General features: G+C 38.2%; 5 protein-coding genes across 9 annotated transcripts; 2 read left to right on the top strand and 3 right to left on the bottom strand.

Moving 5' to 3' along the window:
* Positions 1–58413: 58413 nt before the first annotated feature.
* On the bottom strand, positions 58414–88984 carry LOC121559872 (cardiolipin synthase (CMP-forming)). Of its 4 annotated transcripts, none has more exons than XM_041872939.2 (7): positions 88061–88981; positions 87667–87804; positions 81885–82014; positions 81656–81741; positions 81358–81426; positions 58815–58906; positions 58414–58696 (listed from the first exon to the last, which is right to left on the bottom strand). In XM_041872939.2, the coding sequence occupies exons 1-7, from the start codon at positions 88628–88630 to the stop codon at positions 58606–58608; spliced, it is 1176 nt and encodes a 391-aa protein (XP_041728873.1). In that variant the 5' UTR covers positions 88631–88981; the 3' UTR covers positions 58414–58605. The 4 variants fall into 4 exon arrangements, with proteins under 4 accessions (XP_041728873.1, XP_041728874.1, XP_041728875.1 ...); XM_041872940.2 differs by having other exon boundaries at positions 88076–88979; XM_045216772.1 differs by lacking the exon at positions 58414–58696 and adding an exon at positions 76625–76692 and having other exon boundaries at positions 58821–58906; positions 88061–88984.
* Positions 88985–89559: 575 nt separating this feature from the next.
* Positions 89560–95127, bottom strand: LOC121559876 (DNA helicase MCM8-like; the record flags this gene model as incomplete). Its single annotated transcript, XM_045216773.1, is given in 22 exon segments — positions 89560–89776; positions 89880–90069; positions 91004–91080; positions 91200–91250; positions 91253–91411; positions 91503–91716; positions 91794–91989; positions 92102–92243; positions 92326–92466; positions 92571–92601; positions 92708–92801; positions 92951–93025; positions 93128–93276; positions 93525–93589; positions 93591–93611; positions 93728–93926; positions 94004–94046; positions 94049–94103; positions 94181–94330; positions 94427–94509; positions 94753–94833; positions 95022–95127. Coding segments are annotated over 22 exon segments (2415 nt in total), but the record flags the coding sequence as incomplete, so codon positions are not given.
* Positions 95128–98202: 3075 nt separating this feature from the next.
* LOC121559875 (DNA helicase MCM8-like) lies at positions 98203–107055 on the bottom strand. The gene is made up of 21 exons (XM_041872943.2): positions 106820–107055; positions 106392–106476; positions 103658–103821; positions 103389–103469; positions 103062–103144; positions 102816–102965; positions 102638–102738; positions 102362–102560; positions 102163–102248; positions 101766–101914; positions 101595–101669; positions 101352–101487; positions 101215–101245; positions 100971–101111; positions 100743–100884; positions 100435–100630; positions 100144–100357; positions 99843–100052; positions 99647–99723; positions 98523–98712; positions 98203–98419 (listed from the first exon to the last, which is right to left on the bottom strand). The coding sequence occupies exons 3-21, from the start codon at positions 103812–103814 to the stop codon at positions 98327–98329; spliced, it is 2511 nt and encodes an 836-aa protein (XP_041728877.2). The 5' UTR covers positions 103815–103821; positions 106392–106476; positions 106820–107055; the 3' UTR covers positions 98203–98326.
* Positions 107056–107291: 236 nt separating this feature from the next.
* Positions 107292–113313, top strand: LOC121559878 (beta-soluble NSF attachment protein). 2 transcript variants are annotated; one of them, XM_041872947.2, is made up of 10 exons: positions 107292–107505; positions 111140–111222; positions 111316–111432; positions 111687–111733; positions 112009–112086; positions 112192–112247; positions 112476–112560; positions 112661–112765; positions 112935–113003; positions 113124–113312. In XM_041872947.2, exons 1-10 carry the CDS (start codon positions 107408–107410, stop codon positions 113274–113276), a joined length of 891 nt encoding a protein of 296 aa, XP_041728881.2. In that variant the 5' UTR covers positions 107292–107407; the 3' UTR covers positions 113277–113312. The 2 variants fall into 2 exon arrangements, with proteins under 2 accessions (XP_041728881.2, XP_041728883.1); XM_041872949.2 differs by lacking the exons at positions 107292–107505; positions 111140–111222; positions 111687–111733 and having other exon boundaries at positions 111325–111432; positions 113124–113313.
* Positions 113314–115243: 1930 nt separating this feature from the next.
* Positions 115244–118401, top strand: LOC121559877 (tribbles homolog 2). Its single transcript, XM_041872946.1, has 3 exons — positions 115244–115584; positions 116126–116421; positions 117773–118401. Exons 1-3 carry the CDS (start codon positions 115348–115350, stop codon positions 118137–118139), a joined length of 900 nt encoding a protein of 299 aa, XP_041728880.1. The 5' UTR covers positions 115244–115347; the 3' UTR covers positions 118140–118401.
* The last annotated feature ends 23068 nt before the right edge of the window (positions 118402–141469 follow it).

The following is a 141469-nucleotide window of genomic DNA, read 5'->3' as shown; positions in this document are numbered from 1 at the left end:
CTTTGTATCCCTTCACATGCCGAACTAGTTGCATTGTGGATTTTGCCTAAAACATGATTTTAGAAAATATTCATTGAAAAAAGCTTTTAAAAAACCACATTTGAAAACTTTGTATGTTGAATTCTACATATGTCCTTCTACTGCTGAACGTAAAAAAATATTTTAGACCCTTTTCATGCAAAATGTATAACATATATTTTTCTTGTTTGTTATAAAGAACTTTGTATCCCTTCACATGCCGAACTAGTTGCATTGTGGATTTTGCCTAAAACATGATTTTAGAAAATATTCATTGAAAAAAGCTTTTTAAAAAACCACATTTGAAAACCTTTGTATGTTGAATTCTACATATGTCCTTCTACTGCTGAACGTAAAAAAAATATTTTAGACCCTTTTCATGCAAAATGTATAACAAATATTTTTATCGTTTGTTATAAAGAACTTTGTATCCCTTCACATGCCGAAGTAGTTGCATTGTGGATTTAGCCTAAAACATGATTTTAGAAAATATTCATTGAAAAAAGCTTTTTAAAAACCACATTTGAAAACCTTTGTATGTTGAATTCTACATATGTCCTTCTAGTGCTGAACGTTAAAAAAATATTTTAGACCCTTTTCATGCAAAATGTATAACATATATTTTTCTTGTTTGTTATAAAGAACTTTGTATCCCTTCACATGCCGAACTAGTTTGCATTGTGGATTTTGCCTAAAACATGATTTTAGAAAATATTCATTGAAAAAAGCTTTTTAAAAAACCACATTTGAAAATCTTTGTATGTTGAATTCTACATATGTCCTTCTACTGCTGAACGTAAAAAAATATTTTAGACCCTTTTCATGCAAAATGTATAACAAATATTTTTCTCGTTTGTTATAAAGAACTTTGTATCCCTTCACATGCCGAACTAGTTGCATTGTGGATTTTGCCTAAAACATGATTTTAGAAAATATTCATTGAAAAAAGCTTTTTAAAAAACCACATTTGAAAACCTTTGTATGTTGAATTCTACATATGTCCTTCTACTGCTGAACGTAAAAAAATATTTTAGACCCTTTTCATGCAAAATGTATAACAAATATTTTTCTTGTTTGTTATAAAGAACTTTGTATCCCTTCACATGCCGAACTAGTTGCATTGTGGATTTTGCCTAAAACATGATTTTAGAAAATATTCATTGAAAAAAGCTTTTAAAAAACCACATTTGAAAACCTTTGTATGTTGAATTCTACATATGTCCTTCTACTGCTGAACGTAAAAAAAATATTTTAGACCCTTTTCATGCAAAATGTATAACATATATTTTTCTTGTTTGTTATAAAGAACTTTGTATCCCTTCATATGCCGAACTAGTTGCATTGTGGATTTTGCCTAAAACATGATTTTAGAAAATATTCATTGAAAAAAGCTTTTAAAAAACCACATTTGAAAACCTTTGTATGTTGAATTCTACATATGTCCTTCTACTGCTGAACGTAAAAAAATATTTTAGACCCTTTTCATGCAAAATGTATAACAAATATTTTTCTCGTTTGTTATAAAGAACTTTGTATCCCTTCACATGCCGAACTAGTTCCATTGTGGATTTTGCCTAAAACATGATTTTAGAAAATATTCATTGAAAAAGCTTTTTAAAAAACCACATTTGAAAACCTTTGTATGTTGAATTCTACATATGTCCTTCTACTGCTGAACGTAAAAAAATATTTTAGACCCTTTTCATGCAAAATGTATAACAAATATTTTTCTTGTTTGTTATAAAGAACTTTGTATCCCTTCACATGCCGAACTAGTTGCATTGTGGATTTTGCCTAAAACATGATTTTAGAAAATATTCATTGAAAAAAGCTTTTTAAAAAACCACATTTGAAAACCTTTGTATGTTGAATTCTACATATGTCCTTCTAGTGCTGAACGTTAAAAAAATATTTTAGACCCTTTTCATGCAAAATGTATAACAAATATTTTTCTTGTTTGTTATAAAGAACTTTGTATCCCTTCATATGCCGAACTAGTTCCATTGTGGATTTTGCCTAAAACATGATTTTAGAAAATATTCATTGAAAAAGGCTTTTTAAAAAACACATTTGAAAAACTTTGTATGTTGAATTCTACATATGTCCTTCTAGTGCTGAACGTAAAAAAATATTTTTGACCCTTTTCATGCAAAATGTATAACATATATTTTTCTTGTTTGTTATAAAGAACTTTGTATCCCTTCACATGCCGAACTAGTTGCATTGTGGATTTTGCCTAAAACATGATTTTAGAAAATATTCATTGAAAAAAGCTTTTTAAAAAACCACATTTGAAAATCTTTGTATGTTGAATTCTACATATGTCCTTCTACTGCTGAACGTTAAAAAAATATTTTAGACCCTTTTCATGCAAAATGTATAACATATATTTTTCTTGTTTGTTATAAAGAACTTTGTATCCCTTCACATGCCGAACTAGTTGCATTGTGGATTTTGCCTAAAACATGATTTTAGAAAATATTCATTGAAAAAAGCTTTTAAAAAAACCACATTTGAAAACCTTTGTATGTTGAATTCTACATATGTCCTTCTACTGCTGAACGTAAACAAAATATTTTAGACCCTTTTCATGCAAAATGTATAACAAATATTTTTCTCGTTTGTTATAAAGAACTTTGTATCCCTTCACATGCCGAACTAGTTGCATTGTGGATTTTGCCTAAAACATGATTTTAGAAAATATTCATTGAAAAAAGCTTTTTAAAAAAACACATTTGAAAACCTTTGTATGTTGAATTCTACATATGTCCTTCTACTGCTGAACGTAAAAAAATATTTTAGACCCTTTTCATGCAAAATGTATAACAAATATTTTTATCGTTTGTTATAAAGAACTTTGTATCCCTTCACATGCCGAACTAGTTCCATTGTGGATTTTGCCTAAAACATGATTTTAGAAAATATTCATTGAAAAAAGCTTTTTAAAAAACACATTTGAAAACCTTTGTATGTTGAATTCTACATATGTCCTTCTAGTGCTGAACGTTAAAAAAATATTTTAGACCCTTTTCATGCAAAATGTATAACAAATATTTTTCTTGTTTGTTATAAAGAACTTTGTATCCCTTCACATGACGAACTAGTTGCATTGTGGATTTTGCCTAAAACATGATTTTAGAAAATATTCATTGAAAAAAGCTTTTTAAAAAACCACATTTGAAAACCTTTGTATGTTGAATTCTACACATGTCCTTCTAGTGCTGAACGTAAAAAAATATTTTAGACCCTTTTCATGCAAAATGTATAACAAATATTTTTTCGTTTGTTATAAAGAACTTTGTATCCCTTCACATGCCGAACAAGTTGCATTGTGGATTTTGCCTAAAACATGATTTTAGAAAATATTCATTTAAAAAGCTTTTTAAAAAAACACATTTGAAAACCTTTGTATGTTGAATTCTACATATGTCCTTCTAGTGCTGAACGTTAAAAAAATATTTTAGACCCTTTTCATGCAAAATGTATAACATATATTTTTCTTGTTTGTTATAAAGAACTTTGTATCCCTTCACATGCCGAACTAGTTGCATTGTGGATTTTGCCTAAAACATGATTTTAGAAAATATTCATTGAAAAAAGCTTTTAAAAAACCACATTTGAAAATCTTTGTATGTTGAATTCTACATATGTCCTTCTACTGCTGAACGTAAACAAAATATTTTAGACCCTTTTCATGCAAAACGTATAACAAATATTTTTCTCGTTTGTTATAAAGAACTTTGTATCCCTTCATATGCCGAACAAGTTGCATTGTGGATTTTGCCTAAAACATGATTTTAGAAAATATTCATTGAAAAAAGCTTTTTAAAAAACACATTTGAAAACCTTTGTATGTTGAATTCTACATATGTCCTTCTACTGCTGAACGTAAACAAAATATTTTAGACCCTTTTCATGCAAAATGTATAACAAATATTTTTCTCGTTTGTTATAAAGAACTTTGTATCCCTTCACATGCCGAACTAGTTGCATTGTGGATTTTGCCTAAAACATGATTTTAGAAAATATTCATTGAAAAAAGCTTTTTAAAAACCACATTTGAAAATCTTTGTATGTTGAATTCTACATATGTCCTTCTACTGCTGAACGTAAAAAAAATATTTTAGACCCTTTTCATGCAAAATGTATAACATATATTTTTCTTGTTTGTTATAAAGAACTTTGTATCCCTTCACATGCCGAACTAGTTGCATTGTGGATTTTGCCTAAAACATGATTTTAGAAAATATTCATTGAAAAAGCTTTTAAAAAACCACATTTGAAAACCTTTGTATGTTGAATTCTACATATGTCCTTCTAGTGCTGAACGTTAAAAAAATATTTTAGACCCTTTTCATGCAAAATGTATAACATATATTTTTCTTGTTTGTTATAAAGAACTTTGTATCCCTTCACATGCCGAACTAGTTGCATTGTGGATTTTGCCTAAAACATGATTTTAGAAAATATTCATTGAAAAAAGCTTTTTAAAAAACCACATTTGAAAATCTTTGTATGTTGAATTCTACATATGTCCTTCTACTGCTGAACGTAAACAAAATATTTTAGACCCTTTTCATGCAAAATGTATAACAAATATTTTTCTCGTTTGTTATAAAGAACTTTGTATCCCTTCACATGCCGAACAAGTTGCATTGTGGATTTTGCCTAAAACATGATTTTAGAAAATATTCATTGAAAAAAGCTTTTTAAAAAACCACATTTGAAAACCTTTGTATGTTGAATTCTACATATGTCCTTCTACTGCTGAACGTAAAAAAATATTTTAGACCCTTTTCATGCAAAATGTATAACAAATATTTTTTCGTTTGTTATAAAGAACTTTGTATCCCTTCACATGCCGAACTAGTTGCATTGTGGATTTTGCCTAAAACATGATTTTAGAAAATATTCATTGAAAAAAGCTTTTTAAAAAACCACATTTGAAAATCTTTGTATGTTGAATTCTACATATGTCCTTCTACTGCTGAACGTAAAAAAATATTTTAGACCCTTTTCATGCAAAATGTATAACATATATTTTTCTCGTTTGTTATAAAGAACTTTGTATCCCTTCACATGCCGAACTAGTTGCATTGTGGATTTTGCCTAAAACATGATTTTAGAAAATATTCATTGAAAAAAGCTTTTTAAAAAACCACATTTGAAAACCTTTGTATGTTGAATTCTACATATGTCCTTCTACTGCTGAACGTTAAAAAAATATTTTAGACCCTTTTCATGCAAAATGTATAACATATATTTTTCTCGTTTGTTATAAAGAACTTTGTATCCCTTCACATGCCGAACTAGTTGCATTGTGGATTTTGCCTAAAACATGATTTTAGAAAATATTCATTGAAAAAAAGCTTTTAAAAAACCACATTTGAAAACCTTTGTATGTTGAATTCTACATATGTCCTTCTACTGCTGAACGTAAAAAAATATTTTAGACCCTTTTCATGCAAAATGTATAACAAATATTTTTCTCGTTTGTTATAAAGAACTTTGTATCCCTTCACATGCCGAACTAGTTGCATTGTGGATTTTGCCTAAAACATGATTTTAGAAAATATTCATTGAAAAAAGCTTTTTAAAAAACCACATTTGAAAACCTTTGTATGTTGAATTCTACATATGTCCTTCTACTGCTGAACGTTAAAAAATATTTTAGACCCTTTTCATGCAAAATGTATAACAAATATTTTTCTCGTTTGTTATAAAGAACTTTGTATCCCTTCACATGCCGAACTAGTTGCATTGTGGATTTTGCCTAAAACATGATTTTAGAAAATATTCATTGAAAAAGCTTTTAAAAAACACATTTGAAAAACTTTGTATGTTGAATTCTACATATGTCCTTCTACTGCTGAACGTAAAAAAATATTTTAGACCCTTTTCATGCAAAATGTATAACATATATTTTTTCTTGTTTGTTATAAAGAACTTTGTATCCCTTCACATGCCGAACTAGTTGCATTGTGGATTTTGCCTAAAACATGATTTTAGAAAATATTCATTGAAAAAAGCTTTTAAAAAACCACATTTGAAAACCTTTGTATGTTGAATTCTACATATGTCCTTCTACTGCTGAACGTAAAAAAATATTTTAGACCCTTTTCATGCAAAATGTATAACAAATATTTTTCTCGTTTGTTATAAAGAACTTTGTATCCCTTCACATGCCGAACTAGTTGCATTGTGGATTTTGCCTAAAACATGATTTTAGAAAATATTCATTGAAAAAAGCTTTTTAAAAAACCACATTTGAAAACCTTTGTATGTTGAATTCTACATATGTCCTTCTACTGCTGAACGTAAAAAAAATATTTTAGACCCTTTTCATGCAAAATGTATAACATATATTTTTTCTTGTTTGTTATAAAGAACTTTGTATCCCTTCACATGCCGAACTAGTTGCATTGTGGATTTTGCCTAAAACATGATTTTAGAAAATATTCATTGAAAAAAGCTTTTTAAAAAACCACATTTGAAAACCTTTGTATGTTGAATTCTACATATGTCCTTCTAGTGCTGAACGTTAAAAAAAATATTTTAGACCCTTTTCATGCAAAATGTATAACATATATTTTTCTCGTTTGTTATAAAGAACTTTGTATCCCTTCACATGCCGAACTAGTTGCATTGTGGATTTTGCCTAAAACATGATTTTAGAAAATATTCATTGAAAAAAGCTTTTTAAAAAACCACATTTGAAAATCTTTGTATGTTGAATTCTACATATGTCCTTCTACTGCTGAACGTAAACAAAATATTTTAGACCCTTTTCATGCAAAATGTATAACAAATATTTTTCTCGTTTGTTATAAAGAACTTTGTATCCCTTCACATGCCGAACTAGTTGCATTGTGGATTTTGCCTAAAACATGATTTTAGAAAATATTCATTGAAAAAAGCTTTTTAAAAAACCACATTTGAAAACCTTTGTATGTTGAATTCTACATATGTCCTTCTACTGCTGAACGTAAAAAAATATTTTAGACCCTTTTCATGCAAAATGTATAACATATATTTTTTTCGTTTGTTATAAAGAACTTTGTATCCCTTCACATGCCGAACTAGTTGCATTGTGGATTTTGCCTAAAACATGATTTTAGAAAATATTCATTGAAAAAAGCTTTTTAAAAACCACATTTGAAAATCTTTGTATGTTGAATTCTACATATGTCCTTCTACTGCTGAACGTAAAAAAATATTTTAGACCCTTTTCATGCAAAATGTATAACATATATTTTTCTCGTTTGTTATAAAGAACTTTGTATCCCTTCACATGCCGAACTAGTTGCATTGTGGATTTTGCCTAAAACATGATTTTAGAAAATATTCATTGAAAAAAGCTTTTTAAAAAACCACATTTGAAAACCTTTGTATGTTGACTTCTACATATGTCCTTCTACTGCTGAACGTTAAAAAAATATTTTAGACCCTTTTCATGCAAAATGTATAACATATATTTTTCTCGTTTGTTATAAAGAACTTTGTATCCCTTCACATGCCGAACTAGTTGCATTGTGGATTTTGCCTAAAACATGATTTTAGAAAATATTCATTGAAAAAAGCTTTTAAAAAACCACATTTGAAAACCTTTGTATGTTGAATTCTACATATGTCCTTCTACTGCTGAACGTAAAAAAATATTTTAGACCCTTTTCATGCAAAATGTATAACATATATTTTTCTCGTTGTTATAAAGAACTTTGTATCCCTTCACATGCCGAACTAGTTGCATTGTGGATTTTGCCTAAAACATGATTTTAGAAAATATTCATTGAAAAAAGCTTTTTAAAAAACACATTTGAAAACCTTTGTATGTTGAATTCTACATATGTCCTTCTAGTGCTGAACGTTAAAAAAATATTTTAGACCCTTTTCATGCAAAATGTATAACAAATATTTTTTATCGTTTGTTATAAAGAACTTTGTATCCCTTCACATGCCGAACTAGTTGCATTGTGGATTTTGCCTAAAACATGATTTTAGAAAATATTCATTGAAAAAGGCTTTTTAAAAAACACATTTGAAAAACTTTGTATGTTGAATTCTACATATGTCCTTCTAGTGCTGAACGTTAAAAAAATATTTTTGACCCTTTTCATGCAAAATGTATAACATATATTTTTCTTGTTTGTTATAAAGAACTTTGTATCCCTTCACATGCCGAACTAGTTGCATTGTGGATTTTGCCTAAAACATGATTTTAGAAAATATTCATTGAAAAAAGCTTTTAAAAAAACCACATTTGAAAACCTTTGTATGTTGAATTCTACATATGTCCTTCTACTGCTGAACGTAAACAAAATATTTTAGACCCTTTTCATGCAAAATGTATAACAAATATTTTTCTCGTTTGTTATAAAGAACTTTGTATCCCTTCACATGCCGAACTAGTTGCATTGTGGATTTAGCCTAAAACATGATTTTAGAAAATATTCATTGAAAAAAGCTTTTTAAAAAACCACATTTGAAAACCTTTGTATGTTGAATTCTACATATGTCCTTCTACTGCTGAACGTAAAAAAAATATTTTAGACCCTTTTCATGCAAAATGTATAACATATATTTTTCTCGTTTGTTATAAAGAACTTTGTATCCCTTCACATGCCGAACTAGTTGCATTGTGGATTTTGCCTAAAACATGATTTTAGAAAATATTCATTGAAAAAAGCTTTTTAAAAAACCACATTTGAAAATCTTTGTATGTTGAATTCTACATATGTCCTTCTACTGCTGAACGTAAAAAAATATTTTAGACCCTTTTCATGCAAAATGTATAACAAATATTTTTTCTCGTTTGTTATAAAGAACTTTGTATCCCTTCACATGCCGAACTAGTTGCATTGTGGATTTTGCCTAAAACATGATTTTAGAAAATATTCATTGAAAAAAGCTTTTTAAAAAACCACATTTGAAAACCTTTGTATGTTGAATTCTACATATGTCCTTCTACTGCTGAACGTTAAAAAAATATTTTAGACCCTTTTCATGCAAAATGTTTAACATATATTTTTCTTGTTTGTTATAAAGAACTTTGTATCCCTTCATATGCCGAACTAGTTCCATTGTGGATTTTGCCTAAAACATGATTTTAGAAAATATTCATTGAAAAAAGCTTTTTAAAAAACCACATTTGAAAATCTTTGTATGTTGAATTCTACATATGTCCTTCTACTGCTGAACGTAAAAAAATATTTTAGACCCTTTTCATGCAAAATGTATAAAAAATATTTTTCTCGTTTTTTATAAAGAACTTTGTATCCCTTCACATGCCGAACTAGTTGCATTGTGGATTTTGCCTAAAACATGATTTTAGAAAATATTCATTGAAAAAAGCTTTTTAAAAAACACATTTGAAAAACTTTGTATGTTGAATTCTACATATGTCCTTCTAGTGCTGAACGTTAAAAAAATATTTTAGACCCTTTTCATGCAAAATGTATAACATATATTTTTCTTGTTTGTTATAAAGAACTTTGTATCCCTTCACATGCCGAACTAGTTCCATTGTGGATTTTGCCTAAAACATGATTTTAGAAAATATTCATTGAAAAAAGCTTTTTAAAAAACCACATTTGAAAACCTTTGTATGTTGAATTCTACATATGTCCTTCTACTGCTGAACGTAAAAAAATATTTTAGACCCTTTTCATGCAAAATGTATAACAAATATTTTTATCGTTTGTTATAAAGAACTTTGTATCCCTTCACATGCCGAACTAGTTGCATTGTGGATTTTGCCTAAAACATGATTTTAGAAAATATTCATTGAAAAAAGCTTTTTAAAAAACCACATTTGAAAACCTTTGTATGTTGAATTCTACATATGTCCTTCTAGTGCTGAACGTTAAAAAAATATTTTAGACCCTTTTCATGCAAAATGTATAACATATATTTTTCTCGTTTGTTATAAAGAACTTTGTATCCCTTCACATGCCGAACTAGTTGCATTGTGGATTTTGCCTAAAACATGATTTTAGAAAATATTCATTGAAAAAAGCTTTTTAAAAACCACATTTGAAAATCTTTGTATGTTGAATTCTACATATGTCCTTCTACTGCTGAACGTAAAAAAATATTTTAGACCCTTTTCATGCAAAATGTATAACAAATATTTTTATCGTTTGTTATAAAGAACTTTGTATCCCTTCACATGCCGAACTAGTTGCATTGTGGATTTTGCCTAAAACATGATTTTAGAAAATATTCATTGAAAAAAGCTTTTAAAAAAACACATTTGAAAAACTTTGTATGTTGAATTCTACATATGTCCTTCTAGTGCTGAACGTTAAAAAAATATTTTAGACCCTTTTCATGCAAAATGTATAACATATATTTTTCTTGTTTGTTATAAAGAACTTTGTATCCCTTCATATGCCGAACTAGTTCCATTGTGGATTTTGCCTAAAACATGATTTTAGAAAATATTCATTGAAAAAAGCTTTTTAAAAACCACATTTGAAAATCTTTGTATGTTGAATTCTACATATGTCCTTCTACTGCTGAACGTAAACAAAATATTTTAGACCCTTTTCATGCAAAATGTATAACAAATATTTTTCTCGTTTGTTATAAAGAACTTTGTATCCCTTCACATGCCCAACAAGTTGCATTGTGGATTTAGCCTAAAACATGATTTTAGAAAATATTCATTGAAAAAAGCTTTTAAAAAACCACATTTGAAAACCTTTGTATGTTGAATTCTACATATGTCCTTCTAGTGCTGAACGTAAAAAAAATATTTTAGACCCTTTTCATGCAAAATGTATAACATATATTTTTTTCGTTTGTTATAAAGAACTTTGTATCCCTTCACATGCCGAACTAGTTGCATTGTGGATTTTGCCTAAAACATGATTTTAGAAAATATTCATTGAAAAAAGCTTTTTAAAAACCACATTTGAAAACCTTTGTATGTTGAATTCTACATATGTCCTTCTACTGCTGAACGTAAAAAAATATTTTAGACCCTTTTCATGCAAAATGTATAACATATATTTTTCTTGTTTGTTATAAAGAACTTTGTATCCCTTCACATGCCGAACTAGTTGCATTGTGGATTTTGCCTAAAACATGATTTTAGAAAATATTCATTGAAAAAAGCTTTTAAAAAAACACATTTGAAAACCTTTGTATGTTGAATTCTACATATGTCCTTCTAGTGCTGAACGTTAAAAAAATATTTTAGACCCTTTTCATGCAAAATGTATAACATATATTTTTATCGTTTGTTATAAAGAACTTTGTATCCCTTCACATGCCGAACTAGTTGCATTGTGGATTTTGCCTAAAACATGATTTTAGAAAATATTCATTGAAAAAAGCTTTTTAAAAACCACATTTGAAAATCTTTGTATGTTGAATTCTACATATGTCCTTCTACTGCTGAACGTAAAAAAAATATTTTAGACCCTTTTCATGCAAAATGTATAACAAATATTTTTCTCGGTTTGTTATAAAGAACTTTGTATCCCTTCACATGCCGAACTAGTTGCATTGTGGATTTTGCCTAAAACATGATTTTAGAAAATATTCATTGAAAAAAGCTTTTTAAAAAACCACATTTGAAAACCTTTGTATGTTGAATTCTACATATGTCCTTCTACTGCTGAACGTTAAAAAAATATTTTAGACCCTTTTCATGCAAAATGTATAACAAATATTTTTATCGTTTGTTATAAAGAACTTTGTATCCCTTCACATGCCGAACTAGTTGCATTGTGGATTTTGCCTAAAACATGATTTTAGAAAATATTCATTGAAAAAAGCTTTTTAAAAACACATTTGAAAAACTTTGTATGTTGAATTCTACATATGTCCTTCTACTGCTGAACGTTAAAAAAATATTTTAGACCCTTTTCATGCAAAATGTATAACATATATTTTTCTTGTTTGTTATAAAGAACTTTGTATCCCTTCACATGCCGAACTAGTTGCATTGTGGATTTTGCCTAAAACATGATTTTAGAAAATATTCATTGAAAAAAGCTTTTAAAAAACCACATTTGAAAATCTTTGTATGTTGAATTCTACATATGTCCTTCTACTGCTGAACGTAAACAAAATATTTTAGACCCTTTTCATGCAAAATGTATAACAAATATTTTTCTCGTTTGTTATAAAGAACTTTGTATCCCTTCACATGCCGAACTAGTTGCATTGTGGATTTAGCCTAAAACATGATTTTAGAAAATATTCATTGAAAAAAGCTTTTTAAAAAAAACACATTTGAAAACCTTTGTATGTTGAATTCTACATATGTCCTTCTACTGCTGAACGTAAAAAAAATATTTTAGACCCTTTTCATGCAAAATGTATAACAAATATTTTTATCGTTTGTTATAAAGAACTTTGTATCCCTTCACATGCCGAACTAGTTGCATTGTGGATTTTGCCTAAAACATGATTTTAGAAAATATTCATTGAAAAAAGCTTTTTAAAAACCCACATTTGAAAATCTTTGTATGTTGAATTCTACATATGTCCTTCTACTGCTGAACGTAAAAAAATATTTTAGACCCTTTTCATGCAAAATGTATAACAAATATTTTTCTCGTTTGTTATAAAGAACTTTGTATCCCTTCACATGCCGAACTAGTTGCATTGTGGATTTTGCCTAAAACATGATTTTAGAAAATATTCATTGAAAAAAGCTTTTTAAAAAACCACATTCGAAAACCTTTGTATGTTGACTTCTACATATGTCCTTCTAGTGCTGAACGTTAAAAAAATATTTTAGACCCTTTTCATGCAAAATGTTTAACATATATTTTTCTTGTTTGTTATAAAGAACTTTGTATCCCTTCATATGCCGAACTAGTTCCATTGTGGATTTTGCCTAAAACATGATTTTAGAAAATATTCATTGAAAAAAGCTTTTAAAAAAACCACATTTGAAAATCTTTGTATGTTGAATTCTACATATGTCCTTCTACTGCTGAACGTAAAAAAATATTTTAGACCCTTTTCATGCAAAATGTATAACAAATATTTTTCTCGTTTGTTATAAAGAACTTTGTATCCCTTCACATGCCGAACTAGTTGCATTGTGGATTTTGCCTAAAACATGATTTTAGAAAATATTCATTGAAAAAGGCTTTTTAAAAAACACATTTGAAAAACTTTGTATGTTGAATTCTACATATGTCCTTCTAGTGCTGAACGTTAAAAAATATTTTAGACCCTTTTCATGCAAAATGTATAACATATATTTTTCTTGTTTGTTATAAAGAACTTTGTATCCCTTCATATGCCGAACTAGTTCCATTGTGGATTTTGCCTAAAACATGATTTTAGAAAATATTCATTGAAAAAAGCTTTTTAAAAAACCACATTTGAAAATCTTTGTATGTTGAATTCTACATATGTCCTTCTACTGCTGAACGTAAACAAAATATTTTAGACCCTTTTCATGCAAAATGTATAACAAATATTTTTCTCGTTTGTTATAAAGAACTTTGTATCCCTTCATATGCCGAACTAGTTGCATTGTGGATTTAGCCTAAAACATGATTTTAGAAAATATTCATTGAAAAAAGCTTTTTAAAAAACCACATTTGAAAACCTTTGTATGTTGAATTCTACATATGTCCTTCTACTGCTGAACGTAAAAAAATATTTTAGACCCTTTTCATGCAAAATGTATAACAAATATTTTTATCGTTTGTTATAAAGAACTTTGTATCCCTTCACATGCCGAACTAGTTGCATTGTGGATTTTGCCTAAAACATGATTTTAGAAAATATTCATTGAAAAAAGCTTTTAAAAAAACCACATTTGAAAATCTTTGTATGTTGAATTCTACATATGTCCTTCTACTGCTGAACGTAAAAAAAATATTTTAGACCCTTTTCATGCAAAATGTATAACATATATTTTTCTTGTTTGTTATAAAGAACTTTGTATCCCTTCACATGCCGAACTAGTTGCATTGTGGATTTTGCCTAAAACATGATTTTAGAAAATATTCATTGAAAAAAGCTTTTTAAAAAACCACATTTGAAAACCTTTGTATGTTGAATTCTACATATGTCCTTCTACTGCTGAACGTTAAAAAAATATTTTAGACCCTTTTCATGCAAAATGTATAACATATATTTTTCTCGTTTGTTATAAAGAACTTTGTATCCCTTCACATGCCGAACTAGTTGCATTGTGGATTTTGCCTAAAACATGATTTTAGAAAATATTCATTGAAAAAAGCTTTTTAAAAAACCACATTTGAAAATCTTTGTATGTTGAATTCTACATATGTCCTTCTACTGCTGAACGTAAAAAAATATTTTAGACCCTTTTCATGCAAAATGTATAACAAATATTTTTCTCGTTTGTTATAAAGAACTTTGTATCCCTTCACATGCCGAACTAGTTGCATTGTGGATTTTGCCTAAAACATGATTTTAGAAAATATTCATTGAAAAAAGCTTTTTAAAAAACACATTTGAAAAACCTTTGTATGTTGAATTCTACATATGTCCTTCTACTGCTGAACGTTAAAAAAATATTTTAGACCCTTTTCATGCAAAATGTATAACAAATATTTTTCTCGTTTGTTATAAAGAACTTTGTATCCCTTCACATGCCGAACTAGTTGCATTGTGGATTTTGCCTAAAACATGATTTTAGAAAATATTCATTGAAAAAAGCTTTTTAAAAACCACATTTGAAAACCTTTGTATGTTGAATTCTACATATGTCCTTCTACTGCTGAACGTTAAAAAAATATTTTAGACCCTTTTCATGCAAAATGTATAACATATATTTTTCTTGTTTGTTATAAAGAACTTTGTATCCCTTCACATGCCGAACTAGTTGCATTGTGGATTTTGCCTAAAACATGATTTTAGAAAATATTCATTGAAAAAAGCTTTTTAAAAAACCACATTTGAAAATCTTTGTATGTTGAATTCTACATATGTCCTTCTACTGCTGAACGTAAAAAAATATTTTAGACCCTTTTCATGCAAAATGTATAACAAATATTTTTTCTTGTTTGTTATAAAGAACTTTGTATCCCTTCACATGCCGAAGTAGTTGCATTGTGGATTTAGCCTAAAACATGATTTTAGAAAATATTCATTGAAAAAGCTTTTTAAAAAACACATTTGAAAACCTTTGTATGTTGAATTCTACATATGTCCTTCTAGTGCTGAACGTTAAAAAAATATTTTAGACCCTTTTCATGCAAAATGTATAACATATATTTTTCTTGTTTGTTATAAAGAACTTTGTATCCCTTCACATGCCGAACTAGTTGCATTGTGGATTTTGCCTAAAACATGATTTTAGAAAATATTCATTGAAAAAAGCTTTTAAAAAACCACATTTGAAAATCTTTGTATGTTGAATTCTACATATGTCCTTCTACTGCTGAACGTAAAAAAATATTTTAGACCCTTTTCATGCAAAATGTATAACAAATATTTTTCTCGTTTGTTATAAAGAACTTTGTATCCCTTCACATGCCGAACAAGTTGCATTGTGGATTTAGCCTAAAACATGATTTTAGAAAATATTCATTGAAAAAAGCTTTTTAAAAAACCACATTTGAAAACCTTTGTATGTTGAATTCTACATATGTCCTTCTACTGCTGAACGTAAAAAAAATATTTTAGACCCTTTTCATGCAAAATGTATAACATATATTTTTCTCGTTTGTTATAAAGAACTTTGTATCCCTTCACATGCCGAACTAGTTGCATTGTGGATTTTGCCTAAAACATGATTTTAGAAAATATTCATTGAAAAAAGCTTTTAAAAAACCACATTTGAAAATCTTTGTATGTTGAATTCTACATATGTCCTTCTACTGCTGAACGTAAAAAAAATATTTTAGACCCTTTTCATGCAAAATGTATAACAAATATTTTTCTCGTTTGTTATAAAGAACTTTGTATCCCTTCACATGCCGAACTAGTTGCATTGTGGATTTTGCCTAAAACATGATTTTAGAAAATATTCATTGAAAAAAGCTTTTTAAAAAACCACATTTGAAAACCTTTGTATGTTGAATTCTACATATGTCCTTCTACTGCTGAACGTTAAAAAAATATTTTAGACCCTTTTCATGCAAAATGTATAACATATATTTTTCTTGTTTGTTATAAAGAACTTTGTATCCCTTCATATGCCGAACTAGTTCCATTGTGGATTTTGCCTAAAACATGATTTTAGAAAATATTCATTGAAAAAAGCTTTTTAAAAAACCACATTTGAAAATCTTTGTATGTTGAATTCTACATATGTCCTTCTACTGCTGAACGTAAAAAAAATATTTTAGACCCTTTTCATGCAAAATGTATAACATATATTTTTCTCGTTTGTTATAAAGAACTTTGTATCCCTTCACATGCCGAACTAGTTGCATTGTGGATTTTGCCTAAAACATGATTTTAGAAAATATTCATTGAAAAAAGCTTTTTAAAAAACCACATTTGAAAATCTTTGTATGTTGAATTCTACATATGTCCTTCTACTGCTGAACGTAAAAAAAATATTTTAGACCCTTTTCATGCAAAATGTATAACAAATATTTTTCTTGTTTGTTATAAAGAACTTTGTATCCCTTCACATGCCGAACTAGTTGCATTGTGGATTTTGCCTAAAACATGATTTTAGAAAATATTCATTGAAAAAAGCTTTTTAAAAAACCACATTTGAAAACCTTTGTATGTTGAATTCTACATATGTCCTTCTACTGCTGAACGTTAAAAAAATATTTTAGACCCTTTTCATGCAAAATGTATAACAAATATTTTTCTCGTTTGTTATAAAGAACTTTGTATCCCTTCACATGCCGAACTAGTTGCATTGTGGATTTTGCCTAAAACATGATTTTAGAAAATATTCATTGAAAAAAGCTTTTTAAAAAACCACATTTGAAAATCTTTGTATGTTGAATTCTACATATGTCCTTCTACTGCTGAACGTAAAAAAATATTTTAGACCCTTTTCATGCAAAATGTATAACAAATATTTTTCTCGTTTGTTATAAAGAACTTTGTATCCCTTCACATGCCGAACTAGTTGCATTGTGGATTTTGCCTAAAACATGATTTTAGAAAATATTCATTGAAAAAAGCTTTTTAAAAAACACATTTGAAAAACTTTGTATGTTGAATTCTACATATGTCCTTCTACTGCTGAACGTTAAAAAAATATTTTAGACCCTTTTTCATGCAAAATGTATAACATATATTTTTCTTGTTTGTTATAAAGAACTTTGTGTCCCTTCACATGCCGAACTAGTTGCATTGTGGATTTTGCCTAAAACATGATTTTAGAAAATATTCATTGAAAAAAGCTTTTTAAAAAACCACATTTGAAAATCTTTGTATGTTGAATTCTACATATGTCCTTCTACTGCTGAACGTAAAAAAATATTTTAGACCCTTTTCATGCAAAATGTATAACAAATATTTTTTCTCGTTTGTTATAAAGAACTTTGTATCCCTTCACATGCCGAACTAGTTGCATTGTGGATTTTAGCCTAAAACATGATTTTAGAAAATATTCATTGTAAAAAAGCTTTTTAAAAAACCACATTTGAAAACCTTTGTATGTTGAATTCTACATATGTCCTTCTACTGCTGAACGTTAAAAAAATATTTTAGACCCTTTTCATGCAAAATGTATAACATATATTTTTCTCGTTTGTTATAAAGAACTTTGTATCCCTTCACATGCCGAACTAGTTGCATTGTGGATTTTGCCTAAAACATGATTTTAGAAAATATTCATTGAAAAAAGCTTTTTAAAAAACCACATTTGAAAACCTTTGTATGTTGAATTCTACATATGTCCTTCTACTGCTGAACGTAAAAAAATATTTTAGACCCTTTTCATGCAAAATGTATAACAAATATTTTTCTTGTTTGTTATAAAGAACTTTGTATCCCTTCACATGCCGAACTAGTTGCATTGTGGATTTTGCCTAAAACATGATTTTAGAAAATATTCATTGAAAAAAGCTTTTAAAAAACCACATTTGAAAACCTTTGTATGTTGAATTCTACATATGTCCTTCTACTGCTGAACGTAAAAAAATATTTTAGACCCTTTTCATGCAAAATGTATAACAAATATTTTTCTCGTTTGTTATAAAGAACTTTGTATCCCTTCACATGCCGAACTAGTTGCATTGTGGATTTTGCCTAAAACATGATTTTAGAAAATATTCATTGAAAAAAGCTTTTTAAAAACCACATTTGAAAATCTTTGTATGTTGAATTCTACATATGTCCTTCTACTGCTGAACGTAAAAAAAATATTTTAGACCCTTTTCATGCAAAATGTATAACAAATATTTTTCTCGTTTGTTATAAAGAACTTTGTATCCCTTCACATGCCGAACTAGTTGCATTGTGGATTTTGCCTAAAACATGATTTTAGAAAATATTCATTGAAAAAAGCTTTTAAAAAAACCACATTCGAAAACCTTTGTATGTTGACTTCTACATATGTCCTTCTAGTGCTGAACGTTAAAAAAATATTTTAGACCCTTTTCATGCAAAATGTATAACATATATTTTTCTTGTTTGTTATAAAGAACTTTGTATCCCTTCATATGCCGAACTAGTTCCATTGTGGATTTTGCCTAAAACATGATTTTAGAAAATATTCATTGAAAAAAGCTTTTTAAAAAAACACATTTGAAAACCTTTGTATGTTGAATTCTACATATGTCCTTCTACTGCTGAACGTAAAAAAAATATTTTAGACCCTTTTCATGCAAAATGTATAACAAATATTTTTATCGTTTGTTATAAAGAACTTTGTATCCCTTCACATGCCGAACTAGTTGCATTGTGGATTTTGCCTAAAACATGATTTTAGAAAATATTCATTGAAAAAGGCTTTTTAAAAAACACATTTGAAAAACTTTGTATGTTGAATTCTACATATGTCCTTCTAGTGCTGAACGTAAAAAAATATTTTAGACCCTTTTCATGCAAAATGTATAACATATATTTTTCTTGTTTGTTATAAAGAACTTTGTATCCCTTCACATGCCGAACTAGTTGCATTGTGGATTTTGCCTAAAACATGATTTTAGAAAATATTCATTGAAAAAAGCTTTTTAAAAAACCACATTTGAAAATCTTTGTATGTTGAATTCTACATATGTCCTTCTACTGCTGAACGTAAAAAAATATTTTAGACCCTTTTCATGCAAAATGTATAACAAATATTTTTCTTGTTTGTTATAAAGAACTTTGTATCCCTTCACATGCCGAACTAGTTGCATTGTGGATTTTGCCTAAAACATGATTTTAGAAAATATTCATTGAAAAAAGCTTTTAAAAAAACCACATTTGAAAACCTTTGTATGTTGAATTCTACATATGTCCTTCTACTGCTGAACGTAAAAAAATATTTTAGACCCTTTTCATGCAAAATGTATAACAAATATTTTTCTCGTTTGTTATAAAGAACTTTGTATCCCTTCACATGCCGAACTAGTTGCATTGTGGATTTAGCCTAAAACATGATTTTAGAAAATATTCATTGAAAAAAGCTTTTAAAAAAACACATTTGAAAACCTTTGTATGTTGAATTCTACATATGTCCTTCTACTGCTGAACGTAAAAAAAATATTTTAGACCCTTTTCATGCAAAATGTATAACATATATTTTTTCTCGTTTGTTATAAAGAACTTTGTATCCCTTCACATGCCGAACTAGTTGCATTGTGGATTTTGCCTAAAACATGATTTTAGAAAATATTCATTGAAAAAAGCTTTTTAAAAAACCACATTTGAAAATCTTTGTATGTTGAATTCTACATATGTCCTTCTACTGCTGAACGTAAAAAAAATATTTTAGACCCTTTTCATGCAAAATGTATAACAAATATTTTTCTCGTTTGTTATAAAGAACTTTGTATCCCTTCACATGCCGAACTAGTTGCATTGTGGATTTTGCCTAAAACATGATTTTAGAAAATATTCATTGAAAAAAGCTTTTTAAAAAACCACATTTGAAAATCTTTGTATGTTGAATTCTACATATGTCCTTCTACTGCTGAACGTTAAAAAAATATTTTAGACCCTTTTCATGCAAAATGTTTAACATATATTTTTCTTGTTTGTTATAAAGAACTTTGTATCCCTTCACATGCCGAACTAGTTGCATTGTGGATTTTGCCTAAAACATGATTTTAGAAAATATTCATTGAAAAAAGCTTTTTAAAAAAACCACATTTGAAAATCTTTGTATGTTGAATTCTACATATGTCCTTCTACTGCTGAACGTAAAAAAATATTTTAGACCCTTTTCATGCAAAATGTATAACAAATATTTTTCTCGTTTGTTATAAAGAACTTTGTATCCCTTCACATGCCGAACTAGTTGCATTGTGGATTTAGCCTAAAACATGATTTTAGAAAATATTCATTGAAAAAAGCTTTTTAAAAAACCACATTTGAAAACCTTTGTATGTTGAATTCTACATATGTCCTTCTACTGCTGAACGTAAAAAAAATATTTTAGACCCTTTTCATGCAAAATGTATAACATATATTTTTCTTGTTTGTTATAAAGAACTTTGTATCCCTTCACATGCCGAACTAGTTGCATTGTGGATTTTGCCTAAAACATGATTTTAGAAAATATTCATTGAAAAAAGCTTTTTAAAAAACCACATTTGAAAACCTTTGTATGTTGAATTCTACATATGTCCTTCTAGTGCTGAACGTTAAAAAAATATTTTAGACCCTTTTCATGCAAAATGTATAACATATATTTTTCTTGTTTGTTATAAAGAACTTTGTATCCCTTCACATGCCGAACTAGTTGCATTGTGGATTTTGCCTAAAACATGATTTTAGAAAATATTCATTGAAAAAAGCTTTTTAAAAAACCACATTTGAAAATCTTTGTATGTTGAATTCTACATATGTCCTTCTACTGCTGAACGTAAAAAAATATTTTAGACCCTTTTCATGCAAAATGTATAACAAATATTTTTCTCGTTTGTTATAAAGAACTTTGTATCCCTTCACATGCCGAACTAGTTGCATTGTGGATTTAGCCTAAAACATGATTTTAGAAAATATTCATTGAAAAAAGCTTTTTAAAAAACCACATTTGAAAACCTTTGTATGTTGAATTCTACATATGTCCTTCTAGTGCTGAACGTTAAAAAAATATTTTAGACCCTTTTCATGCAAAATGTATAACATATATTTTTCTTGTTTGTTATAAACTCGCTGTTGGCTGGCCTCCCTGCCTGCCTGCAACTCGCTGTTGGCTGGCCTCCCTGCCTGTGCCATTAAACCCCTACAACTCATCCAGAATGCCGCAGCCCGTCTGGTGTTCAACCTTCCCAAGTTCTCTCACGTCACCCCCCTCCTCCGCACACTCCACTGGCTTCCAGTTGAAGCTCGCATCCGCTACAAGACCATGGTGCTTGCCTATGGAGCAGTGAGGGGAACGGCACCTCTGTACCTTCAGGCTCTGATCAGTCCCTACACCCAAACGAGGGCATTGCGTTCATCCACCTCTGGCCTGCTGGCTCCCCTTCCTCTGCGGAAGCATAGTTCCCGCTCAGCCCAGGCAAAACTGTTCGCTGCTCTGGCACCCCAATGGTGGAACAAGCTCCCTCACGACGCCAGGACAGCGGAGTCACTCACCACCTTCCGGAGACATTTGAAACCCCACCTCTTTAAGGAATACCTGGGATAGGATAAAGCAATCCTTCTACCCCCCCCCCCCCCCCACACACACAGCGGAGTCGCTCACCACCTTCCGGAGACATTTGAAACCCCACCTCTTTAAGGAATACCTGGGATAGGATAAAGTAATCCTTCTACCCCCCCCACCCCCACACACACACAGCGGAGTCGCTCACCACCTTCCGGAGACATCTGAAACCCCACCTCTTTAAGGAATACCTGGGATAGGATAAAGTAATCCTTCTACCCCCCCCACCCCACAACGGAGTCACTCACCACCTTCCGGAGACATTTGAAACCCCACCTCTTTAAGGAATACCTGGGATAGGATAAAGTAATCCTTCTACCCCCTCCCCACCCCCCCCACACACAGCGGAGTCGCTCACCACCTTCCGGAGACATTTGAAACCCCACCTCTTTAAGGAATACCTGGGATAGGATAAAGTAATCCTTCTACCCCCCCACCCCACAGCGAGTCACTCACCACCTTCCGGAGACATTTGAAACCCCCACCTCTTTAAGGGAATACCTGGGATAGGATAAAGTAATCCTCCTACCCCCCCAAATTGTAAAGTGGTTATCCCACTGGCTATAGGGTAAACGCACCAATTTGTGAGTCGCTCTGGCTAAGAGCGTCTGCTAAATGACGTTAATGTGCCCTTGAGCAAGGCACTTAACCCCAATTGCTCCTGTAAGTCGCTCTGGATAAGAGCGTCTGCAAAATGACTAAAATGTATAATGTATATTGGTATAAAGAACTTTGTATCCCTTCACATGCCGAACTAGTTGCATTGTGGATTTTGCCTAAAACATGATTTTAGAAAATATTCATTGAAAAAAGCTTTTTAAAAAACCACATTTGAAAATCTTTGTATGTTGAATTCTACATATGTCCTTCTACTGCTGAACGTAAACAAAATATTTTAGACCCTTTTCATGCAAAATGTATAACAAATATTTTTTATCGTTTGTTATAAAGAACTTTGTATCCCTTCACATGCCGAACTAGTTGCATTGTGGATTTTGCCTAAAACATGATTTTAGAAAATATTCATTGAAAAAAGCTTTTTAAAAAACCACATTTGAAAATCTTTGTATGTTGAATTCTACATATGTCCTTCTACTGCTGAACGTAAAAAAAATATTTTAGACCCTTTTCATGCAAAATGTATAACATATATTTTTCTCGTTTGTTATAAAGAACTTTGTATCCCTTCACATGCCGAACTAGTTGCATTGTGGATTTTGCCTAAAACATGATTTTAGAAAATATTCATTGAAAAAAGCTTTTTAAAAAACCACATTTGAAAACCTTTGTATGTTGAATTCTACATATGTCCTTCTACTGCTGAACGTAAAAAAAATATTTTAGACCCTTTTCATGCAAAATGTATAACATATATTTTTCTCGTTTGTTATAAAGAACTTTGTATCCCTTCACATGCCGAACTAGTTGCATTGTGGATTTTGCCTAAAACATGATTTTAGAAAATATTCATTGAAAAAGGCTTTTTAAAAACCACATTTGAAAAACTTTGTATGTTGAATTCTACATATGTCCTTCTAGTGCTGAACGTTAAAAAAATATTTTAGACCCTTTTCATGCAAAATGTATAACATATATTTTTCTTGTTTGTTATAAAGAACTTTGTATCCCTTCACATGCCGAACTAGTTGCATTGTGGATTTTGCCTAAAACATGATTTTAGAAAATATTCATTGAAAAAAGCTTTTTAAAAAACCACATTTGAAAACCTTTGTATGTTGAATTCTACATATGTCCTTCTACTGCTGAACGTAAACAAAATATTTTAGACCCTTTTCATGCAAAATGTATAACAAATATTTTTCTCGTTTGTTATAAAGAACTTTGTATCCCTTCACATGCCGAACTAGTTGCATTGTGGATTTTGCCTAAAACATGATTTTAGAAAATATTCATTGAAAAAAGCTTTTTAAAAAACCACATTTGAAAACCTTTGTATGTTGAATTCTACATATGTCCTTCTACTGCTGAACGTAAACAAAATATTTTAGACCCTTTTCATGCAAAATGTATAACAAATATTTTTTATCGTTTGTTATAAAGAACTTTGTATCCCTTCACATGCCGAACTAGTTGCATTGTGGATTTTGCCTAAAACATGATTTTAGAAAATATTCATTGAAAAAAGCTTTTTAAAAAACACATTTGAAAAACTTTGTATGTTGAATTCTACATATGTCCTTCTAGTGCTGAACGTTAAAAAAATATTTTAGACCCTTTTCATGCAAAATGTATAACATATATTTTTCTTGTTTGTTATAAAGAACTTTGTATCCCTTCACATGCCGAACTAGTTGCATTGTGGATTTTGCCTAAAACATGATTTTAGAAAATATTCATTGAAAAAAGCTTTTAAAAAACCACATTTGAAAATCTTTGTATGTTGAATTCTACATATGTCCTTCTACTGCTGAACGTAAACAAAATATTTTAGACCCTTTTCATGCAAAATGTATAACAAATATTTTTATCGTTTGTTATAAAGAACTTTGTATCCCTTCACATGCCGAACTAGTTGCATTGTGGATTTTGCCTAAAACATGATTTTAGAAAATATTCATTTTAAAAAGCTTTTTAAAAAAACACATTTGAAAACCTTTGTATGTTGAATTCTACATATGTCCTTCTACTGCTGAACGTTAAAAAAATATTTTAGACCCTTTTCATGCAAAATGTATAACATATATTTTTCTTGTTTGTTATAAAGAACTTTGTATCCCTTCACATGCCGAACTAGTTGCATTGTGGATTTTGCCTAAAACATGATTTTAGAAAATATTCATTGAAAAAAGCTTTTAAAAAAACCACATTTGAAAATCTTTGTATGTTGAATTCTACATATGTCCTTCTACTGCTGAACGTAAACAAAATATTTTAGACCCTTTTCATGCAAAATGTATAACAAATATTTTTCTCGTTTGTTATAAAGAACTTTGTATCCCTTCACATGCCGAACTAGTTGCATTGTGGATTTTGCCTAAAACATGATTTTAGAAAATATTCATTGAAAAAAGCTTTTTAAAAAACCACATTTGAAAACCTTTGTATGTTGAATTCTACATATGTCCTTCTACTGCTGAACGTAAAAAAAATATTTTAGACCCTTTTCATGCAAAATGTATAACAAATATTTTTCTCGTTTGTTATAAAGAACTTTGTATCCCTTCACATGCCGAACTAGTTGCATTGTGGATTTTGCCTAAAACATGATTTTAGAAAATATTCATTGAAAAAAGCTTTTTAAAAAACCACATTCGAAAACCTTTGTATGTTGACTTCTACATATGTCCTTCTAGTGCTGAACGTTAAAAAAATATTTTAGACCCTTTTCATGCAAAATGTATAACATATATTTTTCTTGTTTGTTATAAAGAACTTTGTATCCCTTCATATGCCGAACTAGTTCCATTGTGGATTTTGCCTAAAACATGATTTTAGAAAATATTCATTGAAAAAAGCTTTTTAAAAAACCACATTTGAAAATCTTTGTATGTTGAATTCTACATATGTCCTTCTACTGCTGAACGTAAAAAAAATATTTTAGACCCTTTTCATGCAAAATGTATAACAAATATTTTTATCGTTTGTTATAAAGAACTTTGTATCCCTTCACATGCCGAACTAGTTGCATTGTGGATTTTGCCTAAAACATGATTTTAGAAAATATTCATTGAAAAAGGCTTTTTAAAAAACACATTTGAAAAACTTTGTATGTTGAATTCTACATATGTCCTTCTAGTGCTGAACGTTAAAAAAATATTTTTGACCCTTTTCATGCAAAATGTATAACATATATTTTTCTTGTTTGTTATAAAGAACTTTGTATCCCTTCACATGCCGAACTAGTTGCATTGTGGATTTTGCCTAAAACATGATTTTAGAAAATATTCATTGAAAAAAGCTTTTAAAAAAACCACATTTGAAAATCTTTGTATGTTGAATTCTACATATGTCCTTCTACTGCTGAACGTAAAAAAATATTTTAGACCCTTTTCATGCAAAATGTATAACAAATATTTTTCTCGTTTGTTATAAAGAACTTTGTATCCCTTCACATGCCGAACTAGTTGCATTGTGGATTTTGCCTAAAACATGATTTTAGAAAATATTCATTGAAAAAAGCTTTTTAAAAAACCACATTTGAAAAACTTTGTATGTTGAATTCTACATATGTCCTTCTACTGCTGAACGTAAAAAAAATATTTTAGACCCTTTTCATGCAAAATGTATAACAAATATTTTTCTCGTTTGTTATAAAGAACTTTGTATCCCTTCACATGCCGAACTAGTTGCATTGTGGATTTTGCCTAAAACATGATTTTAGAAAATATTCATTGAAAAAAGCTTTTTAAAAAACCACATTCGAAAACCTTTGTATGTTGACTTCTACATATGTCCTTCTACTGCTGAACGTAAAAAAAATATTTTAGACCCTTTTCATGCAAAATGTATAACAAATATTTTTCTTGTTTGTTATAAAGAACTTTGTATCCCTTCATATGCCGAACTAGTTCCATTGTGGATTTTGCCTAAAACATGATTTTAGTAAATATTCATTGAAAAAAGCTTTTTAAAAAACCACATTTGAAAATCTTTGTATGTTGAATTCTACATATGTCCTTCTACTGCTGAACGTAAAAAAAATATTTTAGACCCTTTTCATGCAAAATGTATAACAAATATTTTTTATCGTTTGTTATAAAGAACTTTGTATCCCTTCACATGCCGAACTAGTTGCATTGTGGATTTTGCCTAAAACATGATTTTAGAAAATATTCATTGAAAAAGGCTTTTTAAAAAACACATTTGAAAAACTTTGTATGTTGAATTCTACATATGTCCTTCTAGTGCTGAACGTTAAAAAAATATTTTAGACCCTTTTCATGCAAAATGTATAACATATATTTTTCTCGTTTGTTATAAAGAACTTTGTATCCCTTCACATGCCGAACTAGTTGCATTGTGGATTTTGCCTAAAACATGATTTTAGAAAATATTCATTGAAAAAAGCTTTTTAAAAAACCACATTTGAAAACCTTTGTATGTTGAATTCTACATATGTCCTTCTACTGCTGAACGTAAAAAAAATATTTTAGACCCTTTTCATGCAAAATGTATAACAAATATTTTTCTCGTTTGTTATAAAGAACTTTGTATCCCTTCACATGCCGAACTAGTTGCATTGTGGATTTTGCCTAAAACATGATTTTAGAAAATATTCATTGAAAAAAGCTTTTAAAAAACCACATTTGAAAACCTTTGTATGTTGAATTCTACATATGTCCTTCTACTGCTGAACGTAAAAAAATATTTTAGACCCTTTTCATGCAAAATGTATAACATATATTTTTTCTCGTTTGTTATAAAGAACTTTGTATCCCTTCACATGCCGAACTAGTTGCATTGTGGATTTTGCCTAAAACATGATTTTAGAAAATATTCATTGAAAAAAGCTTTTTAAAAAACCACATTTGAAAACCTTTGTATGTTGAATTCTACATATGTCCTTCTACTGCTGAACGTAAAAAAAATATTTTAGACCCTTTTCATGCAAAATGTATAACATATATTTTTCTTGTTTGTTATAAAGAACTTTGTATCCCTTCACATGCCGAACTAGTTGCATTGTGGATTTTGCCTAAAACATGATTTTAGAAAATATTCATTGAAAAAAGCTTTTAAAAAAACCACATTTGAAAACCTTTGTATGTTGAATTCTACATATGTCCTTCTACTGCTGAACGTAAAAAAAATATTTTAGACCCTTTTCATGCAAAATGTATAACAAATATTTTTATCGTTTGTTATAAAGAACTTTGTATCCCTTCACATGCCGAACTAGTTGCATTGTGGATTTAGCCTAAAACATGATTTTAGAAAATATTCATTGAAAAAAGCTTTTTAAAAAAACACATTTGAAAAACCTTTGTATGTTGAATTCTACATATGTCCTTCTACTGCTGAACGTAAAAAAATATTTTAGACCCTTTTCATGCAAAATGTATAACATATATTTTTCTCGTTTGTTATAAAGAACTTTGTATCCCTTCACATGCCGAACTAGTTGCATTGTGGATTTTGCCTAAAACATGATTTTAGAAAATATTCATTGAAAAAAGCTTTTTAAAAAAACCACATTTGAAAATCTTTGTATGTTGAATTCTACATATGTCCTTCTAGTGCTGAACGTAAAAAAAATATTTTAGACCCTTTTCATGCAAAATGTATAACATATATTTTTCTTGTTTGTTATAAAGAACTTTGTATCCCTTCACATGCCGAACTAGTTGCATTGTGGATTTTGCCTAAAACATGATTTTAGAAAATATTCATTGAAAAAAGCTTTTTAAAAACCACATTTGAAAATCTTTGTATGTTGAATTCTACATATGTCCTTCTACTGCTGAACGTAAAAAAATATTTTAGACCCTTTTCATGCAAAATGTATAACAAATATTTTTCTCGTTTGTTATAAAGAACTTTGTATCCCTTCATATGCCGAACTAGTTGCATTGTGGATTTTGCCTAAAACATGATTTTAGAAAATATTCATTGTAAAAAGCTTTTAAAAAAACCACATTTGAAAACCTTTGTATGTTGAATTCTACATATGTCCTTCTACTGCTGAACGTTAAAAAAATATTTTAGACCCTTTTCATGCAAAATGTATAACATATATTTTTTTTGTTTGTTATAAAGAACTTTGTATCCCTTCACATGCCGAACTAGTTGCATTGTGGATTTTGCCTAAAACATGATTTTAGAAAATATTCATTGAAAAAAGCTTTTAAAAAAACCACATTTGAAAACCTTTGTATGTTGAATTCTACATATGTCCTTCTACTGCTGAACGTAAAAAAAATATTTTAGACCCTTTTCATGCAAAATGTATAACATATATTTTTCTTGTTTGTTATAAAGAACTTTGTATCCCTTCACATGCCGAACTAGTTGCATTGTGGATTTTGCCTAAAACATGATTTTAGAAAATATTCATTGAAAAAAGCTTTTAAAAAACACATTTGAAAATCTTTGTATGTTGAATTCTACATATGTCCTTCTACTGCTGAACGTAAAAAAATATTTTAGACCCTTTTCATGCAAAATGTATAACAAATATTTTTCTCGTTTGTTATAAAGAACTTTGTATCCCTTCACATGCCGAACTAGTTGCATTGTGGATTTTGCCTAAAACATGATTTTAGAAAATATTCATTGAAAAAGCTTTTTAAAAAACCACATTTGAAAACCTTTGTATGTTGAATTCTACACATGTCCTTCTACTGCTGAACGTAAAAAAAAATATTTTAGACCCTTTTCATGCAAAATGTATAACATATATTTTTCTTGTTTGTTATAAAGAACTTTGTATCCCTTCACATGCCGAACTAGTTGCATTGTGGATTTTGCCTAAAACATGATTTTAGAAAATATTCATTGAAAAAAGCTTTTTAAAAACCACATTTGAAAATCTTTGTATGTTGAATTCTACATATGTCCTTCTACTGCTGAACGTAAACAAAATATTTTAGACCCTTTTCATGCAAAATGTATAACAAATATTTTTCTCGTTTGTTATAAAGAACTTTGTATCCCTTCACATGCCGAACTAGTTGCATTGTGGATTTAGCCTAAAACATGATTTTAGAAAATATTCATTGAAAAAAGCTTTTTAAAAAAACACATTTGAAAACCTTTTTATGTTGAATTCTACATATGTCCTTCTAGTGCTGAACGTTAAAAAAATATTTTAGACCCTTTTCATGCAAAATGTATAACATATATTTTTCTTGTTTGTTATAAAGAACTTTGTATCCCTTCACATGCCGAACTAGTTGCATTGTGGATTTTGCCTAAAACATGATTTTAGAAAATATTCATTGAAAAAAGCTTTTAAAAAACCACATTTGAAAATCTTTGTATGTTGAATTCTACATATGTCCTTCTACTGCTGAACGTAAACAAAATATTTTAGACCCTTTTCATGCAAAATGTATAACAAATATTTTTCTCGTTTGTTATAAAGAACTTTGTATCCCTTCACATGCCGAACTAGTTGCATTGTGGATTTTGCCTAAAACATGATTTTAGAAAATATTCATTGAAAAAAGCTTTTTAAAAAACCACATTTGAAAACCTTTGTATGTTGAATTCTACATATGTCCTTCTACTGCTGAACGTTAAAAAAATATTTTAGACCCTTTTCATGCAAAATGTATAACATATATTTTTTTTCGTTTGTTATAAAGAACTTTGTATCCCTTCACATGCCGAACTAGTTGCATTGTGGATTTTGCCTAAAACATGATTTTAGAAAATATTCATTGAAAAAAGCTTTTAAAAAAACCACATTTGAAAATCTTTGTATGTTGAATTCTACATATGTCCTTCTAGTGCTGAACGTAAAAAAATATTTTAGACCCTTTTCATGCAAAATGTATAACATATATTTTTCTTGTTTGTTATAAAGAACTTTGTATCCCTTCACATGCCGAACTAGTTGCATTGTGGATTTTGCCTAAAACATGATTTTAGAAAATATTCATTGAAAAAAGCTTTTTAAAAAACCACATTTGAAAACCTTTGTATGTTGACTTCTACATATGTCCTTCTACTGCTGAACGTAAACAAAATATTTTAGACCCTTTTCATGCAAAATGTATAACAAATATTTTTCTCGTTTGTTATAAAGAACTTTGTATCCCTTCACATGCCGAACTAGTTGCATTGTGGATTTTGCCTAAAACATGATTTTAGAAAATATTCATTGAAAAAAGCTTTTTAAAAAACCACATTTGAAAACCTTTGTATGTTGAATTCTACATATGTCCTTCTACTGCTGAACGTAAAAAAATATTTTAGACCCTTTTCATGCAAAATGTATAACATATATTTTTATCGTTTGTTATAAAGAACTTTGTATCCCTTCACATGCCGAACTAGTTGCATTGTGGATTTTGCCTAAAACATGATTTTAGAAAATATTCATTGAAAAAAGCTTTTTAAAAAACCACATTTGAAAATCTTTGTATGTTGAATTCTACATATGTCCTTCTACTGCTGAACGTAAAAAAAATATTTTAGACCCTTTTCATGCAAAATGTATAACATATATTTTTCTTGTTTGTTATAAAGAACTTTGTATCCCTTCACATGCCGAACTAGTTGCATTGTGGATTTTGCCTAAAACATGATTTTAGAAAATATTCATTGAAAAAAGCTTTTTAAAAAACCACATTTGAAAACCTTTGTATGTTGAATTCTACATATGTCCTTCTACTGCTGAACGTTAAAAAAATATTTTAGACCCTTTTCATGCAAAATGTATAACATATATTTTTCTCGTTTGTTATAAAGAACTTTGTATCCCTTCACATGCCGAACTAGTTGCATTGTGGATTTTGCCTAAAACATGATTTTAGAAAATATTCATTGAAAAAAGCTTTTAAAAAAACCACATTTGAAAACCTTTGTATGTTGAATTCTACATATGTCCTTCTACTGCTGAACGTAAAAAAATATTTTAGACCCTTTTCATGCAAAATGTATAACAAATATTTTTCTCGTTTGTTATAAAGAACTTTGTATCCCTTCACATGCCGAACTAGTTGCATTGTGGATTTTGCCTAAAACATGATTTTAGAAAATATTCATTGAAAAAAGCTTTTTAAAAAACCACATTTGAAAACCTTTGTATGTTGAATTCTACATATGTCCTTCTAGTGCTGAACGTTAAAAAAATATTTTAGACCCTTTTCATGCAAAATGTATAACAAATATTTTTCTCGTTTGTTATAAAGAACTTTGTATCCCTTCACATGCCGAACTAGTTGCATTGTGGATTTTGCCTAAAACATGATTTTAGAAAATATTCATTGAAAAAAGCTTTTTAAAAAACACATTTGAAAAACTTTGTATGTTGAATTCTACATATGTCCTTCTACTGCTGAACGTAAAAAAAATATTTTAGACCCTTTTCATGCAAAATGTATAACATATATTTTTCTTGTTTGTTATAAAGAACTTTGTATCCCTTCACATGCCGAACTAGTTGCATTGTGGATTTTGCCTAAAACATGATTTTAGAAAATATTCATTGAAAAAAGCTTTTAAAAAAACCACATTTGAAAATCTTTGTATGTTGAATTCTACATATGTCCTTCTACTGCTGAACGTAAACAAAATATTTTAGACCCTTTTCATGCAAAATGTATAACAAATATTTTTCTCGTTTGTTATAAAGAACTTTGTATCCCTTCACATGCCGAACTAGTTGCATTGTGGATTTTGCCTAAAACATGATTTTAGAAAATATTCATTGAAAAAAGCTTTTTAAAAAAACACATTTGAAAACCTTTGTATGTTGAATTCTACATATGTCCTTCTACTGCTGAACGTAAAAAAAATATTTTAGACCCTTTTCATGCAAAATGTATAACATATATTTTTCTCGTTTGTTATAAAGAACTTTGTATCCCTTCACATGCCGAACTAGTTGCATTGTGGATTTTGCCTAAAACATGATTTTAGAAAATATTCATTGAAAAAAGCTTTTTAAAAAAACCACATTTGAAAACCTTTGTATGTTGAATTCTACATATGTCCTTCTACTGCTGAACGTAAAAAAAATATTTTAGACCCTTTTCATGCAAAATGTATAACAAATATTTTTCTTGTTTGTTATAAAGAACTTTGTATCCCTTCACATGCCGAACTAGTTGCATTGTGGATTTTGCCTAAAACATGATTTTAGAAAATATTCATTGAAAAAAGCTTTTTTAAAAACCACATTTGAAAATCTTTGTATGTTGAATTCTACATATGTCCTTCTACTGCTGAACGTAAACAAAATATTTTAGACCCTTTTCATGCAAAATGTATAACAAATATTTTTCTCGTTTGTTATAAAGAAATTTGTATCCCTTCATATGCCGAACAAGTTGCATTGTGGATTTAGCCTAAAACATGATTTTAGAAAATATTCATTTTAAAAAGCTTTTTAAAAAAACACATTTGAAAACCTTTGTATGTTGAATTCTACATATGTCCTTCTAGTGCTGAACGTTAAAAAAATATTTTAGACCCTTTTCATGCAAAATGTATAACATATATTTTTCTTGTTTGTTATAAAGAACTTTGTATCCCTTCACATGCCGAACTAGTTGCATTGTGGATTTTGCCTAAAACATGATTTTAGAAAATATTCATTGAAAAAAGCTTTTAAAAAAACCACATTTGAAAATCTTTGTATGTTGAATTCTACATATGTCCTTCTACTGCTGAACGTAAACAAAATATTTTAGACCCTTTTCATGCAAAATGTATAACAAATATTTTTCTCGTTTGTTATAAAGAACTTTGTATCCCTTCACATGCCGAACTAGTTGCATTGTGGATTTTGCCTAAAACATGATTTTAGAAAATATTCATTGAAAAAAGCTTTTAAAAAAACCACATTTGAAAACCTTTGTATGTTGAATTCTACATATGTCCTTCTACTGCTGAACGTAAAAAAAATATTTTAGACCCTTTTCATGCAAAATGTATAACATATATTTTTCTTGTTTGTTATAAAGAACTTTGTATCCCTTCACATGCCGAACTAGTTGCATTGTGGATTTTGCCTAAAACATGATTTTAGAAAATATTCATTGAAAAAAGCTTTTAAAAAACCCACATTTGAAAACCTTTGTATGTTGACTTCTACATATGTCCTTCTAGTGCTGAACGTTAAAAAAATATTTTAGACCCTTTTCATGCAAAATGTATAACATATATTTTTCTTGTTTGTTATAAAGAACTTTGTATCCCTTCACATGCCGAACTAGTTGCATTGTGGATTTTGCCTAAAACATGATTTTAGAAAATATTCATTGAAAAAAGCTTTTTAAAAAACCACATTTGAAAATCTTTGTATGTTGAATTCTACATATGTCCTTCTACTGCTGAACGTAAAAAAATATTTTAGACCCTTTTCATGCAAAATGTATAACATATATTTTTCTCGTTTGTTATAAAGAACTTTGTATCCCTTCACATGCCGAACTAGTTGCATTGTGGATTTTGCCTAAAACATGATTTTAGAAAATATTCATTGAAAAAAGCTTTTTAAAAAACCACATTTGAAAACCTTTGTATGTTGAATTCTACATATGTCCTTCTACTGCTGAACGTTAAAAAAAATATTTTAGACCCTTTTCATGCAAAATGTATAACAAATATTTTTTCTCGTTTGTTATAAAGAACTTTGTATCCCTTCACATGCCGAACTAGTTGCATTGTGGATTTTGCCTAAAACATGATTTTAGAAAATATTCATTGAAAAAAGCTTTTTAAAAAACACATTTGAAAAACTTTGTATGTTGAATTCTACATATGTCCTTCTACTGCTGAACGTTAAAAAAATATTTTAGACCCTTTTCATGCAAAATGTATAACATATATTTTTCTTGTTTGTTATAAAGAACTTTGTATCCCTTCACATGCCGAACTAGTTGCATTGTGGATTTTGCCTAAAACATGATTTTAGAAAATATTCATTGAAAAAAGCTTTTTAAAAAACCACATTTGAAAATCTTTGTATGTTGAATTCTACATATGTCCTTCTACTGCTGAACGTAAACAAAATATTTTAGACCCTTTTCATGCAAAATGTATAACAAATATTTTTCTCGTTTGTTATAAAGAACTTTGTATCCCTTCACATGCCGAACTAGTTGCATTGTGGATTTTGCCTAAAACATGATTTTAGAAAATATTCATTGAAAAAAGCTTTTTAAAAAACCACATTTGAAAACCTTTGTATGTTGAATTCTACATATGTCCTTCTACTGCTGAACGTTAAAAAAATATTTTAGACCCTTTTCATGCAAAATGTATAACAAATATTTTTTATCGTTTGTTATAAAGAACTTTGTATCCCTTCACATGCCGAACTAGTTGCATTGTGGATTTTGCCTAAAACATGATTTTAGAAAATATTCATTGAAAAAGGCTTTTTAAAAAACACATTTGAAAAACTTTGTATGTTGAATTCTACATATGTCCTTCTAGTGCTGAACGTTAAAAAAATATTTTTGACCCTTTTCATGCAAAATGTATAACATATATTTTTCTTGTTTGTTATAAAGAACTTTGTATCCCTTCACATGCCGAACTAGTTGCATTGTGGATTTTGCCTAAAACATGATTTTAGAAAATATTCATTGAAAAAAGCTTTTTAAAAAACCACATTTGAAAATCTTTGTATGTTGAATTCTACATATGTCCTTCTACTGCTGAACGTAAAAAAATATTTTAGACCCTTTTCATGCAAAATGTATAACAAATATTTTTCTCGTTTGTTATAAAGAACTTTGTATCCCTTCACATGCCGAACTAGTTGCATTGTGGATTTAGCCTAAAACATGATTTTAGAAAATATTCATTGAAAAAAGCTTTTTAAAAAAACACATTTGAAAACCTTTGTATGTTGAATTCTACATATGTCCTTCTACTGCTGAACGTTAAAAAAATATTTTAGACCCTTTTCATGCAAAATGTATAACATATATTTTTCTTGTTTGTTATAAAGAACTTTGTATCCCTTCACATGCCGAACTAGTTGCATTGTGGATTTTGCCTAAAACATGATTTTAGAAAATATTCATTGAAAAAAGCTTTTAAAAAACCACATTTGAAAATCTTTGTATGTTGAATTCTACATATGTCCTTCTACTGCTGAACGTAAAAAAATATTTTAGACCCTTTTCATGCAAAATGTATAACAAATATTTTTCTCGTTTGTTATAAAGAACTTTGTATCCCTTCACATGCCGAACTAGTTGCATTGTGGATTTTGCCTAAAACATGATTTTAGAAAATATTCATTGAAAAAAGCTTTTTAAAAACACATTTGAAAACCTTTGTATGTTGAATTCTACATATGTCCTTCTACTGCTGAACGTAAAAAAAATATTTTAGACCCTTTTCATGCAAAATGTATAACATATATTTTTCTTGTTTGTTATAAAGAACTTTGTATCCCTTCACATGCCGAACTAGTTGCATTGTGGATTTTGCCTAAAACATGATTTTAGAAAATATTCATTGAAAAAAGCTTTTTAAAAAACCACATTTGAAAACCTTTGTATGTTGAATTCTACATATGTCCTTCTAGTGCTGAACGTTAAAAAAATATTTTAGACCCTTTTCATGCAAAATGTATAACATATATTTTTCTTGTTTGTTATAAAGAACTTTGTATCCCTTCACATGCCGAACTAGTTGCATTGTGGATTTTGCCTAAAACATGATTTTAGAAAATATTCATTGAAAAAAGCTTTTTAAAAAACCACATTTGAAAACCTTTGTATGTTGAATTCTACATATGTCCTTCTACTGCTGAACGTAAAAAAATATTTTAGACCCTTTTCATGCAAAATGTATAACAAATATTTTTCTCGTTTGTTATAAAGAACTTTGTATCCCTTCACATGCCGAACTAGTTGCATTGTGGATTTTGCCTAAAACATGATTTTAGAAAATATTCATTGAAAAAAGCTTTTTAAAAAACCACATTTGAAAACCTTTGTATGTTGAATTCTACATATGTCCTTCTACTGCTGAACGTAAAAAAATATTTTAGACCCTTTTCATGCAAAATGTATAACAAATATTTTTCTTGTTTGTTATAAACTCGCTGTTGGCTGGCCTCCTGCCTGCCTGCAACTCGCTGTTGGCTGGCCTCCCTGCCTGTGCCATTAAACCCCTACAACTCATCCAGAATGCCGCAGCCCGTCTGGTGTTCAACCTTCCCAAGTTCTCTCACGTCACCCCCTCCTCCGCACACTCCACTGGCTTCCAGTTGAAGCTCGCATCCGCTACAAGACCATGGTGCTTGCCTATGGAGCAGTGAGGGGAACGGCACCTCTGTACCTTCAGGCTCTGATCAGTCCCTACACCCAAACGAGGGCATTGCGTTCATCCACCTCTGGCCTGCTGGCTCCCCTTCCTCTGCGGAAGCATAGTTCCCGCTCAGCCCAGGCAAAACTGTTCGCTGCTCTGGCACCCCAATGGTGGAACAAGCTCCCCCCCCCCACACACACAGCGGAGTCGCTCACCCCCTTCCGAGACATTTGAAACCCCACCTCTTTAAGGAATACCTGGGATAGGATAAGTAATCCTTCTACCCCCACCCCAACAGCGGAGTCCTCACCCTTCCTCCCCATTTTATACCTGATAGGATAAAGTAATCCTTCTACCCCCCCCCCCCCACACGGAGTCACTCACCACCTTCCGGAGACATTTGAAACCCCCACCTCTTTAAGGAATACCTGGGATAGGATAAAGTAATCCTTCTACCCCTCCCCCCCCCCACACACAGCGGAGTCCTCACCACCTTCCGAACATTTGAAACCCCACCTCTTTAAGGAATACCTGGGATAGGATAAAGTAATCCTTCTACCCCCCCACCCCACAGCGGAGTCCTCCGAACATTTGAAACCCCACCTCTTTAAGGAATACCTGGGATAGGGATAAAGTAATCCTCCTACCCCCCCAATTGTAAAGTGGTTATCCCACTGGCTATAGGGTAAACGCACCAATTTGTGAGTCGCTCTGGCTAAGAGCGTCTGCTAAATGACGTTAATGTGCCCTTGAGCAAGGCACTTAACCCCAATTGCTCCTGTAAGTCGCTCTGGATAAGAGCGTCTGCTAAATGACTAAAATGTAAATGTAAATGTATAAAGAACTTTGTATCCCTTCACATGCCGAACTAGTTGCATTGTGGATTTTGCCTAAAACATGATTTTAGAAAATATTCATTGAAAAAAGCTTTTAAAAAAACCACATTTGAAAATCTTTGTATGTTGAATTCTACATATGTCCTTCTACTGCTGAACGTAAACAAAATATTTTAGACCCTTTTCATGCAAAATGTATAACAAATATTTTTCTCGTTTGTTATAAAGAACTTTGTATCCCTTCACATGCCGAACTAGTTGCATTGTGGATTTTGCCTAAAACATGATTTTAGAAAATATTCATTGAAAAAAGCTTTTTAAAAAACCACATTTGAAAATCTTTGTATGTTGAATTCTACATATGTCCTTCTACTGCTGAACGTAAAAAAAATATTTTAGACCCTTTTCATGCAAAATGTATAACATATATTTTTTCTTGTTTGTTATAAAGAACTTTGTATCCCTTCACATGCCGAACTAGTTGCATTGTGGATTTTGCCTAAAACATGATTTTAGAAAATATTCATTGAAAAAAGCTTTTTAAAAAACACATTTGAAAAACTTTGTATGTTGAATTCTACATATGTCCTTCTAGTGCTGAACGTTAAAAAAATATTTTTTGACCCTTTTCATGCAAAATGTATAACATATATTTTTCTTGTTTGTTATAAAGAACTTTGTATCCCTTCACATGCCGAACTAGTTGCATTGTGGATTTTGCCTAAAACATGATTTTAGAAAATATTCATTGAAAAAAGCTTTTTAAAAAACCACATTTGAAAATCTTTGTATGTTGAATTCTACATATGTCCTTCTACTGCTGAACGTAAACAAAATATTTTAGACCCTTTTCATGCAAAATGTATAACAAATATTTTTCTCGTTTGTTATAAAGAACTTTGTATCCCTTCACATGCCGAACTAGTTGCATTGTGGATTTTGCCTAAAACATGATTTTAGAAAATATTCATTTAAAAAAGCTTTTTAAAAAAACACATTTGAAAACCTTTGTATGTTGAATTCTACATATGTCCTTCTACTGCTGAACGTTAAAAAAATATTTTAGACCCTTTTCATGCAAAATGTATAACAAATATTTTTCTTGTTTGTTATAAAGAACTTTGTATCCCTTCACATGCCGAACTAGTTGCATTGTGGATTTTGCCTAAAACATGATTTTAGAAAATATTCATTGAAAAAAGCTTTTTAAAAAACACATTTGAAAATCTTTGTATGTTGAATTCTACATATGTCCTTCTACTGCTGAACGTAAACAAAATATTTTAGACCCTTTTCATGCAAAATGTATAACAAATATTTTTTTTCGTTTGTTATAAAGAACTTTGTATCCCTTCACATTCCGAACTAGTTGCATTGTGGATTTTGCCTAAAACATGATTTTAGAAAATATTCATTGAAAAAAGCTTTTTAAAAAACCACATTTGAAAACCTTTGTATGTTGAATTCTACATATGTCCTTCTACTGCTGAACGTAAAAAAAATATTTTAGACCCTTTTCATGCAAAATGTATAACAAATATTTTTCTCGTTTGTTATAAAGAACTTTGTATCCCTTCACATGCCGAACTAGTTGCATTGTGGATTTTGCCTAAAACATGATTTTAGAAAATATTCATTGAAAAAGGCTTTTTAAAAAACACATTTGAAAAACTTTGTATGTTGAATTCTACATATGTCCTTCTAGTGCTGAACGTTAAAAAAATATTTTTGACCCTTTTCATGCAAAATGTATAACATATATTTTTCTTGTTTGTTATAAAGAACTTTGTATCCCTTCACATGCCGAACTAGTTGCATTGTGGATTTTGCCTAAAACATGATTTTAGAAAATATTCATTGAAAAAAGCTTTTTAAAAAACCACATTTGAAAATCTTTGTATGTTGAATTCTACATATGTCCTTCTACTGCTGAACGTAAACAAAATATTTTAGACCCTTTTCATGCAAAATGTATAACAAATATTTTTCTCGTTTGTTATAAAGAACTTTGTATCCCTTCATATGCCGAACTAGTTGCATTGTGGATTTTGCCTAAAACATGATTTTAGAAAATATTCATTTTAAAAAGCTTTTTAAAAAACACATTTGAAAACCTTTGTATGTTGAATTCTACATATGTCCTTCTAGTGCTGAACGTTAAAAAAATATTTTAGACCCTTTTCATGCAAAATGTATAACATATATTTTTCTTGTTTGTTATAAAGAACTTTGTATCCCTTCACATGCCGAACTAGTTGCATTGTGGATTTTGCCTAAAACATGATTTTAGAAAATATTCATTGAAAAAAGCTTTTAAAAAAACCACATTTGAAAATCTTTGTATGTTGAATTCTACATATGTCCTTCTACTGCTGAACGTAAACAAAATATTTTAGACCCTTTTCATGCAAAATGTATAACAAATATTTTTTATCGTTTGTTATAAAGAACTTTGTATCCCTTCACATGCCGAACTAGTTGCATTGTGGATTTTGCCTAAAACATGATTTTAGAAAATATTCATTGAAAAAAGCTTTTTAAAAAACCACATTTGAAAATCTTTGTATGTTGAATTCTACATATGTCCTTCTACTGCTGAACGTAAAAAAAATATTTTAGACCCTTTTCATGCAAAATGTATAACAAATATTTTTCTCGTTTGTTATAAAGAACTTTGTATCCCTTCACATGCCGAACTAGTTGCATTGTGGATTTTGCCTAAAACATGATTTTAGAAAATATTCATTGAAAAAAGCTTTTTAAAAAACACATTTGAAAACCTTTGTATGTTGAATTCTACATATGTCCTTCTACTGCTGAACGTTAAAAAAATATTTTAGACCCTTTTCATGCAAAATGTATAACATATATTTTTCTTGTTTGTTATAAAGAACTTTGTATCCCTTCATATGCCGAACTAGTTCCATTGTGGATTTTGCCTAAAACATGATTTTAGAAAATATTCATTGAAAAAAGCTTTTTAAAAAACCACATTTGAAAATCTTTGTATGTTGAATTCTACATATGTCCTTCTACTGCTGAACGTAAAAAAAATATTTTAGACCCTTTTCATGCAAAATGTATAACAAATATTTTTATCGTTTGTTATAAAGAACTTTGTATCCCTTCACATGCCGAACTAGTTGCATTGTGGATTTTGCCTAAAACATGATTTTAGAAAATATTCATTGAAAAAGGCTTTTAAAAAAACCACATTTGAAAAACTTTGTATGTTGAATTCTACATATGTCCTTCTAGTGCTGAACGTAAAAAAATATTTTTAGACCCTTTTCATGCAAAATGTATAACAAATATTTTTCTCGTTTGTTATAAAGAACTTTGTATCCCTTCACATGCCGAACTAGTTGCATTGTGGATTTTGCCTAAAACATGATTTTAGAAAATATTCATTGAAAAAAGCTTTTAAAAAAACCACATTTGAAAATCTTTGTATGTTGAATTCTACATATGTCCTTCTACTGCTGAACGTAAACAAAATATTTTAGACCCTTTTCATGCAAAATGTATAACAAATATTTTTCTCGTTTGTTATAAAGAACTTTGTATCCCTTCACATGCCGAACTAGTTGCATTGTGGATTTTGCCTAAAACATGATTTTAGAAAATATTCATTGAAAAAAGCTTTTTAAAAAACCACATTTGAAAATTCTTTGTATGTTGAATTCTACATATGTCCTTCTACTGCTGAACGTAAACAAAATATTTTAGACCCTTTTCATGCAAAATGTATAACAAATATTTTTCTCGTTTGTTATAAAGAAATTTGTATCCCTTCACATGCCGAACTAGTTGCATTGTGGATTTTGCCTAAAACATGATTTTAGAAAATATTCATTGAAAAAAGCTTTTTAAAAAACCACATTTGAAAACCTTTGTATGTTGAATTCTACATATGTCCTTCTACTGCTGAACGTTAAAAAAATATTTTAGACCCTTTTCATGCAAAATGTATAACATATATTTTTCTTGTTTGTTATAAAGAACTTTGTATCCCTTCACATGCCGAACTAGTTGCATTGTGGATTTTGCCTAAAACATGATTTTAGAAAATATTCATTGAAAAAAGCTTTTTAAAAAACCACATTTGAAAACCTTTGTATGTTGAATTCTACATATGTCCTTCTACTGCTGAACGTAAAAAAAATATTTTAGACCCTTTTCATGCAAAATGTATAACAAATATTTTTATCGTTTGTTATAAAGAACTTTGTATCCCTTCACATGCCGAACTAGTTGCATTGTGGATTTTGCCTAAAACATGATTTTAGAAAATATTCATTGAAAAAAGCTTTTTAAAAAACCACATTTGAAAAACTTTGTATGTTGAATTCTACATATGTCCTTCTACTGCTGAACGTTAAAAAAATATTTTAGACCCTTTTCATGCAAAATGTATAACATATATTTTTCTTGTTTGTTATAAAGAACTTTGTATCCCTTCACATGCCGAACTAGTTGCATTGTGGATTTTGCCTAAAACATGATTTTAGAAAATATTCATTGAAAAAAGCTTTTTAAAAAACCACATTTGAAAACCTTTGTATGTTGAATTCTACATATGTCCTTCTACTGCTGAACGTAAAAAAAATATTTTAGACCCTTTTCATGCAAAATGTATAACAAATATTTTTTTTCGTTTGTTATAAAGAACTTTGTATCCCTTCACATGCCGAACTAGTTGCATTGTGGATTTTGCCTAAAACATGATTTTAGAAAATATTCATTGAAAAAGGCTTTTTAAAAAACACATTTGAAAAACTTTGTATGTTGAATTCTACATATGTCCTTCTACTGCTGAACGTAAACAAAATATTTTAGACCCTTTTCATGCAAAATGTATAACAAATATTTTTCTCGTTTGTTATAAAGAACTTTGTATCCCTTCATATGCCGAACAAGTTGCATTGTGGATTTAGCCTAAAACATGATTTTAGAAAATATTCATTGAAAAAAGCTTTTAAAAAAACACATTTGAAAACCTTTGTATGTTGAATTCTACATATGTCCTTCTACTGCTGAACGTAAAAAAAATATTTTAGACCCTTTTCATGCAAAATGTATAACATATATTTTTCTCGTTTGTTATAAAGAACTTTGTATCCCTTCACATGCCGAACTAGTTGCATTGTGGATTTTGCCTAAAACATGATTTTAGAAAATATTCATTGAAAAAAGCTTTTTAAAAAACCACATTTGAAAATCTTTGTATGTTGAATTCTACATATGTCCTTCTACTGCTGAACGTAAAAAAAATATTTTAGACCCTTTTCATGCAAAATGTATAACATATATTTTTTTTGTTTGTTATAAAGAACTTTGTATCCCTTCACATGCCGAACTAGTTGCATTGTGGATTTTGCCTAAAACATGATTTTAGAAAATATTCATTGAAAAAAGCTTTTTAAAAAACCACATTTGAAAACCTTTGTATGTTGAATTCTACATATGTCCTTCTACTGCTGAACGTAAAAAAAATATTTTAGACCCTTTTCATGCAAAATGTATAACATATATTTTTCTCGTTTGTTATAAAGAACTTTGTATCCCTTCACATGCCGAACTAGTTGCATTGTGGATTTTGCCTAAAACATGATTTTAGAAAATATTCATTGAAAAAAGCTTTTAAAAAACCACATTTGAAAATCTTTGTATGTTGAATTCTACATATGTCCTTCTACTGCTGAACGTAAAAAAAATATTTTAGACCCTTTTCATGCAAAATGTATAACATATATTTTTTTTGTTTGTTATAAAGAACTTTGTATCCCTTCACATGCCGAACTAGTTGCATTGTGGATTTTGCCTAAAACATGATTTTAGAAAATATTCATTGAAAAAAGCTTTTTAAAAAACCACATTTGAAAATCTTTGTATGTTGAATTCTACATATGTCCTTCTACTGCTGAACGTAAAAAAAATATTTTAGACCCTTTTCATGCAAAATGTATAACAAATATTTTTCTTGTTTGTTATAAAGAACTTTGTATCCCTTCACATGCCGAACTAGTTGCATTGTGGATTTTGCCTAAAACATGATTTTAGAAAATATTCATTGAAAAAAGCTTTTAAAAAACCACATTTGAAAATCTTTGTATGTTGAATTCTACATATGTCCTTCTACTGCTGAACGTAAACAAAATATTTTAGACCCTTTTCATGCAAAATGTATAACAAATATTTTTCTGTTTGTTATAAAGAACTTTGTATCCCTTCACATGCCGAACTAGTTGCATTGTGGATTTAGCCTAAAACATGATTTTAGAAAATATTCATTGAAAAAAGCTTTTTAAAAAAACACATTTGAAAACCTTTGTATGTTGAATTCTACATATGTCCTTCTACTGCTGAACGTAAAAAAATATTTTAGACCCTTTTCATGCAAAATGTATAACATATATTTTTCTCGTTTGTTATAAAGAACTTTGTATCCCTTCATATGCCGAACTAGTTCCATTGTGGATTTTGCCTAAAACATGATTTTAGAAAATATTCATTGAAAAAAGCTTTTTAAAAAACCACATTTGAAAACCTTTGTATGTTGAATTCTACATATGTCCTTCTACTGCTGAACGTAAAAAAAATATTTTAGACCCTTTTCATGCAAAATGTATAACATATATTTTTCTTGTTTGTTATAAAGAACTTTGTATCCCTTCACATGCCGAACTAGTTGCATTGTGGATTTTGCCTAAAACATGATTTTAGAAAATATTCATTGAAAAAAGCTTTTTAAAAAACCACATTTGAAAACTTTGTATGTTGAATTCTACATATGTCCTTCTACTGCTGAACGTAAAAAAAATATTTTAGACCCTTTTCATGCAAAATGTATAACATATATTTTTCTCGTTTGTTATAAAGAACTTTGTATCCCTTCACATGCCGAACTAGTTGCATTGTGGATTTTGCCTAAAACATGATTTTAGAAAATATTCATTGAAAAAAGCTTTTAAAAAACCACATTTGAAAACCTTTGTATGTTGAATTCTACATATGTCCTTCTACTGCTGAACGTAAAAAAAATATTTTAGACCCTTTTCATGCAAAATGTATAACATATATTTTTTTTGTTTGTTATAAAGAACTTTGTATCCCTTCACATGCCGAACTAGTTGCATTGTGGATTTTGCCTAAAACATGATTTTAGAAAATATTCATTGAAAAAAGCTTTTTAAAAAACCACATTTGAAAATCTTTGTATGTTGAATTCTACATATGTCCTTCTACTGCTGAACGTAAAAAAAATATTTTAGACCCTTTTCATGCAAAATGTATAACAAATATTTTTCTTGTTTGTTATAAAGAACTTTGTATCCCTTCACATGCCGAACTAGTTGCATTGTGGATTTTGCCTAAAACATGATTTTAGAAAATATTCATTGAAAAAAGCTTTTAAAAAAACCACATTTGAAAACCTTTGTATGTTGAATTCTACATATGTCCTTCTACTGCTGAACGTAAAAAAATATTTTAGACCCTTTTCATGCAAAATGTATAACATATATTTTTCTCGTTTGTTATAAAGAACTTTGTATCCCTTCACATGCCGAACTAGTTGCATTGTGGATTTTGCCTAAAACATGATTTTAGAAAATATTCATTGAAAAAAGCTTTTAAAAAACCACATTTGAAAACCTTTGTATGTTGAATTCTACATATGTCCTTCTACTGCTGAACGTAAAAAAAATATTTTAGACCCTTTTCATGCAAAATGTATAACATATATTTTTTCTCGTTTGTTATAAAGAACTTTGTATCCCTTCACATGCCGAACTAGTTGCATTGTGGATTTTGCCTAAAACATGATTTTAGAAAATATTCATTGAAAAAAGCTTTTTAAAAAACCACATTTGAAAATCTTTGTATGTTGAATTCTACATATGTCCTTCTACTGCTGAACGTAAACAAAATATTTTAGACCCTTTTAATGCAAAATGTATAACAAATATTTTTCTCGTTTGTTATAAAGAACTTTGTATCCCTTCACATGCCGAACAAGTTGCATTATGGATTTAGCCTAAAACATGATTTTAGAAAATATTCATTGAAAAAGCTTTTTAAAAAACCACATTTGAAAACCTTTGTATGTTGACTTCTACATATGTCCTTCTAGTGCTGAACGTTAAAAAAATATTTTAGACCCTTTTCATGCAAAATGTATAACATATATTTTTCTCGTTTGTTATAAAGAACTTTGTATCCCTTCACATGCCGAACTAGTTGCATTGTGGATTTTGCCTAAAACATGATTTTAGAAAATATTCATTGAAAAAAGCTTTTAAAAAACCACATTTGAAAATCTTTGTATGTTGAATTCTACATATGTCCTTCTACTGCTGAACGTAAACAAAATATTTTAGACCCTTTTCATGCAAAATGTATAACAAATATTTTTCTCGTTTGTTATAAAGAACTTTGTATCCCTTCACATGCCGAACTAGTTGCATTGTGGATTTTGCCTAAAACATGATTTTAGAAAATATTCATTGAAAAAAGCTTTTTAAAAAAACCACATTTGAAAATCTTTGTATGTTGAATTCTACATATGTCCTTCTACTGCTGAACGTAAAAAAAATATTTTAGACCCTTTTCATGCAAAATGTATAACATATATTTTTCTTGTTTGTTATAAAGAACTTTGTATCCCTTCACATGCCGAACTAGTTGCATTGTGGATTTTGCCTAAAACATGATTTTAGAAAATATTCATTGAAAAAAGCTTTTTAAAAAACCACATTTGAAAATCTTTGTATGTTGAATTCTACATATGTCCTTCTACTGCTGAACGTAAAAAAATATTTTAGACCCTTTTCATGCAAAATGTATAACAAATATTTTTCTCGTTTGTTATAAAGAACTTTGTATCCCTTCATATGCCGAACTAGTTGCATTGTGGATTTAGCCTAAAACATGATTTTAGAAAATATTCATTGAAAAAAGCTTTTTAAAAAACCACATTTGAAAACCTTTGTATGTTGAATTCTACATATGTCCTTCTACTGCTGAACGTAAAAAAAATATTTTAGACCCTTTTCATGCAAAATGTATAACAAATATTTTTCTCGTTTGTTATAAAGAACTTTGTATCCCTTCACATGCCGAACTAGTTGCATTGTGGATTTTGCCTAAAACATGATTTTAGAAAATATTCATTGAAAAAAGCTTTTTAAAAAACCACATTTGAAAATCTTTGTATGTTGAATTCTACATATGTCCTTCTACTGCTGAACGTAAAAAAATATTTTAGACCCTTTTCATGCAAAATGTATAACATATATTTTTCTCGTTTGTTATAAAGAACTTTGTATCCCTTCACATGCCGAACTAGTTGCATTGTGGATTTTGCCTAAAACATGATTTTAGAAAATATTCATTGAAAAAAGCTTTTTAAAAAACCACATTTGAAAACCTTTGTATGTTGAATTCTACATATGTCCTTCTACTGCTGAACGTAAAAAAAATATTTTAGACCCTTTTCATGCAAAATGTATAACAAATATTTTTCTCGTTTGTTATAAAGAACTTTGTATCCCTTCACATGCCGAACTAGTTGCATTGTGGATTTTGCCTAAAACATGATTTTAGAAAATATTCATTGAAAAAAGCTTTTAAAAAACCACATTTGAAAACCTTTGTATGTTGAATTCTACATATGTCCTTCTACTGCTGAACGTAAAAAAATATTTTAGACCCTTTTCATGCAAAATGTATAACAAATATTTTTCTCGTTTGTTATAAAGAACTTTGTATCCCTTCACATGCCGAACTAGTTGCATTGTGGATTTTGCCTAAAACATGATTTTAGAAAATATTCATTGAAAAAAGCTTTTTAAAAAACCACATTTGAAAACCTTTGTATGTTGAATTCTACATATGTCCTTCTACTGCTGAACGTAAAAAAAATATTTTAGACCCTTTTCATGCAAAATGTATAACATATATTTTTCTCGTTTGTTATAAAGAACTTTGTATCCCTTCACATGCCGAACTAGTTGCATTGTGGATTTTGCCTAAAACATGATTTTAGAAAATATTCATTGAAAAAAGCTTTTTAAAAAACCACATTTGAAAACCTTTGTATGTTGAATTCTACATATGTCCTTCTACTGCTGAACGTTAAAAAAATATTTTAGACCCTTTTCATGCAAAATGTATAACATATATTTTTTCTTGTTTGTTATAAAGAACTTTGTATCCCTTCATATGCCGAACTAGTTCCATTGTGGATTTTGCCTAAAACATGATTTTAGAAAATATTCATTGAAAAAAGCTTTTTAAAAAACCACATTTGAAAATCTTTGTATGTTGAATTCTACATATGTCCTTCTACTGCTGAACGTAAAAAAAATATTTTAGACCCTTTTCATGCAAAATGTATAACAAATATTTTTCTCGTTTGTTATAAAGAACTTTGTATCCCTTCACATGCCGAACTAGTTGCATTGTGGATTTTGCCTAAAACATGATTTTAGAAAATATTCATTGAAAAAGGCTTTTTAAAAAACACATTTGAAAAACTTTGTATGTTGAATTCTACATATGTCCTTCTACTGCTGAACGTAAAAAAAATATTTTAGACCCTTTTCATGCAAAATGTATAACATATATTTTTCTTGTTTGTTATAAAGAACTTTGTATCCCTTCACATGCCGAACTAGTTGCATTGTGGATTTTGCCTAAAACATGATTTTAGAAAATATTCATTGAAAAAAGCTTTTTAAAAAACCACATTTGAAAACCTTTGTATGTTGAATTCTACATATGTCCTTCTACTGCTGAACGTAAAAAAAATATTTTAGACCCTTTTCATGCAAAATGTATAACAAATATTTTTCTCGTTTGTTATAAAGAACTTTGTATCCCTTCACATGCCGAACTAGTTGCATTGTGGATTTTGCCTAAAACATGATTTTAGAAAATATTCATTGAAAAAAGCTTTTTAAAAAACCACATTTGAAAATCTTTGTATGTTGAATTCTACATATGTCCTTCTACTGCTGAACGTAAAAAAAATATTTTAGACCCTTTTCATGCAAAATGTATAACAAATATTTTTCTCGTTTGTTATAAAGAACTTTGTATCCCTTCACATGCCGAACTAGTTGCATTGTGGATTTTGCCTAAAACATGATTTTAGAAAATATTCATTGAAAAAAGCTTTTTAAAAAACCACATTTGAAAACCTTTGTATGTTGAATTCTACATATGTCCTTCTACTGCTGAACGTTAAAAAAATATTTTAGACCCTTTTCATGCAAAATGTATAACATATATTTTTCTTGTTTGTTATAAAGAACTTTGTATCCCTTCACATGCCGAACTAGTTGCATTGTGGATTTTGCCTAAAACATGATTTTAGAAAATATTCATTGAAAAAAGCTTTTTAAAAAACCACATTTGAAAATCTTTGTATGTTGAATTCTACATATGTCCTTCTACTGCTGAACGTAAAAAAAATATTTTAGACCCTTTTCATGCAAAATGTATAACAAATATTTTTATCGTTTGTTATAAAGAACTTTGTATCCCTTCACATGCCGAACTAGTTGCATTGTGGATTTTGCCTAAAACATGATTTTAGAAAATATTCATTGAAAAAAGCTTTTTAAAAAACCACATTTGAAAACCTTTGTATGTTGACTTCTACATATGTCCTTCTAGTGCTGAACGTTAAAAAAATATTTTAGACCCTTTTCATGCAAAATGTATAACATATATTTTTCTCGTTTGTTATAAAGAACTTTGTATCCCTTCACATGCCGAACTAGTTGCATTGTGGATTTTGCCTAAAACATGATTTTAGAAAATATTCATTGAAAAAAGCTTTTTAAAAAACCACATTTGAAAACCTTTGTATGTTGAATTCTACATATGTCCTTCTACTGCTGAACGTAAACAAAATATTTTAGACCCTTTTCATGCAAAATGTATAACAAATATTTTTCTCGTTTGTTATAAAGAACTTTGTATCCCTTCACATGCCGAACTAGTTGCATTGTGGATTTTGCCTAAAACATGATTTTAGAAAATATTCATTGAAAAAAGCTTTTTAAAAAACACATTTGAAAATCCTTTGTATGTTGAATTCTACATATGTCCTTCTACTGCTGAACGTAAAAAAAATATTTTAGACCCTTTTCATGCAAAATGTATAACAAATATTTTTCTCGTTTGTTATAAAGAACTTTGTATCCCTTCACATGCCGAACTAGTTGCATTGTGGATTTTGCCTAAAACATGATTTTAGAAAATATTCATTGAAAAAAGCTTTTAAAAAACCACATTTGAAAACCTTTGTATGTTGAATTCTACATATGTCCTTCTACTGCTGAACGTAAAAAAAATATTTTAGACCCTTTTCATGCAAAATGTATAACAAATATTTTTCTCGTTTGTTATAAAGAACTTTGTATCCCTTCACATGCCGAACTAGTTGCATTGTGGATTTTGCCTAAAACATGATTTTAGAAAATATTCATTGAAAAAAGCTTTTTAAAAAACCACATTTGAAAACCTTTGTATGTTGAATTCTACATATGTCCTTCTACTGCTGAACGTAAAAAAAATATTTTAGACCCTTTTCATGCAAAATGTATAACATATATTTTTTTTGTTTGTTATAAAGAACTTTGTATCCCTTCACATGCCGAACTAGTTGCATTGTGGATTTTGCCTAAAACATGATTTTAGAAAATATTCATTGAAAAAAGCTTTTAAAAAACCACATTTGAAAATCTTTGTATGTTGAATTCTACATATGTCCTTCTACTGCTGAACGTAAAAAAAATATTTTAGACCCTTTTCATGCAAAATGTATAACAAATATTTTTCTCGTTTGTTATAAAGAACTTTGTATCCCTTCACATGCCGAACTAGTTGCATTGTGGATTTTGCCTAAAACATGATTTTAGAAAATATTCATTGAAAAAAGCTTTTAAAAAACCACATTTGAAAACCTTTGTATGTTGAATTCTACATATGTCCTTCTACTGCTGAACGTAAAAAAAATATTTTAGACCCTTTTCATGCAAAATGTATAACAAATATTTTTCTTGTTTGTTATAAAGAACTTTGTATCCCTTCACATGCCGAACTAGTTGCATTGTGGATTTTGCCTAAAACATGATTTTAGAAAATATTCATTGAAAAAAGCTTTTTAAAAAAACCACATTTGAAAATCTTTGTATGTTGAATTCTACATATGTCCTTCTACTGCTGAACGTAAAAAAAATATTTTAGACCCTTTTCATGCAAAATGTATAACATATATTTTTATCGTTTGTTATAAAGAACTTTGTATCCCTTCACATGCCGAACTAGTTGCATTGTGGATTTTGCCTAAAACATGATTTTAGAAAATATTCATTGAAAAAAGCTTTTTAAAAAACCACATTTGAAAATCTTTGTATGTTGAATTCTACATATGTCCTTCTACTGCTGAACGTAAAAAAATATTTTAGACCCTTTTCATGCAAAATGTATAACAAATATTTTTCTCGTTTGTTATAAAGAACTTTGTATCCCTTCACATGCCGAACAAGTTGCATTGTGGATTTTGCCTAAAACATGATTTTAGAAAATATTCATTGAAAAAAGCTTTTTAAAAAACACATTTGAAAACCTTTGTATGTTGAATTCTACATATGTCCTTCTACTGCTGAACGTAAAAAAATATTTTAGACCCTTTTCATGCAAAATGTATAACAAATATTTTTTCTCGTTTGTTATAAAGAACTTTGTATCCCTTCACATGCCGAACTAGTTGCATTGTGGATTTTGCCTAAAACATGATTTTAGAAAATATTCATTGAAAAAAGCTTTTAAAAAACCACATTTGAAAATCTTTGTATGTTGAATTCTACATATGTCCTTCTACTGCTGAACGTAAAAAAAATATTTTAGACCCTTTTCATGCAAAATGTATAACATATATTTTTCTTGTTTGTTATAAAGAACTTTGTATCCCTTCACATGCCGAACTAGTTGCATTGTGGATTTTGCCTAAAACATGATTTTAGAAAATATTCATTGAAAAAAGCTTTTTAAAAACCACATTTGAAAATCTTTGTATGTTGAATTCTACATATGTCCTTCTACTGCTGAACGTAAACAAAATATTTTAGACCCTTTTCATGCAAAATGTATAACAAATATTTTTCTCGTTTGTTATAAAGAACTTTGTATCCCTTCACATGCCGAACTAGTTGCATTGTGGATTTAGCCTAAAACATGATTTTAGAAAATATTCATTGAAAAAAGCTTTTAAAAAAAACACATTTGAAAACCTTTGTATGTTGAATTCTACATATGTCCTTCTACTGCTGAACGTAAAAAAATATTTTAGACCCTTTTCATGCAAAATGTATAACATATATTTTTCTTGTTTGTTATAAAGAACTTTGTATCCCTTCACATGCCGAACTAGTTGCATTGTGGATTTTGCCTAAAACATGATTTTAGAAAATATTCATTGAAAAAAGCTTTTTAAAAAACCACATTTGAAAATCTTTGTATGTTGAATTCTACATATGTCCTTCTACTGCTGAACGTAAAAAAAATATTTTAGACCCTTTTCATGCAAAATGTATAACATATATTTTTCTCGTTTGTTATAAAGAACTTTGTATCCCTTCACATGCCGAACTAGTTGCATTGTGGATTTTGCCTAAAACATGATTTTAGAAAATATTCATTGAAAAAGCTTTTAAAAAACCACATTTGAAAATCTTTGTATGTTGAATTCTACATATGTCCTTCTACTGCTGAACGTGAACAAAAATATTTTAGACCCTTTTCATGCAAAATGTATAACAAATATTTTTCTCGTTTGTTATAAAGAACTTTGTATCCCTTCACATGCCGAACTAGTTGCATTGTGGATTTTGCCTAAAACATGATTTTAGAAAATATTCATTGAAAAAAGCTTTTAAAAAAAACACATTTGAAAACCTTTGTATGTTGAATTCTACATATGTCCTTCTACTGCTGAACGTTAAAAAAATATTTTAGACCCTTTTCATGCAAAATGTATAACAAATATTTTTTTTCGTTTGTTATAAAGAACTTTGTATCCCTTCACATGCCGAACTAGTTGCATTGTGGATTTAGCCTAAAACATGATTTTAGAAAATATTCATTGAAAAAAGCTTTTAAAAAAACCACATTTGAAAATCTTTGTATGTTGAATTCTACATATGTCCTTCTACTGCTGAACGTAAAAAAATATTTTAGACCCTTTTCATGCAAAATGTATAACATATATTTTTCTTGTTTGTTATAAAGAACTTTGTATCCCTTCACATGCCGAACTAGTTGCATTGTGGATTTTGCCTAAAACATGATTTTAGAAAATATTCATTGAAAAAAGCTTTTTAAAAAACCACATTTGAAAACCTTTGTATGTTGAATTCTACATATGTCCTTCTACTGCTGAACGTAAAAAAAATATTTTAGACCCTTTTCATGCAAAATGTATAACAAATATTTTTCTCGTTTGTTATAAAGAACTTTGTATCCCTTCACATGCCGAACTAGTTGCATTGTGGATTTTGCCTAAAACATGATTTTAGAAAATATTCATTGAAAAAGCTTTTTAAAAAACACATTTGAAAATCTTTGTATGTTGAATTCTACATATGTCCTTCTACTGCTGAACGTAAAAAAATATTTTAGACCCTTTTCATGCAAAATGTATAACATATATTTTTCTTGTTTGTTATAAAGAACTTTGTATCCCTTCACATGCCGAACTAGTTGCATTGTGGATTTTGCCTAAAACATGATTTTAGAAAATATTCATTGAAAAAAGCTTTTTAAAAACCACATTTGAAAATCTTTGTATGTTGAATTCTACATATGTCCTTCTACTGCTGAACGTAAACAAAATATTTTAGACCCTTTTCATGCAAAATGTATAACAAATATTTTTCTATCGTTTGTTATAAAGAACTTTGTATCCCTTCACATGCCGAACTAGTTGCATTGTGGATTTTGCCTAAAACATGATTTTAGAAAATATTCATTGAAAAAAGCTTTTTAAAAAACCACATTTGAAAATCTTTGTATGTTGAATTCTACATACAGTGGGGAAAAAAGTATTTAGTCAGCCACCAATTGTGCAAGTTCTCCCACTTAAAAAGATGAGAGAGGCCTGTAATTTTCATCATAGGTACACGTCAACTATGACAGACAAAATGAGAAAAAAAAATCCAGAAAATCGCATTGTAGGATTTTTTATGAATTTATTGGCATATGATGGTGGAAAATAAGTATTTGGTCAATAACAAAAGTTTCTCAATACTTTGTTATATACCGTTTGTTGGCAATGACACAGGTCAAACGTTTTCTGTAAGTCTTCACAAGGTTTTCACACACCGTTGCTGGTATTTTGGCCCATTCCTCCATGCAGATCTCCTCTAGAGCAGTGATGTTTTGGGGCTGTCGCTGGGCAACACAGACTTTCAACTCCCCTCCAAAGATTTTCTATGGGGTTGAGATCTGGAGACTGGCTAGGCCACTCCAGGACCTTGAAATGCTTCTTACGAAGCCACTCCTTCGTTGCCCGGGCGGTGTGTTTGGGATCATTGTCATGCTGAAAGACCCAGCCACGTTTCATCTTCAATGCCCTTGCTGATGGAAGGAGGGTTTCACTCAAAATCTCACGATACATGGCCCCATTCATTCTTTCCTTTACACGGATCAGTCGTCCTGGTCCCTTTGCAGAAAAAACAGCCCCAAAGCATGATGTTTCCAACCCCATGCTTCACAGTAGGTATGGTGTTCTTTGGATGCAACTCAGCATTCTTTGTCCTCCAAACATGACGAGTTGAGTTTTTACCAAAAAGTTATATTTTGGTTTCATCTGACCATATGACATTCTCCCAATCCTCTTCTGGATCATCCAAATGCACTTCAGACGGGCCTGGACATGTACTGGCTTAAGCAGGGGGACACGTCTCGCATTGCAGGATTTGAGTCCCTGGCGGCGTAGTGTGTTACTGATGGTTGGCTTTGTTACTTTGGTCCCAGCTCTCTGCAGGTCTTCACTAGGTCCCCCCGTGTGGTTCTGGGATTTTTGCTCACCGTTCTTGTGATCATTTTGACCCCACGGGGTGAGATCTTGCGTGGAGCCCCAGATCGAGGGAGATTATCAGTGGTCTTGTATGTCTTCCATTTCCTAATAATTGCTCCCACAGTTGATTTCTTCAAACCAAGCTGCTTACCTATTGCAGATTCAGTCTTCCCAGCCTGGTGCAGGTCTACAATTTAGTTTCTGGTGTCCTTTGACAGCTCTTTGGTCTTGGCCATTGTGAAATTTGGAGTGTGACTGTTTGACGTTGTGGACAGGTGTCTTTTATACTGATAACAAGTTCAAACAGGTGCCATTAATACAGGTAACGAGTGGAGGACAGAGGAGCCTCTTAAAGAAGAAGTTACAGGTCTGTGAGAGCCAGAAATCTTGCTTGTTTGTAGGTGACCAAATACTTATTTTCCACCATAATTTGCAAATAAATTCATTAAAAATCCTACAATGGGATTTTCTGGATTTTTTTTCCTCAATTTGTCTGTCATAGTTGACGTGTACCTATGATGAAAATTACAGGCCTCTCTCATCTTTTTAAGTGGGAGAACTTGCACAATTGGTGGCTGACTAAATACTTTTTTTCCCCACTGTATTTCTTCCCCCTATTGTCCAAGACATGGCATTTATATCATACATGACAGAGCATGACGTGATTCCAACACACCAATCCCTAGTCTTTTCACGTCTCCCCCTATCATCTTTCCATGAACATTAGTAATGCTTTCCAGATGTTTTCAGCAAAGTAGAGTAAAGATCATCTATTACACCATTTTGCCACATCAGCAAAATCTTAGGGCCAAGTTTCCTACTTTTTGCAACGGTCAGCGTTTCTAGACTGTTAAGATACTACACCGTCATTCAACCCTACTGGGAACATTGCTTGGCTGAAGAAAAACACACCTCCCTGTGGTCGTCAAAGGCGTCCTGAGAGGTCACACACAACACACCCCATAATGATAAGGCATGGTTTACGTTTCATGACAGAGAAGTAGTTACATGTTCCTTGGTGTCCACATCACCAACAAACTATCATGGTCCAAACACACCAAGACAGTCATGAAGAGGGCACGACAAAGCCTATTCCCCCTCAGGACACTGAAAAGATTTGGCATGAGTCCTCAGATCCTCAAAAAGTTATACAGCTGCACCATCGAGAGCATTCTGACTGGTTGCATCACTGCCCAGTGATGTTCCGCCCAGTATATCACTGGGGCCAAGCTTCCTGCCATCCAGGACCTCTATACCAGGCAGTGTCAGAGGAAGGCCCTAAAAATTGTCAAAGACTCCAGCCACCCTAGTCATGGACTGTTCTCTCTGCTACCGCACGGCAGGCGGTAGCGGAGCGCCAAGTCTAGGTCCAAGAGGCTTCTTAACAGCTTCTACCCCCAAGCCATAAGACTCCTGAACAGCTAATCATGGCTACCAGGACTATTTGCATTGTCCCCCCACCCCACTCCCTCTTTTACGCTGCTGCTACTCTCTGTTTATTATCTATGCATACTCACTTTAACTCTACCCACATGTACATATTACCTCGACTAACCTGTGCCCCTACACATTGACTCTGTACCGGTACCCCATGTATATAGCCTCCCTACTGTTATTTCATTTTCATTCACTGCTGCTCTTTAATTATTTTTTACTTAACACTTATTTTTCTTAAATCTGCATTGTTGGTTAAGGGCTTGTAAGTAAGCATTTCACTGTAAGGTCTACACCTGTTGTATTCGGCGCATTTGGCAAATAAAATTTGATGTCTGTACATCTATTCATCTTTCTATCCACCCTTCCTCCCTCCCCCCCAGCTGTGGATGCGTTAGAAGCACTTAACCATGATGTTGACGGTTTCCTGGTGTCTAACCACAGAGCCAGGCAGCTAGACGGGGTCCCAGCTATGGTGAGGGAACCCAACACACACACACTCTTCAGAAATGTTTCATTTTATAGCCTGTGACATGTGTTATGCGTCTGTGTGTAGCTGGATGTGGTGTCTGAAGTGGTGTCGGTGGTAGCAGGGTGGTGTGAGGTGTACGTGGACAGAGGGGTGAGGAGAGGGAGAGACGTCCTGAAGGCCTTAGCTCTGGGGGCTACCGCTGTCTTCCTTGGACGACCTGTACTCTGGGGGCTCACCTGCCAGGTACAACTGTGTGTGTGTGTGTGTGCAGATTTACATTTACATTTTAGTCATTTAGCAGACGCTCTTATCCAGAGCGACTTACAGTTAGTGAATACATATCTTTTTTTTTTTTCTTTTTTTTTATACTGGCCCCCCGTGGGAATCGAACCCACAACCCTGCCGTTGCAAACGCCATGCTCTATTAACTGAGCTACATCCCTGCCGGCCATTCCCTCCCCTACCCTGGACGACGCTGGGCCAATTGTGCGCCGCCCATGAGTCTCCCGGTCGCGGCCGGCTGCGACAGAGCCTGGATTCGAACCAGGATCTCTAGTGGCACAGTTAGCACTGCGATGCAGTGCCTTAGACCACTGCGCCACTCAGGAGTTGATGATGCCAATTGCAATGATCATATGTGGTTGTGTTACCCACTTCAGTTGAGTGTCTGCTAAATAACTAAAATGTCAAATGTGTGTGGGTGTTTGTAGGGGGAGCAGGGTGTCAGTTATGTTCTGGATCTCATGAGAGATGAGCTACACCTGGCGATGGACCTGGCAGGTAACCATGGTGACCACTATCCATAGCTAATTAACCTACTCTGGCCCTTTCCTCCTCATCTCCTTTCATTGCCTTCTTGTCTCTTAATTCTAGCCCTCTCCTCCAATCCTCCTCCTTTCATTTATCCAAGTATGTGTAACTGCATACATGGAGTGTCTGAAAGCGGGTGTTGCAAAAGTGGGTGGATCAACAGTGATGGGTGTAACATCAGCGCTCCGTTATTGGTTAGGCTGCCATAGCACAGTGCGCCGCGGGTCAGCTTATTCTTAATAGCAGCCACGCGAAACAGTTGAGTGAAAACAAATCTGCCCAATTAGCTAATTCGCTTTCCATATACCAACTTCTGTTGATCCACCCTGTTTTTTTGCCATGGCCACTTTGACACACTCCACGTATGCAGTTACACATGACTGCATTTATCTGCACTGACTTGAATTCAGAGGTGAGGGTTGAACCGTGTGTTTTGTCTGCAGGATGTCGTTCGCTGGCGGAGGTTAAAAGATGCCTTGTCAGAAGACCTGAATTCACCTCCAGGATCTGAAGAGTGAAGACGCGGAATTCACACACACACACACACACAAATTGGGTTTCAAAGCACCAGCCATGTAACACCTGGATAAATTAGTGATTTAATCAATTAGTAATTGTAGTGATTCTCGCTGCTTTTCAACAGTTTACAAAACACTACGAATCTGATGTAATATACTGATGAAATAACCCTCATCACCTGGTATCATTTGAAGCCTCATTAAATCATGTTTCTTTCCAATATTACTGGTGTTGCGGTTTGACTAGCCTTGCACAGCCATACTTCCAAATCTCGTCTCACTGAAACCTGGACTTCCGAGGGTTTGACTAAACCTGTTGTATTGGAAAAGTCACTAAGCTAAGAGACAGAACTAATGGCAATACAAATATCAAGTCAATTTGATAATCAACAGCTGGTGACTTCAGTAGACCAGCAGATGTCACTAACACACAGCTTTGACACAGTAAACATTTTTGGTACAATTGGTGGTAATGTTGAAAACCTTGGAAACGTCACCATCATACAGACACTTAAAATTCCCACCACACACACACACACACTTGCAGAATCCTGATCCTCTTTACAGACCATACTAGTAATCTAAACAAGTAGTTGACACATACAGCGAGAGGCTATCAGAGCAGGTTCATGGTTTAATCACATCATTCATCAGATACAAAACAGTTCCCATGGCAATACTGAGATTAAAAATACGCACTCAGAGTACATTTTGTATTCTTTCCAAACACAAGTGGGTGTGTGTTTGTTCATGATTGAGGCAAGAGTGTATTAAGTTGCAACCGTTACTTGGTGTTGCCATGGTTACTTGGTGCTGTTGAGCACAGCGACAGTCTTCATGCCGTAGTGATAGTAGCTGTAGCCTGACACAGTCGTCGTTACCGCTGTGATATACCTGCACAAACAAACACAGTATCCCAAAACATGCAGAACAAAAACAATGTACCATTTAGAGTTCCAGTGTGCAGTGTGTGTAGCCTGCAGAAACAGACTGCTTGTGGAGTGTGTCTTACCATAGGGCTTGCAGGAGCGGACTGTCTGTGTAGTGAAAGACGGGAGAAGCCAACGATGCTGCTACCAGAAAGAGCTGGATCGCTGTGTTCACCTGCATGCCCGCACACAACCCACACACACGATTAACCAACTAGACAAACGACTGGGGACTGTTGTATGACGTTTTGTGCATATATACACTACCGTTCTAAAGTTTGGGGTCACTTAGAAATGTCCTGTTTTCGAAAGAAAAGCAATTTTTTTGTCCATTAAAATAACATCAAATTGATCAGAAATACAGTGTAGACATTGTTAATGTTGTAAATGGCTATTGTAGCTGGAAACTGCTGATTTTTAATGGAATATTTAAATAGGCGTACAGAGGATCATTATCAGCAACCATCAGTCCTGTGTTCCAATGGCACGTTGTGTTTGCTAATCCAAGTTTATCATTTTAAAAGGCTAATTGATCATTAGAAAACCCTTTTGCAATTATGTTAGCACAGCTGAAAACAGTTGTGCTGATTAAAGAAGCAATAAAATAGTCCTTCTTGAGACTAGTTGAGTATCTGGAGCATCAGCAATTGTGGGTTTGATTACAGGCTCAAAATGGTCAGAAACAAATAACTTTATTAATTTTTATTTAACCAGGTAAACCAGTTGAGAACAAGTTCTCATTTACAACTGCGACCTGGCCAAGATAAAGCAAAGCAGTGCGATAAAAAACAACAAAACAGAGTTACATATGGGGTAAACAAAACACAAAGTCAAAAATACAACAGAAAATATATATACAGTGTGTGCAAATGTAGCAAGTTATGGAGGGAAGGCAATAAATAGGCCATAGTGCAAAATAATTACAATTTAGTATTAACACTGGAATGATATGTGTGCAAGAGATTATGTGCAAATAGAGATACTAGGGTGCAAATGAGCAAAATAAATAACAATATGGGGATGAGGTAGTTGGGTGGGCTAATTTCAGATGGGCTGTGTACAGGTGCAGTGATCGGTAAGGTGCTCTGACAACTGATGCTTAAAGTTAGTGAGGGAGATAAGAGTCTCCAGCTTCAGAGATTTTTGCAGTTCGTTCCAGTCATTGGCAGCAGAGAACTGGAAGGAATGGCGGCCAAAGGAGGTGTTGGCTTTGGGGATGACCAGTGAGATATACCTGCTGGAGCGCATACTACGGGTGGGTGTTGCTATGGTGACCAATGAGCTAAGATAAGGCGGGGATTTGCCTAGCAGTGATTTATAGATGACCTGGAGCCAGTTGATTTGCCTAGCAGTGATTTATAGATGACCTGGATGTAGTCTATCACAGCCAACAAGAGCGTACAGGTCACAGTGGTGGGTAGTATATGGGGCTTTGGTGACAAAACGGATGGCACTGTGATAGACTACATCCAATTTGCTGAGTAGAGTGTTGGAGGCTATTTTGTAAATGACATCGCTGAAGTCAACGATTGGTAGGATTCAGTTTAACGAGGGCACGTTTGGCAGCATGAGTGAAGGAGGCTTTGTTGCGAAATAGGAAGCCGATTCTAGATTTAACTTTGGATTGGAGATGCTTAATGTGAGTCTGGAAGGAGAGTTTACAGTCTAACCAGACACCTAGGTATTTGTAGTTGTCCACATACTCTAGGTCAGACCCACCGAGAGTAGTGATTCTAGTCGGGTGGGCGGGTGCCAGCAGCGTTCGATTGAAGAGCATGCATTTAGTTTTACTAGTGTTTAAGAGCAGTTGGAGGCTACAGAAGGAGTGTTGTATGGCATTGAAGCTCGTTTGGAGGTTTGTTAACACAGTGTCCAATGAAGGGCCAGATGTATACAAAATGGTGTCGTCTGCGTAGAGGTGGATCTGAGAGTCACCAGCAGCAAGAGCGACATCATTGATATACACAGAGAAAAGAGTCGGCCCGAGAATTGAACCCTGTGGCACCCCCATAGAGACTGCCAGAGGTCCAGACAACAGGTCCTCCGATTTGAATGAGATGGGCCTGACTCGAGGCTAGCTCAAGGCTGATTAGCCAACCACAACATCCATTAGGTTGCAGCTAGCTAGTTGCGATGATCCGGTGTTAAAGGTCCAGTGATTCAGTGATTCCGGCAGAAAATCCGATATGTTCTGGGTCGATAACGCGCTGTTAGCTGGCTACTCCCGTCCGGTAGACAGAGAGGTAGATAGCCGGGATATGGGCCTGGCTCGAGGCTAGCTCAAGGCTAACTGGTGCTTGCTTCGGGGGCAGTGGTGATTAGCCAACAGCAACATCCATTCGGTTGCGGCTAGCTGTTTGCGATCCGGTGTTAAGGTCCAGTGATTCAGTTATTCCGGAAGAAAATCAGATGTTCTGGGTTAAAACCGCTAACGATGGCTAATAGCAAGTAGCTAGTTAACTGGCTAGCTAGTTTCAACTGGAGATTCTAGATAAAAGGTAAGTAAATAATAGAAGCCGTTCCACATTGAGTGAGGCGGGTTGCAGGAAAGTATATTTAGTAGAAGGATGAAAAGTGTGATAGGGGAAATATATACAACAAAAGACAAAAAATTTAAAAAACAGACTATTTACACGGACACACAACAGAGTACACGACCGCACTGCTACGGCATCTTGGAACTTTCTTCTGAAACTCATCAGTCTATTCTTGTTCTGAGAAATGAAGGCTATTCCATGCGAGAAATTGCCAAGAAACTGAAGATCTCGTACAACGCTGTGTACTACTCCCTTCACAGAACAGCGCAAACTGGCTCTAACCAGAATAGAAAGAGGAGTGGGAGGCCACGGTGCACAACTGAGCAAGATGACAAATACATTAGAGGTCCTCAACTGGCAGCTTCATTAAATAGTACCCGCAAAACACCAGTCTTAACGTCAACAGTGAAGAGGCGACTCCGGGATGCTGACCTTCCAGGCAGAGTTGCAAAGAAAAAGCCATATCTCAGACTGGCCAATAAAAATAAAAGATTAAGATGGGCAAAAGAACACAGACACTGGACAGAGGAAGATTGGAAAAAAGTGTTATGGTCAGACGAATCGAAGTTTGAGGTGTTCGGATCACAAAGAACAACATTTGTGAGACGCAGACCAAATTAAAAGATGCTGGAGGAGTGCTTGATGCCATCTGTCAAGCATGGTGGAGGCAATGTGATGGTCTGGGGTGCTTTGGTGGTGGTAAAGTGGGGGATTTGTACAGGGTAAAAGGGATCTTGAAGAATGAAGGCTATCACTCCATTTTGCAACGTCATGCCATACCCTGTGGACGGCGCTTGATTGGAGCCAATTTCCTCCTACAACAGGACAATGACCCAAAGCACAGCTCCAAACTATGCAATAACTATTTAGTGAAGGAGCAGTCAGCTGGTATTCTGTCTATAATGGAGTGGCCAGCACAGTCACCGGATCTCAACCCTATTGAGCTGTTGTGGGAGCAGCTTGACCGTATGGTACGTAAAAAGTGCCCATCAAGCCAATCCAACTTGTGGGAGGTGCTTCAGGAAGCATGGGGTGAAATCTCTTCAGATTACCTCAACAAATTGACAACTAGAATGCCAAAGGTCTGCAAGGCTGTAATTGCTGCAAATGGAGGATTCTTTGACGAAAGCAAAGTTTGAAGGACACAATTATTATTTATATTAAAAATCATTATTTCTAACCTTGTCAATGACTACATTTCCCATTCATTTTGCTATATTTCCTATTCAAACTCATTTCATGTATGTTTTCATGGAAAACAAGGACATTTCTAAGTGACCCCAAACTTTTGAATGGTAGTGTGTGTGTATGTATGTATGTATGTATGTATGTATGTATGTATGTATGTATGTATGTATGTATGTATGTATGTATGTATGTATGTATGTATGTATACACACGCACACACACACAAACAAACACAACCAGTCAAAAGTTTGGACATACCTACTCATTCAAGGGTTTTTCTTTATTTTCACATTGTAGAATAATAGTGAAGACATCAAAACTATGAAATAACACAAATGGAATCATGTAGTAACCAAACAAGTGTTAAACAAATCAAAATATATTTTATATTTGAGATTCTTCAAATAGCCACCCTTTGCCTTGATGATAGCTTTGCACACTCTTGGCATTCTCTCAACCAGCTTCATGAGGTAGTCCCCTGGAATGCATTTCAATTAACAGGTGTGCCTTCTTAAAAGTTAATTTGTGGAATTTCTTTCCTTCTTAATGCGTTTGAGCCAATCAGTTGTGTTGTGACAAGCTGGGGGGATATACAGAAGATAGCCCTATTTGGTGAAAGACTAAGTCCATATTATGGAAAGAACAGCTCAAATAAGCAAAGAGAAATGACAGTCCATCATTACTTTAAGACATGAAGGTCAGTCAATACGGAAAAGTTCAAGAACTTTGAAAGTTTCTTCAAGTGCAGTCGCAAAAACCATCAAGTGCTATGATGAAATTGGCTCTCATGAGGACCGCCACAGGAATGGAAGACCCAGAGTTAACTCTGCTGCAGAGGATAAGTTCATTAGAGTTACCAGCCTCAGAAACTGCAGCCCAAATAAATGCTTTACAGAGTTCAAGTCACAGACACATCTCAACATCAACTGTTCAGAGGGGACTGTGTGAGTCAGGCCTTCTAAAGGACACCAATAAGAAAAAGAGACCTGCTTGGGTCAAGAAACATGAGCAATGGACATTAGACCGGTGAAATTTGTCCTTTGGTCTGGAGTCCAAATTGGAGATTTTTGGTTTCAACTGCTGTGTCTTTGTGAAACGCGGTGTGGGTGAACGGATGATCTCCGCATGTGTAGTTCCCACCATAAAGCATGGAGGAGGTGGTGTTATGGTGTGGGGGTGCTTTGCTTGTGACACTGTCTGTGATTCATTTAGAATTCAAGGCACACTTAACCAGCATGGCTAACACAGCATTCTGCAGCAATTCGCCATCCAATCTGGTTTGGGCTTAGTGGGACTATCATTTGTTTTTCAACAGGACAATGACCCAACACACCTCCAGGCTGTGTAAGGGCTATTTGACCAAGGAGAGTGATGAGTGCTGCATCAGATAACCTGGCCTCCACAATCCCCCGACCTCAACCCAATTGAGATGGTTTGGGATGAGTCGGACCACAGAGTGAAGGAAAAGCAGCCAACAAGTGCTCAGCATTTGTGGGAACTCCTTCAAGACTGTTGTAAAATAATTCCAGGTGAAGCTGGTTGAGAGAATGCCAAGAGTGTGCAAAGCTGTCATCAAGGCAAAGGGTGGCTACTTGAAGAATTTGTTTAACACTTTTTTGGCTACTATAATATAATAATAATATAATATGCCATTTAGCAGACGCTTTTATCCAAAGCGACTTACAGTAATGCGTGCATAAATTTTTGTGTATGGGTGGTCCCGGGGATCGAACCCACTACCTTGGCGTTACAAGCGCCGTGCTCTACCAGCTGAGCTACAGAGGACCACACTACACGATTCCATAAGTGTTATTTCATAGTTTTGATGTCTTCACTATTATTCTACAATGTAGAAAATAGTAAAAATAAAGAACAAGCCTTGAATGAGTAGGTGTGTCCAAACTTTTGACTGGTATTGTTTGTGTATATATATATATATATATATATATATATATATATATATATATATACATACAGTATCTCACAAAAGTGAGTACACCCCTCACATTTTTGTAAATATTTGAGTATATCTTTTCATGTGTCAACACTGAAGAAATGACACTTCGCTACAATGTAAAGTAGTGAGTGTACAGCTTGTATAACAGTGTAAATTTGCTGTCCCCTCAAAATAACACAACACACAGCCATTAATGTCTAAACCGCTGGCAACAAATGTGAGTACACCCCTAAGTGAAAATGTCCAAATTGGGCCCAAAGTGTCAATATTTTGTGTGGCCACAATCATTTTCCAGCACTGCCTTAACCCTCTTGGGCATGGAGTTCACCAGAGCTTCACAGGTTGCCACTGGAGTCCTCTTCCACGCCTCTATGACGACATCACAGAGCTGGTGGATGTTAGAGACCTTGCACTCCTCCACCTTCCGTTTGAGGATGCCCCACAGATGCTCAATAGGGTTTAGGTCTGGAGACATGCTTGGCCAGTCCATCACCTTTACCCTCAGCTTCTTTAGCAAGGCAGTGGTCGTCTTGGAGGTGTGTTTGGGGTCGTTATCATGTTGGAATACTGCCCTGTGGGCCAGTCTCCGAAGGGAGGGGATCATGCTCTGCTTCAGTATGTCACAGTACATGTTGGCATTCATGGTTCCCTCGATGAACTGTAGCTCCCTAGTGCCGGCAGCACTCATGCAGCCCCATACCATGACACTCCCACCACCATGCTTGACTGTAGGCAAGACACACTTGTCTTTGTACTCCTTACCTGGTTGCCGCCACACACGCTTGACACCATCTGAACCAAATAAGTTTATCTTGGTCTCATCAGACCACAGGACATGGTTCCAGTAATCGATGTCCTTAGTCTGCTTGTCTTCAGCAAACTGTTTGCGGGCTTTCTTGTGCATCATCTTTAGAAGAGGCTTCCCTTCTGGGACGACAGCCATGCAGACCAATTTGATGCAGTGTGCGGCGTATGGTCTGAGCACTGACAGGCTGACCCCCCACCTCTTCAACCTCTGCAGCAATGCTGGCAGCACTCATGTCTATTTCCCAAAGACAACCTCTAGATATAACGCTGAGCACATGCACTCAACTTCTTTGGTCGACCATGGCGAGGCCTGTTCTGAGTGGAACCTGTCCTGTTAAACCGCTGTATGGTCTTGGCCACCGTGCTGCAGCTCAGTTTCAGGGTCTTGGCAATCTTCTTATAGCCCAGGCCATCTTTATGTAGAGCAACAATTCTTTTTTTCAGATCCTCAGAGAGTTCTTTGCCATGAGGTGCCATGTTGAACTTCCAGTGACCAGTATGAGGGAGTGTGAGAGGAATGACACCAAATTTAACACACCTGCTCCCCATTCACACCTGAGACCTTGTAACACTAACGAGTCACATGACACCGGGGAGGGAATATGGCTATTGGGCCCAATTTGGACATTTTCACTTAGGGGTGTACTCACATTTGTTGCCAGCGGTTTAGACATTAATGGCTGTGTGTTGAGTTATTTTGAGGGGACAGCAAATGTACACTGTTATACAAGCTGTACACTCACTACTTTACATTGTAGCAAAGTGTCATTTCTTCAGTGTTGTCACATGAAAAGATATACTCAAATATTTACAAAAATGTGAGGGGTGTACTCACTTTTGTGAGATACTGCATATATATATATATATATATATATATATATATATATATATATATATATATATATATATATATATACATACACACATACAGTCAGTGGGGAGAACAAGTATTTGATAACCTGCAAAATCGGCAGTGTTTCCTACTTACAAAGCATGTAGAGGTCTGTAATTTTTATCATAGGTACACTTCAACTGTGAGAGACGGAATCTAAAACAAAAATCCAGAAAAACACATTGTATGATTTTTAAGTAATTCACTTGCATTTTATTGCATGACATAAGTATTTGATCACCTACCAACCCGTAAGAATTCCGGCTCTCACAGACCTGTTAGTTTTTCTTTAAGAAGCCCTCCTGTTCTCCACTCATTACCTGTATTAACTGCACCTGTTTGAACTCGTTACCTGTATAAAAGACACCTGTCCACACACTCAATCAAACAGACTCCAACCTGTCCACAATGGCCAAGACCAGAGAGCTGTGTAAGGACATCAGGGATAAAATTGTAGACCTGCACAAGGCTGGGATGGGCTACAGGACAATAGGCAAGCAGCTTGGTGAGAAGGCAACAACCGCAATTATTAGAAAATGGAAGAAGTTCAAGATGACGGTCAATCACCCTCGGTCTGGGGCTCCATGCAAGATCTCACCTCGCGGGGCATCAATGATCATACTTATGTCATGCAATAAAATGCAAATGAATTATTTAAAAATCATACAATGTGATTTTCTGGATTTTTGTTTTAGATTCCGTCTCTCACAGTTGAAGTGTACCTATGATAAAAATTACAGACCTCTACATGTTTTGTAAGTAGGAAAACCTGCAAAATCGGCAGTGTATCAAATACTTGTTCTCCCCACTGTATATATATACAGTGAGGGGAAAAAAGTATTTGATCCCCTGCTGATTTTGTACGTTTGCCCACTGACAAAGTAATGATCAGTCTATAATTTGAATGGTAGGTTTATACACACACATATACACACATACACATATATATATATATATATATACACACACACACACACACACACACACACACACACACACACACACATATACAGTTGAAGTCAGAAGTTTACATACATTTAGGTTGGAGTCATTAAAACTATTTTTTCAACCACTCCACAGATTTCTTGTTAACAAACTATAGTTTTGTCAAGTCGGGTAGGACATCTACTTTGTGCATGACAAGTAATTTTTCCAACAATTGTTTACAGACATATTATTTCACTTATAATTCACTGTATCACAATTCCAGTGGGTCAGAAGTTTACATACACTAAGTTGACTGTGCCTTTAAAAAGCTAGGAAAATTCCAGAAAATGATGTCATGGCTTTAGAAGCTTCTGATAGGCTAATTGACATAATTTGAGTCAATTGGAGGTGTACCTGTGGATGTATTTCAAGGCCTACCTTCAAACTCAGTGCCTCTTTGCTTGACATCATCGGAAAATCAAAAGAAATCAGCCAATACCTCAGAAAAAAAATGGTAGACCTCCACAAGTCTGGTTCATCCTTGGGAGCAATTTCCAAACGCCTGAAGGTACCACATTCATCTGTACAAACAATAGTACGCAAGTATAAACACCATGGGACCACGCAGCCGTCATACCGCTCAAGAAGGAGATGCGTTCTGTCTCCTAGAGATGAACGTACTTTGGTGCGAAAAGTGCAAATCAATCCCAGAACAACAGCAAAGGACCTTGTGAAGATGCTGGAGGAAACAAGTACAAAAGTATTATGGATGATTTTCTAGTACATATGTTGTAGAATGAAACGCCTATATGCCTTAAATGTTTATGGATTAAGAACCAATTAAAGGGTTAAAACACAGCAGGGACATTTCTTTAGTGCAAATGCTGTGCTTCTGATAAGAATGGTTCCTTAACTCCCTGCAGCTGGTCTGGGTATGTCAATGACATGTGATGGCGATACAACTTCTCGTTGTAGCTGTGTGGAGATTGGAGTAACAATGGAACTAGTGTTATCACTTGTTTGTGCTTATGACCTGACACACATAGCCACATGCACATAGTCACAAGGAAAAACCATAGTGGCTCAGGATCCTTGGAGGATGGCTGTTTGGAAAGGCTTAAATGTATGTTATGGACATGACGTGTAAACCATGTTTAAGTATGAATTGATATGTTTTATAATGTGTTATGAAATGATAAGGGTAAAACCGAATGAACATGATTGATACTTTGTACTCCAGATGCATGCCTGGATAGTGAATATAGTCAATACAGAGTGTGATTGTCCTTTAACGTAGGTATGTATGTTATTTTCTGAGAGCGTGTCCGAGTCACGGCACCAATATAATGAGATGAGACACAGAGGCCCCATTTAGAGAAACGCACGTAGCCTTCGCGAGTAAACAACATGTGACACCGAAGGATGTTAATCATGTACATATAATGGAGTAACTGTGTAGGTTGTATTAGCATGACTATGCATGTGTCTGTATAAAAGGAGAGCTCCGAATCAGGGAAAACAGATGTTCTGCTGATCATCTCGGCTTTCGTTGCTTTGTGTAATAAAAGTATATTTTCATTCTACAAAAACTCTGGACGAACTTTTGATTTTTAACAAGTATAGTGATACTTATCCACGACATATTGGCGAGCCAGCCAGGAGTGGAAGGGATCATTGAGTACTTTGCCATCAGAGAAAGTTTGGACAAATCACACACAAAATTCAGTGGCCACTGTTAATACAGGTAAGCAACGTTCTTACTTTTAAAACATAGAAATTATGTGATTCGATCAAGCTGAATCTGAGGGTAAGGTACAGAAGGGGTCTCTCCAGCATTAAGGACTACATTTAGGAAAAGTACAGAGGTTTTTTTGGAATGAGAATTAAGCATGCATGCAATGTTGTTGATAATTGAGGTTTAAAAATCCTGCGGATACAGCCCAGGGGATACAATACACAGGGAACTTAGTTGTAAAATACTTTCATTTTGGCAAGAGAGGCTGCTCATCGTAACCGGTGTGTGTGAGTGTGTGTGTCCTGATCAGAAGGGGATCAGAAGGAGTGTGTGTGTCCTGATTAGAAGGGAATCAGAAGGTGTGTGTGTGTCCTGATTAGAAGGGAATCAGAAGGTGTGTGTGACGTTACCAGGAGGGGTATGAGAAATCCTGTTGGAGGAACAGGTCACGTGTACGGGTGTGATCATATGACGTATACACATTGTATTTCGGCCAATCTTTTAGGGTATCATTACATTTAGGAAATGTATTAGTAATGTAGGATTATGGTCAAATTTACCATAGTAAAATGTCAAATTCTAAAACTAGCCGCCGAAATTGTCGCAACCCCTATTACTAGTCTGTTCAACCTCTCTTTCATAACGTCTGAGATCCCCAGAGATTGGAAAGCTGCCGCGGTCATCCCCCTCTTCAAAGGGGGTGACACTCTAGATCCAAACTGCTACAGACCTATATCCATCCTGCCCTGCCTTTCGAAAGTATTTGAAAGCCAAGTTAACAAACAGATCACCCGACCATTTCGAATACCACCGTACCTTCTCCGCTATGCAATCCGGTTTCCGAGCTGGTCACGGGTGCACTTCAGCCACGCTCAAGGTCCTAAACGATATTATAACCGCGATTGATAATAGACAGTACTGTGCAGCCGTCTTCATCGACCTGGCCAAGGCTTTCGACTCTGTCAACCCCCGCATTCTTATTGGCAGACTAAATAGCCTTGGTTTCTCAAATGACTGCCTCGCCTGGTTCACCAACTACTTCTCAGATAGAGTTCAGTGTGTCAAATCGGAGGGCCTGTTGTCTGGACCTATGGCAGTCTCTATGGGGGTGCCACAGGGTTCAATTCTTGGGCCGACACTTTTCTCCGTGTATATCAATGATGTCGCTCTTGCTGCTGGTGACTCTCAGATCCACCTCTACGCAGACGACACCATTTTGTATACATCTGGCCCTTCATTGGACACTGTGTTAACAAACCTCCAAACGAGCTTCAATGCCATACAACAATCCTTCAGTAGCCTCCAACTGCTCTTAAACACTAGTAAAACTAAATGCATGCTTTTCAATCGAACGCTGCTGGCACCCGCCCACCCGACTAGAATCACCACTCTCGACGGGTCTGACCTAGAGTATGTGGACAACTACAAATACCTAGGTGTCTGGTTAGACTGTAAACTCAACTTCCAGACTCACATAAAGAATCTCCAATCCAAAGTTAAATCTAGAATCGGCTTCCTATTTCGCAACAAAGCCTCCTTCACTCATGCTGCCAAACATGCCCTCGTAAAACTGACTATCCTACCGATCCTTGACTTCGGCGATGTCATTTACAAAATAGCCTCCAACACTCTACTCAGCAAATTGGATGTAGTCTATCACAGTGCCATCCGTTTTGTCTCCAAAGCCCCATACACTACCCACCACTGTGACCTGTACGCTCTTGTTGGCTGGTCCTCACTACATGTTCGTCGTCAAACCCACTGGCTCCAGGCCATCTATAAATCACTGCTAGGCAAATCCGCCTTATCTTAGCTCATTGGTCACCATAGCAGCACCCACCCGTAGTCTGCGCTCCAGCAGGTATATCTCACTGGTCATTCCCAAAGCCAACACCTCCTTTGGCCGCCATTCCTTCCAGTTCTCTGCTGCCAATGACTGGAACGAATTGCAAAAATCTCTGAAGCTGGAGACTCTTATCTCCCTCAATAACTTTAAGCATCAGTTGTCAGAGCACCTTACCGATCACTGCACCTGTACACAGCCCATCTGAAATTAGCCCACCCAACTACCTCATCCCCATATTGTTATTTATTTTGCTCTTTTGCACCCCAGTATCTCTATTTGCACATAATCTCTTGCACATCTAGCATTCCAGTGTTAATACTATTGTAATTATTCTGCACTATAGCCTATTTATTGCCTTACCTCCATAACTTGCTACATTTGCACACACTGTATATATATTTTCTGTTGTATTTTTGACTTTATGTTTTTTACCCCATATGTAACTCTGTGTTGTTTTTATTGCACTACTTTGCTTTATCTTGGCCAGGTCACAGTTGTAAATGAGAACCTGTTCTCAACTGGCTTACCTGGTTAAATAAAGGTGAAATAAAAATAAATAAAAAAATGTGATAGGGTTAACATTCCAAATTTGGGCCCTTTGATAGAATAAAATATTTATTTATACAAATAGAGGTTAAGCGCATTTGAGAACAACATTGTGTGAATATGGAACAAGAGTGGTATAATGGTATAAATGAGTCACACTCTGAAGTTTGAATGATGAGGTATAGAGGTGTGTATGATGATTTTATAGAAATTTGGATAATAAGCTTTTGATATAATCCATTTGATTAAACTCGTCAGATCTGGTTTCAAAATCAATGAATGTAGATTTGACTCGTTGACTGCTAATTCATTCCCTTCGAGCTTGTGAGATATTTTCTGATAAATTGTGTTATGTGCAAGATGTTAAAATTACAGACCAGAATAAAGGAGGATTTACCTGTCATTTCAATAAAGCATAGGTTCTACATGACTGACTAAAATCTAGGTTTTCTGATTATAGTTCAACTATGGTTATGGGTTGCTTAGATTGATAGAACAGTCAGTGTTGATTTTGTGATGTAAGACTGGGATTTAGCAGCTTGCGTCTTTCGAATTGAAAGACTCACTTATTCAACAGGAATAGTGGGACGAGTTCAAGAGTCATTTTTTGTGTGGTCTAATGATTTGGGAGTTTAAACTACTGTGAATGGGATTGTAATTTGGAATATTGAATTGAATATGGATATGAATTGAATGTATGCTTGTCAATCATAGCAAGTGTTTGTTTTATTAACTATAGCCTAATCAGAAAGGACATAAATGTAACAGAGGACTGGCAATTATAATAGAGCTGTGGCAATTATTTGAATTGATAACAGAGGAAAGTGATTTAATAGGGAAGTGAGAATTTCAAATTTGAATTGTTAAGGTAGACTGGAATGAAATTAATGTATTTTAATAATATGAATGCAAATATACTATTAGTTATTGGTGGTTTGTGAATAGACTTTACTAATGCCATGTTTTAGTTTACGGGTAAAAGAGAGTTGTACTTGCTGGACTGTATCGAGCTGTAAGAGACATTTTAAGCAGAAGTCTGAATAGTTGAATGGAAAACATTTATTTGACAAATTCTAATTGTTATTACTTTATTCTATAGTTTGCGTAACACCAGGGACGTATGCAAATAGTTAATGAATTCTAAAACGATAATTTGTTTTCGTTACGTGAACCAGTGGATTGCAAGTAGCTTAAACTATTATGCTGATGGGATAGCACCAACTTATTGTGGGTTCTAGATTTGTTAAACAACAAATTTATATTTTAACTAAATTAATGCAATAGGCTACAATTATAACATTATCAGAAAAAGGCAATAGCTAATGCGAAAGAGCTATTACCTATGTCATTGATCCAGTAATGATATCTGGATAATAGTAATAATAGAAATCTAGGTAGGATAATTTAGGATAGGGACTAGCTGTCCAGATATAAACAAGTAAAAGAGAAAGCTAAAAACCAAGATTAGGGAATAAATGCTGAGACGAAGATTAGAGAGAGAACAGATACAAAAATTCAGATATGGGAAAAATGGAGTATGTCAATACAACTGGAGGGTTTTTGAAAAGTAGAGTAATGAGGATATTGATCGGGGAAAATAGGGTGTGGTCTAGTGACCCGAGGCTGAACAAACCACTGGGAATATACCTAATCACAAGAAAGCGAGAGAGGATTTATAAATTTGATGTAACTTACAGGAAAGTAATGATAAAGATAAATAAAATAAAATAATATTAAAAGGAGGGGCACAAGGGATAAACACATTTTTGGAAAGAAGCAGAGTATGAAGATATACTAGGAAGAAGGATACCATTGATTGAGGAATATAAAAACTTTTAGCTGAGAAAGCTAACAGAAATAATTTACTTTGCATCCTAATATAAACACTGAACCAAACATAAGATTAGCAACAGGAAGGCCAAGAATACAAGGAGTAGGGATGGCAGGAACATCAGTAGAAATCATGAAGAGAAAGTTCCCAGAGAATAAGGAAGAGATTGGAAAAATCTCTGATAAATGGGAAAAAAGAACCAGAAAAATAGCAACAACATGGCCAAAGGAGGGAGCGTTTGATGTAGCGGTGTGTGAGGATATGGATACCCTAATAAAGAACTATAAAACAGGAGAGAGAGGGGAGAAAATAAAGAAGAGAGAGAAAGAGAGAAATCTTGAAAATATTTTGGGAGGAAGGAAAGAGTTGGAGGGACAGCATAGCCAAAGCTAGAAGGATAATAATGGAGAGGAAGAGTGAACCAAAAAAGGCTGGTTTAACTACACCACCACCATACACAGAAGGGGGCAGTGTTCTCAGGTCACAGGTCTAGTCTCAATAACAGGGAATGTAGAGCTAGAAGGAGAAAAAGGGAAGCAACAGCCTTCCACACCAAAGAAAGGAAAATAATCACATTTAGATATAGACTGTTATGGAGGACTGAAGAGTATGTTAAACAAATTGGAAAATTATGGGATAGATGGACAATATGTTGATGGACAGAGCAAGTGGGATGATGAAAGTAATGAGGAACTAAAACAGTGTGCTGACTCTGAGCAAGAACAGAGTGAGACAGAGGGACAATTATCACACCAAGGAACCACAGGAGGCAAATCTATAGTAACAGAACTAGGTGAAGCACTGCAAGCCCACCTGGAAAAATCAAAGAGAAAATTAAGAAACAGAAGAACAACAACAAAAAACAGATAAATAAGAAGCCCAGTATCCTATTTTGGTAAAGGGGACACGGGTTCACTATGTGCCCTGGGGATCGCAGGACCTGGAAGGCCTGGTGACTAGACTGCCTAACCTGCATGAAGGAGCAGGGAAATGGATTAGAACATATGAAGAACAAACAATGGGGAAGCTACTGGCAGTGGGAGACTTGAAGGCATTGCTGGCCAGGGTGGTGGGAGTGGCCAAAATGGAGGACCTGTTGCAGGCGGCTGGCCTTATACAGGCGGAGCAGAGGACGTTACTGGATGGAGTGGCCTTTGACAGTTATAGGCCAGGACTATGGCACACTCTGAGAATGGAGTATCCAGCCAAGATAGACCTTAAGGCACTGAGAGGGGAGCCATTGGGGGATAAAGAAAACCCGGCAGGTTGCCTGAAGGACCAGCTCAAAAGGTGGCGACAAGAAACAGAAAAAGATCCAGAGGGTGATCCACTAATGACAACACTGTTCAGGACATCATTGATGGAAGCAATGCCAACGCCTGTCAGAAGCAAACTGGAAGATGAGGGGATTGGACTAACATCAAAGTCATACAAAGAGTTCTGTGACCATGTTATTCATGCAGTGGAAAAATACAGGAAGGACAAACAGAAACGGACAGTGCAGGGGAGAGATATTCAGAGAAAACTGACACGGATGCAGCTGGAAGAGCTGACAAGAAAGGACAAAAATAAAACACAAGCTCCAGTGATCGCTCCAGCGCCACCGGAAGAGGGCACCATGGCACCTGTCATATAGGGAGGTCAACAACCACCGCCTCAACCACAAGGCCAAAGAGCTCCTGCCTTACCAGTAGTGAATGTGTACACATTACAATCCCCTAGACAGTGGCAAAACAAAAATTATAAAAACAGACCAAGGAATCAATGGTACCGACCACAGCAGCAGACACACCAAAATGGTGGACCAAGAAGTCCAGGTGTATGCTGGAGGTGCAATCAATCAGGACATACAAGAAGGAATTGTCCTACCAAGCCGTGGTGGCCTAGGCAACCACAACAGGGTAATTGGCAAGGAAATGGGCCCAGCTTAGCTGAATGGCAGCAGTCTCAGACACAGGCTCCACAAGGCCCAGTGAACCCGTGGGGAGGACCAAATCATTGATACTAGGGATGCCCAGGTAATCCTAAAGGGGAGGGTCAGCTAGTGGCAGTAACTATGCAGGCTGATGAAGAACCTATGCTGCAGGTTCAGGTGAATAATAGAGGCACACCAATGATGATAGATACTGGAGCAACTTACTCATGTGTAAGTCCAAATTATGCCTCTCACCTCCCCATATCAGGCAAATATGCACAGACAGTAGAATTTATGACAAATGCAGTTAATACATATGACAGTTCCAGTAAAACCAGAAGCACGAAAATTCTACATTTATACCTATATTAGTATCAGAACAAACTTCAGTTAATCTAGTAGGAAGAGATGCACTGTGTAGAATGGGGGTCCAGATTAAATGCACATCAGAGGGACTAATAATAGTTCAGGAAGGGGTATGTCCACAGATGATCATGGCTACAGACAAAACAGCAAATGTATACTGGATAGGGAGCATAGAATCACCAATACAAGAGGTATTAAAAGAAGTGGGGAACATTTATCAGGGCTAAAGTTCAAGAAATGAGAGTACCAAAATCAGGCTATCATTGTACACTGCAATATGATTCATATCAAAATAATTTGCTAGAACAACTATGGTTAAGGAAGGCATGAGGTAAACTAGCTTCCATGAGATCGCAATATTTTATAATAGGAAAACAAGGGTCACCAATGGAAGCACAAGATGCTCTAGGATCTGATATCATACAGATCTGGTTCATAACACTTTTAGTGGCCAAGGGATAACAGCCAATGTTGTTGTTTACTTTTTTGAACACATGAATCACGATGTGAATCATGTGTCCAAAGGGGGGAGTACTGGTTAAAACAGAGTGACTGTAACAGGCCACCAGTACTAAAGGCAGACAAACAGAAGTGGAGATTGGTTCATGACCTGAGAGCAGTAAATTAAGTAGTTCAGGATAAAGCAGAAGGTGCCTAATCCACACACACTGTTAAAAAATGTTCCACCAGAGGCAAAATGGTTCTCAGTAATAGACTAATGTGGAGCATTTTTTAGTGTACCCTTGGCATGAGAAAGTAGACATTTGTTTGCATTTAATTACAAAGGACAGCTGTTTATGGAGTACAGTGGAATTATTGTCATGTTTGTTTATAGTTAAAACATTTGGGTGGCTAATTAAGATGTACTATAGTAAATGTTAACGAAATGTACATTTTCTGTTCCAGGAGAATGGGAGTTCCAATATTTCTCTTTGGAATGTTTCCTGAGACTGTGAGCTGAGGAGAGCAGTTAGTAAAACTCAGCAATCTTGTAATTAGGCCGTAAGAGGGAGCTACCAAATTAAATAAGGCCTATCCATTTGTTTGGTTTTGCCCTACGTTTCACCAGCACACACGACCCACCTATTATTAATATTTGTAGTTGGGTAGGGTTTTATTTTTGGTTTCATAGGGTAGAAATAATACACCTTAAAGGGCACATAAAGTACATTTTTGGTAGTTTCTATTGCCAGAGTTTTAAGTACACACATGTAAATTCTCCTGATAAGAAATGTACTGAAAAAACCCAATGTAAACTTGGTACGCAAAATGTTTGAAATGTTTAAAATATATTTAAATAATATCTTAGATAAAGGGGAAGGAAATGGAAAGAGACATTCACTTACATGGGGTTGAATGACCTCTGGCCTTTGTTCTGACTTTCTGGTGGGGCCTGATCACCCTCACTAGAAAGCTAGAGACATTGTGTGAGATTTATATGTAGTGTGAAAACACTAATAATTAGGAAGAAGCTTATAATTTAGCAATAGGCCTATGTATGATTCATACCATAACAAGGACAGAGAAAGATAACTAGCCCTGAATGAGGGACACCTGTCGCTAATACATTTTACTATTCCTTGAATGACCTGTTATCAAGGGTTATTATTCTAATTTGATTTGGTGTTTTGTTTTTTGGGGCCTTACCTCTGGCACTAATGAGTTATCGCATGCAAGCTAACAGAAATACGCATCTAACACCGCATGAAATGCTAACTGGTTGACATGCCTGTGCTGGTGCTTAGGGGACCATATTAGGGTCCGCCTCTAGAGCACATGGAAAGGGAATTGGAAGGGTATATCAGGCAACTAACTGTCATATATGAAGTTATATACCAACAGGAGAGAAGCAGAGTTCTAAAACCAGAGGCGAATCTACCATGACCAGTGGTCCCGGGGGAGAAGGTCTACGTCAGGGTCTTCAGAAGGAAGTAGAACGAACAGAGACATGTGGTACCCTACGCCTTCATCCAGGTTACACCAACTGCTGTAAGGGTTGAGGGGAGCTCGACCTGGTATCATCTAAACCGACGACCGAGAGATGAGGAAGTTGAGGATGCCGAGACCCTAGTGACGGAAGAAAGTCCTGAGCGAAAAGGACCAACGCCAGCCCGGAGTAGAGGCCCAGAAGCAGATGGTCATTATCAGAACATTGAGGACCACTTGACTGCCCTTATGGCAACCTAGATTGTCTATATGGGGTAGTGGCAGGGGGTGTATGGGCCTGTCATGGTTACAAAGCTCAACAGCAACAATTGGAGGTTAGCTTAGAGGGAAACCTTCCGGATTTGTACCCAGTACCTGACTGGGCTCCTCGTCCTCATCGTGATGGGTCAGACAATGAGGAAGATACATTGGTCTGAATATATATTCTTATAAAATGAAATCACAAATGGCAAGGCTAAGAATAAGTATATGCACATGCTTACACTCATTATATGTTAACTTTTGTTTTATTGGTTGGGACATAGAAAGTCCCAAAAGGGGTATATATGGATGATTTTCTAGTACATATGTTGTAGAATGAAATGCCTATATGCCTTAAAATGTTTATGGATTAAGAACCAATTAAAGGGTTAAAACAGAGCAGGGACATTTCTATGTAAACTTCCGACTACAACTGTATGTGTGTGTGTGTGTGTGTGTGTGTGTGTATGTATATGTATATGTATATGTATATGTATATGTGTATATATATATATATATATATATATATATATATATATATATATATATATATAAATAATATATACACACACACACACAGTTGAAGTCAGAAGTTTACATACACCTTAGCCAAATACATTTAAACTCAGTTTCACAATTCCTGACATTTAATCCTAGTAAAAATACCCTGTCTTAGGTCAGTTAGGATCACCACTTTATTTTAAGAATGTGATTTGTCAGAATAATAGTAGAGAGAATTATTTATTTCAGCTTTTATTTCTTTCATCACATTCCCAGTGGGTCAGAAGTTTACATACACTCAATTAGTATTTGGTAGCATTGCCTTTAAATTGTTTAACTTGGGTCAAACGTTTCGGGTAGCCTTCCACTAGCTTCCCACAATAAGTTGGGTGAATTTTGCCCCATTCTTCCTGACAGAGCTGGTGTAACTGAGTCAGGTTTGTAGGCCTCCTTGCTCGCACACACTTTTTCAGTTCTGCCCACACATTTTCTATAGGATAGAGGTCAGGGCTTTGTGATGGCCACTCCAATACCTTGACTTTGTTGTCCTTAAGCCATTTTGCCACAACTTTCGAAGTATGCTTGGGGTCATTGTCCATTTGGAAGACCCATTTGCGACCAAGCTTTAACTTCCTGACTGATGTCTTGAGATGTTGCTTCAATATATCCATATCATTTTCCTTCCTCATGATGCCATCTATTTTGTGAAGTGCAACAGTCCCTCCTGCAGCAAAGCACCCCCACAGCATGATGCTGCCACCCCCGTGCTTCACGGTTGGGATGGTGTTCTTCGGCTTGCAAGCGTCCCCCTTTTTCCTCCAAATATAACGATGGTCAATATGGCCAAACAGTTCTATTTTTGTTTCATCAGACCTAAAGACATTTTACCAAAAAGTACGATCTTTGTCCCCATGTGCATTTTCAAACCGTAGTCTGGCTTTTTTATGGCGGTTTTGGAGCAGTGGCATCTTACTTGCTGAGCGGTCTTTCAGGTTATGTTGATATACAGTGAGGGAAAAAGGTATTTGATCCCCTGCTGCTTTGTACGTTTGCCCACTGACAAAGAAATGATTAGTCTATCATTTTTATGGTAGGTTTATTTGAACAGTGAGAGACAGAATAACAACAAAAAAATCCAGAAAAATGCATGTCAAAAATGTTATAAATTGATTTGCATTTTAATGAGGGAAATAGGTATTTGACCCCATCTCAATCAGAAAGATTTCTGGCTCCCAGGTGTCTTTTATAAAGGTAACGAGCTGAGATTAGGAGCACACTCTTAAAGGGAGTGCTCCTAATCTCAGCTTGTTACCTGTATAAAAGACACCTGTCCACAGAAGCAATCAATCAATCAGATTCAAAACTCTCCACCATGGCCAAGACCAAAGAGCTCTCCAAGGATGTCAGGGACAAGATTGTAGACCTACACAAGGCTGGAATGGGCTACAAGACCATCGCCAAGCAGCTTGGTGAGAAGGTGACAACAGTTGGTGCGATTATTCGCAAATGGAAGAAACACAAAATACCTGTCAATCTCCCTCGGTCTGGGGCTCCATGCAATATCTCACCTCGTGGAGTTGCAATGATCATGAGAACAGTGAGGAATCAGCCCAGAACTACACGGGAGGATCTTGTCAATGATCTCAAGGCAGCTGGGACCATAGTCACCAAGAAAACAATTGGTAACACACTATGCCGTGAAGGACTGAAATCCTGCAGCGCCCGCAAGGTCCCCCTGCTCAAGAAAGAACAAATATACAGGCCCGTCTGAAGTTTGCCAATGAACATCTGAATGATTCAAAGGAGAACTGGGTGAAAGTGTTGTGGTCAGATGAGACCAAAATGGAGCTCTTTGGCATCAACTCAACTCGCCGTGTTTGGAGGAGGAAGAACGCTGCCTATGACCCCAAGAACACCATCCCCACCGTCAAACATGGAGGTGGAAACATTATGCTTTGGGGGTGTTTTTCTGCTAAAGGGACAGGACAACTTCACTGCATCAAAGGGACAATGGACGGCACCATGTACCATCAAATCTTGGGTGAGAACCTCCTTCCCTCAGCCAGGGCATTGAAAATGGGTCGTGGATGGGTATTCCAGCATGACAATGACCCAAAACACACAGCCAAGGCAACAAAGGAGTGGCTCAAGAAGAAGCACATTAAGGTCCTGGAGTGGCCTAGCCAGTCTCCAGACCTTAATCCCATAGAAAATCTGTGGAGGGAGCTGAAGGTTCGACTTGCCAAACGTCAGCCTCGAAACCTTAATGACTTGGAGAAGATCTGCAAAGAGGAGTGGGACAAAATCCCTCCTGAGATGTGTGCAAACCTGGTGGCCAACTACAAGAAACGTCTGACCTCTGATTGCCAACAAGGGTTTTGCCACCAAGTACTAAGTAATGTTTTGCAGAGGGGTCAAATACTTATTTCCCTCATTAAAATGTAAATCAATTTATAACATTTTCGAAATGCGTTTTTCTGGATTTTGTTGTTGTTATTCTGTCTCTCACTGTTCAAATAAACCTACCATTAAAATTATAGACTGATCATGTCTTTGTCAGTGGGCAAACGTACAAAATCAGCAGGGGATCAAATACTTTTTTCCCTCACTGTAGAACTCGTTTTACTGTGGATATAGATACGTTTGTACCGGTTTCCTCCAGCATCTTCACAAGGTCTTTTGCTGTTGTTCTGGGATTGATTTGCACTTTTCGCACCAAAGTACGTTCATCTCTAGGAGACAGAACGCGTCTCCTTCCGGAGCGGTATGATGGCTGTGTGGTCCCATGGTGTTTATACTTGCGTACTATTGTTTGTACAGATGAACGTGGTACCTTCAGGCATTTGGAAATTGCTCCCAAGGATGAACCAGACTTGTGGAGGTCTACAATTTTTTCCCCTGAGGTATTGGTTGATTTCTTTTGATTTTCCCATGATGTCAAGCAAAGAGGCACTGAGTTTGAAGGTAGGCCTTGAAATACATCCACAGGTACACCTCCAATTGACTCAAATTATGTCAATTAGCCTATCAGAAGCTTCTAAAGCCATGACATCATTTTCTGGAATTTTCCTAGCTGTTTAAAGGCACAGTCAACTTAGTGTATGTAAACTTCTGACCCACTGGAATTGTGATACAGTGAATTATAAGTGAAATAATCTGTCTGTAAACAATTGTTGGAAAAATTACTTGTGTCATGCACAAAGTAGATATCCTAACAGACTTGCCAAAACTATAGTTTGTTAACAAGAAATTTGTGGAGTGTTTGAAAAACGAGTTTTAATGACTCCAACCTAAGTGTATGTAAACTTCCGACTTCAACTGTGTGTATATATACACACACACGTGTGTGTGTGTGTGTGTGTGTGTGTGTGTATAAGGTACAGAGACTTACCTTGCTGATGGTGGTGGGTTTGAGCTGTGCTGTTGTGTAGCAGGGGTTAAAAAACTTATTGAGAGTCACCTGGAATGAGAGAGAAGGAAAGAGAGAGAGCGCGACGAAGAGAGTGAGGGCGCAAGAGAGAGGAAGATAATTATTATGTAGTCTAAACAGAGCAACACCAAAGATCTAAACGCAACACAGTACTGGATCCACTGCCATTCATCTCCTCATTCCTGTATCCTGACTGATGGACCACAGTGTGTCCGTGACAGCCCTGAACAAGCCCGCTGTGTGTGTGTGTGAGACTTACAGGAGGTGGGACAGTCTTGTATCTGACGTAGAAAACAGCCGCTATCAGACCGACGTCTCTGGCGATCACCAATGCTGTCAGGGGCGCTGAGAACACACATGGTCATTTTTGCTTTCAAATGTGACATCTACCTCTATGTATTGTGGATTGTGTCGACATTGTTTGGGATTATTAGCACTGTAAACAGAAAGATTTAATTGAATTTCGCAGCATTTCAACACACACACACCTGGGATGAGCTGTGCGTAGGTGAGACTGATGTAGAGAACGCTGATGAGGATTTTATCAGCCAATGGGTCAAGCGCGCTGCCCAGCGCAGACTTCTGACTGGCCCAGTTACGGGCTATATAACCATCCAGCTACAAATAAAACACACAGGGTTAACAGAGTGTCTAGTATGTGTGTATGGTGGTGTATTTTTGATCAAAGTACACACATACATACAAATATATATATACAGTGCTATGAAAAAGTAATTTGCCCCCTTTCTAATTTTCTCTACTTTTGCATATTTGTGATACTGAATGTTATCAGATCTTCAACCAAAACCTAATATTAGATAAAGGGAACATAAGTGAACAAATAACACAACAATTACATATTTATTTCATAAACAAAGTTATGCAACACCCAATTCCCCTGTGTGAAAAAGTAATTACACTCAATAACTGGTTGTGCCACCTTTAGCTGCAATGACTCCAACCAAATGCTTCCAGTAGTTGTTGATCAGTCTCTCACGTCGCTGTGGAGGAATTTTGGCCCACTCTTCCATGTAGAACTGCTTTAACTCAGTGACGTGTGGGTTTTCAAGCATGAATTGCTCGTTTCAAGTCCTGCCACAACATCTCAATTGGGATTAGGTCTCGACTTTGACTAGGCCATTCCAAAACTTCCAATTTGTTGCTTTTTAGCAATTTTCATGTAGACTTGATTGTGTGTTTTGGATCATTGTCTTGCTGCATGACCTAGCTGCGCTTCAGCTTCAGCTCACAGACAGATGGTCTGACATTCTCCTGTATAATTCTCTGATACAGAGCAGAATTCATGGTTCCTTCTATTAAGGCAAGTCGTCCAGGTCCTGAGGCAGCAAAGCATCCCCAAAGCATCACACCACCACCACCACGCTTGACCTTTGGTATGATGTTCTTACCGTGGAATGCAGAGTTTGGTTTTCGGCAGGCATTACTGGAACCATTACTGGTCCAAAAAGTTATACTTTTGAATCATCTGTCCATAGAACGTTCTTCCAAGAGTCTTGATGATCATCCAGGTGCTTTTTGGCAAACTTGAGTCAACTTTTTGTACGTAAGAGACTGATCAACAACTACAGGAAGCATTTGGTTGGAGTCATTGCAGCTAAAGGTGACACAACCAGTTAATGAGTGTAAGGGGGCAATTACTTTTTCACACAGGGGAATTGGGTGTTGCATAACTTTGTTTATGAAATAAATGAAATAAATATGTAATTGTTGTGTTATTTGTCCACTTATGTTCCCTTTATCTAATATTAGGTTTTGGTTGAAGATCTGATAACATTCAGTATCACAAATATGCAAAAGTATAGGAAATCAGATAGGGTGCAAATACTTTTTCATAGCACTGTATGTGTGTGTGTATATATATATATATATATATATATATATATTTATTTTATTTATTTATTATATATATATTAGGGCTGTCAAAAATAGCGCGTTAACGACGTTAATTAGTTGTTTGCTGTTAATTACGTCAATTTTTTTAACGCATTTCACGCATGCGCAGTGTGACAAATTATTCAGGTCAGGAAAGTGGTTGGGAGCTAGAGGCGAGATGGAGCAAGGTGAGCAAAGTGGGCCTATTGACGGATTCAAATATAAAAAGAATGATGATGGTACAGTTAACAAGTACAAGGTTATTTGCAAGATTTGTAAGAAGGAGTTTCAATTTCACCGGAGCTGTTCAAGCTTGAAGTACCATGTCAACGCCAAACATGCGTTTGCTGGGCCGTCAGATTCAGCAAGTGGTTTGCGCCAGACCACGCTGAATGTTTGCAGGCAATTAACAAAATCAACCTCAGATAATTTGACCAACACAATAGCAAAATGGATTGCAAAGGATTGTAGACCCATTAGCATTGTAGAAGACTCAGGTTTCCTTGATGTTTTGCAAGTGGCGTCTCAAGACTCATTCTATAAGCCACCGTCAAGAGCCACAGCCAAAGACAAATATTATGGTGTGTAGTATGTTTCAGCTTGATTTAAAACACCATTATTTGGCTGTGTTAATAAACAGACATAATATGAAAATTATGTATCTGTGTCCTGTTATTTATCTTTTGGTATGCATTTCAGAAAAAAAATGGTTAGGATTCAGGTGTAATTGCAAATAGTGATTAATCATGATTAATCCACTGAAAATTCTGATTAATTTGATTAAAAATTTTAATCATTTGACAGCCCTAATATATATATATATATATATATATATATATATATATACACACACACATACACACACATATACAGTGGGGAGAACAAGTATTTGATACACTGCCGATTTTGCAGGTTTTCCTACTTACAAAGCATGTTGAGGTCTGTAATTTTTATCATAGGTACACTTCAACTGTGAGAGACAGAATCTAAAACAAAAATCCAGAAAATCACATTGTATGATTTTTAAGTAATTAATTTGCATTTTATTGCATGACATAAGTATTTGATACATCAGAAAAGCAGAACTTAATATTTGGTACAGAAACCTTGGTTTGCAATTACAGAGATCATACATTTCCTGTAGGTCTTGACCAGGTTTGCACACACTGCAGCAGGGATTTTGGCCCACTCCTCCATACAGACCTTCTCCAGATCCTTCAGGTTTCGGGGCTGTCGCTGGGCAATACGGACTTTCAGCTCCCTCCAAAGATGTTCTATTGGGTTGAGGTCTGGAGACTGGCTAGGCCACTCCAGGACCTTGAGATGCTTCTTACGAAGCCACTCCTTAGTTGCCCTGGCTGTGTGTTTCGGGTCGTTGTCATGCTGGAAGACCCAGCCACGACCCATCTTCAATGCTCTTACTGAGGGAAGGAGGTTGTTGGCCAAGATCTCACGATACATGGCCCCATCCATCCTCCCCTCAATACGGTGCAGTCGTCCTGTCCCCTTTGCAGAAAAGCATCCCCAAAGAATTATGTTTCCATCTCCATGCTTCACGGTTGGGATGGTGTTCTTGGGGTTGTACTCATCCTTCTTCTTCTTCCTCCAAACACGGCAAGTGGAGTTTAGACCAAAAAGCTATATTTTTGTCTCATCAGACCACATGACCTTCTCCCATTCCTCCTCTGGATCATCCAGATGGTCATTGGCAAACTTCAGACGGGCCTGGACATGCGCTGGCTTGAGCAGGGGGACCTTGCGTGCGCTGCAGGATTTTAATCCATGACGGCGTAGTGTGTTACTAATGGTTTTCTTTGAGACTGTGGTCCCAGCGCTCTTCAGGTCATTGATCAGGTCCTGCCGTGTAGTTCTGGGCTGATCCCTCACTTTCCTCATGATCATTGAAGCCCCACGAGGTGAGATCTTTCATGGAGCCCCAGACCGAGGATGATTGACCGTCATCTTGAACTTCTTCCATTTTCTAATAATTGCGCCAACAGTTGATGCCTTCTCACCAAGCTGCTTGCCTATTGTCCTGTAGCCCATCCCAGCCTTGTGCAGGTCTACAATTTTATCCCTGATGTCCTTACACAGCTCTCTGGTCTTGGCCATTGTGGACAGGTTGGAGTCTGTTTGATTGAGTGTGTGGACAGGTGTCTTTTATACAGGTAACGAGTTCAAACAGGTGCAGTTAATACAGGTAATGAGTGGAGAACAGGAGGGCTTCTTAAAGAAAAACTAACAGGTCTGTGAGAGCCGGAATTCTTACTGGTTGGTAGGTGATCAAATACTTATGTCATGCAATCAAATGCAAATTAATTACTTAAAAATCATACAATGTGATTTTCTGGATTTTTGTACCTATGACGAAAATTACAGACCTCGACATGCTTTGTAAGTAGAAAACCTGCAAAATCGGCAGTGTATCAAATATTTGTTCTCCCCACTGTATGTATATATATATATATATATATATATATATATATATATATATATATATATATATATATATGTATGTATGTGTATATATACACACACATATGTGGACACCCATTCAAATTAGTGTATTCGACTATTTCAACCACACCCGTTGCTGACAGGTGTATAAAATCAAGCACACAGCCATGCAATCTCTATAGACAAACATTGGCAGTAGAATGGCCTTACTGAAGAGCTCAGTGACTTTCAACATGGTCGTCATAGGATACCACCTTACCAACAAGTCAGTTCGTCAAATATCTGCCCTGTTAGAGCTGCCTCGGTCAACTGTAAGTGCTGTTACTGTGAAGTGGAAACGTCTAGGAGCAACGACAGCTCAGCCGCGCAGTGGTAGGCCACACAAGCAACGTCAGCACAAGAACTGTACTTCGGGAGCTTCATGAAATGGGTTTCCATTACCAAGCAGGCGCACACAAGCCTAAGATCACAATGCGCAACGCCAAGCGTCGGCTGGAGTGGTGTAAAGCGCAACACCATTGGACTCTGGAGCAGTGGAAACGCGTTCTCTGGAGTGAGGAATCACGCTTCACCATCTGGCAGTCCGACGAACGAATCTGGGTTTGGCGGATGCCAGGAAAACGCTACCTGCCCCAATGCATAGTGCCAACTGTAAAGTTTGGTGGAGGAGGAATAATGGTCTGGGTCTGTTTTTCATGGTTCGTTTTAAGCCCCTTAGTTCAAGTGAAGGGAAATCTCAACACTACAGCATACAATGACATTCTAGACGATTCTGTGCTTCCAACTTTGTGGCAACAGTTTGCCTGTTTCAGTATGACAATGCCCCGTGCACAAAGCGAGGTCCATGCAGAAATGTTTTGTTGAGATCGGTGTGGAAGAACTTGACTGGCCTGCAGAGAGCCCTGACCTCAAACCCATTAGCCTCCAGTATCTATGCTGCAATAGTCTATGTGCCAGGGGGCTAGGGTCAGTCTGTTATATCTGGTGTTACTCTCCTGTCTTATCCGGTGTCCTGTGTGAAGTTAAGTAAGCTCCCTTTAATTATCTCTCTCCCTCCCCTCCCGGAGGACCTGAGCCCTAGGACCATGCCTCAGGACTACCTGGCCTGATGACTCCTTGCTGTCCCCAGTCCACCTGGTCGTGCTGCTGCTCCAGTTTCAACTCTTCTGCCTGTGGCTATGGAACCCTGACCTGTTCACCGGACGTGCTACCTTGTCCCAGACCTGCTGTTTTAAACTCACTCTCTCTACCGCACCTGCTATTTCAACATCTAAATGCCCAGCTATGAAAAGCCAAGTGACATTTACTCCTGATGTACTGACCTGTTGCAACCTCTACAGCCACTGTGATTATTATCTATGAACGTTTGAACATATTGGAGAAAAATCTGGCCTTAATGGCCATGTACTGTTATAATCTCCACCCGGCACAGCCAGAAGGGGACCCCTCAAAGCCTGGTTCCTCTCTAGGTTTCTGCCTTTCTAGGGAGTTTTTCCTAGCCACTGTGCTTCTACATCTGCATTGCTTGCTGTGTGGGGTTTTAGGCTGGGTTTCTGTATAGCACTTTGTGACATCTGCTGGTGTAAAAAGGGCTTTATAAATACATTTGATTGATTGATCAAACACCTTCGGGATGAATTGGAACGCCGACTGCGAGCCAGGTCTAATCGCCCAACATCAGTGCCCGACACCACTAATGCTCTTGTGGCTGAATGGAAGCAAGTCCCCGCAACAATGTTCCAACATCTAGTGGAAAACCTTCCCAGAAGAGTGGAGGCTGTTATAGCAGCAAATGGGGGACCAACTTCATATCAATGCCCATGATTTTGGAATGAGATGTTCGACGAAAATGTGTCCACATTATTTTGGTCATGTAGTGCATTTCAAGGTGTATATGTGTGTGCAGGCAGGCGTGTGTACCACGTCAGTAAATCCAGCCAAAGCAAACAGCCCAAGGGAGAGGTGAAAATGTTGCTCAGTTATCAGGACTCCCAGGACTGGAGCCAGTGCGATGCGACACACACACAGCAGGTTGGGGATGGTCCACGGGTTCTCATACTGAAACACACACACAGAAAGTAAAAAAACACTGGTTTTGCTATATTTAGTGCAGGACTGTGCATTGTTCATATGACTAGAGAATGTGTGGTTCTTTCGGTCTTTAAAACATGCATGACAGGACGAAAGTGACAGCAAGGGAAATAAGCCCTAAAAGTAGACTCAACAATATGGCATAATTTAGCCTACAGCGGGGCAACTTCCTGCTCACAGACATCAACAACAATGAATCTGCCAAGACTACGACTTTTCTTACCACACACCGACCTACCAGTTCTTTAAACTTGAACAGTCCTTGACCAGGATCAGGTAGTCTATCAGCTGGCTGGGTGGTTTCCCTCTGGTCCTCTCCAGTTGGGCAGTCGGCTGGGGTCTCCCGGGGTTTTCCACTACAGAGACCTCTCCAGCCTGGAGACACACCAGAACTCACCGGGATCAACCTCAACCCCAGGAGAAGATGAGAGGGAGACGAGAAAGAGGGATCCGTAGGATAAAACTTAAAGCGGTTGTCGTTACTCCGCGTCCTCTCGTGGCCTCTGCGGTGACAGGATCGGGTGACGCTTTCGGTGGGACCCTTTAGCGCGTGGCCCCTAACCTCTGGGGTCGTTAGGTTGGGGATGTGTGTGTGAGATTGTGTGTAGCTGCACCAATGGGCGACTGAGGAGATTCTGTTTTTGAGTCTCTGCAGCAACTTCCGGTCTACCCTCACACACACACCGGTCTGCTGCTGCCGCCATGACGCAGGAATTGGCCGAAACACACTTCTCCTCACACAGCGCGCCACGTTAGTTACGTGCCCTCGCGCACACACCGCCAAGAAAAACATCGCGAACAACACGCGATTTACAAACTAACCTCATGTACTCCTCTTCACACACACAGCTGTTTATAACACCTCCCCGCTGGTTCATATTTTTCCTGTTTCTTTATTATCAACCAGCAACTCTAGCCGATCATGCCAACGTCTTCCATGTTTGCTGCCGTATTCCGCGACAGTTTTACGACGTCGTGTTATTGGTGGATCTCACCAGACATACAAGCGTCTCTGGTCACTTAAAAGACGGCTTACCAAAATCGGTCCTGGGGCCCACCCGGGTGCACGTTTTGGTTTTTGCCCTAGCACTACACAGCTGATTCAAATAATCAAAGCTTGATGATGAGTTTGTTATTTGTAGTGCTTGGGCAAAAACCAAAACGTGCACCCGGGTGGGCCCCAGGCCCGATTTTGGGAAACCATGTTTTAAGTGACCAGAGACGCTTGTATCTCTGGTGATATCCACCAATACCACGACGTCATAAAACTGTCGCGGAATACGGCAGGACCGAGTTTGGGAAACCCTGATTTAAAAAGTTAGCTAGTTGTGATAATTTGGGTAATTATAATCCGACAATGCAGGATGTGTAAACCGTTTGAGGCTTCAGAGTGCATAATCTGTTACCACTACCTGTCTCCCTTTCTCTACAATGCAAACGTTACTTATTTCACGCCTGCGCACTCAGATAAATCCTTGAACCAGCCACTTGCGCCACAGCTGAACAACCAGCGCCTCGCAGTGGCCTCTATGCGCAACTGCAAAGGAGTCTGCAAAACCCAGTTGTTCCTAATATTTTCAATATTTACTTTATTTTACCAAAACGTTCATAATATTTATAACTTATTTATTTTACCACATTCGTCTCCAGAGCAGTTAAATGTTAAGATTTGCCTAAGGCAAATAGTCAAAATATAAAAAATACATTAACATTGGTCAGGAATTCATATTCAAAACAGTTTAATTATTCATGTATTAAACTGTTATATATTAATCAGTATTGGAAGAATTCACTGATACACAATCAATTCTTAAGTAACAGCAGGTCTTTAGATTATGTTTGTGTGTTATATAGTCTGTAGCTGGTACTGTCTGTGTCCTTTCTTCAGCAGGTAGCCCTGTTCATTCAGAGAACTGATGAAACCTTCAAAGTCAGCAACCTGTTTCAAAACACACACACAAAACCTTTTGAATTCCAAGACCTGAAACATAACAGCGGCCGTAAGACAGAAAGCAACAGACAAAGGTGTGTGTAGGTGTTACCTGTATGTTGAGGTCCTTGGCCAGGCTGCGTAGCTGTGTGAGGTCGTACAACATGGTGTGTGTGCGCTGAGCATGTGTGTTGAGCGCAGTGATAAATCTCTTGGCAGCCGAACGCTGACTCATCCCAACACCCAGTACCGACCGCTCAAAGTCCAGACCTCCACTACCATCAGAGAAGGTATCTGCCAGACTGACACACACACCAGACAATATACACATTCACACACACCAGAATGTCCCCCACAGAACTGTCCCTTTTATTTGAAGGTATTTTCATAAATCTGTTTTACCGTTTAGAAATGAAAGCACTTTATCTAGTCCCCCCCATTTGAAGGTATCATAAGTATTTGAACAAATTCACTTATAGTGTAGTCAATTTAGTCCAAAGTTTAGTATTTGGTCCCATATTGCTAGCACGCAATGACTACAAGCTTGTGACTCTACAAACTTGTTGGATGCATTTGCAGTTTGTTTTGGTTGTGTTTCAGATTATGTTATGCCCAATAGAAATGAATGGTAAATAATGTATTGTGTCCTTTTGGAGTCATTTTTATTGTAAATAAGAATAGAATGTTTCTTAACACTTCTACATTAATGTGGATGCTACCATGGATTACGGATAATCATGAATGAATCGTGAATAATGATGAGAGAGAAAGTTTTAGAGGTATAAATATCATACCTCCCAAAAAATGCTACCCTCCATGTTTTAGGGGGCATGATCTCTGTGCATCTGTAAATTACTCACTCATCATTATTCACGATTCATTCATGATTATCTGTCATCATGGTAGCATCCATATTAAATGTACAAGTGTTTAGAAACATATTCTGTTCTTATTTACAATAAGTGACATTATGTACCCATTATGTAACCTATCAGTGAATTTGTCGAAACACTTATGACACTTCAAATGGACTAGATACACATAGTACATTCTTTCTAAACGGTAAAACATATGTATGGAAATACCCTCAAATCGAAAGGTGACATTCTGTACTGTCACCTCATATAAAACATTTGATCTCAAATCCAAAATGGTAGAGTATAGAGCCAAATTAAATGTTTTAGCTTCACTGTCCAAATAGATACGCAAGGGAATGTATGTGGGATAGTGTGTTACCTGTGTTTCATGATCTCCACTACGTCTTCAGCGTCACTCTTGGTGGCTGTCTCTCTGAGCTCCAGCTTCGCCCGCGCCTACACACACACACAGTCAGGAGTCAGGGCACAGGGTCACCTCTGTGTGACATGTTAGAGACTTTAGGATGTGTAATGATCAAATGACGTGTGTGTATTTGAGTGATGTGTTTGAGTACCTCTGTGAGGCGGATGAGGGACTCCAGCTGACGTGTGGTGATGGGTGTGGCGTCGACAGGGTGTGTGTGTGTGAGCGCAGGGAGAGGTAGAAGTCCTGGAGCGTCTGGGCAGCGGCGGTAGAGAGCGAGGGATGAACATAGCGGCGAGCGTAACCAACATATTTTCTCAGCAGGGAGTGGGGGATGGGGTCTACACACTCCCCTGGACACACCTTACAGACAGACAGACTCAATGTCAGAAATTCCATATATATTGGTAAAGTACTTTGGCATTTGTGTGTGTTGTCGTATGTGTGTGGGTACCTGCAGCCGGTCAGACAGGGGTGTGTCGGAGGGCTCCAGCAGTGAGCTCTGTGATTTATGGTTGTCTCCTCGTGTAACCACGGCACCTGAGGCCCCTCCCTTCCCTGACCTGACGGCCATGACATGTTCCGACAGCCGGCGGTCATGTGACTCATCAGGAACATCCAATAGGAGGAAGACCACGTCAAACCTCGACAGGAGGGCACTGCCCATCCTACACACACATACACAAAATAAGTCAACTTGTACCTACAGTTCAGCATTAGCTAAAAATGAAAGGTGTATGTTTACTTGAGGTTTTCGGAGACCGTCTTGGCCCTGTTGTAGTGTCCTCCAGCAGGGTTAGCAGCAGCGATAACAGAGGTCCTAGCAGGTAAGGAACACACCAGACCAGCCTTAGCCAGACTGATGGTCTGCTGCTCCATGGCTTCTAGTAATGCCTGCTGCTGGTGGCCCAGCTTATCAAACTCATCTATACAGCACAGCCCTGACACACACACACACACACAAATGGCACAGATAGGTTGGATGATGACAGTTGGGATGATGACAGTTGGGATGATGATAGTTGGGATGTAAGCACACACCCCCACCCCTACCTTGGTCTCCTAGTACCAGAGCTCCAGCCTCCAGTGCGTAGTCTCCAGAGCCAGCGTCTCTGGAGAGTGTGACGGTCAGCCCTGACGTACTGGTAGTGTTACCACACACATAGATCCCCCTGGGAGCCACATTACACACCGCCTACCCACACACACACACACACACACACAGTTACACCGGCGAGTTTGAGGTTGGCGTGTGTGTAAGTGTGTGTGTACGTTACCTGTAGCATCTGACTCTTCCCCAGGCCAGGGTCTCCCACCACCAGTATATGAGGGTCTCCTCTGACGGGGATCCTGTTCTTATCATCAGCATGCTTCTGACTGCCTCCAAACAACGCTAAGGACAGGCCTGCTTTTACTAGCTTCAAACAAACACACACACACTTTTTTTTAAACAAACACAATTTTTTTAAAACGTGGCCACAGCTTAGCTGAAACAACATGGCCACTGGAAAGGCTTACTCACCAGGTGGCCGTAGATGGCTGGACACAAGGAGCTGGAAGACAAGTCACATCAGTCACTCACAATAGATATCAAAAGCACTCTAGTAGTACAGTACAGTACAGTAGTAGAGTAGTATTCTGTGTTTGATTGTGTCTTACTGTACGATGAGCTTCAGTAGATCAGGTTGGCTATGTATTTCCTGGATGGCGTACAGCTCCTTCAAAGAGAACTCTATCCCCGATGACCGTTCACCTCCAGACGACCCCCTGACCTCCAGCCTCCTTTACTTTCTGACCTTAAGAACAAACTTTTGTCCACGCAATTTGGAAACACTTCATTGTTTGGCCTTCGGCCTCCCAATAACATGAGTAACAACTACACAATAACAGACCTACAACTACCTTTAGAGTTGCTGACGGAGTTGGCCTCGATGTAGAGCAGGAACATACACTTATCCTTCTTCCCCCTGCTGCCGCCTACACACACACACCTCATCAATTACTCAGACAGTGCCAGTGATGTTAACAACTGTGTGTGTGTGTGTGTGTGTGTGTGTGTGTGTGTGTGTGTGTGTATACCGTCGTCTTGGCTGACTCTGACTGTTCCAGTAATAGTAACAGTGTCTCCAGGGACAGCACTGTCACAGAGGTCAGAGGTCAGGTGACATTCCACTGTCCGAGGGATCCGCCCTGCCTCCCTCTGCTCTCCTCCAATCATCTCCTGGACCCTGGGGCACCATGGGAGATAGTTTGCATCAACAGCCTCAGTCCCCTAAACCCTTTCCCCCTAGCCCATACACCCTAGTCACTGACCCCTAGCCCATACACACGGACCCCTAGCCCATACACCTTAGACATGAACCCCAAGCCCATACACCCTAGACACAGACCCCTAGCCCATACACACTATACATGTCTGGAGATCTAAGAGGATTGGATAGTTATGTTTAAGCATGATAAATAATAGTGTAGTTACTTGATATTCTGCCAGTCCACAGTGAGGGTGAGAGGGGAGCTCCTGTTGGGGACGAATGAACGACATGCGACACTCTGGCTGCACACACTGAAGAAACACACGCACGCACAATCAGTACACACACACACACACACACGCCTGTGGTTCAATCCAATGTAGGTTGTGGTGAAAGTGCTCTGTGGCAAGGTGAGTGTGTGTTGTACCTTGGTGGGCGTGGTGAACTTGCCGTGTGGCAGGGTGAGTGTGTGTGTGTGTGAGCAGCCGGAGCAGGTGAAGGCCAAGCGTGTGCAGAGTGGTCTGATGTTGCTGACACGGACCACGGTCCCCCTCACACACACCAACCGACCAAACACACTCGCACGCAGCATCCTCAGGGCTGTCAATGGCTCATAGTTATACAACCTGAAACAAACACACAGTTATACAACCTGAAACTGAGTCAGAGAGAGACCGTGAGAGAGAGTGTGCGTGTGTTTTACCTGGCGCTGATGTGTGGTATGTTAATGATGGGTGTGGCTCCCCAGGAAGCCCTTCCCCGTGTAACTCTGCAGCGTGTCTCTCCAAGTCCACCGTCAAAACCTGACACACACACACACACATTAAAATACATAGACACAACTACCTTCAGTGAAGTATGTGTGTGTGTGTGTGTGTACCTGGTGTATGGCGAGGCCCAGACAGTTGAGGGTGGTCTCTGGTTGTTCTCTCAGCTGATTGGCCAGGTCCGGCAGAGCCATACACACCTCCTTATCCTCAACCAGACCCTTATAGTCCACCAACACACTGCCCTGACGCTCAATCTCATCCTACACACACACACAAATTAAGCTTACCTGCTCGCCAAAGGCTACTATTTTCAGAGCTTAAAACAATGTGCTGAAAACTCTGTTTTTTCATCTTACTTTGTCGTAAAGGTGTATCTGTGAGGTGAAGTACTGTTCAAACACTTTGATCTTCTCCACATACGGAGAACTCTCTACGAAACCTTCATACAGGAAACACACACACAATTAGATCATTACAAAAAAATAGGCATATAGACAATACACACATACCACAGGTTGGCGGAACCGTAATTGAGGAGGACGGGCTCGTGGTAATGGCTGGGGTGGAATAAGTGGAACGGTATCAAATACATCAAACACGTCTTCCATGTGTTTGATGCAATTCCATTTACGCCATTCCAGCCATTATTATGAGCCATTCTCCTCCACTGATACACACCTACCTTCAGTGAAGTAGAGGGCCCAGCCTTTATAAGGACAGAGTCTGTCCAGAGTGGTCTGAGACACACAGGACTGAGAAGAGCCTAGAGAGACAGCAAGAGAAAGAGATACTGAAGCCTCCACCATGCAGTCAGTGTTGTCCCAAAACCAAGGGGTTGGAAATCATTGAGGGGTTAAGGAATATTTAGAGGCTAGTTAGGGGCTAGTCTCACCTCTAACTGACCCTTACCTCTAACCAGGCTAACCGTGTGTGTGTGTGTCTGACCCATACCTCTTTGAGCACTGGGGGGGCGTGAGTTTCCTCTCCGTGGTCTTCCTCTCCATCCCCCTCCTCCTCCCCTCCATCCCCCTCCCCCTCCTCTCCATCCCCCTCCTCTCCATCCTCCCCTTTGCCCGCCTCTGCAGGAGCCGTGACCAGAACCCTCTCCACTCATCTTACACCTGGAAATGAGAGAGAGAGATAACGTAGAGAAATAGAGAGGTTCAGGTGTTTGGGGATGAATAGGGATAGCTCGTTCTGAAGGCATCCTAACATCCTGAACATTTGTGGAAAACTGTAATATTGGGGAATGGAGCGAAACAGGCTAAAGTTGTTAATGAAGATTGGCCTCGGTCTAATAATGCCTTGTTCCTTGTTGTAGTATGTTTCATGGAGAAGGGTGTGTTTTTGGGAGACGCACTGGGAAAGGTGGAGTCAAAGTGACCAGGAGTGGTATGGTGTTAATTTATTGCATGTTAGAAGAACAAAATGAAAGTGCACTGTGTCTTGGGGAATTCAGTAGAAAGCTTTAATTTTCTGAACAGGGCACCGGTAAAAGGTGTCATCTCTGGCGTTGCGGTGGAAATTGAGGCTGAAAAACTAAAGCAGAAAGGTACCAGGAGTAGTGTGGGCAAGTCGATTGAACCGTATGGTGAATGGAAGGAAAGAGGAAAGCCTATTGGTGCTATTGTTATTTGATGAAGAATCTCTTCCGACATGCAAAGCTGAGATACAGTGGGGGAAAAAAGTATTTAGTCAGCCACCAATTGTGCATGTTCTCCCACTTAAAAAGATGAGAGAGGCCTGTAATTTTCATCATACGTACACGTCAACTATGACAGACAAAATGAGAAAAAAAATCCAGAAAATCACATTGTAGGATTTTTAATGAATTTATTTGCAAATTATGGTGGAAAATAAGTATTTGGTCAATAACAAAAGTTTCTCAATACTTTGTTATATACCCTTTGTTGGCAATGACACAGGTCAAACGTTTTCTGTAAGTCTTCACAAGGTTTTCACACACTGTTGCTGGTATTTTGGCCCATTCCTCCATGCAGATCTCCTCTAGAGCAGTGATGTTTTGGGACTTTCAACTCCCTCCAAAGATTATCTATGGGGTTGAGATCTGGAGACTGGCTAGGCCACTCCAGGACCTTGAAATGCTTCTTACGAAGCCACTCCTTCATTGCCCGGGCGGTGTGTTTGGGATCATTGTCATGCTGAAAGACCCAGCCACGTTTCATCTTCAATGCCCTTGCTGATGGAAGGAGGTTTTCACTCAAAATCTCACGATACATGGCCCCATTCATTCTTTCCTTTACACGGATCAGTCGTCCTGGTCCCTTTGCAGAAAAACAGCCCCAAAGCATGATGTTTCCACCACCATGCTTCACAGTAGGTATGGTGTTCTTTGGATGCAACTCAGCATTCTTTGTCCTCCAAACACAACGAGTTGAGTTTTTACCAAAAAGTTATATTTTGGTTACATCTGACCATATGACATTCTCCCAATCCTCTTCTGGATCATCCAAATGCACTCTAGCAAACTTCAGACGGGCCTGGACATGTACTGGCTTAAGCAGGGGGACACGTCTGGCACTGCAGGATTTGAGTCCCTGGCGGCGTAGTGTGTTACTGATGGTAGGCTTTGTTACTTTGGTCCCAGCTCTCTGCAGGTCATTCACTAGGTCCCCCCGTGTGGTTCTGGGATTTTTGCTCACCGTTCTTGTGATCATTTTGACCCCACGGGGTGAGATCTTGCGTGGAGCCCCAGATCAAGGGCGATTATCAGTGGTCTTGTATGTCTTCCATTTCCTAATAATTGCTCCCACAGTTGATTTCTTCAAACCAAGCTGCTTACCTATTTATCTACCTTACCTATTGCAGATTCAGTCTTCCCAGCCTGGTGCAGGTCTACAATTTTGTTTCTGGTGTCCTTTGACAGCTCTTTGGTCTAGGCCATAGTGGAGTTTGGAGTGTGAATGTTTGAGGTTGTGGACAGGTGTCTTTTATACTGATAACAACTTCAAACAGGTTCCATTAATACAGGTAACGAGTGGAGGACAGAGGAGCCTCTTAAAGAAGAAGTTACAGGTCTGTGAGAGCCAGAAATCTTGCTTGTTTGTAGGTGACCAAATACTTATTTTCCACCATAATTTGCAAATAAATTCATAAAAAATCCTACAATGTGATTTTCTGGATTTTTTTTCCTCAATTTGTCTGTCATAGTTGACGTGTACCTATGATGAAAATTACAGGCCTCTCTCATCTTTTTAAGTGGGAGAACTTGCACAATTGGTGGCTGACTAAATACTTTTTTCCCCCCACTGTATATGAGATACGAGAGCTTATGTGAACAGACTGTTGCAGTGTCATAAATGTAAAAAGTTTGGCCACTGGCAAGTGTGTGCTGAAGGAATAAATACGGTATGTTGTGGAAGAGTCAGTTGATACACGTTCATGAGTTCCCTGTAAGGGTGAAGAAGGTCGAAGTAGCAAAAATCCGGGCTGTCCACCAGGTCTCCTATGCAGAGGCAGTGCAAATAGCTGAAGGAAAAAGTGCAAATGAGGAAGAAATGGCAATGGATGCTCCGCAGCCTGCAGAAAGTGTTGTTCATCAGTTGAGGGATCCTGAAGTAGTGATTGTTAAGAAGGTGGATGTTGTTGCCTTTATTGCGGAGGTGATAAAGGCGCTTGTATCTCTGGTGATATCCACCAATACCACGACGTCATAAAACTGTCGCGGAATACGGCAGGACCGAGTTTGGGAAAACCTGATTTAAAAACTTAGCTAGTTGTGATAATTTGGGTAATTATAATCCGACAATGCAGGATGTGTAAACCGTTTGAGGCTTCAGAGTGCATAATCTGTTACCACTACCTGTCTCCCTTTCTCTACAATGCAAACGTTACTTATTTCACGCCTGCGCACTCAGATAAATCCTTGAACCAGCCACTTGCGCCACAGCTGAACAACCAGCGCCTCGCAGTGGCCTCTATGCGCAACTGCAAAGGAGTCTGCAAAACCCAGTTGTTCCTAATATTTTCAATATTTACTTTATTTTACCAAAACGTTCATAATATTTATAACTTATTTATTTTACCACATTCGTCTCCAGAGCAGTTAAATGTTAAGATTTGCCTAAGGCAAATAGTCAAAATATAAAAATACATTAACATTGGTCAGGAATTCATATTCAAAACAGTTTAATTATTCATGTATTAAACTGTTATATATTAATCAGTATTGGAAGAATTCACTGATACACAATCAATTCTTAAGTAACAGCAGGTCTTTAGATTATGTTTGTGTGTTATATAGTCTGTAGCTGGTACTGTCTGTGTCCTTTCTTCAGCAGGTAGCCCTGTTCATTCAGAGAACTGATGAAACCTTCAAAGTCAGCAACCTGTTTCAAAACACACACACAAAACCTTTTGAATTCCAAGACCTGAAACATAACAGCGGCCGTAAGACAGAAAGCAACAGACAAAGGTGTGTGTAGGTGTTACCTGTATGTTGAGGTCCTTGGCCAGGCTGCGTAGCTGTGTGAGGTCGTACAACATGGTGTGTGTGCGCTGAGCATGTGTGTTGAGCGCAGTGATAAATCTCTTGGCAGCCGAACGCTGACTCATCCCAACACCCAGTACCGACCGCTCAAAGTCCAGACCTCCACTACCATCAGAGAAGGTATCTGCCAGACTGACACACACACCAGACAATATACACATTCACACACACCAGAATGTCCCCCACAGAACTGTCCCTTTTATTTGAAGGTATTTTCATAAATCTGTTTTACCGTTTAGAAATGAAAGCACTTTATCTAGTCCCCCCCATTTGAAGGTATCATAAGTATTTGAACAAATTCACTTATAGTGTAGTCAATTTAGTCCAAAGTTTAGTATTTGGTCCCATATTGCTAGCACGCAATGACTACAAGCTTGTGACTCTACAAACTTGTTGGATGCATTTGCAGTTTGTTTTGGTTGTGTTTCAGATTATGTTATGCCCAATAGAAATGAATGGTAAATAATGTATTGTGTCCTTTTGGAGTCATTTTTATTGTAAATAAGAATAGAATGTTTCTTAACACTTCTACATTAATGTGGATGCTACCATGGATTACGGATAATCATGAATGAATCGTGAATAATGATGAGAGAGAAAGTTTTAGAGGTATAAATATCATACCTCCCAAAAAATGCTACCCTCCATGTTTTAGGGGCATGATCTCTGTGCATCTGTAAATTACTCACTCATCATTATTCACGATTCATTCATGATTATCTGTCATCATGGTAGCATCCATATTAAATGTACAAGTGTTTAGAAACATATTCTGTTCTTATTTACAATAAGTGACATTATGTACCCATTATGTAACCTATCAGTGAATTTGTCGAAACACTTATGACACCTTCAAATGGACTAGATACACATAGTACATTCTTTCTAAACGGTAAAACATATGTATGGAAATACCCTCAAATCGAAAGGTGACATTCTGTACTGTCACCTCATATAAAACATTTGATCTCAAATCCAAAATGGTAGAGTATAGAGCCAAATTAAATGTTTTAGCTTCACTGTCCAAATAGATACGCAAGGGAATGTATGTGGGATAGTGTGTTACCTGTGTTTCATGATCTCCACTACGTCTTCAGCGTCACTCTTGGTGGCTGTCTCTCTGAGCTCCAGCTTCGCCCGCGCCTACACACACACACAGTCAGGAGTCAGGGCACAGGGTCACCTCTGTGTGACATGTTAGAGACTTTAGGATGTGTAATGATCAAATGACGTGTGTGTATTTGAGTGATGTGTTTGAGTACCTCTGTGAGGCGGATGAGGGACTCCAGCTGACGTGTGGTGATGGGTGTGGCGTCGACAGGGTGTGTGTGTGAGCGCAGGGAGAGGTAGAAGTCCTGGAGCGTCTGGGCAGCGGCGGTAGAGAGCGAGGGATGAACATAGCGGCGAGCGTAACCAACATATTTTCTCAGCAGGGAGTGGGGGATGGGGTCTACACACTCCCCTGGACACACCTTACAGACAGACAGACTCAATGTCAGAAATTCCATATATATTGGTAAAGTACTTTGGCATTTGTGTGTGTTGTCGTATGTGTGTGGGTACCTGCAGCCGGTCAGACAGGGGTGTGTCGGAGGGCTCCAGCAGTGAGCTCTGTGATTTATGGTTGTCTCCTCGTGTAACCACGGCACCTGAGGCCCCTCCCTTCCCTGACCTGACGGCCATGACATGTTCCGACAGCCGGCGGTCATGTGACTCATCAGGAACATCCAATAGGAGGAAGACCACGTCAAACCTCGACAGGAGGGCACTGCCCATCCTACACACACATACACAAAATAAGTCAACTTGTACCTACAGTTCAGCATTAGCTAAAAATGAAAGGTGTATGTTTACTTGAGGTTTTCGGAGACCGTCTTGGCCCTGTTGTAGTGTCCTCCAGCAGGGTTAGCAGCAGCGATAACAGAGGTCCTAGCAGGTAAGGAACACACCAGACCAGCCTTAGCCAGACTGATGGTCTGCTGCTCCATGGCTTCTAGTAATGCCTGCTGCTGGTGGCCCAGCTTATCAAACTCATCTATACAGCACAGCCCTGACACACACACACACACACAAATGGCACAGATAGGTTGGATGATGACAGTTGGGATGATGACAGTTGGGATGATGATAGTTGGGATGTAAGCACACACCCCCACCCCTACCTTGGTCTCCTAGTACCAGAGCTCCAGCCTCCAGTGCGTAGTCTCCAGAGCCAGCGTCTCTGGAGAGTGTGACGGTCAGCCCTGACGTACTGGTAGTGTTACCACACACATAGATCCCCCTGGGAGCCACATTACACACCGCCTACCCACACACACACACACACACACACACACAGTTACAACGGCGAGTTTGAGGTTGGCGTGTGTGTAAGTGTGTGTGTACGTTACCTGTAGCATCTGACTCTTCCCCAGGCCAGGGTCTCCCACCACCAGTATATGAGGGTCTCCTCTGACGGGGATCCTGTTCTTATCATCAGCATGCTTCTGACTGCCTCCAAACAACGCTAAGGACAGGCCTGCTTTTACTAGCTTCAAACAAACACACACACACTTTTTTTAAACAAACACAATTTTTTTAAAACGTGGCCACAGCTTAGCTGAAACAACATGGCCACTGGAAAGGCTTACTCACCAGGTGGCCGTAGATGGCTGGACACAAGGAGCTGGAAGACAAGTCACATCAGTCACTCACAATAGATATCAAAAGCACTCTAGTAGTACAGTACAGTACAGTAGTAGAGTAGTATTCTGTGTTTGATTGTGTCTTACTGTACGATGAGCTTCAGTAGATCAGGTTGGCTATGTATTTCCTGGATGGCGTACAGCTCCTTCAAAGAGAACTCTATCCCCGATGACCGTTCACCTCCAGACGACCCCTGACCTCCAGCCTCCTTTACTTTCTGACCTTAAGAACAAACTTTTTGTCCACGCAATTTGGAAACACTTCATTGTTTGGCCTTCGGCCTCCCAATAACATGAGTAACAACTACACAATAACAGACCTACAACTACCTTTAGAGTTGCTGACGGAGTTGGCCTCGATGTAGAGCAGGAACATACACTTATCCTTCTTCCCCCTGCTGCCGCCTACACACACACACCTCATCAATTACTCAGACAGTGCCAGTGATGTTAACAACTGTGTGTGTGTGTGTGTGTGTGTGTGTGTGTGTGTGTGTATACCGTCGTCTTGGCTGACTCTGACTGTTCCAGTAATAGTAACAGTGTCTCCAGGGACAGCACTGTCACAGAGGTCAGAGGTCAGGTGACATTCCACTGTCCGAGGGATCCGCCCTGCCTCCCTCTGCTCTCCTCCAATCATCTCCTGGACCCTGGGGCACCATGGGAGATAGTTTGCATCAACAGCCTCAGTCCCCTAAACCCTTTCCCCCTAGCCCATACACCCTAGTCACTGACCCCTAGCCCATACACACGGACCCCTAGCCCATACACCTTAGACATGAACCCCAAGCCCATACACCCTAGACACAGACCCCTAGCCCATACACACTATACATGTCTGGAGATCTAAGAGGATTGGATAGTTATGTTTAAGCATGATAAATAATAGTGTAGTTACTTGATATTCTGCCAGTCCACAGTGAGGGTGAGAGGGGAGCTCCTGTTGGGGACGAATGAACGACTGCGACACTCTGGCTGCACACACTGAAGAAACACACGCACGCACAATCAGTACACACACACACACACAGCCTGTGGTTCAATCCAATGTAGGTTGTGGTGAAAGTGCTCTGTGGCAAGGTGAGTGTGTGTTGTACCTTGGTGGGCGTGGTGAACTTGCCGTGTGGCAGGGTGAGTGTGTGTGTGTGTGAGCAGCCGGAGCAGGTGAAGGCCAAGCGTGTGCAGAGTGGTCTGATGTTGCTGACACGGACCACGGTCCCCCTCACACACACCAACCGACCAAACACACTCGCACGCAGCATCCTCAGGGCTGTCAATGGCTCATAGTTATACAACCTGAAACAAACACACAGTTATACAACCTGAAACTGAGTCAGAGAGAGACCGTGAGAGAGAGTGTGCGTGTGTTTTACCTGGCGCTGATGTGTGGTATGTTAATGATGGGTGTGGCTCCCCCAGGAAGCCCTTCCCCGTGTAACTCTGCAGCGTGTCTCTCCAAGTCCACCGTCAAAACCTGACACACACACACACACATTAAAATACATAGACACAACTACCTTCAGTGAAGTATGTGTGTGTGTGTGTGTGTACCTGGTGTATGGCGAGGCCCAGACAGTTGAGGGTGGTCTCTGGTTGTTCTCTCAGCTGATTGGCCAGGTCCGGCAGAGCCATACACACCTCCTTATCCTCAACCAGACCCTTATAGTCCACCAACACACTGCCCTGACGCTCAATCTCATCCTACACACACACACAAATTAAGCTTACCTGCTCGCCAAAGGCTACTATTTTCAGAGCTTAAAACAATGTGCTGAAAACTCTGTTTTTTCATCTTACTTTGTCGTAAAGGTGTATCTGTGAGGTGAAGTACTGTTCAAACACTTTGATCTTCTCCACATACGGAGAACTCTCTACGAAACCTTCATACAGGAAACACACACACAATTAGATCATTACAAAAAAAATAGGCATATAGACAATACACACATACCACAGGTTGGCGGAACCGTAATTGAGGAGGACGGGCTCGTGGTAATGGCTGGGGTGGAATAAGTGGAACGGTATCAAATACATTAAACACGTCTTCCATGTGTTTGATGCAATTCCATTTACGCCATTCCAGCCATTATTATGAGCCATTCTCCTCCACTGATACACACCTACCTTCAGTGAAGTAGAGGGCCCAGCCTTTATAAGGACAGAGTCTGTCCAGAGTGGTCTGAGACACACAGGACTGAGAAGAGCCTAGAGAGACAGCAAGAGAAAGAGATACTGAAGCCTCCACCATGCAGTCAGTGTTGTCCCAAAACCAAGGGGTTGGAAATCATTGAGGGGTTAAGGAATATTTAGAGGCTAGTTAGGGGCTAGTCTTACCTCTAACTGACCCTTACCTCTAACCAGGCTAACCGTGTGTGTGTGTGTCTGACCCATACCTCTTTGAGCACTGGGGGGGCGTGAGTTTCCTCTCCGTGGTCTTCCTCTCCATCCCCCTCCTCCTCCCCTCCATCCCCCTCCTCTCCATCCCCCTCCTCTCCATCCTCCCCTTTGCCCGCCTCTGCAGGAGCCGTGACCAGAACCCTCTCCACTCATCTTACACCTGGAAATGAGAGAGAGAGATAACGTAGAGAAATAGAGAGGTTCAGGTGTTTGGGGATGAATAGGGATAGCTCGTTCTGAAGGCATCCTAACATCCTGAACATTTGTGGAAAACTGTAATATTGGGGAATGGAGCGAAACAGGCTAAAGTTGTTAATGAAGATTGGCCTCGGTCTAATAATGCCTTGTTCCTTGTTGTAGTATGTTTCATGGAGAAGGGTGTGTTTTTGGGAGACGCACTGGGAAAGGTGGAGTCAAAGTGACCAGGAGTGGTATGGTGTTAATTTATTGCGTGTTAGAAGAACAAAATGAAAGTGCACTGTGTCTTGGGGAATTCAGTAGAAAGCTTTAATTTTCTGAACAGGGCACCGGTAAAAGGTGTCATCTCTGGCGTTGCGGTGGAAATTGAGGCTGAAAAACTAAAGCAGAAAGGTACCAGGAGTAGTGTGGGCAAGTCGATTGAACCGTATGGTGAATGGAAGGAAAGAGGAAAGCCTATTGGTGCTATTGTTATTTGATGAAGAATCTCTTCCGACATGCAAAGCTGAGATACAGTGGGGGAAAAAAGTATTTAGTCAGCCACCAATTGTGCATGTTCTCCCACTCTAAAAAGATGAGAGAGGCCTGTAATTTTCATCATACGTACACGTCAACTATGACAGACAAAATGAGAAAAAAATCCAGAAAATCACATTGTAGGATTTTTAATGAATTTATTTGCAAATTATGGTGGAAAATAAGTATTTGGTCAATAACAAAAGTTTCTCAATACTTTGTTATATACCCTTTGTTGGCAATGACACAGGTCAAACGTTTTCTGTAAGTCTTCACAAGGTTTTCACACACTGTTGCTGGTATTTTGGCCCATTCCTCCATGCAGATCTCCTCTAGAGCAGTGATGTTTTGGGACTTTCAACTCCCTCCAAAGATTATCTATGGGGTTGAGATCTGGAGACTGGCTAGGCCACTCCAGGACCTTGAAATGCTTCTTACGAAGCCACTCCTTCATTGCCCGGGCGGTGTGTTTGGGATCATTGTCATGCTGAAAGACCCAGCCACGTTTCATCTTCAATGCCCTTGCTGATGGAAGGAGGTTTTCACTCAAAATCTCACGATACATGGCCCCATTCATTCTTTCCTTTACACGGATCAGTCGTCCTGGTCCCTTTGCAGAAAAAACAGCCCCAAAGCATGATGTTTCCACCACCATGCTTCACAGTAGGTATGGTGTTCTTTGGATGCAACTCAGCATTCTTTGTCCTCCAAACACAACGAGTTGAGTTTTTACCAAAAAGTTATATTTTGGTTACATCTGACCATATGACATTCTCCCAATCCTCTTCTGGATCATCCAAATGCACTCTAGCAAACTTCAGACGGGCCTGGACATGTACTGGCTTAAGCAGGGGGACACGTCTGGCACTGCAGGATTTGAGTCCCTGGCGGCGTAGTGTGTTACTGATGGTAGGCTTTGTTACTTTGGTCCCAGCTCTCTGCAGGTCATTCACTAGGTCCCCCCGTGTGGTTCTGGGATTTTTGCTCACCGTTCTTGTGATCATTTTGACCCCACGGGGTGAGATCTTGCGTGGAGCCCCAGATCAAGGGCGATTATCAGTGGTCTTGTATGTCTTCCATTTCCTAATAATTGCTCCCACAGTTGATTTCTTCAAACCAAGCTGCTTACCTATTTATCTACCTTACCTATTGCAGATTCAGTCTTCCCAGCCTGGTGCAGGTCTACAATTTTGTTTCTGGTGTCCTTTGACAGCTCTTTGGTCTAGGCCATAGTGGAGTTTGGAGTGTGAATGTTTGAGGTTGTGGACAGGTGTCTTTTATACTGATAACAACTTCAAACAGGTTCCATTAATACAGGTAACGAGTGGAGGACAGAGGAGCCTCTTAAAGAAGAAGTTACAGGTCTGTGAGAGCCAGAAATCTTGCTTGTTTGTAGGTGACCAAATACTTATTTTCCACCATAATTTGCAAATAAATTCATAAAAAATCCTACAATGTGATTTTCTGGATTTTTTTCCTCAATTTGTCTGTCATAGTTGACGTGTACCTATGATGAAAATTACAGGCCTCTCTCATCTTTTTAAGTGGGAGAACTTGCACAATTGGTGGCTGACTAAATACTTTTTTCCCCCACTGTATATGAGATACGAGAGCTTATGTGAACAGACTGTTGCAGTGTCATAAATGTAAAAAGTTTGGCCACTGGCAAGTGTGTGCTGAAGGAATAAATACGGTATGTTGTGGAAGAGTCAGTTGATACACGTTCATGAGTTCCCTGTAAGGGTGAAGAAGGTCGAAGTAGCAAAAATCCGGGCTGTCCACCAGGTCTCCTATGCAGAGGCAGTGCAAATAGCTGAAGGAAAAAGTGCAAATGAGGAAGAAATGGCAATGGATGCTCCGCAGCCTGCAGAAAGTGTTGTTCATCAGTTGAGGGATCCTGAAGTAGTGATTGTTAAGAAGGTGGATGTTGTTGCCTTTATTGCGGAGGTGATAAATTGTACAAGTCAAACTAACAAGACATCTTAGAAACTCGACATAATTGTGAATGCAGCAAACCGTTTTTTGGACCTCCAGGACTTTACGGCTGAAACGTTGCAGGGAATACAGTCCGAAGATGCGCTTCGCTCTCAGGACCCAGAGCCTGTTGGGAGAATGAACAGAATCTGAAAGGAGTACATATTTTTGTTGTAGTTTTTGGGCGGGGGAGATTGTTTGCGGACCGACATAATGCCGAAGAAGATTAACCTCGCTAACATAACTAGTTTAATAGAGGAATATGACTCAATAAATCAATTAAATAGTTTGCTGTTATGTTGGGGGTGAACGAGAGCTAACTTAGGTCATCTGAGCTAGCTAACTCACAATTTACGCTGAAAAGTTACCACCTACCTTAACTAACTTCAGCTACCTCACCTGCTACTAGAACAGCTAAGCTAGCTAGCTAACGTTAGCTACAATCGTGGAAGACAAATGTTGCTGCTCACCGGAGTTGCTTGGCTGGGAAGCGAAGTCACCTCTAAAGACAAACTTTACAGATTAATAGATACTCGTTGGTTACGCTTCTTTAATGAGCTAAATGTGCAATGATATTCTTAACTAGCTATAGCAGAAATATAGAAACCATATATTTGGCTATAGTAAGTAGTTAACAAAACGTCAGCTTCTGGATTCTGTTGATGATGGTTCTGTTTATCAATTTTTTGCTTTGGCGCAATTTTGAGGCAACTTCCGCTTCTTTGCAGCGGAAGACCATACAAATAGCATAAAAAAATACCAATCATAGTTTTGTTTTAAGTCTTGTATGAATATCTATACAACACACTTGTTATAGAAGCTAGCAGAAAATATAAATGCAGTATGATTCGTACGTTAAAAAATCGTACTGGATTTCAACTTGCAATTTTCTCCAGCTCGCTAGGTGGAGGTAACGCACCAAGACTGTCTGAGGAAATCAGAATAAATAGTCATACAACCAAGGAAGATTCTCTCTCATCAGCACCATCTCAGCAAAACGGATTCTCCGGAATATTTGTTTTTACCTTGTCGACGACACACACACAGCCCAATCAGCGATGGATACCTCCGGGAAAGAGAAGGAGGCGATGCAGTTGATGGCTGAAGCCGACAAGAAGGTCAAATCCTCCGGCTCGTTCCTGGGGGGTATGTTCGGGTGAGATGAGATGCACTGGTTTTCTTGTACCAAGTCAGTAAACGAGCGCTAATTTCAGTACTTCATCACGGCGGGGGGAAGGGTCGATGCTTTGCATGACATTGTACACCAAAAAATAGCGAGTGTATTGGTGATGTAGCTGTGTGATGGTTAGGCCTACATTAATGTAAATGGTTTAAAAGTATAATTATACAGTAGTGAGGGGGAGAATGTCGGGCCTGTTTGTAGCAGTCAGGCCTCTGCCTTGGGGAGAAGATCTGCAGTGTTCCGGTCATCTGACAGCAAATGGTCAACATGTACTGTTTAACCACCAAGATATCGTTGCTCATTACAGATGACAGTAGGACCGCGTATTAAAGGGTAGTGGCCTATTATATAGGTACGGAAGTCCAGAAAGGACATACTGTATGAATAAATATATTCATTCCTTTGTTATGTCGAGATCACAACTTATTTACACTACATCACCAAAAGTATATGAACACCCCTTTAAAATTAGTGGATTCGGCTATTTCAGCCACACCCGTTGCTGACAGGTGTATAAAATCGAGCACACAGACATGCAATCTCCATAGATAAACATTTGCAGTAGAATGGCCCAGTCAACTGTAGAGCTCAGTGACTTTGAACGTGGCACCGTCATAGGATGCCACCTTTCCAACAAGTCAGTTTGTCAAATTCCTTCCCTGGTAGAGCTGCCCCAGTCAACTGTAAGTGCTGTTATTGTGAAGTGGAAACGTCTAGGAGCAACAACGGCTCAGCCGTGAAATGGTAGGCCTCACAAGCTCACAGAACTGGACCGCCGAGTGCTGAAGCGCATATCACGTAAAAATCGCCTGTCCTCGGTTGCAACACTCACTACCGAGTTCCAAACTGCCTCTGGAAGCAACGTCAGCACAATAACTGTTCGTCGGGAGCTTCATGAAATGGGTTTCCATGGCCGAGCAGCCGCATACAAGCCTAAGATCACCATGCGCAATGCCAAGCGTCGGCTGGAGTGGTGTAAAGCTCACTGCCATTGGACTCTGGAGCAGTGGAAACGCGTTCTCTGGAGTGATGAATCACGCTTCACCATCTGGCAGTCCGACGGATGAATCTGGGTTTGGTGGATACCAGGAGAACGCTACCTGCTTGAATACATAGTGCCAACTGTAAAGTTTGATGGAGGAGGATTAATGGTCTGGGGCTGTTTTTCATGGTTCGGGCTAGGCCTCATAGTTCCAGAGAAGGGAAATCTTAACGCTACATCATACAATGACATTCTAGACGATTCTGTGCTTCCAAATTTGTGGCAACAGTTTGGAGAGGGCCTTTCCTGTTTCAGCATGACAATGCCCCAATGCACAAAGCGAGGTTCATACAGAAATGGTTTGTTGAGATCGGTGTGGAAGAACTTGACTGGCCTGCACAGAGCCCTGAACTCAACCCCATTGAACACCTTTGGGATGAATTGGAATGCCGACTGCTAGTCAGGCCTATCGCCCAACATCAGTGCTGACCTCACTAATACTCTTGTGGCTGAATGGAAGCAAGTCCCCACAGCAATGTTCCAACATCTAGTGGAACGCCTTCCCAGAAGAGTGGAGGCTGTTATAGCAGCAAAGGGGGGACCAACTCCATATTAATGCCCATGATTTTGGAATGAGATGTTCGACGAGCAGGTGTCCACATACTTTTGGTCATGTAGTGTATCTCATGATCACGACATAACAAAAGTTGTTTTGTCGAGATCACAAGATAAACTCTATAAATAGGAGTGTGGGCGTATTGATGATGGATTGACAGTATGTCTGAGGCAGCAGAGCTCATGGTGGATCAGAGCATACGTTTTTATTGATTGCTACACTAAGGGATGGTACATTTCATGCTAACATCATGCTTTCGTTTGTGTTTGCAGCTTATTATCAGTTTCTAAGTTAGAATGTAAGCAAGCTAAATGTTCCTTGCCTTGAGCTAAAAGCACATGGGGCATTTAAGCCCTGAATGATGTCTGACAGGCAGCACTGTCCCCCAGGCTGTGTGTTCCACCCCCAGGACCACAGTCAATCACATGCAAGCAATAACGCAGCCAACTTGGCTAGTCTCGTGAGCGAGCGAGCTAGCTAGCTAGCTAGCTAGGTAGTCTTGTTAGCTAGCTTGCTAGCTAGCTTGTTATCTGTGTTGGTTGTTAGCTTGCATAACTGATATGTGTATAATTGTAAGGGACACTTAATGTTATTTCAATTTACAGAGTGGGTGATCTCCATTCCTGACAGGCTGATCAGATTCAAGAGCAACCTCACAGGCTAATAAGTCAGGATTCTGCCTTGTAGGCTTTCATAGGTAAAGCTTCTTGTAGGCAGATTATCATTCAGTGCGTTATGTATATGATCAAGAGTGGGTGCACTCTATTCCTAGCAGGCTGATCAGGTTCAATAGCATCCTCAGAGGCTAATAAGTCAGGATACTGCCTGTAGGCAGTCTACAAGGAGCCTTACATATGAAAAAGCCTTCAAGGCAGTATCCTGATTTATCAGCCTCTGAGGCTGCTATTGAATCTGATCAGCCTGCCAGGAATAGAGCACACTCACTCTGGATTCTATGCATCAGCCTATAAAGCGCTGACAGCTAATCTGCCTGCAAGGAGCTTTACCTATGAAACAGCCTACAAGGCAGCATCCTGACATCAGCCTCTGAAGCTGCTATTGAATCTGATCAGCCTGCTAGGAATAGAGCTCACCCCCCGAATCAGATATGCATCTGCCTATAAAGAACTTTGACAGCTAATCTGCCTGCAAGGAGCCTTACCTATGAAACAGCCTACAAGGCAGCATCCTGATTTATCAGCCTTTGAGGCTGGAATGTTATCTGATCAGCCTGTCAGGAATGGAGCTTGCCCACTGTAAATGTAAATATTATGCACAAAACATGACCATAGTCCCTTATAATTATATAACAGTTATGGAAGCTAACAACCAGCATAGATAACAAGACTACCTGGCTAACTAGCTAGCTCATAAGACTAGCCAAATTAGCTGCGTTGTTACTTGCATGCGATTGGCTGTGGTCTTGGGGGCGGCATGCAGCCTGGTAGACTACCTGTCAGGCATCGTTCAGGGCTTAAATGGCCCACGAGCACATTGCGATCAATGCAGCACAGGGCTCCTTGATGAGTTGGTTATCGTGCATCTGAACAAATGAATGGATGATGCGTGGTACTTTTGATTATCTCGTGATCTCAACAAAACAACTTTTGTTATGACTTGATCATGAGAAAATTATCTTGTGATCTTGACAAAACAACTTTTTTGTTATGTAGTGATAATGAGATAAATAAGTTGTGATCTTGAGATAACAAGATAATATTTTTGTATTCATACAGTATGTCCTCTCTGGACTTCCATATAGGCCTATTCTGTAGAACAGACATGGCTCTCTGACATGTAGAGTAAGCCAGCTCTATTCATGAGATGTCTATATTTTCTTTAGTAGACAATGATCAGTTTGCATCCTCCTGAATGAGACCCAGTAAACACAAACACACATATTCTGACGGTGTCCAGGTCTATAGCTCATATACCTGCCAATGTTTTTAACCGTGTGTGTGTGTGTGTGTGTGTGTGTGTGTGTGTGTGTGTGTGTGTGTGTATTTCAGGGGGAGTCACCACAAAGTAGAAGATGCATGTGAGATGTACGCCAGAGCAGCCAACATGTTCAAAATGGCCAAGAACTGGACCGGTGGGTCACACACACACACACACACACACACACACACACACACACACACACACATACAATAGACATTATAATTATATTTGTGTGTGTGTGTAGCTGCTGGTAATGCGTTCTGCCAGGGGGCCCGGCTCCACATGCAGCTGCAGAACAAACTGGACTCAGCCACCAGCTTCGTCGACGCAGGGAATGCTTACAAGAAGGCTGACCCTCAGGGTAGGAACATGCACCCACACCCACTCACTAGACTAGACTAGAGGGCAAAGCCTCCCTGACATCTGGGACCCTCCCCTTTGATATTAGTCGCTAATAGTAGGTCAAGTATGCTTCTGTCTGTGTTCTCTCTCTCTTGCCCTCTCTGGTGGGAAAACCTAACCTATCTTACTCTGCTCCCTTCATCTATATCCCTGCCCCCTTTTCTCTTTCTCTCTCCCCTATTTCACTCCTCCCTTTCCCCCTCTTTCTTGTAGAGGCTATCAACTGTCTAAATGCAGCCATCGATATTTACACTGACATGGTAAGCCTAGTCCAACCCTTGAGCCCTGACCTCTAATCCCTAACCTGTGACCTCTAACCATACCACTCTCATCTTGAACCTGCTTCACCCGTTTCTATGTGCAATTGTGCATGTACTGTGTGTAAGGGGGGCTATGTTTTCTAGCCATCATCGAATGAGACCGCCCGATATGAAGGCTGATACAGTATGTATATTCTAGTGATTCTGTATCAGTGTTGTTGCAATCGACATGTTATTCTCCATCTCTGTCCTAACGATCCACATGTGTATTACAGGGTAGGTTTACTATCGCAGCCAAACATCACATCACCATTGCAGAGGTGTATGAGTCTGAGCTGGTGGACATAGAGAAGGTACGGAACACACACACAAACGCGCGCGTGCACACACACACACACACACACAGACACACAACTCCTTATGAACAATACTTTATGTGTGTGTCTCCTGTTGCCCAGGCGATTGCCCACTATGAGCAGGCAGCCGATTATTATAAAGGGGAGGAGTCAAACAGGTGAGTCTCCTGTGTTGTTTAGTATAAATGAATACTATACTATTCAGTTATGCTACCCTCTACTACTACTGTACTGTACTCAAATGCTATTGTATTATACTACTCTAGTACTTTTTATCATATAGATTAGGGTTCAGGGGGAGTTGTCATGAGGGGTTCTCCAGGGCTCTATACTGGGACCTGTGCTGTTCCTTCTGTCTCTCGCTGTCTCTCTCCTCTCTCTGTCAGTTCTGCTAACAAGTGTCTGCTGAAGGTGGGCCACTACAGCGCTCAGCTGGAGCAGTATCCGAAAGCCATTGAGATCTACGAGCAGGTGTGTTTGTGTGTGTTTTGCCTGCATTTTAAAACCCTGAAATGTAATCGGCTCTCTCTGAGGGATGTCAAAGTGATGTAATGGTGTGTGTGTGTGTCAGGTGGCCACCAATACCATGGACAACCCCTTGCTGAAGTATAATGCCAAAGAGTACTTCTTTAAAGCCTCCCTCTGCCACTTCATAGTGGATGAACTCAACGCAAAGGTATTATTATTATTATTATTATTATCATTATTATTAGTGGTAGTAGGTCTCTTGTTTTGAAGCAAGACACACAGAGTAGACACATATTCTTCATATTATTCCAACTGAACCGAGGGAGCACCTGTCAATTATTAGTGATTACAAGTGTGTGTGTTTGTGTATTTTATAGCTGGCCATAGAGAAGTATGAGGAGATGTTTCCTGCTTTCGCAGACTCCAGAGAGTGCAAGCTGCTGAAGGTAGACACGATGAGCGCCTTTGTGTGTGCGTGTGTGTAACAGACTTCACGCTGCTTCACTTCAGCATAGCTTCCTTCTTCACGAGCCCACACCCATCTCCCCCTCTCTGTCTCTCTGTAGAAGTTGCTGGATGCCCATGAGGAGCAGAACTGTGAGGCGTTTACTGAAGCTGTTAAAGAGTTTGACTCCATCTCTCGTCTGGACCAATGGCTCACCACCATGCTGCTCCGTATTAAGAAGACCATCCAGGGAGATGCTGGAGATCTCAAATAAAGAGAGATAGAGGGGTGGGTTGGGGGGGATACAAGAGGGAGGGAGGGATAGAGAAAAAGATAGAGAGAGGAGGGGAGAGAGGATGGACAGAGACGGAAGGAGAGATGAGGGTGAAAGGGATGGAGGGAGAGATATAGGGTTAGGGCAGTGGTGTGAAGGGAGACGGGTCTCTATGCGTTCGATGTGTTCAGTGTAAATAAGTCCATGACTCCTGTAGTCCATCATGTCTTACCATACCTCTCCACACACTCCTGTCAAAAACGTTAGCTGTTTCAACTTAAAAATAGGAGTTACCCAGCTGATGTAATGTTACGTCAACTTATCAAGTTGAGTTGACAAAACCAGGGAACTCCTATTAGATACATTATAGTAGACAACTTCATACAACTTTATATTTTAGGTCAGTGGGGTACACTTACACTCATGTTTTTAAGTTGAAACAGTAAGCTTTTTACAGTGCATGTCACACTTAACCTTCCTAACCTCTCCACTGAATGTCTTCCCTTGTTTGGACCATGAACGTTCATGTTTTAAAGTGTAGGGCTGTACAGATAGTGTGTGTAAAGGTGGAGTGTGTGTGTGTCGTGCGCACGCACACAATGTATCACATTGAAGCCATTATATATGTGCCAGTGCTGGTTGTCGTTGTTTGTGTGTGTGTGTGTGTGTGTGTGTGTGTGTGTGTGTGTGTGTGTGTGTGTGTGTGTGTGTGTGTGTGTGTGTTTGGGGATGAACACTAGCTCTATGGGACTGTATCGTGGTAATATAACGGTGTGTTAATGATTCTTGTTATATCGAAGTCCTCTATGTTTGAACCCTTTAGTGTCCGCTCCTCTTGCCCCTAACCCCACATATCACATCACTACTCCCTACACACTTCTCCCCTAACCCCTAGACACTCCCCCTAGCCTCAACACACTTCCCTTAACCCATGTACACTTCTTCACTACACCATAGACACATCCCCTCCATAGAAATAGAATGAATAGAAAAGGTGTCCCCATTCAAGTCCATTATGGCATAATGGGTGGATTGGCAGCCAATGCGAGTGTACCCATTGGAGCAAAGTAGGAAGTAAAAGCAGGAAGTGTGTTGATTCAACTCAACTTACATTACAAAAAATATGAGCCACCTCAGTTAACATTATTTGAATGAACATTCTACATTACCATGGAAATGATTGCATCACAATACCAGGCAGCTATTGCGAGTGTACCCATGAGTTTACCAGTCAAATTGCCAGGGTTAGAAGTTCCAAGCCTGTTCTATTTATTCTATTTCTATGGTCCCCTTAGATACTTCTTCCACCCCTAGACACTTATGATCTGAAAAGATTGGATAGGTATAAGCACACACATATCCAATCCTCTCAGATCTACACAAGTGTTAAGGGTCAGAGGTTAAGGGTTAAGGCCAAATATTATGGGAAGTGTCTGTAATGTAGTGTGTGTTGCTGTGTTGTGCTTTTGTGCTGTGTGTGTATTCCTCAGCATGTTGCCACGGTAATGATGTGTGTGTTGTGTGCAATCAAACTATAGGTTATCACACATATCTCTATGTTCATTAATTATCACACGTTTGTATGATATGATGATGTGCAAAAATTTACAAAAAAATAAACTTCAACAAACTTGCATTTGCTGCCGTGTGTGTGCCTGCGTGCGTGTGTGAAAGAGAGCGAGAGGGGAGAATATTGTATCTTTCTATAATCAAAATCAATTCAAATAAAATATTTAATCAATTTAAAATTATGGGAATTTTCGTGAAATCAAATAACGATATCTAACACTGATTTTCCAAATTGTATGCACATTTGTCAGACGGTAGGACTACAAACAAAACATTCTCTTCAGTCTGTATAATCTCATTTTGTCAATGAAACAGCAGAAGCTTCGTCATTTTTTCAGACATTCCGATGTTGTTTTTAGAAAACCGCGTTATTTGTTATCAGCAACGTTCTATTGGCAGTTAGTTTCTGGTTGTTTGTTATTTTGTCTACCCTGTCCATTAATCACGGAAGATATTTGGCGTTATATATTTCATATAGCCTACTTTTAGATTATTTTATCACATGGACATGCAGGTAGTCTCAGGATCACCTGAGAGCATCAGTCAGTCACCAGACCCCTCAAACTCTCTGTCGGACAGTATCTCGAGCGCTCCTTTGGTATCACGCAGCCAACCGGTAGGTGTCTCCCGCCCTCCCCTTCGGTCCCGCAACGTGGGGAACTACCTGTTGTATGATCCGCTGCAGGAGAACGTACTCAGAGCTGCGAATGCTCACAGCGGAGAGGAGCTGGTGTGCAAGGTCTGTGGATTAAAACAAATATATACAATATTTATTTTTGAAAACATGATGGTGCTCCATCAACTCCTCTCATCTCTTTTCCATCTCAATCGTTGGCGCCATCTTCTAGTCTCCTCTCTCCTTGTCTCCTTACTCAAATCAAATCAAACTTTATTTGTGACATGCGTCGAATACATCAGGTGTAGCAATGCTTACTTACAAGCCCTTAACTAACAATGCAGTTCAAGAAAGAGTTAAGAAAACATTTATCAAATAAACTAAAGTAAAAAATAATAAAAAGTAACACAATCAAATAACAATAACGAGGCTATATACAGGGGGTACTGGTGCAGTGCCAACATGCTCAACAGAAACAGGACACTCATGTACAGTAGGCATGTGTTTGTATCTAGGCTGTGCTAACACAGTAACACCATAATGCAGATCTTGTATTGTTGGTTTCGTAGGGCCCCAAAAGTATTCCTGAATTCCAGTTGTTCCACCTATAATGTAGGCTATTGTAGAATATTTATGACTTCTCAACAGTATTCCTGTGTTCTAGGTGCTTCCTGTCTCTCGGTACCGGGAGGTTCTGTGTTCGTACTACTGCCTGCCCCCCCACCCCAATATAATCGAGATGCGTGATGTGGTTGTCGGGGACGCCCATGCCTACCTGTTCTTCCCACGTTCCTACGGGAACCTGGGGGTGATGCTCCAGGCCCAGTGCCGGCGGCTACCAGAGGACACAGCCAGATACCTGTTCCGCCAGCTGGTGTCGGCTGTGGCACATTGCCATGACAATGGACTAGTGCTCAGAGACCTCAAGCTGAACAAATTTGTCTTCAAGAACAAGGAGAGGTGTGTGTGCAGGGCCGGTCCTAGCCTTTAAAGGACCCTAGTTGGGGGCCCGTCCAACTTACAACTAGGTAAAACATTTTAGTGGCCCCCCTTTTGACAGCTGGGGAGAGAAAAGTTTTAAAGGTCCAATGCAGACAATTTTATCTCAATATCAAATCATTTCTGGGTAACATTGAAGTACCTTACTGTTATTGTTTTAAATTTAAATGGTCAAAAAGAAACAAAAATAGCTTCTTAGCAAAGAGCAATTTCTCAAGCAAGAATTTTGCTAGGACTGTCTGGGAGTGGTCTGAGTTGGGAGGAGAAAACTGAAAACTAGCTGTTATTGGCATAGAGGTTTGGAACTCTCTTTCTTATTGGTCTATTAACTAATTTATCGCCTGTTGATGTCACCAGGCAGGCCAAAACTCCATCCCACCAAAACAGGCTGAAATTTCAGGCGGTCTTTTCCAACAGCTCTTACAAGGGCATTGTCAATTTTCACAATTTCACAATATTATTCCAACCTCATAGTGTGGAAATATATATAAAATACAGGAAAATCAAATTTTTCACTGCACTGGGCCTTTAAAGTACATGTCCTGCAATTCTACGCATTTTGCCATGGGGCAGAGAAAAACATTGTAGTTTTTCAGCTAATTTCCTGCAATTCTACCCATTTCGCCATGGAGTGGAGAGACATTGTAGTTTTAAAGCTAATTTCTTGCAATTCTACTCATTTTGCCATGATTTATGCCATGTTAATGATATCTGAGTTACTTACTAAATTAATGGGGGCCCCCTGGAGGTCAGGGAACCTGGGCACGTGCCCTGCGTGCCTGTATTCGGCCATGATTAATACAAGTTTATTACTCGGATCTCCCGAGTGGCGCAGTGGTCTAAGGCACTGCATCGCAGTGCTAGCTGTGCCACTAGAGATCCTGGTTTGAATCCAGGCTCTGTTGTAGCCGGCCGCAAACGGGAGACCCATGGGGCGGCGCACAATTGGCCCAGGGTAGGGGAGGGAATGGCCAGCAGGGATGTAGCTTAGTTGGTAGAGCATGGTGTTTGCAATGCCAGGGTTGTGGGTTTGATTCCCACAGGGGGCCAGTATTAAAAAATAATGTATGCACTCACTAGCTGTAAGTCGCTCTGGATAAGAGCGTCTGCTAAATGACAAAAATGGTTTGCTGACATGGCTAATTGAGTTACTGACATAAGAGCAAAACTGCTGACGCACAACCAAATTTGCTAAATTTCGAAATTGCATCTTGTGTATTCTACATCTTGTGTATTCTAGTTGAGATCCCGACTGAGTTTAATTATTTTTGGTCGGGCGACGTTTTTGTTTGTGTGTGTGTGTGTGTGTCAGGACCCTGTTGATGCTGGAAAGCTTGGATGATGCAGTCATAATGCAGGAAGGAAACCTCTCCCCGAATTGCAGCCCAGGACATGGGGATGTCTCTGGCAGTTTGTGGGTCTGTGCTCCGGCTACAGATGTCTGGTATCTGGGAGTGATGCTCCACGTGTTGCTATTGGGCTGCTACCCTGTTGGGGCTGGACTAACCCAAGAGGGGGCTGTACTAACCTCGCAGGCTCGCTGTCTGATACGCTCAGCCCTGCATTCTAACCCCACCCTCCGCCTCTCTGCCTCCGAGCTTCTCACACACCCCTGGCTGTCCACACATGCACAGGCATACACACAGGCACACACACCAGATCAGACTGTACCCACCTGACACACACACGCACACACGCACACATACAGACACACACACACACCATGTATAGAATTTTGTTCTTAATTTTCTTTTATGCTATTTTTACTAACACTATTATATATTGTTGATTAACTTTAACCCTATAGTTGAATCAAAGAGTTTGGAATATACTGGTTAAAGGCACTTAGTCATTGGCTCTTGATATGAACATCAACTCACAGTAGCCTACAGCTCTTGAGTTTCCGTGTACCATTTTAATCATTCCTATCCATTTGTTGCAATAAACTTAACTGACATTATAAAAATGCCTTCTATTCCATGAGCCACATGAGAATTATATCAATATAAAGCTGAGTATTTTCCAAACGCGTTAGAACAGAGTGGACAAGACCAGACACTTAATCAGACTGGGGGGAAAAGTACGTCATGAATAACCACGTTTCCATCTACAGTTTTTATGCCAGTAAAGCAGTGCTTGACTTGGCTTGATATACGTTCCGGTACTCATTTTGGGTGCCGGTACTGTTTATATTTAGGTGCAGTAGCTCCACAATACTTTTGAGCTAATATTCTATAAGAAGAACATGAGTTCAAGCAGTAGAAAATGTAAGATGCCAGTACTCAGCTCCGGTGAGCTCCTGCCCAAATCAAGCACTGGAGTAAAGTCATACCATATAAAAAAAAAATAATGACAGCTGTGACAGAAACAGGAAGTTTCGGAACCATTTTATAAATGCAGACAGATAATTTGTTCGTTCGACATCTTTTTGCGAGAAATGGCGGTGGAAACACCTTTATGCAAAAATATTGATATAATAACCATCATATCAAAGTAAACTTGGAGTCATGTGATGATATGGTGTGTGGTCCTCCCACTACGACTTGGAAAACATGTCGTTTATTAGACTACAGATGAAATAAGTTATGATGAACTTCACAGAATGGTGAAAGTAAACGGTGATCTTGATGCTCCTTTCCAATAAATATCGAGGGTCTGATTCTGGTGACATGACGATTGATGCTTGACTGCCGTTTGACAAATACAAATATTCCATAATAATCTCATCATAGAATAGCCTATCTGCAAAGCCTACCAACTTTATCTACCAGTTGTTGACTAGAGCGCACGTGCCAAGACCAGAGTACAGTGGCTTGCGAAAGTATTCACCCCCTTGGCATTTTTCCTATTTTGTTGCCTTACAACCTGGAATTAAAATTGATTTGTTGGGGGGTTTGTATCATTTGATTTACACAACATGCCTACCACTTTGAAGATGCAAAATATTTTTTGGGGTGAAACAAACAAGAAATAAGACCAAAAAAATGAAAACTTGAGCGTGCATAACTATTCACCCCCCCCCCCCCAAAGTCAATACTTTGTAGTGCCACCTTTTGCAGCAATTACAGCTGCAAGTCTCTTGGGGTATGTCTCTATAAGCTTGGCACATCTAGCCACTGGGATTTTTGCCCATTCTTCAAGGAAAAACTGCTCCAGCTCCTTCAAGTTGGAAGGGTTCCGCTGGTGTACAGCAATCTTTAAGTCATACCACAGATTCTCAATTGGATTGAGGTCTGGGCTTTGACTAGGCCATTGTCACGGATTCTGCCGAGGCTGCTCCTCCTCCTTGTTCGGGCAGGCTTCGGCGTTCGTCGTCCCCGGAGTACTAGCTGCCACCGTTGAATGTTTCTGTCACGCTCGTCGTAGGGAATAGAGGAGGACCAAGGCGCAGCGTTGCAGGCAAACATACTATTTATTATGAGACACGATCAAAACAACAAACGATACGTGACAGTTCACGGTTTACCATAAACAGACCAGAAACAAAATCCCACAAACACGAATGAAAAACCGACTGTTTAAATATGGCTCCCAATCAGAGACAACCAGCTGACAGCTGACACTCGTTGCCTCTGATTGGGAGTCACTCAGGCCAACATAGAAAATAGCAAACTAGACCCACAACCTACAACACAAAACATAGAAACTAACACCCTGGCTCAACATACGAGAGTCCCCCGAGCCAGGGCGTGACAGTTTCTATGTTTGATTGCTTTTGTCTGTCTATTGCACCTGTGTCCGTTTGTGTCTGATTATGTGTTCTATAAGTTGCCTGTTTTGTATTGGTTAGGTTGTGTGTTGTTTTTCGCATGTCAGTTAGTGCTGCGTGTTTGCTCTGTTTGTTGTATCGTATCTGAAGATTATGCCTTTGTTAAATGTTTTTCATGACGAAATGGAATGTTGGTTATGTTAGTATCAAAAGGCAATATTTAGTATAAGGTAACATATAATAGACAGGAAGTGTATTGTAAACTGGCCAGCAGAGGGAGCCCATCTTGTTGCATTGGTTATAAATAGGGGTACACGAAGAAGATAGGACAGAGCAGACATTAGAATTGAACGACACTGCTCTCCGGACCACGCGTGTCTGTAAACTCATGCTGAAGCTTGTGGTCTGAATAAACCTTATGATCAATGTTCAGTATGAGCCGACTCCTTTTGTTGACAGCAATAATTGCCACCATTCATCATATACGACAGAATGGCGAGCTTGCCAGGAGGGATGATGCAATCCTTCTTTGCTGCATTTGGAGTCATCAAGCTAACTCAGGCTGACTTTGGTCTGGAGTCATGACCCGACTAGACACAGCTAAGTTGTTGGTTTTGTTACTGCTTATGTACACTGGAGGAGTGTACCCTTACGACCGTGTTTCGGGTGGCGTTATGGCTGTTAACTGGGAGTCTGAACGAAAATAGTCTAAATTTGGTTGATGTGTAAACGCTGTTTACAACAATGGATTGTACAAATGGATTGGTAGAGAATATGTTGGGAGATGTCTGCATAATTAGGGCACCGGGGGATCTGGAAAAGCCCTCGAATCGAGGCGGTTCTTTAGGAATGGGCCATAAAATCCTTTCAACGCGTTATGTGGTGGAAGGTTAATTCTGGGAATTATTAAGCTGGATGAATTATATGTATGTTATATACTCATCGTATGGTTGACGAACTATAATGCTTGGGGTAACCTCTCTATGATTATCCAGAACTTACGGCAACACAAAGTTAGAAGGAGATATTATTGATAATCATGGACAATGATTGGGCCACGGTGCAGGATATTGATTTGTGTAGTATACCGCAGTTAGCTAGAGGCTACAGCTTATTCTTCATTGTTTTGGGCCACGTGGTACATCGTTGCTCAGGCTAATCTTTGTAAGGCTAAAGTGGGAATCATGCTATAGTGTATCTTAGGCTAAGCTAAATGCTAATGCTACAGGCTAATTGTGTTGTGTGCTACATGCTAACGTATCCTTAGAGATTCCGTTGCGACGGGTGAAAGTCTCTTAAACTTGTTTATGTGTTTGTAAGTCAGGTTATATGTTTTGTGAGCGCTGTTAAATGTTGTTTGACTATAAGGGGGAAATGGGGAATTACAGCTGGACTGGTATTCTGTTTGGAGAGAGAGAGTAGAGAATCTTCCTTTCACGGTGAAATTGTATTGAGGAATGATATTTGCGCATGCGTTTAATTTTGCGACACTACAGTACCAAACGTGGGAGTTGGAGTTTATGACACGAGATTAGGACACGTTTTGGTTTACGGCACTAAATCTACGACATGCGGTCGAAGAAACAAAATGGGGGCGTAAGGTCCTATGTTTGGGGTTTCTTTTAGGGGTTTAAGAGCTATCGAGAAGAGAGGTGAACACGACTCTTTTAAAATCGTTAAAGTAACTGTTATGTGAACGTTAAACTATTTGGCGAGATGTAGTACATTTATAGATCAAATATATGTTGACGGAGTATAATTAATTAAAATAAGACGATTAAAATTAAATGAAATGGTTTGGAGCGATCTATGTAGTAAATGTATGGGGATGCGTTTAATTTTAAAATGATATTTGCGCATGCGTGGAATTCTGTAAAACAACACATTGGTTAAACTGCAGGGGGAGACAGAGGAACACAGACGACGGAACAAATACGCATAAAGAGATTTTAACACGATGATTCTAGTTTAAACTGCGATTGGTTAAAGATGAAACTTGTTTTGTAGCCTATTGAATTTATAAATTAAATATAGGATAATGGATTATAATAGATTGAATTAAATAATTAAATGACGGATTAAAAGCAAAATGTTTTTGGGCGATCTATAATTAGTTCTGAGTTTAGTCTTAGAGTGAATAATGTAGAACGAATGAATTTTGAATGGTTGGAAATACTCAGTGATGGCATGAACTACTAAAAGCTGTTCTTGTGTCTTTGTCCCTTGTCATGAGAGACAGGAGAGAGGGGGAGCGAGGAGATACAGGAAGTGATCACGTCACGTGGCAGAGGATCAAGTCAAAAAGGTTTTGGTACTGATTATGGTTACAAAATCTTTCCCTAACAGGATATGTGATGTTATGACGATTTTACATAGACTTGGCAAATACTATTTCATTAAAAATTGCATTTTGGAGGCTATGTGCATCACTGGGGTTTAATTACAGATGTGTTGGGAATCCAGGATGGATTGAGGAGTCTTCTGTAAATTTATGATAATTAGAGCTAATAGAGCAAGGGGTTATGGGAATTGGAGTATTGAAGGGTTGTAAGGTTAGAAGGCTTTGTTTATGGGTATTTTAGTCTGAAGATGACTAACTTGCATTTACTTGCATTTGATGGGTTGTGGTAATATACTCAACACTAATGGATAAATTGGTGACATAGGAATAAAATTGGGTTTAATTATTCAGGATGGTTAATGGATTTGTTTAGGTTATATTAAGAATTACAGGGGGGAAGCCTATATAACTTATATAGTCTAAAATAGGATAGTTCACAATAAAGGAATTTAAAAAGGGCTTGATATAGGGAAAATTGATTAAAATAGTCATTTTTTAATCAAAGTAATCAAAGTAGGGTTAGAGTAGTGTTAGGAGAGACTAATGGCAGAAGTTAGTACACCTTTCTCACATACGGATTCAGCAGAAAGACATCATCCAGCAGGGTGATTATGGCATCAGAGATGAAGACGAATACGAGCAGAAACAACGATGAAGATGAATCCAGAAGACGGAAGGAAAACCGGGATGTCTGGGAACTTAAGGAGATGAGGAGGATGAAGAGGAGAGTGATTGATGAGAGGCCATGGGTGGAGGTGACTCTGTGATCAGAAGGAAGTGGCAAGAGAGGAAAGAAGGATACTGGAGACTTGATCTCTGATGAAAGTTGAACGAAGAAGGAGACAAGAGATTCGAGTTCTGATGAAGAAAGTGATGAAGATTTGGAGATTAAAGGTGCTTTATTTTCAAGAGGAGTTTGTCCTACAAGGACTGGCACAGAAGAAAAGTAAGAAGATGATGGAAGATGATATTTCAAGAACAGAACTTAGAAGATAACCTGTTGAAGAATACTGATAGGTCCACAACGAGAAGAACTGGACGAAGAAAACTCAATCAAATACAACTTATAACTGGTGGTGGAGAAGAAGAAAAGTATGAAGAATCAGAGTGAACCAAATCAACAATCACTGTCACAGCTTCAACTGAACAATATCAAATGCAATTGTACCAGCCAAAGGGGGGTACCAGATGTTCCTTATCCACAGCAACAAGTCAGGAGGAAACAAGAGAACATTTTTAAGGAAGATACAGGGGCAATTCAAGATCACCTGTTCTCCAGGTGAACACTAAATATTCTAGAGTGTCTAGAATATCCAGAAGGGGGGTATCAGCTGATAGCATCGATTAGAGAAGAAGAGAAAATAGCCAACAATTGAAGTAAAAACAACCCGACCATTAGAAGTGATAGTGAATAGGGGAAAAACTTATCTGGGTTCAGCCTAAGGAGGTTAAACATATCACTCTGTAAAATAAACTAATTAGGTTAGGATAGGGATTTGAAGTAGTAAAACAGTTTACTCTTCGGGAATCAATTGAGCTCTGCTATAGAAGTCAAATAGGAATTACAATAGACATACTAATATTAGGACAATATATCAAGGATATTGTGGGAAGAGATGCATGGTTTAAATTGAAGGGTTCAATCAGAGGCACACTAAATGACTGACTGTCTGGTAGAATATTTTAAGAAGTAGGGTTTTTGGGAATCATTTGCTTAAAAGATAATATCATAGGAAGGATGATAATGTAGTAGATTGCCTGTTAGACAATCTGTCTGGGAAAAAACCTTAATAGGGGTGACTGTTATTTTGGGTTATATTCTTACACTAAGAGATTTGAGGTTAGGCTAAAAGGTGTTTAGTCGGTTTTGCCAAGTCTGTGTGTAATGAGTCAGAAGCAGGTGGGGAACTTTCCCAATCACATATTCTAAAAATTTGGTGGTAAGAGATTTTGTCAATAGATCAGTGGGAAAAGGTTTTAAATGTTATGAGAGAAAAGATTAGATTAAAATAAGTTAGGAGAACTAGGGGTGAAGGAACTCTGAGACAGTAAGCTAAGTTTCAAAGTTAGTAGTAAGAGAGAGAGAGAACAGTAATGAATGACACTTTAGAATAGGAAGATCAAGGTAATTGTGGGTACTTTTTGTTATAATCAAAAGGTTTAAAGTTTAGAGGTAGAACTGAAAGGGGGAAAAAGTGACACTAATGGTGATGGATGGAAGTACAAGTAAAGAGTTCAGAGCTTTGGGATGAGGTAGTAACAATAATGACATCACCACGTGAGTCTATTAAAACAACAGTGAGAAGTAATTTAACTCTTTCAACATTGATAGTTATTAAAGCCATAAATATAGCGCATTTGATTATAAGGGTCCAGCATCAATTATAGGGGGAAAATACTGTTATTAGAGTTAGGATAATAATAATAATAATATGCCATTTAGGATGATGACGTTTCTTTCACAGAGAGAGAGAGATAATTAGGGAGAATAAGTATTGTTAGCAGGATCAGAAGTAGAAGCTGTTGCACTTAGTCAAATAAGGGATTATTTTGTGTAAGGTTACAGATAAAGATCAGGGAGAATATGTGTACTTATCTAGTGAAAGCATAGAAATTTGTTCCGGTTAAGAATTATGGGTTAAAGGGCTATGTAATTTATAAGGTGATGCTTATAATGGAAGATTTGAAGTCTGTAAAACTTTCTACAGTCACAGAGGGAGTTAAGGATAAGTTTATTACAGTAGTCACTCCAACAGGGAATAATCGAATAGGATGTTGGTAGTTTCCCACTAGAGGGAATTAAGGGTTTTAATTCATCAACTAAATCAACAACGTTAATGGTAACTTTGGGAAGGGATTAATGATACGATGGTAATAGCAAATGTAGGAAGGATGACAACAACTTTTCTGAAATTAAAGGAGGCAGCAAGAGAGACTCAGGGGTTTAGGTTACGACGAATAGGGTTAAAAAAGCAGAGCAGATAGTAGTAGAGAGCAATATAGATTAATCTGAAATGGAGAAGAGAGATTCATCATGGAAGCTGCAGGATGAGGTCTTTTGATTTTGATGACAGAGGGGGGGGGCATCTGATCAGTGCTGCTCGTTCCTCTGTTGTGAAAATTAGAGATAGATTAACTCATTCTGTAAGAATCAGTGAGGAATCTTGAGGGTTGATGTCTGTTGGGGATGCCAGCCCAAGACGTGTTGGACGGTTGCGCAGCCTCTAGCGGGTCTGGGTCAGGGTTATGCTTTGTCATGACTGTGGTATCGGCAACAGTCATTGACAGATAAAATAATGTAGTTGTCAGACCAGTAGGGTTTAAGTGTTCTTGGGTAAAGGGATTACCCTATGGGAATTGTTAGATGGAAAGTAAGGTCAGGTAACAATGGAAACCTGAAGTATTCAGGTGAAACATTGAGGGCTAAAAGTTATTGTTGTTCTAATAAAACATATGAGGTAAAGGGTATGTTTATGGGAATATCATATTGGGATGCTATATGATAACTTTGGATAAGCATGAACATAAGGTTAGAGATGACAAATATAATGTAATTTTTATGTACCAGGTAGTAGAAAAGCAGGACTTTGATGGTTAAATGATTAGCTTTTGACTGACAATGTGACTATTGGGAATTTTAGAGATATTTAGGGGTTTGGGGGTGATAAAGCATCTATATTCTTACATTAGGGATGGACAGGATTTGGTTACATGTCAACATTGAAGCTTCCATATGAGGCTTTTACCATTAAAAGAGAGTTAGCACCGAACACAGCTAAATCTAGGGTTAAAAGGGTGACATGGCTACATGTCATAGTCTTCAAGCCTACCATTGGAGAATGAGTCTACGGGAGAAGGGGGGACCTCTTCCATGATATGGTGTAACATTTGAGAGATCTGATAAGATTTGGTTGCAAGATCAGTTAGGCCAGTAGGGGCAGTGATGGGTCAGATTTTAGTTTCAGCTTTGATAACACTGTGTGATGTTTGTACTGACTTTTGATAAAGTTATGAGATTGAGATAGGTTGGAGAAGTGGTGCCTGGAGACAACACTCAGATGCCGGTGTTGACTGTTCCTGATCTGGATAAAGATTGACAAGTGGAACTGATGGATAAATATCCTTTTTGATTATTTGATCATTTTATGTTTATTGTGTCAAAGAAAACATTTTGTAGGCTGATTTTAATATGATTTTAGAATGATTTTATGAATAAAGGGGGGAATGGATAATGTGATTCATGCATCATTGATATGTCATTTTTATATTCTTTTAAATTGATGTGGAGGTTTAATTTGAAAATGTTGTTTTGCAAAGGATACTGTTTGGTCGTTTCTTTTCATTCCAGAAGCATTTGGGGGAACATGTGACTCAAACAAAGACAATATGAAGGGACAATATGACTGGAGGAGATGAAACAAGGAGGGTGTGGCTGATTCCATCATCAACGATGCAGTGGAAGTCGAGATTGGAGGAGGAGAATACGGAGGAGATGAAGTGTAGTGGACTACATTCCAGTGTCTGCAATGAAATATAGACATATTTGATGTGTAATACATAATTGTGTCATATTCTTAGGTATTGATTTTAGTAGAATGATGTTTGATGTTATTGAATGCAGATGAGGATCTTAGATGCTTTTGTTTATTTCGGTGAATGTTTAGGGACAGAGAAGGTCTAGGAAGGAAGAGATTCATTGTACGATTCGATGGGTTGACCAGCCGTACAATGGATATTTATGGATAGGATTTTGTTTACATGTGTATTTAATTACATCATAGTTTCAAATGCATTTACATGGTTAATGAGGTTATCTGGAGTACCGACGGTGGTTGCCTGGGGCAGAGGGACCGTGAGAGAATTTTACTGTCTTGATTGATATGGATGGATGGCTGCTGGACAGTTTTTCGCTCTTACACTCCATAGAGATTTCTTCATATGTCATAGTAATGTATTCACACTTCATAAACAGGTATTTCATAGGAAGGTATTTACACTCTAGAGGAGAATGTGTTTGGTTTAATGTTAAAGATACTCAAGGAGATAAATGGTTAATAGTCATAATCTTATTCTGTTTGTTTTCGAGACGTTTATTTCGTCTCGAAAGGGGGAATATCGTATCTGAAGATTATGCCTTTGTTAAATGTTTTTCATGACGAAATGGAATGTTGGTTATGTTAGTATCAAAAGGCAATATTTAGTATAAGGTAACATATAATAGACAGGAAGTGTATTGTAAACTGGCCAGCAGAGGGAGCCCATCTTGTTGCATTGGTTATAAATAGGGGTATCAAATCAAATCAAATCAAATCAAATTTTATTGGTCACATGCGCCGAATACAACAAGTGCAGACATTACAGTGAAATGCTTACTTACAGCCCTTAACCAACAGTGCGTTTATTTTAAACAAAAAAAGTAAGAATAAAACAACAACAAAAAAAAGTGTTGAGAAAAACAAAGAGCAGAAGTAAAATAAAGTGACAGTAGGGAGGCTATATATACAGGGGGGTAACGGTGCAGAGTCAATGTGCGGGGGCACCGGCTAGTTGAGGTAGTTGAGGTAATATGTACATGTGGGTAGAGTTAAAGTGACTATGCATAAATACTTAACAGAGTAGCAGCAGCGTAAAAAGGATGGGGTGGGGGGCAGTGCAAATAGTCCGGGTAGCCATGATTAGCTGTTCAGGAGTCTTATGGCTTGTGGGTAGAAGCTGTTGAGAAGTCTTTTGGACCTAGACTTGGCACTCCGGTACCGCTTGCCGTGCGGTAGCAGAGAGAACAGTCTATGACTAGGGTGGCTGGAGTCTTTGACAATTTTGAGGGCCTTCCTCTGACACCGCCTGGTATAGAGGTCTTGGATGGCAGGGAGCTTTGCCCCAGTGATGTACTGGGCCGTACGCACTACCCTCTGTAGTGCCTTGCGGTCAGAGGCCAAGCAGTTGCCATACCAGGCGGTGATGCAACCAGTCAGGATGCTCTCGATGGTGCAGCTGTAGAATTTTTTTGAGGATCTGAGGACCCATGCCAAATCTTTTTAGTCTCCTGAGGGGGAATAGGCTTTGTCGTGCCCTCTTCACGACTGTCTTGGTGTGCTTGGACCATGATAGTTCGTTGGTGATGTGGACACCAAGGAACTTGAAGCTCTCAACCTGTTCCACTACAGCCCCGTCGATGAGAATGGGGGCGTGCTCAGTCCTCTTTTTTTTTCCTGTAGTCCACAATCATCTCCTTTGTCTTGGTCACGTTGAGGGAGAGGTTGTTGTCCTGGCACCACACGGCCAGATCTCTGACCTCCTCCCTATAGGCTGTCTCATCGTTGTCGGTGATCAGGCCTACCACTGTTGTGTCGTCGGCAAACTTAATGATGGTGTTGGAGTCGTGCCTGGCCATGCAGTCATGGGTGAACAGGAGTACAGGAGGGGACTGAGCACGCACCCCTGAGGGGCCCCCGTGTTGAGGATCAGTGTGGCAGATGTGTTGTTACCTACCCTTACCACCTGGGGGCGGCCCGTCAGGAAGTCCAGGATCCAGTTGCAGAGGGAGGTGTTTAGTCCCAGGATCCTTAGCTTAGTGATGAGCTTAGAGGGCACTATGGTGTTGAATGCTGAGCTGTAGTCAATGAATAGCATTCTCACGTAGGTGTTCCTCTTGTCCAGGTGGGAAAGGGCAGTGTGGAGTGCGATAGAGATTGCATCATCTGTGGATCTGTTGGGGCGGTATGCAAATTGGAGTGGGTCTAGGGTTTCTGGGATTATGCTGTTGATGTGAGCCATGACCAGTCTTTCAAAGCACTTCATGGCTACAGACGTCAGTGCCACGGGTCGGTAGTCATTTAGGCAGGTTATCTTAGAGTTCTTGGGCACGGGGACTATGGTGGTCTGCTTGAAACATGTTGGTATTACAGACTCGGTCAGGGACATGTTGAAAATGTCAGTGAAGACACTTGCCAGTTGGTCAGCACATGCTCGGAGTACACGCCCTGGTAATCCGTCTGGCCCAGCGGCCTTGTGAATGTTGACTTGCTTAAAAGTCTTACTCACATCGGCTACGGAGAGCGTGATCACATAGTCGTCCGGAACAGCTGGTGCTCTCATGCATGCTTCAGTGTTGCTTGCCTCGAAGCGAGCATAGAAGTGGTTTAGCTCGTCTGGTAGGCTTGTGTCACTGGGCAGCTCGCGGCTGTGCTTCCCTTTGTAGTCTGTAATAGTTTTCAAGCCCTGCCACATCCGACGAGCGTCAGAGCCAGTGTAGTATGATTCAATCTTAGACCTGTATTGACTCTTTGCCTGTTTGATGGTTCGTCGGAGGTCATAGCGGGATTTCTTATAAGCTTCCGGGTTAGAGTCCCGTTCCTTGAAAGCGGCAGCTCTACCCTTTAGCTCAGTGCGGATGTTGCCTGTAATCCATGGCTTCTGGTTGGGGTATGTACGTACGGTCACTGTGGGGTCACTGTGGGGTCACTGTGGGTACACGAAGAAGATAGGACAGAGCAGACATTAGAATTGAACGACACTGCTCTCCGGACCACGCGTGTCTGTAAACTCATGCTGAAGCTTGTGGTCTGAATAAACCTTATGATCAATGTTCAGTATGAGCCGACTCCTTTTGTTGACAGCAATAATTGCCACCATTCATCATATACGACAGTTGTTTTGGAGTTTACGCACAGTTTGCGTAATCGCTCGCCTCTGTGTGTTTTGAGGCCGTTAATTGTATTTTTGCCTAGTGGTTAACTAGTAAACTTTGTTGGACTAAGCTTCGGTGTCCTGCGCCTGACTTCCACACCACACTTACATCAGCCCTTGACAGAACAACACACCATTATGGAGTCAGCAGGAGCAGCGGCGGCACCCAAGTCGCTGGAGGATCGGATCAGCGACCAAGACACCATGATCCGGCAACTTGGGGCCGCCATTAACGAGGTGTCCAACACTCTAGCCGGTTGGTTACGGGAGAGGTGCCCACGCCTTCGCACACCTTACCATCACCATCGGCCAGTCCTCCTCTCCCAGCACCGGAACCCAGTGTCATTCGGCTCTCGCTCCCGAGGGCATATGATGGTTCTGCAGCCGGGTGTCAGGGGTTCCTCCTGCAGGTGGAACTATACCTGGCCACCATACACCCGGTGCCCTCGGGATACGAGAGCGTCTCCGCCCTCATCTCCTGTCTATCCGGCAAGGCGTTGGAGTGGGCCAACGCCGAATGGAGGGGAATAGACGCCGCTACCATCACCTATGCGGAGTTCTCCCGCCGCTTCAGGGCTGTGTTCGATCATCCACCTGAGGGGAAGGCGGCGGGGGAGCGTCTGTTCCACCTCCGACAGGGGAAGAGGAGTGCACAGGAGTTCGCCCCGGAGTTCCGGACTCTAGCGGCGGATGCGGGGTGGAATGAGAGGGCCCTCATCGACCATTACCGGTGTAGCCTACGAGAGGACGTTCATCGTGAGCTGGCCTGCAGGGACACCAACCTATCCTTCGACCAGTTGGTGGACATTTCCATCCGTCTCGACACCCTGCTGGCTACCCGCGGACGTCCCGAGTGGGGGTCGTCCATTCCACCCTCCAGCACCTCCGAGCCGATTCCCATGGAGCACGGGGTGCTGGGCGCTAGGGAGAGGAGGAGAGAGAACCCGAGGGGGGCCGTCCCCTGCACCAACTGTGGCCGTGGAGGACACACTGCGGCTAGGTGCTGGGGAGGGTCTCCTGGGAGAGGGGACAACAGGTCACGCACCGGGGAGTCATTTCAGGTGAGTAGGCGCCCCACTTACCCAGAGCTCTCTGTTGGTCACATGAGTATACCTGTGAGGTTTCCACAGGTGGCACCTCATTCCCAGCATAAGGCGCTAGTAGATTCAGGCGCAGCTGGGAATTTTGTTGATCGTGAATTTTGTTATAGGCTAGGAATTCCCCTTCGGCCGGTAGAAGTCCCTTTCCCTGTTCATGCCCTAGACAGCCGGCCGCTGGGGTCGGGGTTGATCAGAGAAGTCACAGCACCACTTAAGATGACGACGCAGGGGGTCATGAGGAGATCATTCAGTTTTATCTGATCGACTCTCCTGCGTATCCCGTGGTGCTGGGGCTTCCCTGGTTAAGCGCCCATGATCCTACCATTGCGTGGCAACAGAGGGCTCTTATGGAGTGGTCTGCCCAGTGTGTAGGGAAATGTCTAGGTGTTTCCTTAGGGGCGACCTCGGTGGAGAGTCCGAACCAAGTGCCCGCAATGCACATTCCCCCTGAAAATGAGGATTTAGCACTTGTGTTCAGCAAAACTAGGGCAACACAGCTACCACCTCATAGACAGGGGGATTGTGCGATAGATCTCCAAACAGGAGCGGCACTTCCGCAGAGCCGTGTGTATCCCCTGTCTCAAGAAGAGACAGTGGCTATGGAGACTTACATAGCCGAGTCCTTGGCACAGGGATACATCCGGTCCTCCACTTCCCCGGTTTCCTCGAGTTTCTTCTTTGTGAAGAAGAAGGACGGGGTTTTGCGCCCGTGTATTGATTACCGTAGTCTCAATCAGATCACGGTTAAGTACAGTTACCCTCTTCCTCTGATTGCGACTATGACGGAGTCATTACGCGGAGCGGGTTCTTCACAAAGTTGGATCTCAGGAGCGCGTACAATCTGGTGCGCATTAGGGAGGGGGATGAATGGAAAACAGCATTTAGCACCACCTCGGGTCATTACGAGTATCTCGTCATGCCATACGGGTTAATGAATGCTCCTTCAGTCTTCCAATCCTTTGTTGACGAGATTTTCCGGGACATGCATGGGCAGGGTGTGGTAGTATACATTGACGACATCCTAGTGTACTCTTCTACCCGAGCCGAGCATGTAGCCCTGGTGCGCCCGAGTATTGAGGAGGCTGTTGGAGCATGACTTGTATGTTAAGGCAGAGAAATGCCTGTTTTTCCAGGAGTCCATCTCCTTTTTGGGTTATCGATTGTCCGCGTCTGGTGTGAAGATAGAGGTTGACCGTGTGTCGGCCGTGCGTAATTGGCAAACTCCAACCACTGTAAAAGAGGTGCAGCAGTTTTTGGGTTTTGCTAATTACTACCGGAGGTTTATCCGGGGCTTTGGACAGGTGGCAGCTCCCATTCGTCCCTGCTAAAGGGGGGTCCGGTGCGTTTGCAGTGGTCAGCTGAAGCGGACAGGGCATTTGTTAGACTGAAGAACCTGTTCACTTCGGCTCCGGTGCTGGCGCATCCGGACCCCGCTTTACCATTTCAAGTTGAGGTAGACGCGTCCGAGGCCGGTATAGGGGCAATCCTGTCGCAACGGTCCGGCACGCCACCCAAGCTCCGCCCCTGTGCGTTCTACTCTAAGAAGCTCAGCTCGGCGGCGCGTAATTATGACGTAGGGGACAGGGAGCTGTTGGCTGTAGTCCAGGCCCTAAAGGTGTGGAGGCATTGGCTTGAGGGGGCTCAACACCCTTTCATCATTCTGACTGACCACCGTAACCTGGAGTACATCCGGGCAGCTAGGAGATTGAACCCTCGTCAGGCTAGGTGGAACATGTTCCTGACCCGGTTTGTTTTTAAGATCACATACATCCCAGGGTCCCAGAACGGTAAGGCAGACGCCCTGTCCCGGCGGTATGACACAGAGGAGAGGTCCATCGAGCCTACTCCCATACTGCCGGAGTCTTGTCTGGTGGCTCCGGTTGTGTGGGAGGTCGATGCGGAGATCGAGCGGGCACTGCGTACCCGACCCTACTCCCCCGAGTGTCCTGTGGGGCAGACGTACGTTCCGCTCGAGGTTCGTGACCGCCTTATTTATTGGGCTCATACATCACCCTCCTCTGGACATCCAGGTATTGGCCGGACAGTGCACTGCCTTAGCGTGAAATACTGGTGGCCAACGTTAGCTAGGGATGTGAGGGTTTATGTCTCCTCCTGCTCGGTGTGCGCCCAGTGTAAGGCGCCTAGACATTTGCCCAGGGAAAAGTTACATCCCCTGCCCGTTCCACAACGACCATGGTCCCACCTCTCGGTGGATTTTGTGACCGACCTTCCCCCTCCCAGGGGAATACCACCATTTTGGTCGTTGTGGATCGGTTTTCCAAGGCCTGTCGTCTCCTCCCAATGCCGGGTCTCCCTACTGCCCTACAGCCGCTGAGGCCCTATTTACCCACGTGTTCCGGCACTATGGGGTCCCCGAGGATATTGTGTCTGACCGAGGTCCCCAGTTCACCTCCAGAGTCTGGGGGCATTCATGGAACGCTTGGGGGTCTCGGTGAGCCTTACCTCGGGGTACCACCCAGAGAGCAATGGGCAGGTTGAACGAGTCAACCAGGATGTGGGTAGGTTTCTGAGGTCCTATTGCCAGGGCCGGCCGGAGGAGTGGTCTAGGTATATCCCCTGGGCAGAGATGGCCCAGAACTCTCTCCGCCACTCCTCCACCAATTTAACACCTTTCCAGTGTATTTTAGGGTATCAGCCGGTCCTGGCACCATGGCACGAGAGCCAGATCGAGGCCCCTGCGGTGGATGAGTGGATTCGGCACTCGGAGGAGACGTGGGGACGCTGCACATGTCCATCTGCAGCGGGCCATCAGTCGACAAAGGCGAGCGCCGATCGCCACCGCAGTGAGGGACCGGTATACGCACCAGGAGATCGAGTCTGGCTCTCGACTCAAACCTGCCCCTCCGCCTGCCCTGCCGGAAGCTGGGTCGGTGGTTTGTGGGGGCCCTTTAAAGTCCTGAGAAGATTGAACGAGGTGTGTTACAGGTTTCAACTGCCTATTGATTACAATAATATTAACCCCTCGTTCCATGTGTCTCTTCTCAGGCCGGTGGTAGCTGGCCCACTCCAAGAAGATGAGATAGGAGAGACCCTCCGCCCCCTTTGGACATCGAGGGGGCCCCGGCGTACAGGGTCCGGACCATCTTGGACTCGAGGCGCCGGATGAGTGGTCTCCAGTATCTCGTGGAGTGGGAGGGGTACGGTCCGGGAGGAACGGTGCTGGGTGCCTAGGAGGGACATCCTAGATCCATCCCTCCTGACTGAGTTCCACCGTGGGCATCCCACGCGCCCGGGTCCGCGTCCTCCTGGCCGTCCCCGAGGCCGGGTCGGCGCACGGCTGGAGCCGCGCGCCAAGGGGTGGGTACTGTCACGGATTCTGCCGAGGCTGCTCCTCCTCCTTGTTCGGGCAGGCTTCGGCGTTCGTCGTCCCCCGAGTACTAGCTGCCACCGTTGAATGTTTCTATGTTTGATTGCTTTTGTCTGTCTATTGCACCTGTGTCCGTTTGTGTCTGATTATGTGTTCTATAAGTTGCCTGTTTTGTATTGGTTAGGTTGTGTGTTGTTTTTCGCATGTCAGTTAGTGCTGCGTGTTTGCTCTGTTTGTTGTTTTGGAGTTTACGCACAGTTTGCGTAATCGCTCGCCTCTGTGTGTTTTGAGGCCGTTTATTGTATTTTTGCCTAGTGGTTAACTAGTAAACTTTGTTGGACTAAGCTTCGGTGTCCTGCGCCTGACTTCCACACCACACTTACATCAGCCCTTGACAGCCATTCCAAAACATTTAAATGTTTCCCCTTAAACCACTCGAGTGTTGCTTTAGCAGTATGCTTAAGATCATTGTCCTGCTGGAAGGTGAACCTCCATCCCAGTCTCAAATCTCTGGAAGACAGAAACAGGTTTCCCTCAAGAATTTCCCTGTATTTAGCGCCATCCATCATTCCTTCAATTCTGACCAGTTTCCCAGTCCTTGCCGATGAAAAACATTCCCACAACATGATGCTGCCACCACCATGCTTCACTGTGGGGATTGTGTTTTCGGGGTGATGAGAGGTGTTGGGTTTGCACCAGACATAGCGTTTTCCTTGATGGCCAAAAAGCTCAATTTTAGTCTCATATGTTTGGGGAGTCTCCCACATGCCTTTTGGCGAACACCAAACGTGTTTGCTTATTTTTTTCTTTAAGCAATGGCTTTCTTCTGGCCACTCTTCCATAAAGCCCAGCTCTGTGGAGTGTACGGCTTAAAGTGGTCCTATGGACAGATACTCCAATCTCCGCTATGGAGCTTTGCAGCTCCTTCAGGGTTATCTTTGGTCTCTTTGTTGTCTCTCTGATTAATGCCCTCCTTGCCTGGTTCGTGAGTTTTGGTGGGCGGCCCTCTCTTGGCAGGTTTGTTGTGGTGCCATATTCTTTCCATTTTTTAATAATGGATTTAATGGGGCTGCGTGTGATGTTCAAAGTTTCTGATATTTTTTTATAAACCAACCCTGATCTGTACTTCTCCACAACTTTGTCCCTGACCTGTTTGGAGAGCTCCTTGGTCTTCATGTGTCACAACTTCCTCTGAAGCTGTCTCCTCTCCTGGTTCAGGCAGGCTTCGACGTTCGTCGTCACCGGCCTTCTAGCCACTGCCGCTCCTCATCTCATCATTCCATTTGTTTTGTCTTTTTTATTACACACACCTGGTTCATATCCCCTCATTAGTACGTGTATAAGTGTTCCCTCTGCCCCCTTGTCCTTGTGGGTGATTGTTTATTGTGAGAGTGTGGCTCGGTTGAGCTCCGTGTATTTGGTATTGCCGGGGTATATTTTCTCCGTGTGCCTGTTTGGTTCCAGTGCGCCTGTTTTGGCGCACTGGACTGTTTGACACATTTCTGCGTAACTCTGTATTCCGGAATAAACTCTGTATTCTGTGATTTACCCTCCTGCGCCTGACTCCTTCAAATCACCCATCACATCATGGTGCCGCTTGCTTGGTGGTGCCCCTTGCTTAGTGGTGTTGCAGACTCTGGGGCCTTTCAGAACAGGAGTATATATACTGAGATCATGTGACAGATCATGTGACACATAGATTGCACACAGGTGGACTTTATTTAACTAATTATGTGACTTCTGAAGGTAATTGGTTGCACCAGATCTTATTTAGGGGCTTCATAGCAAAGGGGGTGAATACATATGCACGCACCACTTTTCCAGGTTTTTTTTTGTTGAATTTTTTGAAACAAGTTATAAAAATCAATTTAAATTACAGGTTGTGATGGAACAAAATAGGAAAAACGCCAAGGGGGATGAATACTTTCGCAAAGCACTGTAGGCGCATTTGCTATTTAACGCAACAATTTTTATGACAAAACTATCGGTAGAGTTGAAAATGCAATGGAAAATGCAATTGAACTTTAGATTTTATTTGGTACATGAAAACTTAAAAGCACATTTTGTGTGCACTACCTCATCACGCACTGATTTTTATCCGCAACAAGTCAATTTGGTGGAAAGTGAAACACACCACTGGTGGGAAAATGCCCATATTTTCTTTATACGGATTCTAGAATATTCGCATGAAAATCTGTCACCGATTGGATGGAAACCTAGCTAGTGATGATGTTATTTTCTACACAGAAGATCATACAACATTATTGCCTGACGATCTTCTGAACTTTCCAGTACCTTTCTGATGCATTTCAGTCACTTCAAACCATACTGTCTTCAGATTGAAATACTGTCAGGCCATTGCCGGTCGGTGACGTTTAAGATGAGGCAGGACGATTTTTTTTTTTTATGAGCATGGCCTTATTTCTATTACAACATATTGGATGACTGTCATTCATATTCCATTCACCCAGCTCAATGTGACATTGATAGGTTTAGGCTAATACATGATACTAAAATGTTCCCTATACCCATCATGAGGTTGTTACAACCTAGCCTATGAAAGTTTACAATGTAGGTGCACAGATCGAGAGAAAAATTAGAGTAATCAAGGTGACAGACAGCACCACATTCAATACCACCTTGCACACTCTTTCCTGCATCTAGCTGATCTAGGGTGTAATCATTAGTCCAACAGTTGCAAACGAGAGTTTATTTTGGACAAATTCAGGTATGTTTATCCCTGTTTTGTTCCGTTTGCTTTCATTTAAGAAACATTTTTCAACAGAATTGGCTATATGAATACACCCCTGATCACACACAAACACAGTTCACTTTCATAGCAGCCACATACAAACAGCATGATCGTTTTGCTTGTTGTATAATTCCTTCTCACATCTACGCGCTCTCCTCCTCTCACCTTTTCCCTTCGCTTGTGGACTTCAGTGCACAACACATCAGCTTTCTGTGAAGAGGCAAAAAAAACTTTACAAGTCAAACCTTCATATCATAACCGCTAACTGCTACACACACCCTACATCGTTGTCACTGTATTAGCTAATGTCATAGTCAACATAGCTACTAAAACTAACGCATTAGTAAACCTGCTACAATCATGCAGTACAGTGTACAGTTAGCAAGCAGTTTAGCAGTTACACCGGCGGGCCCCAGTTACAATAAATTAATAAAAACCAAAAGCTTACCTTGACTTGGAAGAGCTCCAATGTTGGATAGTCATAGCCAGCTAGCTAAGATAGCATCCCTCTCTATTTGAGCCGGGTGTTTGATTAGGCTAAACTTGTTAGCTGCATTCGCTAGCTAAGTGAAAGTGAAAGTGGGAAAAAATACAAAATATAGCTGGCTCGGTCTCTCTCTCTTTCTTTTCCTTCATTTTTAAAGAAATTAATTTGTTCAAAACTGTTCAACTATTGTCTTTCTCTCTCTTTGAGTCAACTACTCACCACATTTTATGCACTGCAGTGCTAGCTAGCTGTAGCTTATGCTTTCAGTACTCGATTAATTCTCTGATCTTTTGATTAGCTGGACAACATGTCAGTTCATGCTGCAAGAGCTCTGATAAGTTGGAGGATGTCCTCCGGAAGGTTTTATAATTACTGTGTAAGTCTATGGAACGGGGTGAGAACCATGAGCCTCCTAGGTTTTGTATTGAAGTCAATGTACCCAATTTCTCGCATGGAATAGCCTTCATTTCTCAGAACAAGAATAGACTGATGAGTTTCAGAAGAAAGCTATTTGTTTCTGGCCATTTTGAGCCTGTAATCGAACCCACAATTGCTGATGCTCCAGATACTCAACTAGTCTCAAGAAGGCCAGTTTTATTGCTTCTTTAATCAGCACAACAGTTTTCAGCTGTGCTAACATAATTGCAAAAGGGTTTTATAATGATCAATTAGCCTTTTAAAATGATAAACTTGGATTAGCAAACACAACGTGCCATTGGAACACAGGACTGATGGTTGCTGATAATGGGCCTCTGTACGCCTGTGTAGATATTCCATAAAAAAATCTGCCGTTTCCAGCTACAATAGCCATTTACAACATTAACAGTGTCTACACTGTATTTCTGATCAATTTGATGTTATTTTAATGGACAAAAAAATTGCTTTTCTTTCGAAAACAAGGGACATTTCTAAGTGACCCCAAAACTTTGAACGGTAGTGTATTTAGTATAGTTGTATCTTTTTTTAAATGTTTCATTATTATTTTTTTAATGAAATTCATTGAGGAGGATGGTCCTCCCCTTCCTCCTCTGCAGAGTCTCCACTCTGTCAGACTGATTTGTATAGACTGTCATAGCCCAAATTAAAAAGGTAAACATTGGCCGTTGATTACATAACTTTCTTTACATGGTGGGGTCCTGAAGAAATGTTTATATCAAAATGAGGTTGCGGGCCAAAAACGTTTGAGAACCCCTAACCTTAACTCTGAGCCTAGCCAACGTTAGCCACCTATTGGAATTCGTAATATACAGTGAGGGAAAAAAGTATTTGATCCCCTGCTGATTTTGTACGTTTGCCCACTGACAAAGAAATGATCAGTCTATAATTTTAATGGTAGGTTTATTTGAACAGTGAGAGACAGAATAACAACAAAAAAATCAAGAAAAACGCATGTCAAAAATGTTATAAATTGATTTGCATTTTAATGAGGGAAATAAGTATTTGACCCCCTCTCAATCAGAAAGATTTCTGGCTCCCAGGTGTCTTTTATACAGGTAACGAGCTGAGATTAGGAGCACACTCTTAAAGGGAGTGCTCCTAATCTCAGTTTGTTACCTGTATAAAAGACACCTGTCCACAGAAGCAATCAATCAAACAGATTCCAAACTCTCCACCATGGCCAAGACCAAAGAGCTCTCCAAGGATGTCAGGGACAAGATTGTAAACCTACACAAGGCTGGAATGGGCTACAAGACCATCGCCAAGCAGCTTGGTGAGAAGGTGACAACAGTTGGTGCGATTATTCGCAAATGGAAGAAACACAAAATAACTGTCAATCTCCCTCGGCCTAGGGCTCCATGCAAGATATCACCTTGTGGAGTTGCAATGATCATGAGAACGGTGAGGAATCAGCCCAGAACTACACGGGAGGATCTTGTCAATGATCTCAAGGCAGCTGGGACCATAGTCACCAAGAAAACAATTGGTAACACACTACGCCGTGAAGGACTGAAATCCTGCAGCGCCCGCAAGGTCCCCCTGCTCAAGAAAGCACATATACATGCCCGTCTGAAGTTTGCCAATGAACGTCTGAATGATTCAGAGGAGAACTGGGTGAAAGTGTTGTGGTCAGATGAGACCAAAATGGAGCTCTTTGGTATCAACTCAACTCGCCGTGTTAGGAGGAGGAGGAATGCTGCCCATGACCCCAAGAACACCATCCCCACCGTCAAACATGGAGGTGGAAACATTATGCTTTGGGGGTGTTTTTCTGCTAAGGGGACAGGACAACTTCACCGCATCAAAGGGACGATGGACGGGGCCATGTACCGTCAAATCATGGGTGAGAACCTCCTTCCCTCAGCCAGGGCATTGAAAATGGGTTGTGGATGGGTATTCCAGAATGACAATGACCCAAAACACACGGCCAAGGCAACAAAGGAGTGGCTCAAGAAGAAGCACATTAAGGTCCTGGAGTGGCCTAGCCAGTCTCCAGACCTTAATCCCATAGAAAATCTGTGGAGGGAGCTGAAGGTTCGAGTTGCCAAACGTCAGCCTCGAAACCTTAATGACTTGGAGAAGATCTGCAAAGAGGAGTGGGACAAAATCCCTCCTGAGATGTGTGCAAACCTGGTGGCCAACTACAAGAAACGTCTGACTTCTGTGATTGCCAACAAGGGTTTTGCCACCAAGTACTAAGTCATGTTTTGCAGAGGGGTCAAATACTTATTTCCCTCATTAAAATGCAAATCAATTTATAACATTTTTGACATGCGTTTTTCTGGATTTTTTGGTTGTTATTCTGTCTCTCACTGTTCAAATAAACCTACCATTAAAATGATAAACTGATCATTTCTTTGTCAGTGGGCAAACGTACAAAATCAGCAGGGGATCAAATACTTTTTTTCCCTCACTGTATTGTACAAATTGTAATTTGTAACATCATACAAATAGTAATTCATAACATAATATTCTAAAAGGATTATGGACAGTCACAAATTAATACATATCATACGAAACGTAACATATCATGGTAAATGGAGGATGCTGATTTACCTTTACTATGTTATGTCTACCGCTAATTCCAGGTTGCCCTAGTTTAGCATAAGGGAAAGGGGTGTACTGTCTTTGATAAGGGTGTATACACTAGTGACTAGTGTAACAGTCGAAAAGCAACAATAGAGGTCCTATAAATCAAATGTAATTCTATGTGACTCTATGCAGATCTCCCTGTGCTGAAAAGTGGGGAGATTGTTGCAGTGAGAGATATGGAGAAGGAAGAGATGTTAGCCCAGGCATTTGTGAAGGTGAACAGCTCAAATAATCTGACAGAAGAGGGGCAGCGTTGGAGAGAGAGGGTCAGAGGAGAACATCCGGGGGTCCTGGATCAGAGAGAGATGAAAGGGGATACATTGAATGGCCCTTTTACATTGGCTGAGATGAAGAGAGCATTAGCTAAAACTAGGGTAACATCTCCTGGGAAGGATGAGATGTGTTACATCATGATGGCTCATCTAAATGACACTGCAATGGGGAAAGTATTGGACCTTTACAATAAGGTGTGGCAGGAAGGGAAACTGTCTGGAAGTTGGAAGCAGGCGCTAGTGGTGCCAATACGGAAACCTCGGAAAGACCCTACTAGTCCTTCAAGCTATAGGCCGATAGCGT

Source organism: Coregonus clupeaformis, unplaced genomic scaffold (assembly GCF_020615455.1).
Source record: "Coregonus clupeaformis isolate EN_2021a unplaced genomic scaffold, ASM2061545v1 scaf0794, whole genome shotgun sequence".
Classification (NCBI taxonomy): Eukaryota; Metazoa; Chordata; class Actinopteri; order Salmoniformes; family Salmonidae; genus Coregonus; species Coregonus clupeaformis.
The sequence above is the reverse complement of the archived record's forward strand: the minus strand, read 5'-3'. Positions and strand labels throughout refer to the sequence as shown.

What these genes read in the sequence shown, in the direction of transcription:
- LOC121559872 (XM_041872939.2), bottom strand. Translation starts at nt 88,630, where the DNA reads ATGTTTTTCTTGGCGGTGTGTGCGCGAGGGCACGTAACTAACGTGGCG. An exon ending in AACTGGTAGGTCGGTGTGTG is followed by an intron (nt 87,805 to 88,060) that starts GTAAGAAAAGTC and finishes TGTGTGTTTCAG; the next exon opens with TATGAGAACCCGTGGACCAT. An exon ending in CCGCTCCTGCAAGCCCTATG is followed by an intron (nt 58,697 to 58,814) that starts GTAAGACACACT and finishes TTGTTTGTGCAG; the next exon opens with GTATATCACAGCGGTAACGA.
- LOC121559878 (XM_041872947.2), top strand. Translation starts at nt 107,408, where the DNA reads ATGGATACCTCCGGGAAAGAGAAGGAGGCGATGCAGTTGATGGCTGAA. An exon ending in AATGGCCAAGAACTGGACCG is followed by an intron (nt 111,223 to 111,315) that starts GTGGGTCACACA and finishes GTGTGTGTGTAG; the next exon opens with CTGCTGGTAATGCGTTCTGC. An exon ending in AAAGGGGAGGAGTCAAACAG is followed by an intron (nt 112,248 to 112,475) that starts GTGAGTCTCCTG and finishes TCTCTCTGTCAG; the next exon opens with TTCTGCTAACAAGTGTCTGC.
- LOC121559877 (XM_041872946.1), top strand. Translation starts at nt 115,348, where the DNA reads ATGGACATGCAGGTAGTCTCAGGATCACCTGAGAGCATCAGTCAGTCA. An exon ending in GAGAGGAGCTGGTGTGCAAG is followed by an intron (nt 115,585 to 116,125) that starts GTCTGTGGATTA and finishes CCTGTGTTCTAG; the next exon opens with GTGCTTCCTGTCTCTCGGTA. An exon ending in GTCTTCAAGAACAAGGAGAG is followed by an intron (nt 116,422 to 117,772) that starts GTGTGTGTGCAG and finishes TGTGTGTGTCAG; the next exon opens with GACCCTGTTGATGCTGGAAA.
- LOC121559875 (XM_041872943.2), bottom strand. Translation starts at nt 103,814, where the DNA reads ATGAGTGGAGAGGGTTCTGGTCACGGCTCCTGCAGAGGCGGGCAAAGG. An exon ending in CTACTGAAGCTCATCGTACA is followed by an intron (nt 101,246 to 101,351) that starts GTAAGACACAAT and finishes CTTGTCTTCCAG; the next exon opens with CTCCTTGTGTCCAGCCATCT. An exon ending in CAGCCATCTACGGCCACCTG is followed by an intron (nt 101,112 to 101,214) that starts GTGAGTAAGCCT and finishes GTTTGTTTGAAG; the next exon opens with CTAGTAAAAGCAGGCCTGTC.